The sequence below is a fragment of the Primulina eburnea genome, chromosome 7 (assembly GCF_022965805.1).
Source record: "Primulina eburnea isolate SZY01 chromosome 7, ASM2296580v1, whole genome shotgun sequence".
NCBI lineage: Eukaryota > Viridiplantae > Streptophyta > Magnoliopsida > Lamiales > Gesneriaceae > Primulina > Primulina eburnea.
In genome coordinates, this window is record NC_133107.1 from 3,810,800 (window position 1) to 3,927,818 (window position 117,019).

General features: G+C 33.3%; 11 protein-coding genes, 1 non-coding gene and 1 pseudogene across 17 annotated transcripts; 3 read left to right on the plus strand and 10 right to left on the minus strand.

Moving 5' to 3' along the window:
* Positions 1–4,236: 4,236 nt before the first annotated feature.
* LOC140836008 (oxoglutarate-dependent flavonoid 7-O-demethylase 1-like) lies at positions 4,237–5,908 on the minus strand. The gene is made up of 4 exons (XM_073201421.1): positions 5,608–5,908; positions 5,237–5,484; positions 4,815–5,139; positions 4,237–4,648 (listed from the first exon to the last, which is right to left on the minus strand). Exons 1-4 carry the CDS (start codon positions 5,848–5,850, stop codon positions 4,406–4,408), a joined length of 1,059 nt encoding a protein of 352 aa, XP_073057522.1. The 5' UTR covers positions 5,851–5,908; the 3' UTR covers positions 4,237–4,405.
* Positions 5,909–17,546: 11,638 nt separating this feature from the next.
* LOC140836734 (protein FAR1-RELATED SEQUENCE 5-like) lies at positions 17,547–20,873 on the minus strand. Its single transcript, XM_073202475.1, has 3 exons — positions 18,209–20,873; positions 18,048–18,112; positions 17,547–17,973 (listed from the first exon to the last, which is right to left on the minus strand). The coding sequence occupies exons 1-3, from the start codon at positions 20,368–20,370 to the stop codon at positions 17,954–17,956; spliced, it is 2,247 nt and encodes a 748-aa protein (XP_073058576.1). The 5' UTR covers positions 20,371–20,873; the 3' UTR covers positions 17,547–17,953.
* Positions 20,874–27,401: 6,528 nt separating this feature from the next.
* On the minus strand, positions 27,402–30,344 carry LOC140836009 (oxoglutarate-dependent flavonoid 7-O-demethylase 1-like; annotated as a pseudogene).
* Positions 30,345–34,739: 4,395 nt separating this feature from the next.
* LOC140836735 (eukaryotic translation initiation factor 4E-2-like) lies at positions 34,740–37,326 on the plus strand. The gene is made up of 5 exons (XM_073202476.1): positions 34,740–35,078; positions 36,058–36,223; positions 36,327–36,452; positions 36,901–36,966; positions 37,070–37,326. Exons 1-5 carry the CDS (start codon positions 34,795–34,797, stop codon positions 37,118–37,120), a joined length of 693 nt encoding a protein of 230 aa, XP_073058577.1. The 5' UTR covers positions 34,740–34,794; the 3' UTR covers positions 37,121–37,326.
* Positions 37,327–41,068: 3,742 nt separating this feature from the next.
* Positions 41,069–43,047, plus strand: LOC140836010 (GDSL esterase/lipase At1g29670-like). The gene is made up of 5 exons (XM_073201422.1): positions 41,069–41,331; positions 41,519–41,643; positions 41,923–42,168; positions 42,397–42,643; positions 42,790–43,047. Exons 1-5 carry the CDS (start codon positions 41,316–41,318, stop codon positions 43,014–43,016), a joined length of 861 nt encoding a protein of 286 aa, XP_073057523.1. The 5' UTR covers positions 41,069–41,315; the 3' UTR covers positions 43,017–43,047.
* Positions 43,048–45,912: 2,865 nt separating this feature from the next.
* On the plus strand, positions 45,913–47,884 carry LOC140836736 (GDSL esterase/lipase At1g29670-like). The gene is made up of 5 exons (XM_073202477.1): positions 45,913–46,164; positions 46,301–46,425; positions 46,644–46,889; positions 47,085–47,331; positions 47,648–47,884. The coding sequence occupies exons 1-5, from the start codon at positions 45,945–45,947 to the stop codon at positions 47,872–47,874; spliced, it is 1,065 nt and encodes a 354-aa protein (XP_073058578.1). The 5' UTR covers positions 45,913–45,944; the 3' UTR covers positions 47,875–47,884.
* Positions 47,726–50,608, minus strand: LOC140836737 (cyclic phosphodiesterase-like). 5 transcript variants are annotated; one of them, XR_012119177.1, is made up of 5 exons: positions 50,437–50,512; positions 49,794–50,197; positions 49,182–49,236; positions 48,498–48,761; positions 47,726–47,850 (listed from the first exon to the last, which is right to left on the minus strand). XR_012119177.1 is itself a non-coding variant. In XM_073202479.1 (5 exons), the coding sequence occupies exons 1-5, from the start codon at positions 50,591–50,593 to the stop codon at positions 48,556–48,558; spliced, it is 717 nt and encodes a 238-aa protein (XP_073058580.1). In that variant the 5' UTR covers positions 50,594–50,608; the 3' UTR covers positions 48,292–48,555. The 5 variants fall into 5 exon arrangements, 2 of the variants coding, with proteins under 2 accessions (XP_073058580.1, XP_073058579.1); XR_012119176.1 differs by having other exon boundaries at positions 47,755–47,876; XR_012119178.1 differs by having other exon boundaries at positions 47,793–47,917.
* Positions 50,609–51,277: 669 nt separating this feature from the next.
* Positions 51,278–58,026, minus strand: LOC140836740 (probable LRR receptor-like serine/threonine-protein kinase At1g07650). Of its 2 annotated transcripts, none has more exons than XM_073202483.1 (24): positions 57,867–58,026; positions 57,595–57,772; positions 57,190–57,261; positions 57,038–57,106; positions 56,882–56,953; positions 56,703–56,774; positions 56,542–56,613; positions 56,395–56,460; positions 56,245–56,316; positions 55,837–55,908; positions 55,671–55,742; positions 55,286–55,354; positions 54,905–54,970; positions 54,717–54,782; positions 54,589–54,624; positions 54,471–54,511; positions 54,010–54,386; positions 53,740–53,935; positions 53,519–53,656; positions 53,294–53,412; positions 53,016–53,226; positions 52,521–52,758; positions 51,930–52,080; positions 51,278–51,849 (listed from the first exon to the last, which is right to left on the minus strand). In XM_073202483.1, exons 1-24 carry the CDS (start codon positions 57,976–57,978, stop codon positions 51,526–51,528), a joined length of 2,961 nt encoding a protein of 986 aa, XP_073058584.1. In that variant the 5' UTR covers positions 57,979–58,026; the 3' UTR covers positions 51,278–51,525. The 2 variants fall into 2 exon arrangements, with proteins under 2 accessions (XP_073058584.1, XP_073058583.1); XM_073202482.1 differs by having other exon boundaries at positions 56,395–56,463.
* Positions 58,027–66,930: 8,904 nt separating this feature from the next.
* LOC140836739 (probable LRR receptor-like serine/threonine-protein kinase RFK1) lies at positions 66,931–76,165 on the minus strand. The gene is made up of 24 exons (XM_073202480.1): positions 75,830–76,165; positions 75,041–75,215; positions 74,336–74,407; positions 74,169–74,237; positions 74,005–74,076; positions 73,627–73,698; positions 73,456–73,527; positions 73,293–73,364; positions 73,127–73,198; positions 72,954–73,025; positions 72,806–72,877; positions 71,790–71,855; positions 71,515–71,580; positions 71,055–71,117; positions 70,913–70,960; positions 70,735–70,778; positions 70,144–70,520; positions 69,871–70,066; positions 68,917–69,060; positions 68,599–68,717; positions 68,308–68,518; positions 67,979–68,216; positions 67,750–67,900; positions 66,931–67,521 (listed from the first exon to the last, which is right to left on the minus strand). Exons 1-24 carry the CDS (start codon positions 75,924–75,926, stop codon positions 67,138–67,140), a joined length of 3,024 nt encoding a protein of 1,007 aa, XP_073058581.1. The 5' UTR covers positions 75,927–76,165; the 3' UTR covers positions 66,931–67,137.
* Positions 76,166–85,608: 9,443 nt separating this feature from the next.
* On the minus strand, positions 85,609–85,682 carry TRNAI-AAU (transfer RNA isoleucine (anticodon AAU)). The gene has a single exon. It is a non-coding gene; the product is annotated as a tRNA-Ile (tRNA).
* A 726-nt stretch (positions 85,683–86,408) lies between these two features.
* LOC140836741 (BES1/BZR1 homolog protein 4-like) lies at positions 86,409–89,250 on the minus strand. Its single transcript, XM_073202484.1, has 2 exons — positions 88,899–89,250; positions 86,409–87,623 (listed from the first exon to the last, which is right to left on the minus strand). Exons 1-2 carry the CDS (start codon positions 89,112–89,114, stop codon positions 86,889–86,891), a joined length of 951 nt encoding a protein of 316 aa, XP_073058585.1. The 5' UTR covers positions 89,115–89,250; the 3' UTR covers positions 86,409–86,888.
* A 3,305-nt stretch (positions 89,251–92,555) lies between these two features.
* Positions 92,556–95,238, minus strand: LOC140836742 (U-box domain-containing protein 17-like). Its single transcript, XM_073202485.1, has one exon. It carries the CDS (start codon positions 94,749–94,751, stop codon positions 92,595–92,597), a length of 2,157 nt encoding a protein of 718 aa, XP_073058586.1. The 5' UTR covers positions 94,752–95,238; the 3' UTR covers positions 92,556–92,594.
* Positions 95,239–103,619: 8,381 nt separating this feature from the next.
* On the minus strand, positions 103,620–109,626 carry LOC140836743 (protein STICHEL-like 4). The gene is made up of 7 exons (XM_073202486.1): positions 109,300–109,626; positions 106,682–109,051; positions 106,292–106,511; positions 105,559–106,071; positions 104,714–105,317; positions 104,348–104,408; positions 103,620–103,947 (listed from the first exon to the last, which is right to left on the minus strand). Exons 2-7 carry the CDS (start codon positions 108,749–108,751, stop codon positions 103,855–103,857), a joined length of 3,561 nt encoding a protein of 1,186 aa, XP_073058587.1. The 5' UTR covers positions 108,752–109,051; positions 109,300–109,626; the 3' UTR covers positions 103,620–103,854.
* Positions 109,627–117,019: the final 7,393 nt, after the last annotated feature.

Below are 117,019 nucleotides of genomic sequence, written 5' to 3' on the forward strand. Positions count from 1 at the left end.
GTAAGGGGTGAGTATTTTGAGAAATACTCAGCAAGTGGGGTAATTTGAATACCACATAACATTTTATAACAATTTCGAATCATAACATAGCATGCTTTTCATAATCGTAACATCATATTCATAACATAATAACACTGCGATTTTTCACCTTTCATGGTTTACTGACGTCAGTCCCTAAGTTTTGATCCTCTAAGGGGGCGAGGCCGTAAAATAGTTCTATCCCACTGTTAAGGAGATAACTGTTAAGGGCCATATGTTGGAATTCCACCCATTTTCAGGGAATTCTCACAGTGCCAACGTAAAAACGTAACAAGATTAAAAACGTAGACGGTGTTCAACCGAATTTTTAAAACCAAAAACCGAAATCTTTTCTTATGCATAAAACCGAAATTTAAAACAGCCCACTTACCTTAAATTCTTGAAAAACTAGGGTTCTTCGAAATTCCTACTTCCCTGGCTGGACGGCGGCAGCGCTTCGCTGTGCTCGAAAACTCCTAAGGGGACTAGAGGGAGATTCTTGAAATTTAAGTGTAATTTTAGGTGTGATTTTTGAGCTTATAGGGTCCTCATATTTATAGGGGTTGGCTGTTATCGAGATCGAGTGATATCGCGTCGAAATCTGACTTAAATCTTTTATCTCAAATCGTGATATATCTATCCGTGATTTGTTCGAAATTTAAATCTTTTATCCCATACAAATTCTCTTGCTTGATCTTTTATCCCGGTATCTCCATATCAACTTAAATCTTAGACATTTATCTGCGAAATCTTCGAAATTCCTTAATAAATCCTTAGATTGATAACCCAAAAATATATTATATTCTGACTGATTTAAATATTAATATCCAAGATTACACCATCAAATTATTAATCTAATATTATTCTGATGAGATCACGATACTTCAAAATCTCGGGTTTTACATTTAGCACTTTAATTATTCATCAACAGATGATGGGAACGATATATGTCACATTTCACAATTTGGAATCGAAAGAGAGATTTCAAGAAATAAGATTTATGCACTCTTATTATATACTAACCAAAATATCACCATTAATATGAGTTTTATATAGCTATGTGATTGTGAATTATGGTTTGATTAGTGTAATATCTTGTGTAAGCATAAGTCAAGAAAACTAGCACGGGCTCGTAAAATTATTCAATTTTTAGATTGAATTTGGATTTCCCAAATATGAAAGCACATGATTCAAATTATTAGACATTGTTTGATGTCCATGATAGTTCAATTACATTATTATAGGTCTTTATGTAATTTAATATTTGACTCAAATTCTATAAATGATTAGAGTAGTTCAGTATTCTAAGAATCAAACAACGTCTTAAGATATTAAAAAAACAATACATTTATAATCCAATTGAGTCATGAGTTTAAAATGTTAAAATAATTGTGAAGCAGCAATGCAATGTTTCAATTATAAGTCTAAAGGTCTCGTAGGAACATTTAAATGTATCTTTATAGGGTTTATGCTTTAAACAAATGGGGCATTGATCTTGAACTATATCTGATGATGTCTAGGTAGATTGGGTGAGTTTGTGTGGACAATCTACCTGAGGAGAGAAGAGTTCTTTCCCTGTAAAGATTTTGACATGATGTGATTTGTATGACCTGGCCTGATAGGATGATCCCAGGTGGTCTGTCCGGGTGTTCTGTCATGGACTGCTCGAGTGATCTGTCTCGGTCTGCCCGAGTGCTCTGGGTGCTCTTTCCTAGACTACCTGGGTGCTCTGTCCTGTTCTGCTCGGGTGCTCTGTCCTGGACTACCCGGGTAATCTGGCTTGGTCTGCCCGCCTTGATGGGATGACCTCGGGTGGTATGGCATGTCCTGGTGGTCGGGTCAGACAATCTGCACACACTCAACAAGATAATGTTAATAGGACGTCAGAAGGGTTTCCGGCGTAGTCATTCTGACGCTCAAGTCAGTACAAAGTTCGTCAAGTAGAGAGAGAATTTATTGAATGCAGTAGATTGCAATATATGTTAATGAAATTTACTAGTATTTTCCACCATAAATATCAGAATCTATTAATGAATTTGATATATATATATATATATATATATATATATATATATATATATATATATATATTATGGTTTTTGCTGCGTGTAAGTCTAGAAATATAACTTCTTTTGTACATTCAAAAAAAAAAAAAAAAATTGGTCATGACTCTATATAGCAACCCACAATCGTTATCTTCTGGTGTGTATTGAGTAAATCTCTGAGCTAACGTAATAGTTTACAAACAATATTATACAATTAAATCGTATTAAACAACTTTTTATGACAATTAATTCGTTCAAAAAAAATTTGGTAAAAAAATGGAAAATGAAACAATTATTTATTCCATCAAATTGTACACTTTAGAGCTGCACAACATTAATTGATTAGCCACTTGGTGATGAGATAGAAACCTCGGTACCAATCATATTTTAATATATATATTTTTTATTAACATAAGCAATTGGTATATATATGTATACTGATACAATCAGAATATGCCACAACGTGCATCTAGTTTTTTTTGGAAAAATGAAGATGGGGTAAACCCAAACTTAGATTAATACATGTACGGTGTGGGAAATTAACATGAATAGTGCATATAATTATTAAATGAAAAAAATATTAATTTTAGGATCATTCTACTTGAATTATTGACCTTTCTTTGGATGATGATAATATTTTTTCTGGTCCAAGACATTTATTAATAGAAAGGAATCGACTGTCACAATCCAAATGCTTCAACATTTGTTATGTAATATTGCCAAGGACCAATGCAATGCCTCGGCACTTTCATTTTTTTTTCTAGGAGCGTAAAAAACGAACCTGACATAGATCGATATGAAAAATATGGGGTCTTAGGTTGAGAGTTTTAGGCTTGGATCAAATAGGACTGGACCTGAAATCCATACAAATTTTTCTTAACACCTTAAAACACAACCATGAACATTTCTTAGACATAAACATAAGTCGCTTAACTAAATTTGTAACTCGTTTTAGAATTTGAACCGAAGTTCCGGTTTTAACCCGGATCAACCCGAATCATAACCAAATTTTACCAAACTTTCACCATAGCTTACAAACACCTAACCAACCTTTTTTTAACCCAACTCAAGACACTTATAACCCTCGGAAAAGCCTAGCAACCTACTGAATTTTTCTGCCCTTTTGAACCAGAATCTAGCCAAAAACTCAAGCACATATTATATGTCAATCTTCAAGTTGCTCACATAGCACTCCATTAAAGCTCAATAAGATCTTCAAGGATCTTTTAGTGCTACTCATGCACTCAAGTTGATTTTGTCAAACTATTTGTTAGAGTGTCGTTGTTTTCTTTCAAAGTAGAAGAAAGATAAACACAGAAAGATTCAACATTTAAAATTCTATATAAACATATGTCATTTATTTTATGTATTTTTTTTTGCTAGCTCAACTTATTCATCCTGAAGTTAAGTGATTATAATCATTCACTAGATCCAACACGACATTTTTGCACTTTGAAAAAGACTTTTCAAGTGTTCAGTTGCATCTAGTTTATCGAGAAAAAAGTTTTTAATAGCTAACCACTATTAAGTCTAGCTCGAGAACAACTCAAGTTTCCGAAATTTTTTTGAAGTATATTCATTCACCTATCTCTAAACACATATTTGATCCTTCCAACTCATAACACCGCATAGATACCTTGACTTCGAAAAAAATTAATTAGAAATTTCCAATACCAAATTTTACTAATTGAAGTATAAATTTCGATTAACTAAATTTCTGGTTACTAAGATATCAAATCGAACCAGATGAAAAAAATATATATATAATTACTTTGTGTATATAGACAACAATATATATTTTTTTAAAATGAAGTCATTTTATGTTTAAAACTATTGGAACATAAAACTGAATAAATTATTAGTTTTTGATTTATTTGAAGCTAGCTAGTTAAATTTTTTGGCCTCCCTTGAGGTGTAGGTGTGAGGCGATCGTCTCATATGCTTCGCCTCATGCACGGGCTTGAGTTCGGACTCAGGTTGAGAAATTTTTAATACATACTTCAACCATATCCAAACCCAACTGTATTGGCAACCTTATTTCTTTCTCGTGAATATTATATATGGAGAATTGTCTCTTTGTGGAAGTTATACGGTGGAGCAAAAACTATTATCTCCAACAATTTTAATAAAGTATATATATATAAATTATCAGGGCCGATCAGTCCTCGTGGGATTATTGCAAAACCAATTTATTTTATCAGCAGACACTTATTATATATATATATACATCATGACTAACACATGTGTATATATATAGACATGTAAGTCATGATGCATTTGCTGCAATGGCTACACAAAACACACACACAAATTATATATATGGCTAGCAAACATAGATTATTTTAGACTCTCAAGCTGTCCAAGTATGCTTTCCCGTCGAGCTCCCGAGATAACAGTCCCTTGATATAATCAGCAAGGCCAATTCTCTTGAATTTTGCGGGAGTCTGTGGGGTAACAAGGCTTGGAGCTGGACCGAAATCGCCTTCCAGTTTGGGGCTCATAAATGTGACCAAGGACAGCCTCTCTTGTTCGGTGTTCACCACTGCTCGATGCTCGATGCTCTCGTATGCACCATTCGTCACCATCTGTCATTTGTCAAGAAATGTAGTTACCTAATTAACAAATTCATATTTAATATCAAATTTAAACCTAACTGGGGAGCTAGCTAAGCGATTGAATGATTATAAGATCAAGCTTGTATATATATACATGATCCCTAGATATATAGTGGAAGGCATGATGCATGTGTACCTCCAAAATGTCTCCGACATTGATAACAAATGCATCAGGAAGAATAGCAACAGGGATCCAAACCCCATCTTTCTTGACCTGTAGGCCTTCAACATCATTGACTTGGGAAAGAATTCCCAGGCCAATGTAGTCGGAGTGAGGGCTTAGGCCGGTGACGAGCTCCGGCTGTGGACATGGAGGATAGTAGTTCATCCTCATAGCCTGCAAACCCTCTTCAAATAGCATTTTCATGTCTTCTTCTTTCATCTTCAGAGGTCCTGTCACCAGGTAAAGAATCTTCTTGGCTAGGATATACATTTCTTCCGCATAAGCATCAATTGCATCCCTGAATACATTTTTTAAACGAGGATATATATTATATATACGGAGTTAGTTTTTGTACGTCTATTTCAATAATCGAAACTGAATAAAAATATGGAGACCTGAGTTTGTGTGGAAACTCTGGAATCAAGCGCTTCTTTCGCAAATATTTTGGCAAGGTGACGAGGTAGAACATGTCCCCCCAGTCAAGCTTCTGGTCTTCTTTAATAACAAAGACTTGCCCGTAACCTTGTACGTCTCCTTCTTCTTGACTGAACCTCTTCTTTTCTTCCATAGGCAGAAGGAAAAATTCTTGCATTCCCGATTTCATGTTTTCCACCACTTTAGAGCTCACTCCATGGTTGATCAACTGCCAATATCAGATTCAAAGAAACATGCCTTACCTTATTGAAAATACACTAAATAAAAGTACAAAACATAGCATAATACCAAAGTTAGTCACTATAATATATACAATAAAACATTAATATACCTGAAAGAAACCCCATTCTCGGCATGCATCATGCATCTTATCAAGCTCCACCTTTGAATCTCCGTCCAACTTCTGCATATCAATAACTGGAATCTCATTCGAGAAAGAAACATTGGATAAAATCGAGTCCTTTTCGTCGAAACGAACATATTGTTTCGGTATGGTGGTCGATATCTCCTTGGCCAATTCTTGCACACTAGCCACCTTAAGTGAACCTCCGAGTTTCTGGAGCTCAGATTCCATGTCTGCCTTTGATAATCCTCTATCCGCAGATCTTCCTCTATTTATACTAAATATTGTACGTGAAATTGTTGCAGTTTGAGAAAATTTTGAAGATGTATATTTCTAAATTGGTGGTTGCGGGTCACTTAATTTATTTACGATTTGGTGAAAGGAAATAATGATCATTTTTAATTAAATTCTATGTTCAGCGTTGTCTCTTTTTGACTCTGTGTACATGCATACGTAATTAGAAGAGAAGCTACTTTACACTATGAGATTGCGAGTGTACGATGTTTAAATGGGTTCAATTAGTATTTACGAGACTATGCTTAATAAATCTTTTTTTTTTTTTTACCATAATTTTAATTATATTAAACCAATCCATGAATCTAACCACACAAAAAAACATATAAAATTTAAGAATAAATTTATAAATCTTAGAAATTTTTTCACTATCAAGTCAATCAATAACTACTATTTCATATTATCCAAAATTTAATATTTTAAAAGTTAACTTTAATTTTAAAAAATAACAAAAGGTAACTTATTTTTTTAGAAAAAAGGTTAGCTTAATATTTTATCTAGAGAAATCAGGCTTAAACGCACTTTTCATGTGTTAAAAATAGCTACTATTTCATCAAGCGATGCACAGAGTATATCTTGTATTTAATATGATTAAAAATTGAAATATTTAATCAAAGCTGACTTGGATATTTAAATATTTTGTGTGGATTTTGGAAAATTGATTTTGTGTGATATATTTTAAAATGTAAATTTGAAAATTGTGTGTGATGAATGAAAATATATATATATTATATACATGACAAAAACTTGTGTGATACGGTTTCACATGTCGTATTTTGTGAGAGAAATCTCTTATTTATGTCATCCACGAAAAAATATTATTTTTTATGCTAAGAGTATTACTTTTTATTGTGAATATCGGTTGTGTTGACCCGTCTCATAGATAAAGATTCGTGAGACCGTCTCACAAAAGACCTACTCTATACACATACTATTTAAGACTGACTTTAGACAGCTCAATTTTTGGAATCTGTTTGGACAAGAAAATATCTTATGTATATTTTTAGTAGACTTTCTGCTTTTATATATATTGAGATGTGAAACTTAGCTTACACAAGGTTAGATCGGGTCATCTATATATATATCTCAATACTTTGAATATGTTACCATTAATTAAATTCAATTGTTCAAATCCCGTGTAGTGACTTGTAGTAACTTCTTCCTGCATATTGATGAAAACCGTACTTTTGGTTCTATATATTTGTATTTGTCTTTTATATTGTCCAATTTCAATATTAATTACTTATTGTATTTTCAATTTTCGTAGTTTAAGTATTTTTCATCGAAAGTGATGACATGGATAGGTAGACAGAACATGTCTAAAATTGAAAAAATAACAAAGATACGTGACCAATACTTGTCTTTGATAACATGAAAGACCAAAATCCCAGATAAAAAAATATAAAAGACTAATATTACAGTTTTCTGATCAATTTTAAAAATACCCTCTATTCTGTATATAATTGCTTTAACCTTCCATCTCCAGGTTTCATTTTTGGCAAAAATTCATGTGAGACGGTTATTTGGGTCACCCATGAAAAAATATTATTTTTTATGCTAATAATATTACTTTTTATTGTGAATATGAGTAGGGTTTACCCGTCTCATATATTATGATCTGTGAGACGGTCTCACATAAGACTCACTCTTCATATTTCTCGTTCCACTTCTTAGCAGTTTAATTTAAAAAATTAATAACATTTTTAAAAAGACAATCCTGCTTTTTTATTTATTTTTCTGGGGGAGAGTCCGGATGTATATTATTATACAACTGCGAAAAACTTACGGTCATTATAATAGAGAAAAATTGATTTATTTGCAATTTGGAAAAAGGTTAATGGTTTAATTAAAATATTCATATGTTCAATCCTCGTGACGCTTAATAATAATAATAATAATAATAATAATATTTATTATTATTATTATTATTATTATTATATATTAAAAAAGAGCGTATTTAATTTTGATCAACTTCTGAAATATAAATGAGATACAACATATTGCAAATGGCAAAAACTTAACTTGTGTGAAACGGTCTCACGGGTCGTATTTGTTAGACGGATCTCTTATTTGGATCACCCGTGAAAAATTATTACTTTTTATGCTAAGAATATTACTTTTTATTGTGAATATGGATAGGGTTGACCCGTCTCACAGATTATGACCCGTGAGACAGTCTCACATGAGACTCATGTTGGATCAATTTATTTATATGGGCTTATATGTGAATAATTATGTGTTGTGGGTTGTCTATTAAGTTAAGCCCAAAATAAAGTGATCAATTAATGTTTCGGGTTATTGGGCTTTAATGTATCTAATGGGTTGTGGGCCTTTAATGTGTAGAGACATAAGTGTAATTTCTGTTTTTATGATGAGCTAAAACGGAAATATCAAAAGATATTATCTATAAATAAGAGTCATGGTCCCCTAAATCTCGCGTTATCACTTTCACTATTCTCTCTCCCATTAAGAAAATAGTTCTGAAGAGAAACTAAAGGATTCTCTCAAGGAAAGAGCGCGTAGATCTGGAAGATCAAGACACGTTCTAAAGAATTCAGGATTATGGCTTCAGGTACGCTTCCGCTTAAGTTTTCAGTCATATTCTTAATGATTGATCATGATGGATTCTGCGGTTTATGGGATTTTCCCAACAAGTGGTATCAGAGCCATTCATGTTTGAATCATTGAGACTTGTTTAAAGTTTGTGGATACTATTTGGATCCAGATCTGAAAAAATAAAATTTTGTTTAAAATTTTTTTTGATATGGCTTCAGATCTGGCAAATAATTTTGATACGGTTTTAGATCTGGAAAATATTTTGGTTGAAAACCAAATCTTTTAAAGTTTCAGTTTCGGTAAAAAGATTTGGTTGTAAAATTTAAAGATTTGATATAATATTTCGATTTTCCTTCTAGTTTTTGTTCAACAAAATATTCAAGAGGAAAATCGAAAATTCTGATTCTTTTTATTATTATTTTTTTTAAAAAGGATACGGTTTCGGGTCGGGTCGTACGGAACAGGCCGACCGACCCATACGGATTCGGGTCGGGTCTTATGGACCGGGTTGGCCCGAACCGTACGGATTCGGGTCGGTCGGCCCGACCCGTACGGAATTTCCAAAAAAATTAAAAAAATAATATTTTTTTTTCGGTTCAGATTTATTCGGTTAAGATTAAATTTTCATTAATTCAAATAATGATAAGGTTATATGTATTTTAAGAATTGATTAATTGAGATAAAATGTCGCCAAATTGACCTCTTTTATGAAAATTAATTTTAGTTTGAAATACAAAAGGATTTTGGGTATATGTGATTTATATGAATATTGATCGACCCAAAGGAAGGTTAATATTTAATATAATCACATATGCAATTGTGGTGGTAAACATGTGATAGTTTTTCGGTTTTTCATGTGAATAATAAATCGGCCCAAAGGAAGGTTGTTATTTGACATGATAGTTACTATCAGTGTTTGACTGCTGCGCCAGGATATCACTTACAAGTTAATCTTTTGTCCAAAGATGAAACATTAATGGAGTGCTCGATATTCTGTTTATGGGGGTTTACATTATTTGAATTTATTGATTATTTTATTTGGATATTTGGTTGAGCATGTATGTTTTGTTTTTGTTCTATGTTCAGATTTGACTCCTGCAAATATTCATTCCAACATAAATTCTATTCCTATGTTAAATAGGCTCGAATTTTAAATCGTGGCAAGAGAATTTGTTGATAGTTCTCGGAGTCATGGATTTAGACCTTGCGATAAGGATTGACTCTCCTCCCGCCATTACGGATAAGAGTACCTCTGATGAAAAGAGTGAGTTTGAAAGGTGGGAGAGATCAAATCGCATGTGTATGATGATCATGAAGAAGGCCATTCCAGAAACATTCAGGGGCACAATGTCTAGCGACATTGCTACAGCTAAGGCTTTCCTTCAAGACCTCGAAAAGAGGTTTGCTAAAAGTGAAAAGTCTGAAATTGGTACACTTTATGCAAGCCTAGTTTCAATGAGGTACAAGGGTAAGGGCAACATCAGGGAGTACATTATGGAAATGTCTCATCTTGCTTCAAAATTGAAAGCACTGAAGCTTGACCTCTCTGAGGACTTGCTGGTGCATCTGGTTTTGATATCTCTTCCTCCTCAGTTTAACCAGTTCAAGGTGAGCTATAACTGTCAGAAAGAGACTTGGTCTCTGAATGAGCTCATCTCGCACTGTGTACAGGAAGAGGAAAGGTTGAAGCAAGACAAGACTGAAAGTGCTCATTATGCCTCTACCTCGAAGGACAAAGGAAAGAAAAAGAAGGATAAGGAAGCTGCGGATACACAGCCTCCGAAGAAACAACAGAAGAATCCTAGTGATTCTCAAAGTTCTGGTTGTTTTTTCTGTGGCAGTGATGGGCATATGAAGAAGCAGTGCAGTAATTATCACCCTTGACGTGCTAAGAAAGGTATGCTTCTGAATATGGTTTGTTCTGAGGTTAATTTAACTTCAGTGCCTAGACACACGTGGTGGATAGATTCTGGAGCAACAACTCACATCAGTGTGTCTATGCAGGGTTGCCTGGATTGCCGAAAACCAAGTGATGCTGAAAGATTCATCTATGTTGGTGACGACAACAAAGTTGAAGTTGAGGCAATAGGAAAATTTAGATTATTGTTAAAGACTGGAATATATTTTGATCTTTATGAAACATTTGTTGTGCCGTCTTTTAGACGGAATTTGATTTCTATTTCTGCATTGGACAAATTTGGTTATTCTTGTTCTTTTGGAAATGGAATATTCAGTTTGTTTCTCGATTCAAAATTGGTTGGTTCTGGTTCTTTATCAGGATACGATAATCTTTATTCTTTGGATGTTATTGCTTCATTTAATGAATCCCTGCAAACAAATAGAGGCACTAAAAGAAAATTAACCTGTGAGAATTCAGCTGCGTTATGGCACAAAAGTTTGGGTCATATTTCTGAAAAAAGAATAAGGAGACTCGTGTCAGACGAAATTCTCGAACCTTTAGATTACACAGATTTTAATAATTGTGTTAATTGTATAAAGGGAAAACAAACCAACAAAAGGAGATTTGAAGCCAATAGGTGTTCAGACGTCTTAGAACTTATACATACTGATATTTGTGGACCATTCCCTTCGGCTTCTTGGAATGGTCAACAATATTTTATAACGTTCACAGACGATTTTTCAAGATATGGCTTCATTTATCTCATTCATGAAAAGGCACAGTCATTGGATGTGTTCAAAAACTATAAAGCTGAAGTTGAAAATCAACTTGGCTTAAAGATTAAAAGCGTTAGATCTGACCGTGGTGGTGAATACTATGGTAGATATGACGGTTCAGGTGAACAACGTCCAGGACCTTTTGCTAGATTCCTAGAGGAATGCTGTATCGTCCCACAGTACACTATGCCGGGTTCGCCCACTATGAATGGCGTTGCTGAAAGACGAAACAGAACGCTTAAGGACATGGTGAAAAGTATGATCAGTCATTCTACCTTACCAGAATCACTCTGGGGAGAAGCACTAAAGACCGCAGCATATATTCTTAACAGGGTTCCAACTAAGGCAGCGACCAAAACCCCTTATGAACTTTGGACGGGTAAAAAGCCCAGTCTTAAGCATCTGCACGTTTGGGGATGTCAAGCTGAGGCAAGGCCTTATAAGCCTAATGAAAAGAAACTGGACTCAAGGACGGTTAGTTGTTATTTTATTGGATACTCTGAAAGATCCAGGGGGTACAAGTTTTATGATCCCACAAGTAAGTCGATTTTTGAGTCAGGAAATGCCCGGTTCTTTGAGGATGTTGAGTTTGCGGGGGGAGAGAAAGTAAGAGATATTGTCTTTGAAGAGGAATATGTAAATATTCCCACAGGTGTCTTGGATATTGATCAGGATCATATTCTTCACTTTGACCAAGACACAATACAGGAAGACAACATTAGAGATCCTCCCATTCTAGATGAACAAACTCAAGCACCTCCAGAACCTATGCCATTAAGGAGATCCACTAGAGAGCGGAGAAATGCAGTGCCAGATGATTACATTGTATTTCTTCAAGAACATGAGGCAGACATTGGATTGATGGAGGATGATCCTATTAACTTCCGTCAAGCCATGGAAAGTTCTAACTCTCAAAAGTGGAATGATGCCATGAATGAGGAGATAAAGTCCATGAAGGACAATGACGTATGTGATCTTGTCCCATTGCCTAAAGGTACGAAGCCCATTGGTTGCAAATGGATATTTAAAACCAAGAGGGATTCGAAAGGCAATGTGGAGAGATATAAGTCTCGTCTTGTCGCTAAAGGCTTTACACAGAAAGAAGGCATTGATTATAAAGAGACTTTCTCTCCGGTTTCTTCAAAAGACTCTTTAAGGATTATAATGGCTTTGGTGGCGCATTTCGATCTTGAGCTTCATCAGATGGATGTAAAGACTGCGTTTCTAAATGGTGACATTGATGAGACGATTTATATGGTGCAGCCAGAAAATTTTGTGTCCAAAGACACAAATAATATGGTTTACAATTAAAGAAATCCATCTATGGGCTCAAGCAAGCATCTCGACAATGTTATTTCAAATTTCATCAAGTGATCATCTCGTTTGGTTTTGAGATGAATTTGGTCGATGATTGTGTGTACTATAAGTTCAGTGGGAGTAAGCATATTTTTCTGGTTTTATATGTTGATGACATTCTGCTCGCTAGCAACGATATAGAGTTGTTGCATGAAACCAAGAGATTTCTAGCTAAGAATTTTGAGATGAAAGATCTTGGTGATGCATCTTTTGTACTGGGTATTCAGATACATCGGGATCGTTCTCGGGGTATTCTTGGATTATCTCAGAAAGGCTATATCGAGAAAGTTCTCAAGCGATACAGGATGCAAGATTGTAAACCAACAGATACCCCTGTGGCTAAGGGAGACAAATTTAGTCTCAAACAATGCCCAAAGAATGATTTTGAGGAAAAAGAAATGCAGAAGGTTCCCTATGCATCTGCAGTGGGGAGTCTGATGTATGCTCAGGTTTGTACACGTCCAGATATTGCGTACGTGACAGGAATGTTGGGACGATATTTAAGTAATCCAGGAGTGGAACATTGGAAAGCAGTCAAAAGGGTTTTACGGTACTTACAGAGAACAAAAGATTACATGCTCATATATCGGAGGTTGGATCAGCTTGAGATCATTGGGTATACTGACTCCGATTTTGCTGGATGCCAAAATATTATGAAATCTACATCGGGCTACATCTATCTCCTTGCTGGAGGTGCCATTTCCTGTAAGAGTGCTAAACAGTCACTTATAGCCTCTTCCACCATGGCAGCTGAGTTTGTAGCATGTTATGAGGCATCCAATCATGGAATATGGCTGCAAAATTTTGTCACAGGACTGCGCATTGTTGATGGCATTGAAAAGCCACTAAGATTACATTGTGACAATAAATCAGCAGTTATGTATTCCAATAACAACAGGAGCTCGACGAAGTCAAAACACATTGACATCAAGTTTCTGGTTGTAAAAGAAAGAATTCAGAGTGGAAAGTTGTCTATTGAGCATATCGGTACAAACTCCATGGTTGCGGATCCGTTTACTAAGGGACTACCACCCAAACAGTTTCATGAGCACACTGCTAGTATGGGTGTTATGTCAATTTAAGAAATTCAGTTTTAGTGGGAGTTTGTTATTTTAAATGCTTTTCAGTTGTAGACATTTTCAGTTACATTTATGTAAATTTAATTTCTGCAGAAATAAATTTCAAGTTAAGTCACACTCTGATTATGATTTAAAGTTTGATCTCAATGAGGCTAAAGGGAGGACCAGTTGGAAATAGGCATGTTACGGTCACATTGCATGAAATTTACATGCTACACATCCACTTCACGATCCATGTCATTCAGTTGTGTTGGCATATGTGACCATTGATGGGTCTAGTTACCTTGAGTGTAGCGAAGACTGCTTTGATCCTATGTTGATGTGATTGATGGACCAGATTGGTTACAGATACATTTCGGAATGACAACAATTTTGAGCTCATAAGGTTATTTTCACAAACATAATTATAAAGTTGCACATATAGCCCAAGTGGGAGATTGTTGGATCAATTTATTTATATGGGCTTATATGTGAATAATTATGTGTTGTGGGTTGTCTATTAAGTTAAGCCCAAAATAAAGTGATCAATTAATGTTTCGGGTTATTGGGCTTTAATGTATCTAATGGGTTGTGGGCCTTTAATGTGTAGAGACATAAGTGTAATTTCTGTTTTTATGATGGGCTAAAACGGAAATATCAGAAGATATTATCTATAAATAAGGGTCATGGTCCCCAGATCTCGCGTTGTCACTTTCACTATTCTCTCCCCCATTAAGAAAATAGTTCTGAAGAGAAACTAAAGGATTCTCTCAAGGAAAGAGCGCGTAGATCTGGAAGATCAAGACACGTTCTAAAGAATTCAGGATTATGGCTTCAGGTACGCTTCCGCTTAAGTTTTCAGTCATATTCTTAATGATTTATCATGATGGATTCTGCGGTTTATGGGATTTCCCCAACAACTCACTCATTGCAAATAGAGGGGATATATTCCAGAATGCCTCACATTTCCATTCACTAGTATACAATGTGTGCTCTGCATGTAGATATCAATTAAATATAATAAAATTACTTTAAAAAATATGTTAAAAATTAAATTTCTAACCTTATATATCAAATGATAACAATTAGCATAATATATATAGAACAAAATGAACTAAAACAAATTATATATAAAAAATTATACATCCAAACTAAACATTAAAATTTGTATTTTTGGTCTTATAATTTTATTTTCTCTATTTTTATTCATGTTAATATTGAATTTTCATTTTTTCTCATGCAATTTGCATGTTTTTTTTTTATTATTTTATCTTTTAACTTTTTTTAAAAAATATTTTCGGTCATTTTTTGAACTACAGACAAAGGGACCCTGGTAAAAAAAAAACAAACAATGAAAAAACATACGAGTTACAAGACTAAAAGTGAAAATTTAATAATATCAAAAATGAAAAATATGCAAGTTACAAGACTAAATATCCAAATTATTTTTTAAAAGGACTACAAATTAAAAAGTATAAATTATAGGACAAAAAATATAATTTTTCCGAACGCGATGCATTGAAGACGTAATGGCAATATATCATCAAATTAAAATTCTCCATGTTAATAAAGAAACATCATTACTAATGAAATTGACAATAAAATTTAGGAAAACTTGTTTTTTTAGTCTGTTATGTTTGTATTCTTGTTATTTTAGTCGGTTATATATTTTAATTGCAATCTTAGTTTTGTATGTTTATTTATTTTTTTTATATAGAAAATTTTGATTCAATTTTGGCATGAAAAACCCTGCTCACCGAAGTTTAATGATTCGGGGTCGGAGCTTGTCAATTTGACATAAAAATCAGGGATATGTCAAGAAACCATTCAAAGGGATTCAAGAGCATCCTCTCCCCGAAATCAACATTTCTCAAGCCCAATTTTAAACGATCCTCAATTTTTATGCAACATAGACAAGCTCCAACGTTAAATCAGCAAACTCCGACGAGTAGGAGTATTTCCGATCACAATCGGAAGAAAATTGACACATACATGACTAAGATGATAGTATAACTATATAGCGAACTATAATCGTAAGAGAACAAACATAACATATTAAAAAACGAATTTCTCTAAAATATAATTAAGTGTGTAAACATTCAACTTGCAATTGTCCAAATTTAAATTTGAAAAATTAAACAGAAAATAAAGTTCAATTTTGGACGAATTATGTCACTAGTGTGGAAAATCCAAAATTCTCAGGCTTACCAAGTCAAAGCAAAGCCAGATTAACGTCGCCTTCGGCAAACAAGCCGCGACCAACAATCTCTGGCTCTCGCTAGTCCTGAACGGCTGGCCATAATTTTTTTAAAAACAAAATGTCACGTAATTAGAGTTTTCTCATTACCGTGTGGCCATGCACCGTCGTCCGTCGACCACGGCCTAGCTGCTGTGGAATCAAGCAAATCGGTTGAATGGTACGATTGAGTGTTAGATAAGAGATGAATGAACCTTGAATAATATGCCATGAAAAGTCTTGTCCCACATTGAAAAAATGTGTCAACTAAATTTGTGAGACCGTCTCACAAAAAATATCCATTTAAAAAAATACATGTCTATATTTTTTTATTAATCAAATTATTTTTCAATTGTATAACTTCTATTCTCCGTCGTAGTTGTAGTCAAAGCCATCATCCTTTTTTCCATCGCACTGTTGTCATTGTCGGAAGAGAAAGAAACATTTAAATAAAGTGAAGATGTGAGGGTATTTAGGTATTTTATAATAACAAAAACTTATGTGAGACGGTATCAAGGGTTGTATTTTGTGAAACAAATATCTTATTTGGATCATCCATGAAAAAATATTATTTTTTATGCTAAAAATATTAATTTTTATTGTGAATATGTGTAGGATTGACCCGTCTCACAGATAAAGATTCGTGAGACCGTCTCACAATAGACTCACTCTTTTATCATATTCAATTTTCTTTTTAATGTTATAGGACCAAATACTTGTTGCACCCCAACAATCGCCATCTCTCAATATAGACAATTATTGCACCCCAACTGTATAACAACTCAAGAAGAATGGTTCGATCGATCTCTCAATATAGACAATTATTGCACCCCAACAATCGCCATCTCAATATCTGTACTTCTTGCAATCAATAAGAGTCAAATTCATAATTTTGACACTGATATCAATTATAACAAAATCACAACAATATAGCGGGCTTTGAAGACTTTTTTGTCCTACCATGTCACCATTTTCGTTTGGTATTTTATAATATGATCACATCGATATAATTAGGCTTTCAAAGTTTATTTTCGGTTTCACTCCCGCAAAATTTGTTTATGTAACTTTCATATCGTGGTTTGATTAGTAATGTTTATATTATTCTTCACATTTTTTCATCAACTTCTCCATATTGTATCCCAAAGCTCATATGTTTTTTTCTTCTCTGACAGTTTTTTTTTTTTAATATTTCTTTTTTCCTCCAATTAAATCAAACCACGTGCTATGGTAACTAGAATATATAATACTAGAGTCGATAATATAGATAAGTTAGTGTCTCGATGTAATTTTTAGAAAACCTAAGATATTCCTCTTTATTTTTTAGTACCTTTATTTCTTTTTTATTGCATGAAAATTTCAATTTATGTAAAAGATTTATTTTTTAAAAAAATAAAAAATATTAAATTTTAATTACATTTTTCTTAACAAGAGTACTTATATAAAAAAATTTATGTGACCTAGTGTGTATATACCGGGAATTGATACCCTGGGCGCCCTTTGGTGAGCGCCCAGTGGGCAACAGCTGACGCTCACATGTGCAGTTTATTTTTTTTTAAAGATTTGACGTTTCGCGACGGTTTTACAAATACGTCGCAAATGGCGACGGATTTTAACAAACCGTCGCGAAGCCCACATGTGCAGTTTATTTTTTTAAAAATTTGACGTTTTGCGACGGTTTTAAAAATCCGTCGCAAATGGCGACGGATTTTAACAAACCGTCGCGAAACGTCAAATTTTTTTTATAAAAAGAAAAGAGGGGACAGAGGGGCGTTCCCAAATTTCGTGTCCCACCTTCGCCCAACAGCCCACAAATGCATTAGACAGGTGGAAATTAGAAATAATTTACTACGCGACACAAACATGATGTTTTACGTCGACCACAGCGGGTTTTTATACATGTTCCATAAGTCATATGAAAGAGAACGATACAACAATATGGCAGCAGGAAAATTAAAACACCAAGATTTCTTGACAGAGAATGGTTATCATATTGAATTTGAAAATTCTACAATGCTAATTCTTGAATTAAGCAGAGGATCCTTCTCATGGTGACAGAAACCTCAAAGCTCGATGTTTCATCCACGACAGAGGTTTGATAAAGCACTATAAAATGGTTACCCCATCGCACATATTCAACTTGATAAAATAATAACCTTTATCAAATCCAGTTGTTAGAACCTGTAAAATTCAAAACAGTTATGAATAAAAAAAATATTGATGATTAACAACATATATTTAGAGATTTAAATTACCATCTATCGATCCAAAATCTTCGTCATCTGAGCTTTCTTCTTCGTTTTTATTATTAATAGTTGACCTGAAGAACGTTGAGTATGCCACCATATATTAATTTTGATGATTAACCAAATATATACAAAAATACTAAAAATTTACATTGTTGATAAACACATACCCGTCTTGCAAATTTGGACAGTTACGCTTGTCATGCTGCACACCTCGGCGTCCACACCCACGACATTTTCTTCCCTGTGTGGTTGCCTTCTCCTTTGATGACTTTAATCTCTTCCCACATCCCTTTGTTCTAATTTTTTGAGGATCAACGATATCAACAGCCCTATCTGTGGCTCTTCTACATTGACTTCCACCGCTTACTGTTGTAGTCATATTCAAATCTTTCATTTTGTTGCCAATATAATCAAACTGTGCATTCAAGAAATTTGTTCCCTCAACAGTCAATGATGCAATATCAACTAATGCAGAAGCTTTATAGGATAACCTCAAATGTCTTGACATCAAACATCTTTCTGGAGCTTCAACCACATTTGGCTCATCTGTAGGAAAAAATTCTACATTCTTTGCTGCTTGCGTCCAACGTTTCAGTATATATTTATCAGGCAAATGAAAGACTTGGTTTATACGAAAAAATGCTAACATATGCCTGCATGGAATGCCCTCAAACTGAAATTTCATACAACTGCACAATATATCATCCCCTTGTATGACATGTGTAAGCACTCTTGGTTTCGAAGAAGAAGAAGCTTGAAAATTCATTACCTTGTAAATCCCAAACTCATTTCCCACAGATTCTGTTTGCACGTAATAACCATGACTCTGACTCATTTCTTCTAGAAACTCCAACCATTTCTTTTTCGTGTAAACCGTCACCATCTGAGATTCCATTGGCCATTTGGACTGTAGCTTGGGACGCTCATTCATATCGACATGATCTGCAACTAACTCATTGTGTCTTTGGTGCCGGAGTGCCTTATTGAAACGAATGATAAAATCCATCAATGAGTTCTTGCTAGATATATATCTCTTGAAAAAAGCATGTGAACTTTCGGACCGCTGACTACTTGACATACCCGCAGAAAATACATGATTAAAATATGCTGGCACCCATTTATGTCGCAAATCAAACATCAACGACAGCCAATCATGTTGTTCCAAGTTAGCATTAGACATAGCAGCTTCCCAGGAACTCTCAAATTCCTCATCTGTGGAGGAATGTAGAATGACATTCCTTATGCTTTCGTAGTGATCACGGAAAGTCATTGGGTTTAATTTCTCAGAGAATTTGTTCAGTATATGCCACAAACAATATCGATGTGTTGTTCGAGGAAAAACTTGTGATATGGCTTTCGTCAGAGCCGGATCTTGGTCAGTGATAATCAAGTTTGGGGCACCTTGACACATGGCTTCTAGGAATTTATTAAGCAACCAAACAAAAGAATCTGTTTTTTCGTCACTCAACAATCCACAACCAAAAAGAATGGTCTGATGATGATGATTAACTCCTACAAATGGTGCGAAAATCATCCCATATTTGTTGGTGTTGTATGTAGTATCAAACACAACCACGTCACCAAAAGCAGTGTATGCCCTTCTTGACACATGATCAGTCCAAAAACACCTGGTAAATCTGTTGTCCGAGTCAGTCTCATAATCAAAAAAGAACAATGAATTCTTCTCTTTCTCAGATTCGAAGAAATCGACCAATGTTTCTGCATCAATACCCTTATGCTCATCCCTAACACTTTGCTCGTAGTTTCTGATATCTCTTTCTATGAAACCTACATGTTCAGGCCCACCAGACTCTATCTCAAATAATCTCATTTGTTGACAAGTTGGCACATTGGCTTCTGCAAATTGTTGACTCAACATTTTTTTTGATGCAGAAATACCGCGATGCGAGCGTAACAAATGCACCTTCGACGGAGTCGATAATGAATGATTATGACTTTCAACGAAAGTACTGACAACCCAACCCGGACCTGTTTGTTCCTTGACAACTGAAATCTTGGACAAACATCCGGTTCTAGTCTCACCACGGGCTCTTTCTTTTCTTGGTTGATCTTTTTTTGTCTGTTTGCTCCATCGAATATCATCTGTATGCCCTTCTTTAAAGCATACAAATTTCTTCCATACAATTTCGTTTGTTTTCTTACTTTTCTTGCTATTACTCATTCTCGCGCTAAAACCGGATTCTCGGGCATATTGGTTGTAGAATGAGAATGCATCCTCTAACGAATCAAATCTCATACCAATCTGGGGTTTCTGATCATCACCGACTTGGGGGATGTACGATTGTTCATCTCCACTATATTGATCCATTTCATCTACAGTGGCGCTAGGCAGACGTGGGGTGGTGCTCGAAAATCTTTGCGGGCGGTAAGGTGCTGGCGAGGATTGTCTGGGGATTAACCGAGCACGATTAGCGACGGTAACAATATAATCATATGAGAAACAACATCAAGTATAAAATATATTTTAACAAAACATACTAGAAATGAATAAATTTATAAATACTCCAGATACATAAATAGCTAGATCATCAACACCATTTCCTAGTGCAATTAATTAAATATGCAGACTTACACTTCACAAACATTAAAGAACATGTATGCCAATACACCGGAAACCTTCAAAATCATAAATTGGAAATTTCTTCGGAATATGAAATTTAGAACTACATCGATTTACCTTCTGATGTCGTCGGAATATTTCCCCGCACGAGAGCTCCAGAAGTTCGCTCAATCTTCTTAACGTAAAGATTTGAGCGTAGGTGGGAGAAGGGCTGTTGGGCGAAGGTGGGACACGAAATTTGGGAACGCCCCTCTGTCCCCTCTTTTCTTTTTATAAAAAAAATTTGACGTTTGGCGACGGTTTGTTAAAATCCGTCGCCATTTGCGACGGATTTTTAAAACCGTCGCAAAACGTCAAATTTTTAAAAAAAATAAACTGCACATGTGGGCTTCGCGACGGTTTGTTAAAATCCGTCGCCATTTGCGACTATTTGTAAAACCGTCGCGAAACGTCAAATCTTTAAAAAAAAATAAACTGCACATGTGGGCGACAGCTCAGCTGTCGCCCACTGGGCGCTCACCAAAGGGCGCCCAGGGTATCAATTCCCTATATATATATATATATATATATATATATATATATATATATATATATATATATATATATATATATATATATATATATATAACATGTTACATCAAAACCTTTATTATCCAATTGAACAAATACATGAGACCCATCCGAAATCTTAATATAAAAAATAACAAATTGAGATTTGAAATTCATTTCCAAGTAGGTTCATTCAAACAAATTTTAAATTTTTTTAATCATCATCATCAATGACATAATTCTGGTAAGCCTTTGACTATAAATTCTTAGTACTTATTATTCGTATATATTTTAATATCCACTCCGAGTATCTTATTTACCAAATCAATTATTTTAAAATTGAAATTAAGAATTTCGTAAGTAAAACTAAGTACTTGAAAAAGCTTAGTTGCGAATTATGTCATCTAAATACATCTTCCAAGGAAAGACCAACATACGGTGAATTTACGTTGCATATTCGAATATCCAGTATTTTAATACCCATTCTGATTGTCTCATTTACCAAATCAATGATTTTAAAACTGAAAGGAGGTATTTCGCAAGTAAAACTAAGTACTTGAAAAAGTTCAATGCTTAGTTGTGAATTTGTTTTTTTTAAAAAAAAATAATTAAATGAAGTGAACATGTCATCCAAAAAAGCATCTTGGATAGAAATGCGAGCACTTGGTGAACTTACGTTGCATATTAATATCCAGTATTTTAATACCCATTATGAATATCTTATTTACAAAATCAAGTGTTTAAAACTGAAATTAAATATTTCGCAAGTAAAATTAAGTATTTGAAAAAGTTCCATGCTTAGTTGTAAATTTGTTTTTTGTTTTTTAAATAAAAAATAATTAGATGAAGTGAACATGTCATCCAAATGCATCTTGGATGGAAATGCGATCACTTGGTGAGCTTACGTTGCATATTCGGATATCATTTTAATACACATTCTGAATATATCATTTACCAAATCAAGTAAAAATTGAAATTAGGTATTTCGCAAGTAAAACTAAGTACTTCAAAAATTTCAATTTTAAGTTACGAATTTGTTTTTCTTTTAAAAATAAAAAATATTTAAATGAAATGTACATGTCATACAAATGCATCTTGGACAGAAATGCAGCACTTGGTGAACTTACTTTACCCACTAGAATATCAAGTATTTTATTAACTTTTATGAGTATTTCATTTACCAAATCAAGTATTTCAAAATTGAAATTAGATATTTCACAAGTAAAAGTAAGTACTTCAAAATGTTACATGCTTAGTTGCGAATTTGTTTTTTTTCCAAATGTTCCATGGCAACACCAATAATAACTGAATATTTTGGGAATACATAAAATTAATATTTAAATTTATAATACTAAGTAACAACAAATTTGGATATCACTTAGGGAAAAATAAGTACTTAAGCTTAAAAGTGAGTATTTTTGCGCAAAACATTCCGAGAAATTTTTTGCAATGGAATGTTTATAATGATAAAAAACTACAACAAATCACAACATACATGAAACTATAAGTGAACAAAACAGTTTAATGATTAAGAAATAATCACTTCATAATGCGTCTACAAACTGCAATTAAAAACACAAAATCCGTTGTTTTATTCAATGGCATAAATTTTTCGAATCTCACTCAAGCAATTGAGTTTGATAGCAACACAATAATATTCTTCATCACAAACCTCAAATATTACCTAATACTTGTAAATTGAACAGATTCAGCGTTGGTGTACAAAAAAATTGCCAACAAAAATTGCTCGCACAGAAGAGGAGGAGTGGGAAGCGAGAAGGAGGAGTAGAAAGAGAAGATGACCAACAAAAATAGGGATTCATACAATTTTTTATTAATTAAAAAAGGGTAAAAAGTTAAAAACGCATGAAATATGAAGTAAAAAATAAGTTGGACTTTTGTCGAGTATTAAAACAAAAAAAAACCGACGGGGACTGAATCTTAAATAAATAATGGCCAGATATATTTTTCTACAAATTCCCGTTATTTTAATCATAAATTATAAAGAACTAAAACCAGATATTTAAATATTCAATATAATAAAAATGAAAGAAATGTGGTCGTGACACACCGAGAGTGATCCATTAAAAAATAGAAAAATGTTTTTTTTTTAAAAATATAGTTATAAATTTTTTAAATTGAAAGGACATGAAATAAGAGATATAATGAAAAATGATTTGTAAAATATGAAAATATGTAACTAAAATATATTTTTAAAATTATGAAAGATGTCTCACAAACAAACCAAAAGTTGGTAAGTACAAAGAATTTAATTTTTAATTAATAGTATAGATATATAATGCTTAAAGTCGTTAGGGTATTAAAGAGGGTTATTTGTGTAAAGATTGAGATGTGAACCTAAATCAATATCAAAATATAGTTCATGGAAGGACGATTGTCCAAGTCCATATATACAACTCCCAAGAACTCTATCCAACCGACATTTTAACATTCAACTTTCACGCCCAAGAATGAACAACTGGAACGTATAGATATTAACGTGTGTGACAACAACTCAAACTCCAACACATAACGGTAAACCTGATTTATGATATCATGTTAAAATTGAGACTCAACCCTAAAAATTCACAAAAAAATATTATTTTTTATGCTAAAATTTTTAATTTCACTTTAGTATGGATCATGTTGACAATTTCATGAAAATAAATTTGTGAGACAGTCTCATAAAAAATATCCATTTAAAAAAATACATGTCTATATATTTTTATTAATCAAATTATTTTTCAATTGTATAACTTCTATTCTTCGTCGTACTTGTAATCAAAGCCGTCATCTTTTTTTTCCATCGCATTGTTGTCTTTGTCGGAAGAGAAAAAAACATTGAAATAAAATGAGGATGTGAGGGTATTTAGGTATTTTTATCATTTATCATTATCATCTTCAAATTTCTTTTTCTTGTTATAGGACCAAGTACCCGTCGTTTTACTAAAAATTATAATTGACGATAACGATATAACTCAAATCTTTTAAACTATATAGCAGCTCAAGAAGCAAGGTTAGATTGATATTAGGGATGACAATTTCCTCCCAACCAGTTGGAGGATCCGATACTCGATCTGAATAGAAGAGGATATGGAGGAATTTTTAGACCTGATTAAATAATTGGGTAATCGGGTATAGAGATTTTCGGGTTCGGGTATGGAGACGGGTTTGATATAATCCGACCTACGCCCGACCCGAATATCCATTTAAATTAATATATAAATATATATATATATATATATATATATGTATGTATATATGTATATATATAGTAATTATATTTATTTATACTAAATGTTCATTTTCTCAAATCCAAGTAAATCGATACTTTTTCTTTTCTATATGTATGTATATATGTATATATATAGTAATTATATTTATTTATATTAAAGATTCATTTTCTCAAATCCAAGTAAATCGATACTTTTTCTTTTCTCTTCCCTTTCACTTTCACTTTTACGTTTATATAGCAGCTCAGAAGCAGGTTATGATATAGGGATAAATTTCCTCCCACCAGTTGAGGTCCAACTCGATCTGAATAGAAGAGGATATGGAGGATTTTTAGACTGATTATTGGGGGTATAGAGTTTCGGGTTCGGGTATGGAGACGGTTTGATATAATCCGACCTACGCCCGACCCGACTGGGTCTATTTATACTAAATTTAAATTAATATATAATATATATATATTTATATTAAAGATTCATTTTCTCAAATCCAAGTAAATCGATACTTTTTCTTTTCTCTTCCCTTTCACTTTCACTTTTACGTTTCAATGTTTTACCGCTCTTTTATTTTTAATTCAATTTCTCATCTTCTTCATTGTTAAGTTTATTTCATGTTTAACTTTAAAAATTGAAAAATAATTTATTTTTTGTTAAATTGTGTATTTTTGTTCAACTAATATAAACTATTTTTAATATTTTGTTATTTTTTCTATAAAGTTTACTTTGCAATTTTTTATCAATAATAATTTTTCTTATTGTTCATTTTAATAATTTTTTAAATATTCATAACTTCATTGAAACAATTTAAATTGAAAAAATTCAATTGTATATGATAATATGGTATTTGGGTAGGGTATGTGTATCCGATAATCCGATGAGTATGGGGATGATGATGAAATTCAATACCCGATGGGTATGGGGATGTATATGAGGATGAATTTAATAAATGAGTATGAGATGGATGTATCAAATCCGACCCATTCCCTATCCATTGTCATCCCTAATCGATATCTCAATAGAGATAATTATTGTACCCCAACAATTACCTTCCCTATAATTGTATTTCTTGCAATTAATGAAAGTCGAACTTATGACATTGACTCTGATATTAATTGTAACATCTTCACAAAAATATAGCAGGCTTTGAAGACTATTTTGTCCTACTATGTCACCATTTTCGTTTGGTATTTAACATAAACATAGTTAGGCTTTCAAAGTTTATTTTCGATTTTACTCCCGCAAAATTTATTATGTAACTTTCATATCGTGGATTGATTAGTAATGTTCATATTATTCTTCACATTTTTTCTTCAACTTCTCCATATTGTATCCCAAAGCTCTTATGTTTTTTACTTCTCCGACAGTTTTTTTTTTTTTAATATTTCTTTTTTCAACCAATTAAATCATGTCGGCACGTGCACGTGCTATGGTAACTATAATATATAATACTAGATTTGATAATATAGATAAATTAGGGTCAGGATGTAATTTTTAGAAAACCCAAGATATTTCTCTTTATTTTTTTAGTACCTTTATTTCTTTTTTATTGCATGAAAATTTCAATTTATGTAAAAAATATATTTTTAAAAAATAAAAATATTTAATTTTAATTACATTTTTCTTAACAAGAGTACTTATAAAAATTATGTGACCTAGTGTGAGTGTGTGAATATATATATATATATATATATATATATATATATATATATAACATGTCACATCAAAACATTTATTATCCAATTGAACAACTGCATGGGATCCATCCGAAATCGTAATATCAAAAAATAACAAATTGAGATTTGAAATTCATTTTCAAGTAAGGTTAATTCAAACAATTTTTAAAATCTTTTAATCACCATCATCAATGGCATAATTCTGGTAAGCCTTTGACTATAAATTCTTAGTATTTATTATTAGTATATATTTAATTTATAAATAGGGACGAAAACGAGACATATCTGACGAACTCGGAACTCGTCCCGAAACCCCGCACAATTAATAATATTTTTAAAAAAATATTATCATAAATTAAAATCCATAAATTATACAAAAAATCATAATATATATTTTCATGTTAAAACATCATAATAGAATAAAATTATTTTAATCATAAAATGTAACGAACTAAAACCGAATATTTAAATATTCATTATTCAATATATTAAATCCCAAGACCCATCCCAAACCTGCTTCTAGATCGCCCTAACCGGATCAAATTCAACCCATTCAGGACGAGCTTGATACGTGTCATCCATATTTTAAACACTGTCCCTAGGTTTGATGTTGGGTTTGTTCCACTTTTGGCATACACGTAGGCACACACATTTATATGAACACCAGCCGGTCGTGACACACCGAGTGTGATCCACTAAAAAAATATAAATAAATGTTTTTTTTAAAGTTTAAAAGTAAAGTTATAAATTTTTTAAATCGAAAGGACATGAAAACACATAACGATAAACCTGATATATGATATCATGTTAAAATTGAGACTTGAACTTAAGTTAACCCCAAAAATTAGCTCAAGGGAAAAAATTATCCAAATCCATAGATGCAACTGAGAGGAAATATATCAAACCGTTATATGACATCTTAGCAATTGCAATATTCATCTCACATGTATTTTATGGATTTGACATTTATCTCTCCGGTCAATTATATAAATTATATAACATGACGAAGGAGGCAAGTGTTAGTTAATTAAATTAAATAAAAATGTATAATAGAAGTGAATGTAAATTAAAAGAATAGGAATGGACTTCCCCATTTATTTTTTGTGAGATGAAAAATAACTGTTTTGATATCCGACTTTTTTTTTTTTTTTTTTTTTATGTAACTAGTCAAAATTGTATGTTGTTTGTTAAATTTTAATTTTAGTTTATTTTGACCTGATTTTATTGGAATTATCCAATTTATATCAACCCTTGCCCATCAATACTTTCACTTTCACCTTCTCCTTTCCGACTTTGGGTTACTTTGTAAGTAATGCGAAATTTAAGATTAATACATAAGCATCACCAAACCATTGAATAAAGAGTACTGTTTTGTTTTTCTCTAAAGTCAAACCAAACGATTATTACACAGCTAAATTATTTATCGTGGCTAACGCACACTTATTATGCATGACTAACATATGTAAGTCATGATGCAATATGACGTGGTTGGAAACATTTATAATGTTGATTATTTCAAATTCTCATGGCGTCCAAGTATGATTTCCCGGCAAGCTCCCGAGTCAACAGTCCCTTGAAATAATCAGAAACGCCGATTCTCTTGAATTTTGCGGGATTTTCTTGGGTAATAAGGCTAGGAGCTGGACCTAAATCACCATCCAATTTGGGGCTCAGAAATGTGACCATGGTCAGCCTCTCTTGCTCGGTGTTCACAACTGCTCGATGCTCGATGCTCCGGTATGCACCGTTCGTCACAATCTGTCAAGAAATGCCAGTTATATACCTTAATTACTTTGTAAACAAATTCATATTAAAATCAAACTTCAACCTAGCTAACTGGGGAGGCATTTATATATATAGATATAGATTCCCATATATGATTTGTTCAAAAGTCGCGATTCAAATCAAGCTTGTATATATATATATCCCTAATGGAATGCATAATGCGCACGCTGTACATATACCTCCAAAATGTCTCCAACGTTGATGACAAACGCATCTGGAAGCGGAAAAACAGGGATCCAAACCCCATCTTTCTTGACCTGTAGGCCTTCAACTTCATTGACTTGGGAAAGAATTGTCAGGCCAATGGTGTCGGAGTGAGGGCTGAGACCAGTGACAAGCTCCGGTTGTGGACATGGAGGATAGTAGTTCATCCTCATAGCCTGCATACCCTCTTCAAACAGAATTTTCATGTCTTCTTCTTTCATTTCCATATCTTTTGCCATCAGACAGAGAATCTTCATGGCTAGGATTTTCATTGCTGCTGAATATGCTTCTATGGCATCCCTGAATACATTTTTCAAACAATGATGGAGTTAGATAATTTTTTTCACAATTGGGACTGACTATATATATGTGTGTGTGAGTGTGTGTGTGTGTGTGTATTCGACAATAAAAAAATTGGCTGACCTGAATTTGTGTGGAAACTGTGGAATCAAGTGATTCGCTCTCAAATATGTTGGTAAGGTGACGGCATAGAACATGTCCCCCCAGTCAAGCTTTTGCTCTTCTGATACAACAAAGACTTGCCCATAACCTTGTACGTCTCCCTCTTCTTGATAAAACCTTTTCTTTTCTTCAAGAGGCAGACTGAAAAATTTTTGGGTTTCTAATTTCATGTTTTGCACAACTTGAGAGTCAACTCCATGATTGATCAACTGCTTTCAAAATCAAAGAAACATATCGTTCGTTATTCTTTTTCCCTAGTTTATGGTTGTTTTTGGATGGAAAGATATGAGTTTGTCATGAGTGGATTTCAAATAAAATGATTTAAATGCATGTATTTCAAAAGAATAGGTTGGAGAGTTGATTTGAAATTGAAGCAAAATATATATAATTGTGCAACGAAAAAAATACATTTTTTGTTAAGTAATTTGCCTGTGTCCAAACTTCAACACTCCGATAAAAAAAATATTAAATTGAAAGATATTCCAAATTTAATTTTGAACTAAATTGATATAATGAATTTGAGATGTTGATTTCAACTCAAATCCACTCTCTGAATACAACCTAGAAAATTGACAAACCATTATATATTATACAAAATCGGTATTATTTTTGTCATCATAAGACGTCAAAAATATAAATCAATTTGTATATTAGCTAGGTTCGAAACTTATAAAAGAAAAAAAATATAAACCATTGAATTTCTTCTTTTTTTTTGTTATTTCTAATTACATAGTCCAGTTTTCATATTTAGTATTATTTTTTCTAATCTTATAATAATCTACCTCTATCTAGTTTTTTTTAAATTTCTAATTTGTTCATTTAATTCCTAAAACATTCATTAAATACGGAGTAGGTCTTTTGTAAAACGGTCACACGAATCTTTATCTGTGAGACTGGTCAACCATACCGATATTCACAATAAAAAGTAATATTCCTAGCATAAAAAGTAATATTTTTTCATGGATAACCCAAATAAGATATCAGTCTCACAAAATACGATCCGTAAGACCGTCTCATACAAATTTTTGCCTTAAATACGGGGTAAAATGAGGAATTTCTTTGTAAAATTTACTTTTTTTATATAAATTTTTAATATGTGTGAAAAACAAATATAAGCTTAGATATATGAAACGAGAGAGTATATATGTTTACTACTGTCCCTTGCCCCATTATGAAAATTTTCGAGGACCACCATTTCCCCCCCTTTCCCCCTCTCCTTAATTTCCGACTACATTCCAGTGCTTAAAACTCCAAAATTCTCCATAGTCGTCACTCGATCGAGTTTCAGATGCATAAAGATGTTGATAAAGGTTTAGGTCGTGCTTTAGTGTGCGTCCGATACGATCAATTTACAAGATTAAAATTTCGTTTTTTTCCTAAAATTAAAATGAAATATTTTAATGTTATCCTCGTTCTTGTTACATAATCACGCATGTTTAGATCCGTAAATCTTAATATATTTGCAGCAATGACAAATAACTGCGTTTGACAAACAAAAATAAAATAAAACACACCTGAAAGAAACCCCATTCTTGGCATGCAACATGCAGCTTACCAAGCTCCACCTTTGAATCTCCGTCCAACTCGTTCATATCAATAACTGGAATTTCAGACGAGGAAGAAATATTACATGAAATCGAATCATTCTCGTCGAAACGGATATATCTTTCCGGAACTGGTGGTCGATATCTCCTTGGCCAGTTCTTGCACATTAGGCACCGTGAGTGAACCTCCCAATTTCGTGAGCTTAGATTCCATATCTTCCCTTGACAATCCTCCGTCTGCTTATCTTCATCTATATATACTAATTAAATATTGTGAAGTATTAGTTTGAGAAAAATTTGGAGACATATTTTTTAAATGATTTATTTGGCGGGTGTTTGATTTACGAATTGGTGAATGATAATGGTCAATTTTAATAAATTTTTACGTTCAATGTTGTCTCTATTTGACTCTTAATTTGTATGTATAGTTTACGAGTTTAAGCGAATTCAGTTTGAGATTAAATGTAAAAAAATGTTTGTAATATTTATTTCTATATTTTAATTATATCAAATCAAATAATATAATAACGTATACACATATATATATACATATATATATATATATATATATATTAAGATTATCATTCAGACTACATATTAAGATTATCATTCAGACAACGTAATTCCTATGATAAAGACGAAGCTTCCTCTAAACGTAGGGCCCGTTAGTTAGGTTTATATTATTATTATACGATTACGATAAACTCACGGAAATTATGTTTGAGAAAAATTGGATTAAGATATTATTTAATCCGCGGTGGTGGCTGACTTTATTTGCAATTTGGAATTAAAAGTGAATGGTTTTACTAAATTCATACGTTCAATCTTGTCGTTAAATTAACTACACGTCTGTTATTTAATACCTCCTCTTTTGAATATAGACAAAAACTTGTGTGAGACGGTCTCACGAGTCGTATTTTTTGAGACAGATATCTTATTTAGGTCATCCATGAAAAAATATTATTTTTAATTCTAAGAGTATTATTTTTTATTGTGAATATCGGTAGGTTGACCTATCTCACATATAAAGATTCGTGAGACCATCTAACAAGAAACCTATTGTTGAATATTTATACAATTCAATAATTATCTAAACATAATAATTTTTATTTTCAAATTTAATGACTTTTTGATATTTTTTATTAAAAATAATATAGTCATCTAAAATATAGATAAAGTTTTGATTTGATTGAAAAATATGATCAAGATAGGATGAAAATATTGAGAGAAAAAAAAACGCTATTTTAGAAAGAAAAAAAAATTAAAAAAACTTTTATCCATAAAGTTATATAATTAAAGTATAATCATAATTTTAAATTCCAAATTGTAAGGCACTATATGGATCAACTTGGTACATCTTGGTACTACCAGATTAGTCGGGCAAAACCCGTGATACCCGGGTCCTTACATGCATTAACTTGTACACAACACAGCTGTCTGCAATGGTACAAAACCATCTGATATACGTGGTACTTCAAATCGTACTATCTTTTGCTCAAACAATACTCGTTTGCACAAATTATTAAAAATTAAATGTGCTAAATATTATGAATGAATAAAATACAATTAATCATTGATTAAACATTTGATTCATATATTTATAAAAAAGAAATCGATATTTCAAGTACGATAAATGATTAAAACAATATATTGATTATTTTTTTAATTTAAAAATAGATAAATCAAATATTATATCAATAATTAATTGTATTTTGTTCTAATACACATAAAATTTAATAATTTGTGTAAACAAAATTAGTTGAGCAAAATATAGCATGTTTTGAAATATAAAATATAGCAAAAAGATTTAATCCCGTCGAGTTAATCGGGGCATTGGAAGAACAGTATTATAAAATGCATTTGCCGTAGCTTTCGCATGTAATTCAACGACCCAATGAGAATCGTACGACCGCTTCACAGATTGCTAGCAACTCAGCAAGGTGTGGTTCCATGTTGACCCGGCCGTAATCGATATGCCAAAGCAAAGAGGAGGTTATTTTTCCAGTTTCATATTGATATCATGCCTAATAATACAATAAAAACTTAAGAAAATAATGGATAAAATGATAATGTTCTATAATTAGTCAAGAAACAAATATTTTATAAAAATAATAAAATCAAATAATAATAATTTTTTTTTTGAAAATAAGGTAAAAATCTATTTAAATATTCATAATTGTGGAAAATAAACATTTAATTTGAAACGGTCCATCTTCAAGTTTGAAGAGTCAACATTTCTAAAAAATAAAGTCCGATTTAACAAAAAAAAAAATCAAAGTCAGAAGTTTGGAAAAAGTTGTTTTAAAAAAACTTTGGAAAATGTCAAATTTCTAAGAACTAGTCAAAGTCCCAATTCATATCAACGAAACCCTAGTGCTAAATCGCAAGTTTATCACTAGCTAGTATATGATATATATAGCTCAATGATATGGTCTTTTAAAAATTATTCCGGTTCCAGATGGAATTCGAAGTGCCCAAATATGAAATCACATATTTAATACTAATAAATAAATAAGACTTTTGATATACGACCTCACATATCTTTTTCTGTGAGACGAGTTAACCCGATTCATAATTCAAGTGAAAAGAATACTTTTAGCATAAAAAGTAATATTTTTTATGAATCAGATAGGACTAGAGATCCGTATCACAAAATTGACTCGTAGGACAGTCTAACAATGCTCAGTTTGGTTTGTGTGATTGATAAGTAAATGATTAGTAATTAAAGTGATTAAAAAATGAAAGATATGGATTAATAGCATGATGAGATAAATAACATGGTGTTTGGTATAATTTTAAAATGATGGATTAATTTTGTAAATTTTATTGTAATGACTAAAATTCCCCCAAGTGCTAATTAAACATATATTTTTAAAATAATTAGATAAATAATTAAATATTTATAATTATAATTTACATTTATTAAAATAAATTTAAATATATTTATTAAAAATAAATTTGTAAATATATATTTATTTTAATAATTAAAATAACAATAATGTTATTGTTAAATAAAGTTTAATAATAATTATAATATTATTATTTTTTTAAAATAATTATAAATATTCTTAAAATAATTTGATAGATAATTAAATATTTATAATTAGAATTTATATTTATTAAAATTAATTTAAATATATTTATTAAAAATATATTTGTAAATATACATTTAATTAATAATTAAAATAGTAATAATATTTTGAATATTAATTTTATTGTTATATTTATTAGAAATATATTTGTAGATTGTGTCTTTTCAATAAACGACAAAATAATATTTGACATGGTATAAAATTGTGAGTGTTGACATGGAATAAGAAATAAGATGATAAAAATGTAATTTGATGAGTGTTGATAAGTCTATCTCACATGTTTTATTAGATTAATAATCAAATGATTATTCATAAATTTGGGTCTTAAACCGGGTCAAAGTGATTATTAAAGTATCTTAAAATTTTAACCAAACATTAGATAAATGTTTGATTATTTATCTAACTTTGTTTAATCCACCCAACCAAATATATCTCGAAAATTTTTAAGATAAATAAAAGGATTGCAAAACCATACAACTACAATCCAATGGAATAACCAGTTTCAATTTTATTATTATTATTATTATTATTATTATTATTATTATATCACAATGAGGTTGTGGTTTTTCTTTAACGTGATATTCATGTCTTTTTCCTTCAAAAAATGTTTTAAGTTTCTACTCCAAAATAAGGATGTTGGCACAAAAAGTTTCATTTTCTATATTAGAACAATCTATTTCACTACTCCAAAATAGGGATGTTTCAATGAGGCCATCGATTTCGATTTTCAATAATGTAAGATTGTTGTAAATAGAATTTGTGTTAGGAATATGTACAACAGACTTAGAAAAGGTGACCTTGTTCAAATTTGGGAGAAAATGAGGTAATAAGAGTGTTTTAAAAAACGATAAGTGAACAATTACTTACGGCGTAACACCTAGACACCTAGACGTTTTTCTTTTTAAAGTATGGTCAGCAGCTTAATTTCATGTGATGGAGATATGGATTGTTTTGTGAAAGATTGATATATTATTACTCATACTGTATCCACGTGGAACATTGGCAGACATGTGTGAGACATCATATATGTATTGATAATTTGAAATGGTTTTCAAATCTTACAAAATTCTAGCTTTTATCCTCTTGGATGATCGTTTCTCCGGTTGGCTAAATACTGAAGAAAATTCTTTATTCAAAAACACTATATTAGCTCTTCATTCGAGGAGGATAGGAGAGAACATGTCGATTTCATCAAACATCAACTATTCCTAGTTCGGGGTCCTCATTGCTCTTCTTGTTGTGCTTTCGGGCATACATTTGGTTCTGGCTGGAGGACGTGAATGCTAGGAGCGTGAGCGGCTGACTGGCGACATCCAAGATAGAATACACAAATTTAACGGAAAGGACAAGTGAAGATCGAGAGAAGAAATAAAAAATAATATTTTTTACGTAAGTGAGATATATCTCACATAGTTAATGAATTTTTTTTGTAAAAATCATTTTTTGACAATTGCAAATTCTTGCTTCAAGATTGTCTTTGTTACCAAGTCGTTAATTTACGAAATATCCATCATAGTGAGAAATAGAAAGGGCCGGGTTAAAATCGTACTTTCACCAAACCAAATCAAACAAATACCGTAGTGCCTCTCAGCGTGACAAAACACAAGAGGGCAAAAAAGAAATTGGAAAAAAAATGGTACAGGAAACACAGAAAATGGTCACCAAGGAGGAACCAGAGAATTCATCAACAAACAACGTAGGAGGGGAGGAATATGAGGCTGAAGAAGGGGAAATCGTTGCCGGAAATTCGGACGACGCGGAGGCCTTGAAGGCCATGGCGCCGCCGCCTCCGATGCATCCATTAGAACACGCATGGACCTTTTGGTACGATAACCCTTCTGCTAAGCAGAAACAGGCTGCTTGGGGAAGCTCGATGCGACCCATTTACACCTTCTCCACTGTTGAAGACTTCTGGAGGTACTTTCTTTTTTTGGATCTAATTGTATTGAAACAGTACCTTGTTTTTCAGCTATTCGTTGATTTACTTTTGATTTGTATTTGTGGCTGTTTTCTTTTGTGCGTTTATATGTTTATTAGATTTGTGTACTTTGACCTTCGAATTTACCTAATTGTCTACGAGGCATATCAAGTGAGTTAGGATTCAGAAGATGCGAAGCTTATTGTGTCTCTGTGGGTATCTATGGATTTATTTTTAAGCTCTATTGGGTGTGAAAGGAAAAATGGATCTCTCTTTACCATGCACCAAAAATAAAAGAAACAAATTTAGGGTGTAAAAGATGCTGTAGTTTGTTTTCGAATTCATCAACTGACGCTGTGACGCATCAAAAATCTAATTTTGTAATTCCTGATTCATATGCACATGAAGAGAATAGCTATTAAGTGTTACCCATGGTTGATAGTGAACCCTATAACTTGTAAAGAAGATGTGTGGGAAAATGAGTTTCCTGCCCCATAGCTTGGGATGTAGCCATCTTGGATTTTAACGCTCAGATACTAAATCTTCTGGAAACGGTACCTCTGTGTGTGTGTCCTTATGAGTTTTCTCCCTTTGGGTTGTAGGGATCGTTAAGGGGACATCTGTACTCTATTTCCTGGAGTTTTAGGGTCAGTTTTGCTACAAAAATTGGGAACTGCTGCAGTGACTAGCTTTGCTGTGGCATCGCCTCTGTGTCTGCGTTCTTTTTTTATTTATTTATTTTTAATACGGCACTGACTGTTGTTTCTATTTAATTGCCAGAAAAATGGTATTGTTTTCTATGCTTCTGCTGTGGCAAAGTTTTATTTATTTTATTTCTTCTCTAATTTTATGCTAATGAGTTGTGGCTTTCTTACCAAAGACTGATGCGGATTTTGAATTCCAAGTTGTCGAACTTCTGTTTTCATTGCATGTTCTGTCACGTGTATACGGCATTAATTTACTTTGTTTGGCTTGCAGCGTTTACAACAATATACATCATCCTAGTAAGTTGGTGGTTGGAGCGGACTTTTATTGTTTCAAAAATAAAATTGAGCCAAAATGGGAGGATCCAGTTTGTGCCAACGGGGGAAAGTGGACTGCGAACTTTTCCAGGAGTAAATCTGACACGCCTTGGCTCTATACAGTAAGTTCTAGTCTCTTTTGATTTATGGTATTTGTTTCTTTAACTCATATGCAATATTTTGTTTTCTCTCTTTTTTCAAATTGTTTTGAATATGTCTGTCTAGTTGCTAGCAATGATTGGTGAGCAATTTGATTATGGAGATGAGATATGTGGAGCAGTTGTCAATGTTCGAATTAGGCAGGAGAAAATTTCTGTGTGGACAAAGAATGCTGCAAATGAAGCTGCTCAGGTTTGTTCGAGCATATGGAGTTTTCCATTATATCTTATCCGAGATATTATCGCCTTTCTTGTTCCTAAACTAATTTAGTGGAACCATCGCACAGAAGCCACATAAAAAGTATTTGACTGTAATATTCTAAATTTTCAAAAATGCGATCTTCCTAGTGAGTAAGGCATTTTGTTGAATCTTTGACTCTTTATGATCATTAACTTCCATATGATTCCTCGTGATATTAGTATTTGGGGGCTACAAATGAAATCCTTGTTAGAATGTATAAAGCTGCCAGATTTTGAGTTACAAAGTATATACAGAAACTTGAAAGCTGAAACGAAATAGATCTCTCTCTGCATGTTTTTCCATACTTTAGTGTGATGGATATAGGTGGAACATTATAATTTTCATTGTCTATGCATTTCTTGTACGCTGTAATCCACTGCGTGTTTCTGAAATTTTCCAGCTGAGCATAGGAAAACAATGGAAGGAGTTTCTGGATTATAACGATTCAATCGGTTTCATATTCCATGTAAGTTTTCCTAACTTTCATAGGCCAGGACTTGTTCGGTAATTTTTTTTTATCTTATTATGTTTTCCTCTGGATCGATAAGCAACTAGTTTTTTCAATGCAGGAGGAGGCAAAGAGGCTTGACCGAGCTGCCAAGAATCGTTATACTGTGTAGCTGTTACCTGCCGTACAAGCATCAAGAAGATGAAAAAGGTTGGTTAGATTTAGCGCTTAACGTGACCAGGGTCAGACCTTTTGTCCCTTCTGTCTTTAAATAGATAATATTTTGTCTTTGAATAGATAATATTTTGCGTAAGGATTTGGTATTATTGCTTATTTGTTGACCTAAGAGGATGTTCTTATTGAATAAGTCTTAGCTTCCCTTCTTTCTCAAGCATTGTATCATGTCAAACAAAAAGTGTTCATGAGAAGTCACAAATGCCCCAACAATCTGTAGTTTTAAGTCAAACTAAACATCAAAGTACCTGCTCACATAATTTTGAGAAACTTGAGGGGTGGAGTGTGGAAAAGTTTTGAACTCTTACAAGTTTAAAAACTGCCGTGAAGATCAGTTCTTGATGATATATGGGAAGCTATATCTCAAATATCTTAAGATGAAACATTAGTCTGATAGCCTAAATTGCTGGAGCAAATGAAACAGTGTGAATGAGATTGGAACTTACCAATTGAAGCTGCTTGAGCAGAAGCAGTTGCAATGCTGCAACTCCATTTCTGCTACCACGTGAAAATTTGGTTGCAGGTGTAACAGTTGATTGATTGTGAGTTGCTTCATATATAATTTCTACGCCTAAAAGGCAATGTATTTAGATCCTGGAGAAGGCCAAATCGCGTAATAATTGGTCTGCCACACCAAGGCGGAGCCAGAGGTGTAAGGAAAGGGTGTGCGAAACTAAAATTTGAACATTTTTAATACAAGAGGTGGCGAATTCCTTTTTTCCTTTTTTCCTTTTTTTTAAGGAAGAATACACAAATTCAATAAAAAAAAACTACTTTAAAAGGGAGGGGGCGGTACCCCACTCTTCCACTACCATTTTCCTGGTGAGGAACACATTCTCCGTGATCTTTGCAGAGTCAATCTGTAAGGCGCACCGAGTTTCGAAGCTCATCACTTGGCAGTGTTAACGTTACTACAAATCAATGTGTGTGCGCATGCACGATGTGTCCGCCAAAACAAATAAGAGAAGCTTGGCTAGTTGTGGAAGAACATGGGATATCACATGCATGATTGACGACAAAATCCATATGACACCGCTTACGGTTTCAGGTTTTGCGTCCAAAAACATCCCGTACATCAACTGTCTCGCGCAATGCATTTTGATACCTTGATCCATATTGCCCCCTTTTTCCAATCGATACGTTCCTTGATATGGGTGGCTTATCCTTGATACACTCAGCAGGCGTCAGAAAGTTTGACTTGCCTTAGATGAGAGCCAGAGGTAAAAAAAAAAAGAAAAAGAAAAATTCTGATGTTGATGCATTGAGTGCCACCAATAATATGCTAAATTCTTTTGAAATAGAAAGCATTATGTGCATCTGAACTAGGACCTTGTCGTCATCAATGCAAAACTACACATCTCATGAATCTCGTCCGAGTCGGCGTTGGAAATCAGCATGAGATGCTGCTCAGCTACAAATAACATTATCACTATTGAAAACACTCAGATCTTTCTAAATTCTACTTCACTCGTTAAATTCTTCTTCGCCGAGAAAGTTTTCATTCTTAAAATTCAACAATTTGAAATTTATTTGTTCATACATGAATTGAAATCAACCGATCAAAATTTGTTACTGTAGATTGAACTCTGTAACTTCAAATCATCAATCAAAGTACAATCTTAAAGCTTTTACACGGCATCATGATTTTCGAGCAAAGGCCTTCTAGACGCTTCCACTGAACTTCTGCTGTAATATAGAAGTATAACACTAGCTGTATAGCCCCCAAGAACTGCTCCTGCCCCATTAGGAACCTGATTTTTACAGAGCAGACAACAGACAACAGACAAACATAAATACATGTGATTCTCAATAAAGGTAATTGCTTGTAGCATTCAAGAGAGGGTAGAAGAAATGGAAAGGTGGGACATTAACTCCTGATTCACGGGGAAAAGGGGAGAAATTTGTAGTTTTGGAAAAACCATAAACTATTTTAAAAACTCCTATTTGTCATTTTACTCTTTTTGTCAAAATTTTAAACTTTTAAAAAACTCTATTGAAGTTAATGTTTCCTATTACCAAACATTAAATGTGAAATTACAAAATAATAATTGTAGAACAATAAATTATCTAGCACTCGTTGTGTGCAAGGGCACTGGTGCTGCCCGAGTGTGAGGGTTGGGATGCGAAGGGGCTGTATGTGAGGTGAAGAGGCTCGGGCTCGGGCTTTCCGTGAGTGAGTGCAGGTGCAGGTGCTGCACTCGTTACTCGTTAGTGTGTGTAATGGCTCAAGCATGACCTCTATCTTGGTTGCGACTACGACTCGTGAATTAAACCCACGTCCAGGTGCTAAAGTTGTACAAGTTTTTTTGAAAATTAGATGCATCGGGTAGCACGTGCGTGGAATATTGGAAGGAATATATATTAAAGTTTTTTTGAAGTGCCCTTGCGTGAGTCCTTGAAGACAATTTGTTTTGTTTACGAAAATTGTTTTCTTGCAATCAGTTTGGTCTTGTAATCCTAAATTTTTCTAGATAACATTCGATTTAGCCCAAATGAAATGTAATAAAATGTCTTAAATTGAGTTTTCTGTTCAGTGTTTTTGACGGTTTGTCATTTACATTATCGAGCTGTGAGATATCATCAAAAAAGTAAAACTCGCCAAATTTTTAGTTTGGCTAAATTCGAGTTCCAGCTTTCAACGTAACTCGAGCTAGCAACTACACACTTGAATAAATATATTAAAAATACAATAACAAGTTTTGTTTTCATCAAAATCAAGTTTGCTAGTGTTTCTCAACCCAACACCATGTCAGTATTTCTCGGTTTCATTTTAGAATTTTTCGGTATTATGTCAACACTTCGACGAAATATGATTTCAAAGTAAAAAATTTAGTGTATCAAAAGATTCAAAACCAACTTTGAAAACTTAATGTATCAAAATCGAAAATAAGACAAGTTAGCAAATAAAAAAGTTGTTTTCCTTTTTTTATTATAAAAAAGCACCTTATGCCAATTTCTTCTGAAACCAAAAAACAAACAAAAAAAAATTAAAAGAATGGCCCTTCCACTGCCTTGCTTGGATTGGAGGATTAACAAAGCAAAATCTTTTATTTTCTTTTTTTTAATACTTGAAAAAATTCTTAAAAATGAAAATAAAGACCAAGTTACTTGTCTAAAACAGAACTTAAAAAACAAATTAGGACTAAAAATAGAAAATGGACAAATTACAGAATTAAAATTGTAATGTTCTCAATTAAATAATTGTATTGAACTACTAATAAATTTATCAAGACCAGGCAATTAAATTCAACGTGGCCTAATCTTTCTTCATTCATTCATTGTACTAGGTTGAATCGATATTCTGGGTCCATTTAACTTCATTGGTGTGCCGGAATTATTTACTCAGCTGGTGTCCACTCTTTTACATAGACGACATCATTCCGCCGTCGTAAAGGGGGTCATTTTTTTCCCCAAAGGCGTAAATTATGCATCAAGAGCAGCTGGAATCCTTGGCATGGTCGTAATAAAGTCGTGTTTGCAAATGCTTTAAAAAAATTATTTGACAATTTTGGTCTTGATGTGTTACTTACTATACACGTCAACAACATATCAATGTCGTATATGTGTCACATTAGCGTCACGTCCGGAAAAATGATTAAAATTGTTTCATAAAAAATATAGCAGACTAAAACTGAAATTTGACAATATAGAGTACCAAAATCGCAAACAAACATAGAAGAACATGAAGATTACAAATTTCCAATTCTTTTATTTGGTAGCTATCCCTTTCTCTAGCTTAACTTAACTAACTTCTCCAAGACTTTATATTTATTAACATACGAACAATAGGCTCTCTTTCTCTAGCATGCTTCCTGCTCTAAGGAGATCTACAAGTGTTCTTCACTATATATAGAATCCGTTGCTTTCGAGTTATCCATGCATGCTTCAAATGACTTCAGCTGGTGTTAGAAAAAATTGGAGTCTCACAATGTTTTTATTGTTTATATTTTTTATCAAGTCATTGTTCCTAATCGAGGGGAAATCCTCAAGTTCCTTGCTTGTTTTTCTTTGGAGACTCGCTGTTTGATAATGGCAACAACAATAACCTAGTCACACTAGCGAAGGTGGATTATCTTCCTTATGGCATTGATTATCCGGAGGGCCCAACCGGTAGATTCTGTAATGGACGAAATATGCCGGATTTTATTGGTAAATAATTGTCGCCTTTTGGTTTTCGAATTGATTCGCATATGCCTGAGTTTCATTACAAACCGCGGTCGCGTTTTCTTGTAGTGTAAATATTAGTTATTTAAACCAGCTTGTTGTTTATATCAAAATATTGTATATGTCTGGATCAAATCGGCCGACGTCCAATTCTTGGTTAATATTAATGCAGCTGAATACTTAGATTTTGAAGAATCTGTGCCACCTTTTGCAAATGCGACAGAGGCAGACTATCTCACTGGTGTAAATTATGCGTCGGGAGGAGGAGGGATCCTGGACTACACCAACTATTTCTTGGTAACTAAAAGATAACCCAAAAACAATGTACACAATAGTTGCATGCGCGCATTAATTGTCGGCCAGGAAATTCCAAAGATATACCATGCAGTAAAACATGGATATTTTGAGTACTTAATTTGGCTAGATGATTCTGCTTAAATTCCATTTCAAATTCAATGATCAATATGCATCCATGATCCAACTTAACATTGATTAATTACATGAGCGATTACTTAATTAATTGGAGCACCACATTTTTTAAAAATTTACTTTGTCCATATAATTAATTTCTTGCAGGGTCAGCGATACAACTTGAAGACGCAGATTGAGCATCACGCGTACACAGTCTCACAAGTCGAGCGTATACTTGGGAATGCACATAAGTCGAAAGAGCTTCTAAATAAGTGCATATACATAAGTAACATCGGCAACAACGATTTCCTCAACTACTTCTTAGAGCCGATACTTAGCCCAGCTACAAAATTATATACCATAGATCAGTATGCAGAAGTTTTGGTTCAAGCATACTCCAAACAACTTAAGGTAATTGGTACAGGTTCATGATGTAGTGAGAATATTTACACTGCTTATTTCTCCTGCAAATTCACACTTCTTCTTAAATATCAACATAAATCACATTGGATTTATAACCCTACAATGATTATATATTTTACAAAACACTCCCACAAATTTCCACAAGTAGTACAAATTAGTACTATTTGACGTGTCGTCGGACACATCATGTACATACAAATATTTTCTTGGATCCAGATATTGTACAGCTATGGAGCACGGAAAATAGCTGTTTTCGGAACCGCCCCACTAGGCTGCATTCCTCAAATATTACACAAATATCAGACGGACGGAAAACCATGTGTGGAATGGATCAACAAAGATACACAGCTATTCAATACAAGACTGCTGTCTCTCGTTGACCAGCTCAACACCAATATGCCAGACGCACAGTTTATCTTCATAGACTATACAGCCATTTCATATACAGAGATTATAAAATTCGGTATGTTGATAAAATTAACAATGCTGCATTTATTTTTAATTAGTTAGAAATTAAGCACGTACAGTTGTTTCAAGGTAAATAGTTTTACATAAAAAATGGAGTATAAAATTTCTGTACATTTCTGACATGATGAGTTTCACTTACAGCTCTTTCAGGTTTTAAAGTTGTTAATATTGCATGTTGTGTTTCAAAGAGTACAACCGGCCTATGTTATCGTGATTCGACTCCCTGTCCTGACAGAACAAAATTTTCCTTCTGGGATAATTATCATCCTACGGAGATTTTGAACATGGTCACGGCTAAGAGAATGTACAATGCATCATCGCCACTTGATACCTATCCAATGGATCTGCAACAACTCGCTCTGAAGTAACACTTGATTTACTCATTTGAATAAGATGATGCAATCCTTTAATTTCCATCAAGGAGATTTAACAATAGCATAATTATTCCGTCTCTTTGTCATTCTTTTCATATTCATCTCGTGAACGTTTTCTTTCACTTTGTATTTCTTTTTCAACGATATCTATTTATCCTAAAAGTTAATTCACAATAAAAACATTGATTACAAAATAACAAAACAACTATCCACATTGGACGAAATATGCAACATTATTATTTGAATCGGATAATTTCTGTGATAATTTGATTATGCATTAGAGACTGAACAAAGATGATAAATGTCTGTGACATGCATGGAGCGACTTGGTCACATGCAGATGGGGATCCTTTTGTTTCTTGCATACTACACTGCATCTTGCACATAGATTTTAGCATCAAGTTGCATGCACAAAGGCAATCCTAACCTCCCACTAAATCCAATTTGTGCAATTCGAAATCAAACACTGTTTTTCAATACAGAATCACGAATCCAACCGTTGACTGTGGAAGTAGAACATGACAGATTAGAAAAGATCAAGTCGAGTGTCGAGCCAAGTTCAACACACAAGTTTTGTTTTTGCCATGTCATTGCTATGAGTTTATGAGTTGGTTACTGTGTTACAATACCAGATTTTACTTTTTCTACATTTTTAGGTAGCGTTAATAAAACAAAGAACCTGGATACCAAGTCACAAATAACAAAATAACGTATGGAGGATACCATACAAATATTCTTTGACATGCGCTGGGAGGAAACGACACATATTGGGGGATCGAAAACATATTTACATTACACATGATCATAATGTTAGAGATATTCATCGAATTTCACGAAATATGAGACAAAATCAATCTTTGTACTATATAACAATCCACCTACTAGCTACTACAAGCAAAAAACTTCCCGAAGAGACAAGGATAGAAACTAGTAATGGTCATAGATTTCCTGTCATTTTCGAAATATTTTATGCATTAAGAAAAAAAAAATTGTATCACAATTTCTAATAACCAAAAACACAATCTAAAACATGAAATTATTGCCAAATGAACTCTCATAATCATTATCCATATCAGATAATTATTCTTATTTTAAACTGTTACAATTGACTTGGCCGATCTTGTATGGCTGGCATTCAACATGGAAGAGATCTTTAGCACATATGTAATATCCCTAAGAAGAACTGTTGAACAAAAATATAACTTCGACACACCGAGATTGCTCCATGCGTTTTACCAACACTCGTTCCCAAAACCCCACAAATAGTTGTCTCATCATGTATAGAGTAATAACACTTGATCACAAACCTGAGCAACGTGGTGGTTCTATTTACAGCCTACGTGAGTTTGAGTCCTTGGTAGAGCATCCTCCTTTTCCACATTGGGCTGGGAAGGAGATGGAATGACCAAGCAGCAAGTTTTGTCTGCTTGAAAACTTTAAATAGACTGCCCTTGTTCTACAACCTGCTTATTTACTTCCAAATTCTCGTTCAGAAATTCTTTCACGGTCATGACCATCATTTTTCCCATCTCCTCAAACTACTCTTTAATTATTTCATCTAACTGATTTATCACGTTCTAGACTCATCCTTCAACATTTTCTTCATCATCCTATTGCCTTGACCTGTAATCCTCCAACATGTGGAGCTCCAGTATCATTCCTTTCTACATTAAAGCTGACAATGCCGAAACGGCACCTATTGAAAAGGAGAAAAAATCCGACTTCTCTCTAAACTATGTGAATCCTGGCTTGGTTGTTGGTTCCAACCGCCCCAGATTCCAACAGCTAATGAAATGAAAATATTTAAGCAAAGGAAACGACATGAAACTTGATTATTCTATTTCGAACTATAATAAACATATTTACAAACTGAAAATGTGAGCAAAACAAAGTTTAAGGATCGCTAAAACTTAGAAAAACTAATAGAACAAGCTATTGTACAAGAAAACATGAAATTAAAGCGTACATCTTGATGAAATTTGAGTAAAATAAAGGACATTTCTCTCTCCCCTCCTTGTATTTGTTCAAATTCCTTGGTCATGGGTCGGTTATCAACAAATGGGCTAAAATCGTCTGTTTCAATTTTTATGGGTTGAGCTTGTATTCATTTAAATTTCATCTCCAACATATATTTTTGTATATGTTCAAATTATTATTTGAACATAAAAAAAATATATTTTCATGGTATGAGTCCTGTGAGGAGATCTGTCCCACAAAACTTCCTTACAGGTAATTGCTTCTTATTACTATTAACAATAACAAGAATTAAATAATTAATTTTTATTGTTTATTATTATTCTTACAATTCAAATTATCAATAAAACAAATTAAAAATATGAATTAGGCAATCGGGGAGCTGATTTAAAATATTTATAGAAAAATCCCCATTTAGGAAGACGAAGCAACAAAATTATATACACTGTACTCATTATGAATATTAGGTTGATCCCATAATTTAAGTCCATTGGTGTCCATTTAGCCCAATGGGTGTGCCGCAATTATTAATTTATTCAGCCGATATACTAGTATTATTGGTGTGTTCATTGTTATATTAGGTTAATTAAATCAATAAATATTAATTATTTAATGATAAACCAATTCCTCCTTTAATTAGCTACTGCCAGGGGCTACTAAATTTATAAAGCTGTAAAAGAATCCCGCAGCTGGAATCCTTAATTGGCACCAGAAAATTATTGATTAGGAGTTTGGAATTTGTAGCTGTCCCTTCTCTAGCTTTAACTATTAAAACTTTTATTTGACAAGTATTTACTAAAGAAAGAATGCATGCATGATAGCCTTTTATACGTAGCTTCATTTAACCATCAAGTTGATCCAAATGGCCGGGGATGAGTGTTTTTGCTTTGCTATATATATGTGTGCACCTTAATAGTTCGACTTCCGATCCAATCGATCGATTTCAAAATGTTTTTGTTGTTTATATTTTTTATCAAGTCATCGTTCTTGATCGAGGGGAAACCTCAAGTTCCTTGCTTGTTTATCTTTGGAGACTCGCTGTTTGATAATGGCAACAATAATGATATTGCCACATTGGCAAAGGTGGATTTTTCTCCTTATGGCATTGATTATCCGGGGAGCCCCACTGGTAGATTCTGTAATGGACGAATTATCCCGGATTTTATCGGTAAATTGTTATATTAAACTTGTAGGATTTTGGTTCTCAAATTGATAGATTTGTATGTATGTCCGAGTAGTTTGATCTTCGTTTATATCCAAACTAGTAACACAACTCTTGATCAGTTTCTTGGTTCATGGTGCAGCTGAATACTTGGGTTTTGAAGAATACACTCCACCTTTTGCAAGTGCGACAGATTCAGACTATCTCACAGGAGTAAACTACGCATCGGGAGCCGGGGGGATCCTGAACTACACCAACTATTTTGTGGTAACAATTTGCGCAGTTGTTGCATGCATATATCATCTGCCCACAATTTGCAAGTTTGGCTTAATGTTAGATAATTCATATACACATGCATAGATGAAATTTAACTATTTTAAATACGGGTTTGTTGAGAAATTGCTCAGATTCCATTTCAAATTCAATGATCGATATACATCAACTTCACATTTTTAGAATCTGCATGTATTCATTATTTCTTGTAGGGTCATCAATACGACCTGGAAATGCAGATTGAGCATCATGCGTACACGGTCTCACAAGTAGAGCGTATACTTGGGAGTGCAACTCAGGCGGAAGAGCTTCTAAATAAGTGCATATACGCGAGTAACATTGGCAACAACGATATTCTCAACTACGTCTTAAACCCGATAATTAGCCCCGCTAGGAGATTATATACTCCAGATCAGCTTGCAGAAGTTCTGGTTCAAGCATACTCCCAACAACTTGAGGTGAGTATAGGTTTATGATACACTAGGGAGAATTTTTGAAGCAACCAATGTCTTGAAATTCCTACTTTGAGTTAAAATTTAATCCTCGATTTAATTCACAATCTTAATTCAAGTTTTTATTGGAAAGACAGAGTACATATACATATATTCTAGCACATACCTTTAAGACATGTTAATACATTTTCTTGGATCCAGAAACTGTACAGCTATGGTGCAAGGAAAATAGCCGTTTTCGGAACCGCTCCGCTAGGCTGCATTCCTCAAGTATTACACCGTTATCCGACAAACGGAAAAATATGTGTGGAATGGATCAACAATGACGCGGAGCTATTCAATATAAGGCTGATATCTCTCACTGACCAGCTCAACACCAATCTACCTGATGCACAATTTATCTTCATAAACTACACTGCCATTTCATATGCAGATATTATAGAGTCCGGTACGTAATTAATAGAATTAAATTAAGTGTTTATAATTTTAAGAGAACTCAACAAAATCAAATGTCAAAAATTAAAAATCCCAACTTTCGAAATGGTTCTTGTTTTTCTGTTTGAGAAAATGGTCCCCACCCCCATCCCCACCAGGAAAACATGTTTGGCTTGATTGTTTTAATTTTGAAATAGTTTTGTAATCTGAAATGAAAATGGTTAACAAAAATGTGATTTTAAAACTTAAATACAAACCTATTCCTGTATTCTTTTATCCAAAAGGGAATGTAGAATGTTCATACATTCTGACATGAGTTTCACTTACAGTTGTTTCAGGTTTTGTAGTTGCTAATATTCCATGCTGTGTTACAGCGAGCACAACCGGGCTATGTTTTCGTGATTCGATTCCGTGTCCTGACAGAACAAAATTTTTCTTCTGGGATAATTATCACCCTACGCAGATATCAAACATGGCCGCGGCTAAGAGATTGTACAATGCATCATCACCACTTTACACCTATCCAATGGATCTGCAACAACTCGCTCTGAAATAACACTTGATCCACTAACTCGAATAAGATGATGCAATCCCTTGATCTCCGTAAAAAAATTTTGTGTTTCAAATGTTATTTACTTGAATATTCTGCTTTGCAATTGTAATCGAGATCAACAAGTCGCTTTTGAAATATGAAGAAAATCTCATCAAAGTCATGGATAAATAATAGAACAAACTGTTATATATATGCCTCCGGTGTCTAGCAAATAGTCATATTACTCCATGAAAACATGATTGAAAGCAGTGACTACGATAATTTATCAATGCTCCTGGCATTGAAGTCAAAACCAGCTCCAAGAAACAATGTGTATCTGGCAATGGGGTTGAGTGTCTTTTTATTTATCTCCCAAGGGATATTTGTGACACACTCACAGCTAAGACAACCATAGCGAATGAAAATAACACAAAACATCCATACCCAAAACCGCACAAACAGGTGAAATAATTCAAAGCTGAGAGGTTTTAGCATTTATTTTCAACATATTTTGAATTATATTTGGGTACTGGATGCAACACATCTAGTCATTCACCAACTCTATAGAAAAGATTGTGTACTAACTTCTATAAAATTGGATGTACTAATCTTAAAATGCAGTAACAAAGAAGACAGAGGATTATTACTAGTTGGCAGCTTCTTCATAGTTTGCTCCATCGTCAAAAAAGGCCAACTGCGATAAACTTAACAAGTCCTGAGCTCACATTCAGCCACCTTCTCCCATGATTTGCAACTTTTATCCTCCGTGTCAGTTTTGTATAATGCTAAATGTGTTATCTTGAAGCTTAGACTGCCAATGTTTTCATCGAGAACGTAAGCTTTCTCACAAGCTGTTTTCTTTTCCTCTCCGGTTTTATTACCGTAGAGGAGGCTCAAGTGTGGCATATAAGCTGCAAACATCATGATGTGTCAGTTGGAAGCTAACACAATCAGCACTCAAACAGCACATACATCACATTAAGTTTCTTAAAAAAAATCAAGTTTTGCTACTTCAATTTTTTTTAAAAAAACTGAATTAAAATACTTTTGTTCTGCCCTGTTCTGGAATCACGTTGGGTCATAGAGTTGTAAGTCGAGAACAATGCACTTCCTCCCATCATTTCATTCAATGATGAATAATATTCGAGGTCTCATTCGAGGGTTCTACACCATATTGTTTCTCCATTTTTCTGCCTTCATCTTCTTTTGTTCATGCAATTCATGACCTTAATCTTTAGTGTCTGGCGTTATGTTAGTGATTTACATTCATAGGGAAGAAATCAAAGGTTTAAATCCGAATTTCGAGAATCAAAAGTAGTGGCATGACTTACGCGTCGAGTTCTTGTAACCAAAACAACCACAGCAATGTGCACTAGCACCCACCACCTGTTTTAGAGGAGTTTCACAAAAGCAACATTAGACCAACAAAATACTAGTGTCATGTACACTCCCTGAAAGTGAGCGAGCGATTAAATTCCATTCTTAACTTTTTGTCTTTACTCGTCGGATAAAATCAGAGAAATACTCATTGTTTTCCCTTGATTCTCCTCTCTCTTTCAATCAAACTTCAAAGCAAAGTTCTTTTCAATACCAGAGGCAGCAAAACATTCTAAAGAATCTGCTGACATTGTATACAATCACAAGCTAAAAAGAATTTAATAATTTTTAAACGTTCAAAAGCAAAAACTAAAAAATATTTAAGAATGTTCAAAGTACCAAACAACCCACAATTTTCAAAACAAATAACATAATGAATACGATATCTTCCATCTCCCAATCAACAGACTTTTCTCCCCCATCTTGTTTGATCAGACCCTCAGCCCACTAGCTCCAACTCTCAATTCCATGAACCAAAGCATAGTCTATACTCAAAGATTTAATTTTGATTCAAATAAACGATATTCCAATCTCAGCATGAATGAACAATTATTTCAAAAGATCACCTGAGGTGTTGGATGAAGCAGAAGAAAAACACACTGGTAAAAGAAAGTTCCCGTGGCAACTCTATCCACCCGGGCATCGTATGACTCGAGTCTCTCACAAGCCTTGGTGAAACGGTCACGTGCCTCGCTCTCCGTCCAGCTAACGGCCCCAACAACTGTCACGTGCGGCTCGAACTGGGGCCCACCGAACTCCGATCTGAGACCCTCCATGAGCTTCTTCAGTCGCGGCCTCAATTCCTCCGTCGGAAGCGCCCACACCGAATAAAAATCTTTCTTGACTTCCATGGAGATTGGGAACTCGAACAGAGACCCCGATAATTTCAAGAAAGGAGAGGGATCGACTGAAGTGAATATAATGGGAGATTCAAGAGCGCTACATGTTTTAAAAATTGGATTTTGATCATCTGCAGTTTTCTTAAATAATTATTTTTCTTCATTGTACGCGAATGGATCACACTAAAATTCCATATAGGCTGCAAGGCGTTGTACTAAATTGGGCTACGGGTCCAAATTCTCATAAATTATAAATATTTGTAGTTTGAGTTTAGAGTTTCAGATTAAACAATTGGCTCGATGTATATCAGAAATAAAATTTAGTCTTTATCTTGCGTTTTCATGTGTGCAAGGCTGTTGTCTTTTCTACGTGTATTTCCTTTCCAATCCACCTTCCCTTCAACAAATTCAACTTTATCCTGCGTTTTCATGTGTGCGATTAACATAAGACGTGAATATGGTAAAAGTGCTCAGTTGAAAGACTACAAATTGATGGATTATTTGTTTGAATAGACCGAAAGTACCATGAGCAATAGGTGTTTCTTGAACCCTTTTGTAGAGTAATACAGGTAGCAAGAATGGAAAAGGCTGGCACTTCTGATCAAGATATGAATATGTTGTGTTATTATGGAGCAGTGATCACTGAATTTCTATGAACATTTGCATTTTGTCTCAATATCCTTGTACAGGATGTTGGAATTTTGCCGGTTTTGGAAGGTAGATTCCGCTAACAGTGTCAACCAGTGGCAACGATGATTGGAAAAAGGCGGCAACGGACTCGTTCTCTTTCGGCTGTGAAATTCTTGAAATATACAAGAGCCCTTTGGATTTGACATTTTGGCCTGGCCATTTTCTGGTAACCAGAAATTTTACATCAACATCAGCGCTATTCAGCACAATCTCCTCGTGAAAATAATTGATAATTTTAAAATTCCATAACAGTGAAAATTATATTTTTTTTCTCAAATAATTTGCATTTTTTTTGTTCATTGTGTCAATCAATTTATCTTCTCAGTCCATTAATTTACAATTTGTTCCTTTAATTTTAGTCATTTTTCATAGGATTATTGACGTAAAGTCGAAAAATGATTGTGTCCAAATAAATGTTGATGTAACATGAGATGTTGTTGATGTGTCCGATATCAGTTCAATAATCAGAAGAAAAAGGAGTAAAACTGAAAAAAAAAAAAATCAGTGTACAATTTCCACAATAAACATAAAGGCTATACAAAGTAAAATATTGTGTCTTTATTCATTCAGTAATACCATTTGTCACTTTATTTATCAATGGGGTTTGCGATAATGCAATTTTCTAAATGTACATGTCTTCTGGCAAGAAGGAACAACCATCGAAGTGTTGCATTTCTAAGTCTAAAGCAATCAAAAAACCTGCTGCACAAAAGATCTAGTGAAACCATATTCGCCAACCTTCCCTTGCGAATGAAGATCAGGGACATTTTCAGGCACTAGCATTTTCTTCGGTCACATTTGAATGAACAAGGGCCACAGATGCACTCGAATCGTTGTACTCGAATTTTTCTCTAAGTGCATTAAGCTTCAATTCACTACTATAAATGGATGGATCCATGTTAAACTCCTGAATGCTGACGTTACCTTGTAACATGCTAACTACCTCAGACATTGTAGGCCTGAGTGCTGGAGATGGACTAGTGCATAAGAGTGCAATCCTGATCAACTTCTCTGCTTCTTCCACATCAAGGTCTGGAAGCAATCTTGGATCCACTAACTCCATAAGCTTTCCTCTTTTCTGTAGAACAAGAGCCTGACAATACAAGTAACAGCAGAAGCATTCAAGAAATATGTTCAAACTTTTCATTCTTAGAACATATGATTTATTCTTACCCAGTCGAGAAGACAAAAGTAACCATCACTGGGACGGAATCTGGTATTGTTCATTCCAGCAACAAGTTCCAGTGTGACAATACCAAAACTGTATACATCTGCTTTGTAGGTTAGATGACCCCATAGAGCATATTCAGGAGCCATGTATCCACTGTAAATATAAATAAATAAAAAAAAAGATTTTTCAGCATCATAAAAAATTATAGAATCGAGGGTGCTATTGTACCAAAAGCTGTAGTAAAATGATATTTGCAACTCAAATCTTCATAATTACGAAGCATCCCACATGTTGATTACATGCCACACATGCAAATACATATTATAGAGGTAATTATTGCTTCCTAAGAAAGCATTTCTGATAGTAACCAAATACAAATGCATTAGTTCAACGATGCTGAATAGAATAAAATCATAGGCATTGAATTATATTTAGATGTGCAGTTTTCACAGGAAAAGTACTTGATATTCATGCCAAGTTTCTGTTCCAAGGGAAGAAATAGATACTTCTCAGGATAGCAGGTTAGAAAGAGATGCTATTTGCCAAATAATGGACAAAATATCATTGACACAAATAAAATGAAGGAAGCTCACATAGTTCCAGCGACTCTAGTGATGATGTGAGTGTTGTCATCTTCTTCAAGTTTGGCTAATCCGAAATCTGAAATTTTAGGATTGAGATCTTTGTCCAGAAGAACATTGTTTGCTTTGATATCTCTATGGACAACTTTCAAAGTTGATTCTTCATGCAAAAATGCCAAGCCTTTTGCTAGGCCAATGCATATTTTTCGCCTCGTCAACAAATTCATATCCAACTGCCATTCTTCTGGTCCTGTACTGGACAACATAGATGCCATTATTACATGCTTCTATCAAATGATACATGGTAATTCAGGAATGGTTCCAGCAGTTGGCAAGGGAGGCGATTGTTCTGGCTGAAACAAAAAAATGAATTTAATGCGTATTTTTCCTACAAGTGGAAATTTCACCGCCTAAACTTTATTTTATCTGCTTCACCTTGCCCTCCAACTCCTAAATTCCTGGATCCACCATGGTATCAAGTATCAACATTTGAAGATTTCCTTTTACCAAATAGAGCACGAGCAAGGCTGTTGTTCTCCATGTATTCATACACCAGTAGTAATTGGTTTCCTTCAACGCAGCATCCATACAGTTTCACAAGATTTGGATGATGTAAACCAGATATTATCCCCACTTCATTTACAAATTCGTGGTTCCCTTGCTTTGACTTGGAAGAAAGCTGCTTTACAGCAATTACTGTACCATCCAATAATGTGCCCTGAAGAAGAGAGTTAGGTTATATAACCTATTTGTTCCACCTTAAATCCAACTTTGACATCCCATACCTTGTAGACAGAACCAAAACCGCCTTCCCCAATTTTGTTTTCAGAATTGAAGTTGTTGGTGGCTGCTTTGATTTGCCTAAAAGTAAAAAATCCAGTACGCAGATCTAATCCTCTTAGCTCTGCAAAAGAGAAGGTTTTATATGTTTAGCGTTAAAAACCTTTTAAGTTTGGCATCTCCATCCAAACAATACTGTAAGAAAGATTTAACAGAGGCAGTCACATGACCTTGTTCCCTTGATATCTTGTTGCTACGGTGTTTCCACCAAAAGAAACAGGTAACTGCGAGAATTAGAAGTAAGGCCAGAAGAGCTGCTCCGGTTCCGATTAATATCTTTTTTCTTTTATTAGATGGGGGATTGAAATCTACATCACAGGAATACAGAATGACACATACTGAAAACTTGTAGTTTCTTATTTGTACTAGAAATTCACATGATAGAAATTACCGGATTTCACAGAAATAGCAGATATCATAGGGCCATAAGTTCCTCGATTTGGTACTGCTGTTGATCCCTTCCCAGCATATTGAAACCTAATCTCCAGAGTTTTATTTATTACCGTCGTCTTAAATGTTTGTATCACAGTTTTGTCAACTCCATTTGCCTCTTTCTCTATATCAAAATCCTTCAGTTTTTGTTCACCCTGCACCAAATTACAGAGTTGAGACAATCACCTAAAAAAAACCCAACCGAAATTGCAAATTATTCATGCAGCACCTGAATATACACATCAAACATCCGTCTACCCAAACTTTGAAATGAACGGTTATCCCTGAAAACTATCTCTGCAAAGTGAAGTTTAACAGTGTAGTTTCCATTTGCTAAGCAACGTCCATAATAAGTGAGAGATATAGGAGAAAGGCGAGCAGTCATGTACAATTCTGAGTCATTTACTCTGAGAGTGGATATATTATTTGCTACATATTCACTCATGCTTGAATTACGGCCCCAAAAGTCTCCCGTATTACTCGCTCCCCAGTTTTCTCTAGAGTGGACGAATTTCGCAGGACCTGATGATTCTTCATCTCCTTCAAAATAGGTGTCTCCAATTTTACTCCCTCCACCACCACAGTTAACATGAAATGAGTACCAAACTGTGAAAAAATTTTACTACCAGTTACAATATGAGATAAGACTCAATCACTTTAAATAAAAACTTTAGTGAAAGAGTTTATTACCCTTTGAACAAGGAGAACTTCTCAGGCATTTGTTAAGCTCTCTGAAGTTGGGGTACAGTGAGTCAAAATAAAGTTACAAGTGAATATTATGAAAAACATGACAAACATCAAAACTCACAAAGTTTTTCCTTCGTTATAGCCTTTGAACAAATTCCTGATTATTTAGAGCACAAGAAAATAAAATAAGCATAAGGAAACCTTAATGATATCTTAAAGCAATGAAAAGTATGAGAGCAAATGGCTTACAAAGTTTCCCGACAAGTTGAGGGCACGGAGGTCTCCGTGAAATTATTGTAAGAAAGATCAAACTGGCTGCATACAATGATATGAATGAATGCTACTGATTATCTCAATCATATTTATACAGTTGTTTGACCTTGCATAATGCAGATAAATGTAAATCATACAGATCAAAAAGCACAAATTCAACGTACTATCTTGTGTCTCTGTTCTTCATCCACTCAGGAACCGACCCCGTAAGAAAGTTTTGCGTCAGATACCTATCCAATAACACCATATCAAACTTTATTTAATCTATACATTTGTTTCATAAATGTTAAAGCAGAACTATCAATAATGATAATACAAATATGCCAGAAGAATTTTTTAAATAAAGTGTTGCTGATCCAGTGAAAGCAACACATATTCCATAGCAAACTGGACATCCATGAATTTAGTTCGGAGTGCCCCGGCTTTGTTATTTCAAAATTACAAGAACTAATTGACATGCTTTACCACCGCTTGGATTTGTGACAACAAAGTTTTGAAACAAAGTGCCTTAATTTTAAAGAAGAGATGGCATAGCGTCCAGTTACGTGTTCTGTAGGTTGTCGAGGCCTTCAAGATTTGGAATCTCTCCTGTCAAGCTGTTAAAACTCAGATCCCTGCCATCAAAGTTACAGGAGTTTCATAATTGATGTTGATGTGAAATTTGTAATGGACGAAAAAGATTAGCTCAATGTTAATGTAACAGGAACAGAAAGGGGAGTTCAAGAATTTAAGAAGAATGCATCAGAAACAATAATATTGAAAAACTTTAATTTTAATTTTTCCCCTGAACATGTTTAGATGAACAATGTGTCAATCGTCTATAAGTACAAGGAAAATTATGCGAGTGAGTCATGGAAAAAAGGTGTAACAATGCAGTTAAAATAAAAACATATAGACAGATATCAGAGAGGAACTAGGATGAAAGGTTACAATATTTTCAAAGCTGGCATATTTTTCAAGTATCCCGGAATTTCCCCAGATAAATTGCAGCTCCTTAACATCCTGTAGCCAAAATACTTGTCTTTGAATTGATATTTATCAGGAATGAAAGCTATCAAAATAACCAGATGGTTTTGGCATAATTATTGGTGCTCACAATTTGTTCATTCTTGTCATGTCTCTCAGCAATGGAAACTTCGAAGCTCCTCCATTCAAGTCACTGATTCTTCTGCATAGATAATCGTAGTAATAATAATCACAATTCATGTTCAATAGTGAACATGAACAGATATAACTATGTAAAGAACGTGTGTTTGATAAGATTTTGCATTATTGTGTTTTTGTTATTTTGTTATTAATATTTTAGGATACAATTTACTTGATTGGCTTGTTAAATAACATAGTTTTTCATTTCTTCACTGATATTGATTTTGTAAACTCGATTTTTTTTCTAATGATTATTTTGTCAATCAGTTAAGTTATTTATTTGTGTATATGTTAATTTTAAACAATGAAACAATATTGAGACAGAAATGGAAAAGATATGCAGAAGATTTTTACTCACAGTTCAGTTAAATTCTTCAAAACCGAAATGCTAGAATGAATCGGTCCTTCAAAACCACTTGCCTGCATCTCTCTTTTAGAGACATAAATCTTTTAAGGAAATTACTTTAAATATGGCATCACAAATTATTTCTGTTTGGCCAGAACTTACAACATTTGGAGTTGTGTCCAACTTAGAAAACTTGGTATGTTTCCAGAGAAGCGATTGCTGCTTAGCCTACTGCATTAAAATAAAAATAAAAATGATATAACATAATGATTTTCTCTCATTGTGCAGAAATTTAACTACGATACTCACAGTTCTGTCAAGTTCGTTAGATTATTTAGCTCCTTTGGCAACTCACCAGTTAAATTATTATCACTTAGGATTCTGCGTTAGCCAAACATAAGAAAGGTGTTATACCACCACCATCTATTTGAAAATAAATTCAACTTTTAATCCCACATAAAATGCCTCACAGGTTCTCCAAGTTGATCAGTTTCCCTAGCTCTGCCGGAACGGTCCCATTAAATTGGTTGCTCTCCAGACTCCTGAAAACTTAATAGGCTTAATAACTAGACAGGGACGTGATCTTAAACAAAACATATATGTGATACACAAAATATCCTTGTGTATATCGCGAGATAGAGTTTCTCACATATATACAAGTGTAGTAATGTTTCCCAAGTATTTCGGTATGGGGCCGGATAAGCGGTTTACAATGACAGACCTGCAGAAACACCACTCATGATGAAATACGAAGATTAATTATCATCAGAAGGTGTGATAAAATTAAGCTTTCGTTGAATCTCACAGGTATTCTAATTTAGAAGATGCCCATTCTGGAGGGATCGTTCCACTGAGGAAATTGCGAGTAAGATCACTGCAACCATCGGATGAAGTCCTCATCAGTGATACAAATATTTAATTGTTTTGTGGAATAAAACACATTGAAGTTCTAGATACATTGTATTTAGATAGGGTAGCTTTGCCAGGGAAGGCGGGAGGACACCAGCTAAATCCTGTCCTTTAAGAAATCTGTCGGCAAAGAACCAAAGACTAACTCAGTGAACGGCATGTCAAAATGAAACCTATAACTATGTTAAGGTGGATGATTTTAAGTATTCCACAAACATATGGTAGACAATTTGCATGGCTTGAGGATATTATTTAAGCCTAAGTTCATAAGTACTCCAATAGATGCGAGATATGATTATCTAATAGTTGTCAAGCAAACAACCAATCAGAAAGTACATTCTATGAAATTTGCACAGAGTTCAACAGCCAAAAACGAATAATTCAAGGTCATAAGTCAAGAACAGCACTGATAAAAAAATGAAAGAAATTTTTCTTCAGCCGGAAAAATCCTACATTTTTTGCACATGGCATGCTCCATCGGGGTAAGAACAATCACAGATGACAGAATTGTTGTACCACGGCATATCAGCTCTTTTAGACGTATTCCAGTTTGAGTTTCCATCACATGGATTAAGCTTGAAGTCCCAGTCCTTTTTTCCCAATTGATCAGCTATTTCAAGAAGAGCATTCTCTGCAAGATCATGTTATTGAATATAAATCTACACAACCTTCAAATAAGGAGGCTATGAAAAAAAGTGCTTCAAATGTAAGAAAGGGAATCTTACTTTCTTCCTCAGGGAGATTATTACTCTGACCCGAAATGAATCTTGCTTCCAAGCACAGAAAAATGATCAGCGTGTACCTGAACGAAAGTAGGAATTCAAGAACAGCCGACATCTCCTGTGACTTTAAAACTCATAAATTATATGCATGCTAGCGACATTATATACTGAAGATGAGTCAGAAAGTTTAATATTATCTTATAAAGTTAAAACCAGGTAGGCTAAATATAATTATAAAAGTTTGTATGTCATCTATAAAATAAGTAGTAAACTTATGTGGTCTAATCTAGAATAAGAATTGACTTAGGCATAGTTTGATACACATGATAGGATAAACATATGATATATAATATAAGGATAAGTTAAGGATAAATAAGATGTAGGATATGATATTTAATGTTTGGTATGATTTTAATAAGAGTGATTAAATTTATATATTAGATTGTAATGACAAAATTAACCTTATCATAATAAATTTTATAATTTCAAAGTTGTTGCTTGAGTCATATTTTTTATCTGTTAATGTGCTTGCATGATTTATTTATTTTTACCTAATTTTATATATTATAAAATATGATAATTGAGCTCTTGATTTTGTGAGTCAAGTCAAATATCAATTTTTAAGGTTAATCGAGTGATACTAATAATTTTATAGAGATTTATAAAAATTATTTATATAATTATCTCGAATTCATTTATATAATTATCATATTTTATAATATATAAAAATAAATAAAAATATTTATTTGATTTTAATTTCTACCTACTAGCATAGATTTCTAAAAATCATTTATAAATTGAGGGTAGTAAGTCATTTGTAGTGTATTTTATCATTAGACTAAAATTATCACACCAAATAGAAGTGACAATTTATCATTCTAAAATATTATTTATCAAGGGCCCATGATATTATCATGAGCTTTTTAAAAATGTACCAAACATGGGATAAGGAGGATTATTTATTAATCTCTCCCTTATCCCATGTACCAAACTATGCCTTAAGGACTTAAATATCATGATATTATTATGTGGATACCTGATAATATTTTTGGTTTGTTGAGGGGCCAAATTAGAAATAAAAAAACTTGTTTAATTATATAACAATGGTTATGATCTCAATCTGCATATAAAGTTTCAAATTTGTATCTCATCAACAAAATTATTTGTCTTAAAAAGAAATCTGCATATCGAAGATCATCACCCAACATTGACTACAAATCATAGATTCTGGTACGTTCAAGCAATTCTAATTATTTTGTTTGATGATTTCTTAAAAATTGGATAGATTTCATGGATTTTTTTTTTTTTTTTTGTGTGTTGAGATATAAAAGGTATGACTCTATTTTCTAATATATAGATGTTAAATATAGGGGAAGTTATTTAAAAATCCCCAATCATAATATTTCTTTGCATTCACTCCCTACCCACAAAATTGTGGTACTATTTCATACAAAATGTGGTACACTTCATATGGAAATGTGGTACATTTTATGTGGAAATGTGGTACTAAAAAAGTACCTAGGGACTGAAAACAAAGAAAAAAGACGGCTGGGGACTGAAGCCAAATTTCCCGTGTATTGAATAAGATCAGACTCACGTGTATTGAATAGCATCGATATCGAGACCGGACTTATAGCCTAGTAGTATCACCTTCTGTCAGATTAACCGGCTTCTCGAGTTCGAATCACCCGCGTGTGTTGTAATAAAATAAAAAATAGCAATTGATACCAACCCTGAAATTCAAAGTCACGCCAGGTTGAGGCCCCTCTCTGACTATTCTCATGCATTGAAAAATCAACAAAAAGAAGACAATAAACTCATCTTTCACTAGTACGAACAGATTTTTGGAACGCGTATTACCTATCCCTGGGCCTTACATGTTTGGAAGAATTATGGGAAAAAAATATCATATTGTGTGCTTGTACCGACGATATTTTTATATATGAAAATATAAATTTCCAGTTTCATCAATTTTTGTAATTAGTTTGTGAAACACGGGTAAATTCATAATAAAATTCGTAAATATAGCGTTTGTGTTTGTTATCAAAAAGAGGTAATTTCACAATTATGAAAAGAGGGGTGATCAATTTCGGATTATCAGGATATAAAACCTACCAAAATTTTGTCAGAAACTCAATAAATATAGTAATTGATATAAATATAATGTCTACGTACGCTGACTAAAATCTTGTTTGTTGGGTGCAAGTCATTTAATGCAAAAACTCTCAAAAGTCGCCATTAACAGTGTTTTGGTAGGAAGACCAGAAGACCAAGCGAATGGAGGAGAATGAAAGAATGATGGAATTCTTTTCAAGATTTTCTCCACTTCTACTGCTGTACTAATGGAACACCTCATGTCTTCTTTTATCGTAATATGTGGAATGGAAAGTAATTATTCTAAGGCAATTCGAAGAAAAATACATATGTCTATGATTTATTTAAGATTCAGTACCCAGCAGTTTTTTTTTTTTTTTTAATAACTGACAAAAGATCAATTTAGTTTTTACTACATGTTTAATGCATTTTTACTTTTTTACCTTTTAATTAATAAAAAATTATATAAATACATATTTTAGTTGGTCATTTTCTTTTTCCACTCATCATTCCCGATGCATTTTGATAACATGTAAATTGAGTTTAAATATTTTTTATCTAAAAAAACAAATTCACAACTGATTGAACTTTTTGAAATACTTGATTTTACTTGCGAAATACTTAATTTCAATTTTAAAATACTTGATTTAGTAAATTAAATACTCGGAATGTATATCAAAATACTGATTATTCGAATATGTAACACAAGTTCACCAAGTGCTCGCATTTCCATCCAAGATCTATTTGAATGACATGTTCATTTCATTTAATTATTTTTTATTGTTAAAAAAACAAATTCGCAACTAAGCATTGAAATTTTTCAAGTACTTAGTTTTACTTGCGAAATACCTAATTTCAATTTTAAAATACTCGATTTAGTAAATGAGATACTTAGAATGGGTATTAAAATACTGTATATTTGAATATGCAACGTAAGTTCACCAAATGCACGCATTCCATCCAAGATGCATTTATATGACATGTTCATTTCATTTAATTTTTTTTATTTTTTATTTTTTAAAAAAATCACAACTAAGCATTGACCATTTTGAAGTACTTACTTTTATTTGCGAAATACTTAATTTCAATTTTAAATGATTGATTTGATAATTGAGATACTCATAAAAGTTAATAAAATACTGGATATTCTAGTAGTCAATGTAAGTTCACCAAGTGCTCGCATTTCTATCTAAGATGCGTTTAGATGACATGTACATTTAAATTAAATATTTTTTTAATTTTTAAAGGAAAAACAAATTCGTAACTAAGCATTGAACTTTTTGAAGTACATAGATTTATTTGCGAAATACTTAATTTCAATTTTAAAATACTTGATTTGGTAAATGAAATACTCAGAATGAGTATTAAAATCCTGGATATTAGAATATGGAACGTAAGTTCACCAAATGCTCACATTTCCATCCAAGATGCATTTGGATGACATGTTCATTTCATTTAATTATTTTTTTATTGTTAAAAAAAACAAATTAGTAACTAATCATTGAACTTTTTCAAGTACTTAGTTTTACTTGCGAAATACCTAATTTCAATTTTAAAATACTTAATTTGGTAAATAAGATACTCAGAATGGGTATTAAAATACTGGATATTCGAATATACAACTTACGTAAGTTTACCAAGTGCTCGCATTTCCATCCAAGAAGCATTTGGATGACATGTTCATTTCATTTAATTATTTTTTTTATTGTTAAAAAAACAAATTCGTAACTAAGCATTGAACTTTTTCAAATACTTAGTTTTAATTGTGAAATACCTAATTTCAATTTTAAAATACTTGATTTGGTAAATTAGATACTAAGAATGTGTATTAAAATACTAGATATTAGAATATGCAACGTAAGTTCGCCAAGTGCTCGCATTTCCATCCAAGATACATTTGGAAGACATGTTCATTTAATTATTTTTTTATTGTTAAAAAAAAAACAAATTCGCAACTAAGCATTGAACTTTTTCAAGTACTTAGTTCTACTTGAGAATTACCTAATTTCAATTTTAAAATACTTGATTTAGTAAATGAAATACTCAGAATGAGTATTAAAATACTGGATATTCAGATATGCAACGTAAGTTCACCAAGTGCTCGCATTTTCATCCAAGATACATTTGGATGTCATGTTCATTTCATTTAATAGTTTTTAAAATTGTTAAAAAAACAAATTCGCAACTAAGTATTGAACTTTTTCAAGTACTTAGTTTTACTTGCGAAATATGTAATTTCAGTTTTAAAATACTTGATTTCATAAATGAGATACTTATAATAAGTACTAAAATACTGGATATTCGAATATGTAATGTAAGTTCACCAAGTGCTCGCGTTTACATCCAGGATTCATTTGGATGACATGTTCCAGGACTTTTCAGCATCCACAAAGCTTTGAAAGAGAAAAAAGGCTTAGAGCGGAGATTTGAATATTTCCGGACAATGTTCTTCGAGAGAATAGCCCGTGATAGGAACTAGTAGCATAATTTGTGGATTTACAATTTACAGATAAATATGAAGTCGGATACACGTCGATAGTCATAGTCCAGTATGTTGAAAGCTATGAGATTTAATAAAATGACATGCAATTCATCATTGATAAATAATTAAAGAGATTTAATTACTTCACTGAGTTGAATTAGTTTGACATAGCTTGAGAAGACTTGTTCAATTGGATATGAAATCTCGTCGAAAGCATAAATCATTGTCGAACGAATTAAGTAGATTAGCGAGGGGTAGGTGAACCGAGATTCCCAACAAATTCATTTCTCATCGAACTTTAATCAATAATTCTAACTTATTTATTTCATCATTTAATCCTTGAATCATTTCATTGAGTTTTTATTTAATAATCGTAGTAGTAAACAATCATCTGAAGTATCGCTGCTAAAAATTGAATAACTGAGAATAATAATGGAGAAATACAATCCTTAGACAATGAAAGTTTTTCTGAATCACTAAGCATGGAACATTTTGACATCGTTCACTTGCGATTATTGAAAGTCCATGACTATATTATTACTTGACATCTTGCACTTGCGATTATTTCGAGCTTGAATATTATTAATTTTTACTAAGAATTTTACAATGAAAGTTTTGCTCGATCACTAAGCATGGATTACATATTCATCTTATTTAATATTTTTTTGGTAAAAAAATTCTCAAATAAGCATGAAAATTTTAAAGTACTTAGTTTTACTTGAGAAGTACCTAATTTGAGTTTGCAAATACTTGATTTCGTAAATGAGATACTCACAATATACATTAAAATACTGGATATTTGAATATGCAATCTTTCCATGGAAAATTCATTAGGATACTTATTCATATCATTTAAATAAATAAACATAGTTCATTATTCATCATGGACTAATTGGGAGATACATTATGAACATAGTTCGTAAATGAGCTTGAAGTTTGCACTTGAAGCATATCTATCGATTCTTGGATCAATGATTTATACAACACTCATAAATATTAATGAGTAGGTCTCATGTGAGACCGTCTCACGGATCTCAATCTGTGAGACGGGTCAACCCTACCCATATTCACCATAAAAAGTAATACCCTTAGCATAAAAAGTAATACTTTTTCATGGATTACCCAAATAAAGATCCGTCTCACAAAATATGACCCGTGAGACCGTCTCACACAAGTTTTTGCCAATATTAATTGACAATACTTTTTTATATCCATTGAATGACTTATTTGACAATTATACTAATGAGGATAATATCAAATAAAGTATTGCATTGTCATTTAATAAATACCAACCAATATTGTGTAATCATTCAATATATGCATCAATATTCTTTCATTATACTTATTATCAAATTTGAGTTTTTAAAAGGTAAAATCAATTATCAGTGGAATCTAATTATATAATACTTGTAACAATTTAGGTATCATATTTTTATTTTACGGATATCATCATCAAAGGCAATTCAATATTGACTTCAAAGTATATATTTTGACACCATTAAATAATCGAATTTGAGTATTTAAATGGTAAAATAAAGTATTTGTGGACTCGTATTAGGCATTATTTGTATTAATTTAGGTATCACATTATATACTTCTCTAGAAAAAATAAGTATTTTAAAACTTCAATACTTAGTTGAGATTCTGTTTGTTTTTTTTTTAGAAAAAAATATTAAATGAGATGAGTATGTCATCCAAATGCATCTTCCAAGGAAAGATAAATATTTGGTGAGCTTACGTTGCATATTCGAATATCAAGTATTCTATTACATATTACGAGTATCTCATGTACTAAATTAAATATTTGCAATCTCAGATTAGGTATTTCTCAAATAAAAATAAATACTTTAAAATTTTATGCTTAGTTGAGAGTTTGTTATTTATTTTACAGAAAAAGTATTATATGATATGAATATCTCATCCAAATGCTTATTCCATAGAAATATCAATACTTGGTGAACTTACGTTGTCTATTTGAATATCTAGTATTTTAATATATATTGTGAGTATCTCATTTACGAAATCAAGTATTTGCAAACTCAAATTAGGCACTTCTCAAGTAAAAGTAAGTACTTTAAAATTTGCATGCTTAGTTGAGAATTTGTTTTTTTTTTACTTATTAAATGAGATGAATATGTCATCCAAATGTATCTTCCATAAAAATACCAATATTTGGTGAACTTACGTTGCTTATTCGATATCTAGTATTTTAATACATATTGTGAGTATCTCATTTACGAAATTAAGTATTTGCAAACTCAAATTAAAATAAGTCTCATTTAGGAAGTAAAATAAAGTATTGGTAGACTCGAACTAGATATTTTTTGTACTAATTTAAGTATTACATTTTAACTTCACAAATGACATATCAACAGTCACTCAATATTACTTGAAACTATATTTTTTATATCTCAAAATAATAAAAATTGAGTCTTAAAAGGGTAAATGAAATCAAGTATATGTGAAATCAAATTAGGTACTATTTGTACCAATTTAGATAGCATGTTTTTTATTCACAAATCTCATCATAAAAATTTATTCAATATGATATTCAAATTATATATTTTGACATACTCAATCGAATTTGAGTATTTAAAAGGTAAAATCAAGTGTTATGAACTCGAATTATGTATTATTTGTATTAATTTAGGTATCACATTTTTGCTTCACGAATATCAACATCGGTGTCACTTTATATTAACTTCAAATTATAATTTGGCATCCTCAAATAATTGGATATGAGTATTTTATATTTATGAGGTAAAATCATGTATTTATATACTCTAATTAGATACTCTGTGTAGCAATTTAAGTATCACATTTAAACTTCACAAATAACACAATCAAAAGTCACTTAATATTACTTGAACTTAAGTATTTTCTTACATATTTGAAGTATTCAAATAGCCAAATCAAATATTTGGAACCCGAAAATAGGTATTTTATCGATCAAAATAAGTAATTTTTCTAATTCAACAATAAGTGAGAAATTGTGTTTTTTCAAAAATTAGATGACAGGAACAAGTCATCTTAATGCATTTTCAATAAAAATACCAACAATTATTGAATTTATTGTGATAGCTCGAAGATCCAGTATTTTCTTACACGTTCGGAGTATTCAAATAGTAAAATCAAGCATTTGGAACTCCAAAATAGGTATTTTGTTGGTCAAAATAAATAATTAATCTTATTTCATGGTGAGTGATAACCTATTTTTAAAAAAAAAAATAAAATGACATGAATAAGTCATCCTAATGTATTTTCATGAAAAGAACAATAATGACTGAATTTATGGTGAATGCTCGAAAATATACTATTTTTTTATATATTTGGAGTATTCAAAGAACGAAATCAAGTATCTGAAACCCCATAATAGGTACTTTGTATGTCAAAATAAGTATTTACTTTTATTCCATGATAATTGAGAAATAATATTTTGTTAAAATTATATTTTAAATGGAGAAAAATGATATAAATTTGTATAAAATAATATATTTATTTAAATAATAAAGGTAAAAATGTAAAGTTTGCTTTATGGGCTAGTTAAAACTAAGTATATAAATTTGTCAGGTACTGATTTCTAAAAAAATATGGTTAGATACTGAATTTTAATTGAAACATTGACAGATGTATTTTTTTGTAATTTACCGTTATTCTAATCTATTTTGTTTATCTTTTCCTTTTTTAAAAAAAAAACACATATTATCGAATATTAAATGAAATTTTGATGTCCAAAAATATCAATATATTCTAGATAAAATTAATAAAATGTGGTATGTTTGTCGTTTTGATTATTTATGAATGAATTTAAACTTTTATATTGAATTTAAAATTAGTTCATAGATATATTTAATTTTTAATAAGCTCAAACTAGAACTCAATAGTATGCTTTGAGAGCTCGAAAATGAGCCGATCTGAAGTCAGGCTTGTTAAACAGATAAACGAGTTATTAATGAACCAAGCTCGAACCCGACTTGATTAACACGATAAACGAGCTTTTAACGATCCGAGTTCGAGCTGTTCGCTAGCTTAGTAATTTCAAGACAAATCGAACTCGAACATGATGATAAAAGCTTGAATCGAGCTCGAGCTGATCTCGAGCCGCTATCACTCTTAAATGAGCCAAGCTCAAACCTAATATTATTTGCGTTGGTTTGGATAATTTAGATCCCTAATATATATGGTTTCTTGATAGAATCTTCACTATATTTTGAAGTCAAATCGGAAATTAATCTGAATTCATTTTTCTAATTGATGATTGATTAACGCTATTTGTCTTCTAAAAATTGTAAATCAAAGAGTAAACTTAGTGAAATCTCAAACCCCATATATCTTCATTGTAGGCGTGTCAATATCAACTTCACATCAATGTAAAAATAACACATCATCCTTAAATCCCTTTCTAAAAAGAAATTCAACTTGTGAAATAATGTGTCATCATGTGGCTCCTGAAATAGAACACAGATAAATTTCAGTGACGCTCTCAAAATGGGAAATAAATAAAGCTTCCCAACATGTTACTATGCCCTTCAAAATGTTCTGTTATTTACAACAATGCTCTAATATGTACAGTGTACATCAATCCTCTTATGAACTAGAGTGAGAAGCAGTAGGGAGGAGAGTTCCCACAAAACCAATTCTTCACCACCTCTAAAATATATAAGCTACAAAATACACAACGCGAAATAATAACATAGCTCATCGATGTAATCGGGTATCTCTAGTGGTTTCATAGACACTAGAGCTAGAAGAAGTGAAACTTGCATCTGTTCGTATTATAGTTGAATTCTGCTTTTGGATTGCACCAGAACTTTGGCTTCGCCTCTCATGGTTGAAGTCTTTAATGGCTTTAAACCGGACATCGTTGGTATATGTGCTTCCTTCTGGTAGCAAATCTGGAATGGCCATTTTACCTTCAAGCATTTGGACAACCTCAGACATTGTAGGCCTGATAGATGGTGTGGAATTTGTGCACAGGAGTGCAATTTTCACCACCCTTTCCATTTCCTCGTTGTTCGCTTGAGAATCCAGGCTCGAGTCCACTAGTTCTTCAATGTTTTTGTTCTCTTGTAAGTGATTAGCCTGCAAAATCATGACAGTCGTACAGATATTTTGAGTGGAAAGCAACGGTTTTGAAGAATTCTTCACATGTAAATGGAAGTTGGGAGCTACAATTGCTCCTACTGGTTTTGTGTGGCTGCCTAAGTGATATAGCAATCAAAACTTGAATTTAGGTTGATGTATGGTATAAAAGATATGTGTTCTACTATTCAATCAACCTGAATCTGATCTCAATTATGTTTAGCGTACCCAGTCTAGAAGGCAAATGAAGTTATGACTGGGCATGTAATTGTTGTTGCTTTTGCCACTGACTATTTCCAAGATGACAACTCCAAAGCTGTAAACATCGGCTTTGTCTGTCAGATAACCCCATAATGCATATTCAGGTGCCATGTATCCTCTGCACAAGATGAAAGAATATATCAAGTTAATGGGGCGAAATATTCAAACTGATACACCGTCAATGAGATGAACTCACATTGTTCCAGCAACTTTGGTGCTTATATGTGTATTCTCGTCTTCGTTAAGCCTAGCCAACCCGAAATCTGAGATTTTCGGATTTAGATCTTTATCTAGAAGCACATTTGTAGCTTTAATGTCTCGGTGAACAATTTTCAGTCTTGATTCATCGTGAAGAAAAGCTAATCCTCTAGCAATTCCAATACAGATCGAAAACCGAGTTGGCCAGTTCAGCATCAACTTGCTTTCCTTTGACCCTGGAAAGTATCATCCAACTATAGTTAATGGCTAATGAAGGCAAAAGATGCATAAGACGTATGGAATTTTATTGAATCATTAAATTACTACCAAACAGAACTTGGGCGAGGCTGTTGTTTTCCATGTACTCGTATACCACCAGCAATTGATCTCCTTCAATACAGCATCCATACAACTTAACAAGATTCGGATGTTGTAAACAAGAAATCATGCCAATCTCATTCAAAAATTCACGGTTTCCTTGTCTTGATCTAGAGGAGAGTTGTTTCACAGCAATTACAGTCCCATCGGATAGTAGACCCTGCAACAGTTTCTCCATCAGATGATAGGAATTACAGAAGTAGGAATAAAGTGCAGAAATTTGTTGTAAAAAATAACTACCTTGTACACAGGACCAAAACCACCTTCTCCAATCTTGTTTGCAGCATCAAAGTTGTTGGTAGCAGTTCTAATTTGTTTCAGCGTAAAAGCAATAGTTTGCAATTCAAGACCTTTCAAATCTGTCAGCGAGAAGTATAAATGAGCCTTTATATTGACTCTCGAAAATAATAATATATACTGTATACAATAGGCCTCTTTAAATTCCACGTGTTCGACCATGTGTATATATATGGTATATGTCCATGAATAAATTAAGGAGTTCTGATTGTTTATAAATCAAGAAATGTTCTATCAAATTTAAAGGGTTCGGCACATTACCTATCCCTGATTGTCTCCTTCTTGTTAGATAACCTTTCCACCAAAGGATGCCTAAAATTGCCAATATAACACACACTGAAAGTACTGCAGCAACAACGTAAGCAGTAACATTCTTCTGTTTACCATATGAACAAACTTTGAAATCTGTAAAGAAAAGTAGACAGATATAAGAATACTTACGGAACTAAATTTTTCATAAAACATCACTCAACTGGATTCAAATTTATTTGATACTACCATGTTACCCATTCCTATTGGTATTATAAGGTAATAAAACTGTTTTTGGTGTTTCTAGGGTATTAACAAATCTACCAAAAGATATCTTTCAATTACACCCACTTTCAACAATTAAAGAACCAAATAAACAAAACGAGCATGTAAACGAAGGTATCACAACCGTTGCACAGAGAAACATACGATAAGTAAGACGAGATTTGACTCCAACTACTACTTTTAGTACATTGTTAACTCCTAAAGTAAAGGCTCTTAAGTACTTTCCCAAACTTTGGCTAGCGTAAGATAACAGGGTAAAGCAACTATAAAAAACCCATTGACTGCTTTATGGAAAATATTATCATGTTCTCGCTCTTCTTCCGATGGGGTGAGAGGCATTTAACAAGTAATGCAAATAAAAAATTCTCACATTTAAGTCTTGAAATAAATTTAAATTTAATAAAATAAGGTTTTTGGTCCGGTACCTCGGACTGGACGTAAAGAGTAAAATTAGATTCTCAGGTTAGTCAAGTTATAAAGTCATTACATTAGATTTGTGCGAACATATTCCAACCAAGGAAGAAAACCTTTCTCAGTTCTGTGGAACAGATGCAGTTTAATGCCACTAAATTATTGCATATCTAGTCTCATGCCGTAGAAGCCATCGACATCGGCATTATTGTCAGTAAGTAAAGTAACATTAAGGAAAGGACAACAAAGAAAATGATAGGAAGAACTAACTAGGATTGACCGAAATAGCTGATACAAGTGGACCATAATCTCCTCTGTTCGGAATACGTATAGTCCCTTTGCTTGCCCAGTAAAATCTAATCTCCAGGGTACCATCTTCCACTGTGGCATTAAAATCTCTAATAACGGGCCTTCGAGCTCCATGAGCCTCATCTTCGATGTTAAAATCTTCCCTAACTAGTTTTCCCTGTCGCAGTAATGGTATATCAGTAAAATAGTACAAGTCATGGTGCAGATTGTGTTTCATTTTTTCAAACAAACAACCTGGATGTATATATTGAACATCCGCCTGCCAAGACTGTTATATGTATCATCATTTGTGAAAAGAATTTCAGCAAAGTACAGGGTCACATTGTAACTCCCATTTTCCAGGCAGTAGTGAAAATATGTCATCGAAAGAGGACTAAGGCGTGCTGTAACATACAAGTCAGACAGATTTGAAACGGATGTGTCTTTGATAAAACGTGAATTTTGATAAGTAGGTTCATCCATGAAATCTCCAGTGCTAGTAAAGCCCCAATAGTTAGCACTTAAATATTTTGCGGAATCACCTCCTACGTCTCCTTCATAAGTAACTTTTCTATTGCCTTCGTCGATGGTTAAATCTTCCCCACCACAATTAACATATAAAGAGCACCTATCTGTCATAAACAAACAAAGAGCTCTAGATTACAACTTTTAATAATTTAAAGGTTTGCACAAACGAAAGAAAGTTATTGAGAAGCTCTATACACTGAAACCAACCGAAAATAATAACGGATAATCAAAATCCAAAGTACGAAAATGAAGAATCAAATTTTGGTCACTTAAAAAACATACTACTTTTTCGAAGGAAGAAAAGGATAGCATACTTACAACTAGGACAGAATAAATCCTTGGTACATGGAAGGATTCGTCCTCTGTTGAAGAGCAAGTATGGGAAGAGTTAGCATCAGAGGAGAACTCAAGTTACCGACTTGCTATCTTTCAGACTAGTCCATATTACTGATCATTAATGAGGCAAAAAACAATAAGAAGCCAAAATGCATCTTACGGTGTATTCACTGTCGATGACCCTTTGAACAAGTTAACCACTCGATTCCTAATACAGAAAAAAAAACAGCAAGAAACATCTAAATATATTTGAAAAGTGAAAGTCAGATCAACTTAATAAGGTAAAATACTGATGAATTTACGTGTTTTGCTGACAAGCGGGATCATCGGGGCCTTGCAAAGTAAAGTTGTTGTAAGACAGATCACTACATCAAAACAGAAAAGCTAGGTTGTCGTTTTCGGGATACTAATGTGATAAGGATGCAATAATAATCATCTAACAATCAATATTATAATGTAAACATTTGTCAATTTTTCAGGGTCAAGTAAGCCCCTTTAACTTTATAATTTCCATTTTGAAAATCCAACAGAAAACTTTTAGGATTAAAAAAAAGAAAAAGAAACCCACTGTTCTGTCAAGTGTCCATAAATGATGACCTTAGGTGGAGAATTTGAATTTAAAACTGTTGATGTGAAATATCGAGCATAAAAAGCAAGAACTGTTAATTTTATGCCAAGAATTTGAAAGGGAGTATATTGTTTAGTTTATGAAATAAAACGAACCAGAACATTGTCTCGTGATTATTAAAATACAAAACATACATGTTGCCTCCATCCTTCAAGATTGTTCCAGGTATATTTCCACTCAGCATGTTGCCAGTCAAAAAACTACATAAGTGAGATCATGTGGTTAGAAAACCTGGCCAAGAATAACATTTCTGGCTGAGAAAATGCACCAGAAAAGAAGTGAACCAGGGTAAGTTAGAAGAGAAAAGCATGATTTATAACATATTATCATATTTCCGTAAGGCTACAGTCTTTCTCTAAAATGATACTTCATCAAAGAAAACAAAGCAGAATCTTGTATTAACACTCACACAAATTTCAGATTTCTGGCAATGTTATTTCGAATCCCTCCCATTAGCTTATTGAAACTGACATCCCTGTCGATGAGCATGAATGAAAAATACAGTCAATACCGATTTAGAATGTCATTTTTCATTAATGCTCGGATAAATAGTTTTTTGTTTTTCCAAAAAAGAGGAAGTGCACTCTGGTAGGAGAAAATGTGATTGAAAGAGTAACATGATTGCGCCAGTCAGTTTAATATCTGAATGATACAATAGCACGAGGATAACTAATGAGATGAAATTTTAAATCATTCAAAGGAGAGCTCAAGGATCAAAATGGATTGAATTGCGAACACAATGTAGGTTATCATACTGCCAATCTCCATAAAATAGGCATTCAATATCAACACCAGTAAATTCCAGAGCTGTCATTTTTCCCCAAGAGGATAAGGGTCCTCGTGTCTTCCAACTCAGCATATACTAAGTTCACAGAATTAGAAACATTTACAAATCAAATTGTTAAGACAGAAGCATTTACTTTCATCAAGGAACATTTGTTTTACTTAGTTTACCATATTGACTTAAGGAACACCGTTGGTTCTACTTTTCTTTTCACATCATCTTAAGGAAATTCAGGTTCCCTTGAGCGGTAACATCTCTCTGTTCTACAGAAGTCAGAATAGAACTTGAAAAATCCATCAAACTCAATTCGTTGATGTTTGATGGTCACCAGTGGGCAGATTGTGTATGTATCTGAACCAAATAGCTGACTAAGAGAGTAAAAATAAAGGAGAAAAAAATACAAGTCCCAAGAAAAAATATTATAGATTCAAACCTTCTGCAAAAGGGAAAAAAGACAAAAAAAAATATGGTCAAATGTGGCCTCCAAAACAAAGTGACAATCTAGAGATTCCATGAATAAGAGAAAAAGGCATGGAAAGAGGGCTGCTTTTGACTAGAGTGAAGGAAAAGGAGGTCGAAAAGCCAACATAAAACATATAACTATCAGCATATCCATTCTAATATATAGTAATGTCACTCACAACATTTGCAGAAGTCTAAGTTTCCAGACATATGCAGGAATCTCGGCGGTAATGTTACAATTTCTCAACACCCTACAACAAAAGGAGCCATTAGATAGATAATAATAATAAAGAACCCTCTTGATGAGATATTTTGATTTTGTTATACAATGTTTCCAAGCGTGTAGAGCTCCGTAACAATGGAAATTCCTGAGGTGGCCCTTTTAAATCACTAATTCTCCTGTAAAAGATAATTTATCAGAAGTTTTTTTGACAGGTATGCAAGAGCCAGACGAGGCGAGTAAAAGGCTGGCGTCAAACTTAGTATTGTAAAATACTTACAGGTCGGTTAATGCATTCAGATGAGATATGTTAAAGGGGATAGGCCCTTCCAATCCACTAGCTTGCATTTCTCTTTATTAAACATTCAAACATTCAATAACCATAACAGGTACACAAAAAGAAATTTTCATAAATATTCAAAACAGGAAACATGATGATATCTTACAATTTGGTAAGAAGTCTCCAGTTGTGAATGAAGTCAGGAATTCTCCCACTTAAGTTGAGATCATTTATCCTACTGCAATGCAATAGAAATACTATTCAACAAAACAGAGAATTTCAAAAAAAAAAACTAAATTATATTATAGATGATAATAGAATGTACTTACAAATCGTTTAAGTTAATTAATCTTGAAAAAGACACTGGTAACTGCCCTGTTAGTTGGTTGGAGGACAACATCCTGCGATTCAATCAACGCCTTAAATAATGAAACTGCTGGTCATAGGCCTATATCATAACCATGATTTAAAGATTAAAATTACACATGAGCAGTTCTTACAGAGTATTCAAATTAATCAGCCTCCCAAGCTCAGAAGGGATAGTCCCAGAAAATTGGTTAGCTTCAAGGTTCCTGGTCAAATGTCAACAATTATATTTTTAATATAATGCACGGTCATTTTTCCTTTCTTTAAGCCAAACATGGACAGTAATCTGCAACAGCATTCGTCAAATATAAATCACACGTTTGACCTAGTGACTTCATCCTTTGGAATTTGTAACTAGCCTTCCGAGAAAAATGAAAACATGATTAAAAAACAACAGTTTAATTGCCTTCGAATAGTATATATGGCGTGACCTCACAGTTTAACCTAACTTCCATTTTTCAGTCATGAATTATGTCAGAAAACAACCAAGGGGGGATTAGGTTAAGGCATACAGGTAAGTGAGGCTTGTAATGTTTCCCAACAACTTAGGAATTTCCCCTGATAAGCGGTTCACAAGAACAGATCTGCATAAACATTTGAGATCATTAAAGTTTATCAAAGAATCAATAAACAAACAATATGCATTAAAAACCAACATGTATAAGATAAAGCCTACATAAAGTTCAATCGTGTTAAAGCCCATTCTTTTGGAATTGTTCCAGTAAGGAGATTGTAGGCAAAATCACTGAAATAAACCAAAAGTCAGATTATGTTGAGCCAAACTATGCGTGAAAGTCGGATAGAATGTATAATCTAGAAATCATTTTGGTCTTCAGAACTTACACATCTTGGAGGTAGGGAAGCTTCAAAATAGAAGGCGGAAGAGTCCCAGGAAGATTGAAGCTCTTAATGACACTGCAGTAAAGCAGAAAACATAAATCCTTAAGGTCGTAGTCAGTGCGAGGGAAAATCATGAGGTATTTGTCTTATACTACAAAAAGGGGACAAAAAAAGAAAAAAGAAACCCCATCCTGTCAAAAATGAATCCATTAGAATTTATGTAGATAAATGTCATCCATTTCTCATTGAATGCTGGCACGCACTTTTCAGAGCTAATACTATTAAAATTGATATAATCTGCATTCAGAAAATGAAGAACGTCCCACTTATGTTGATACTGTTCTTTGATTCGCAGGAAAGCTTAGACATGATCAGACTGCACATATCTAAACATGCCCAGTTACACCAATTTAGAATTGCAAAAAATAAGCACCTAAGATTTCACGCACAGGTATATTTACTCCTGGGAACAACATAACAAAATCTTATCCGAAATGGAAAAATCCAAAGACTACAAATTTAATTCAAAATGGCATGATGCCAACCTGCTGCAAATAACACATCACAACTTGTACTGAGTGCTTTTTAAAAAAAAATGTAAGGCTATATGAAAATCACATTCACAGACGTACATCAAATTAAGATAATAATTGCAAACATTTCAATTAACATAGCTGGTGAGAAAAATTGAATATTTGAGCATCACACATTCTTATGACATGGCAGACAGTGTTGTTGGCAAAACTGCAATCACAATCAACATAACCATCGGAGCCACTGGGAGCAGTTTGTGAAATTCCAACCATCTCAACTTCACATAAATCAGCATTGAATCTCCAAAATGTTGCGCCAAGTTCATTGGCGATTTGTTGTAGGGCATCCACTAATCAGAAAATAAATTTTTAAAAGCATGAGATAAGTTGAAAGAGAAGTAGCCAAAACTCGAGAAATTGCAAAATAACGTTGTACTTGATGTGAAAGTACCAAAATATGTGCTTACTAAAAAATTTCTCCTTTCCTTATACATTAGATACAACTAAGTCCAAGATTTAATCCCATCAATTTTAACCTTAAAAATGTCCGATCAAGTTACCATAGGGATATCCTAGAATATGGCAATTTATCTTTAGCCGCTTTGTTGAAAGTCATCCAACTGGCATGAGAAACATGCTTTCCTCAGTCACGATTTCTCAAAATTTCATTCTCACAATCTTCATAAAGGAACACGAGAACTAAAAAAGATGATGAATACCATTTTAACTTGTCGCCAAGTTTCTTTCTCAATTCCACACCCAACTCCTCAGTATTAACTAAATATTTAATCTCTTTCTTCACCAAAAGATTTATCAGCTTTCACTAGAATCTCATATGTTCCTTGAATCTTCTTTCATTCAATATTGAGTATCAAGAAAACCAATCTTTTATACAATCCAGTCTCAGGGCATCCGCCGGAAAAGTGTCGTACTTTTTCGAAAGGAGAAATAATTCAGCGCTTACCTTCGTCTTTTGGCACCTGTGACTCAGATAATTTCAGTAGCCCGAAACAACAAACTGCAAAAACACAAGAAACAGCGACAGAGTTCCCAAACACCATCCTCAAGCATCAAGATTCCAGATTTATTTACATAAGAGAATTTGACTACTGCCGTGCTAATTTAGATACCCACGTGAATCATTTCTAAACATTGGGTAGATTTTAGTGGGTTTAAATAAACAGTTTGTTACTTTAAAGGAAAAGGACAACAAATCTATGAGCAAGACCCAATACTATTACTTCAAGTTGAAGAATTCTCTAGTTGTTGCACTCTTTGCTTACAAATTTTTTTAAACCATAGATTTTCAAAGTATATAATCATTAACGCAAAGTTGGAAGCTTTGAATTTTCGAGTCCAATGCCAAGATTAAGTTTGAGTAATTTTGAGTCGAGGGCCCTCAAAATAATGGGATGGGAAAGATTAGTGATATATCTCTCTATAGACTCGGTCAATTCTTGAAAGCCGAGAAAAATCATGCTCAATATTTAGATAGTTCCGAGAGAGATCTTAATGGTTAGAATTCACGGAAAGGTGATCTCATTCACCCAAATCCATCAAGATAGCTAATAACTCACCTTGTGTCACATTTACTAAGATTTGCTGGAAGGTCATCTCGGTGTCCGTATCTATCCATTCTTCAAGTACTTCTCTATTTTCATATTCTCTGATTTGACCTTCTGACTCTCTTCTTACATTCTTGTTTGTGCTTTCAGATTCGAAAGTACAACCCGGACTTCCAAAATAAAATCCGATCTCTCTACGGCCTCACGATTTTGATGAACATCAACTACGTCTCTTCATTAATTAATTTAATAAATAGGAAATTTATCTGCAACAAGAGGTTGAGTTTATGGAATTATAATTGGTAAAAGTTAAGTATCGAAAAAGAACAACTCATTGACCAAGAAAACAAATCTTGTGTGGTCCAATAGTCCAAACATATATACGCAAATGAGACTATGACGTACTTTATTATAATTGAAGGCTCTCCATAATTAGGGGGAAAATTATGTACAAACAATTAAGAATTTAATTTGATTCGTTGACTTTTTTATGTCAAGAAAATAAATTACGTTATCTGATCGAATTTTTTCATGTAAACATGGCAATAAAATTTAAAAAAAAAAGCTTTAAGAGAGTGCATTTTAAAAATACGATCGAGATTCAACAAATCAAATAATATTAGTAAAAATTAAAAGTTCAAATTAATTATATTCAAGCTCGATTTAAAGATTATAAATATTCATTATACATTCATACTTTTTTTTTTTTGAAATAATGCATTCATACTTTTAAAACACCAGCACATGACTAAAGATCTATTTGGCAAAAACATAATGGAAAATATTATTACAAAATTAGTATTAAATTTAATTACGTCAAGCAATGTTTCTTTTAATGGACGCATTGTTTGGGCTGCTCAAGTTTGATTAGCTAGCTTTTAAAAATATATGAAAAAAAACTTCAATTGACCAATTTCAACACCAAATTAATTGTTATATATGAAAGCGCTGTCTGCTGCTGCTTTCTTATTCGTTCTCTCTAATTATTTATTTGTTTGTTTATTGTTGGAAACGTAATTTATTTTTTCCCATGTCAAATAATGCATGCACGTGGAAATCATATAAAAAATGGTCTAAAATGTTGTACTGGTTTATCCGTAACCTCAATCTTCGAGTCCAAATTAAGAACTATAGAGTATTTTAATAATTCAAAATCCACAATTTTGATGTTAATAGAGCGTCCATGAAAAATTATTTAAAAAAAAAAACCACGATATTCGATTGAGAATTTTGAATGGGCATCAGGTTGTGCTTTAGGAGAAATTTGTGATAATTGATTAGATATCATGTACTAAACACACACATACACATATAGAATGTAAACGAATCAAATCGTTCGCGAGCTACTCGGAGCTCGATTATGTAAAATCTTGCTCGATATCATTTGTTAAGCTTATAGAACCAAGCTCGATCTCGACAATTTTATTGAGTCGAACTCGAGTTTAAAGATATTCAGCTTACGAGTCTCATTATAAAAGCTTGAATCGAAGTCAAGCTGATACTATTCGGCTCGGCTCGGCTCGGCTCGGCTCGTTCAATTCCCTAAATATATTAGTGAGTTTTGATATGGTGAATACCGACTATGGGTACGTTTTTAAAGTACTTGTTGAAACGAAGCAAAATGTTGACCGTATTCAGACTAGTGTTCTAAATGGCGTTCGAGACAGTTGCCTAGACGGTAGGCGGCCCTCGACCTTACCGCCTATGCATGAGATGGGTGTTTTAGGCGGCCCAAGCTATACGGCGTTGGCAATATGAACTGTTGTATAATAAAGAGAAAAAGGATTGGATCACATGCAAGTTGTGTAAGAGGCTTATTAAATGAGGAGTTTATACGGTGAAGCATCATATTGCGAGTATTGTATGACAAGTTGAAGCATGTCTTAAAGCATCCGACGAAGACAAAAAAAAGAGTGAGAGACTATCTTGAAAATAGCAAGAATAAAAAACGTCAAAGGGTGGACGAACTAAAAGAAGAAAGGGCGGAGGTAAACATATGTGTTGATGAAAGGGATGATGATTGTCAAGTTGTGGGAGATAATTCATGTAATGCCTGAAATAAATATCACAAGTTATGGATTTAGTAATGTGAGATTACTAAATAATTAATGATTTTTTTTAATAGAGAAATATGACATAGTTTGGTCATATGAAGTCCAAACGATTTGAAATTTGGATATGACGTAGAAAACTCAAAGATATAGAAGTTTCATGTTTTGAGTTTTGGAAAATTTGATCGTTTGACTGGTCCAAAGAGATATACCGGTGATAAAATGTTAAATATTATATTATATTATTTTATTAATATAATATAATATAATATTAAAAAAAATTTAAAAAATAATAAAATAAATGTTGCTCAGTCGGTGGAATTCAATAAATTGATTGAGATTAACGAGGGACAGAGGAGAAACGAGAGAGAATAAGAAATACAGTTTCAAAATTTTCTTTTCGATTTTGTGACTTATCGATTTATCTAATCGACGAACCGACTTCAGTTCTGGAATCGTTGACATGAGGTCTTCGATTTGAGGTATAAATTTTATAGTTTTGGTGATGTTTGAAATTCGTCGATTTCTGTAATAAATCCAATAAATTGTTAAATCATACTGAAATTGAAGATTGTTGAGTAGTGTATGATTTTAACGAAGTAGAGAAGATTATTGGGTTGTTGTTTTGAATTATTCCTAATTTATTATAATTAGGGATTTTTAATCGTTGGATTGAGATTGGAGAGTTGTTTGTCAGTTGTTATTAATTTTGATTATATATTTGGAGTCTACGAAGAATAGGCTACATGTTGATATAACGTTTTCGTAATTTGACGGATGTTGTAAAATAGCCTATTATTTGAAGTTAATTAATTAGGGTGTATTTGATGGTAGTATTGTGAATTAAATACACCAGATTATTAAATTGTTGAACAATACGAATTTATAATCGAGTTTTATATTTTGTTGAATTAATTGTTGTTGGGCTATTTGATGTTATGTATTGAGGCTGTTATAACTGTGTTGATACGGTGACAATGATCTGATAATTATTGTTGAATTATTTAGATACATCACAAGCCTCAGGATCAAAGAAATAGCCAGATTATATATATACTCGATTATCAGGTACGTGTTGACGTACGAGCATATGTTGTTATTGTTTAGTATTGATGAATACTATTGTGTTGAACGATGATAAATCACCGGAATTGGGTGATTTGGTATTATATTTGTTGTTGTTTATTATTGTTGATATTGTTGATTATCGTTGTTGGGAGACGCTCGTTGATGTTGTCACGTTGATGTTGTTCGTTCAACGATATTGCTGTCGCCGGAGTTGGGGTGCGACGTATCGTTGATGTTATTCGTTCGACGATATTGCTGTCGTCGGTGTTGGGGTGCGACGTATCGTCGATGTTGTTGTTCGTTCGACGATATTGCGGTCGCCGGTGTTGGGGTGCGACGTATCGTCGATGTTGTTGTTCGTTTGACGATATTGTTGTCGCCGGAGTTGGGGTGCGACGTATCGTCGATGTTATTGTTGCAGTGTGATGTTGCTGATGTTGTTGATGGCTGATTGTCCAGAAACGGCAAAGGGGGTATTTCTGTTATCATTTCAGTTATATTTTATGTTGTTAATATAACTGTTATGTATTACGATGATGATTGTTGTATATGCTCACCCTTTGAGGGCTGTTTCTGTTGGGCAGGTTACAGGACTATGCGTGAGACAAGATAGTGGTGAAGGACTAGGTGTGTCTAGTCAAACAGTCCTGTAGTTGATAGTAGATAGAGACAGTATAGCTTATTGTCTTACTTGAGTTGTATGTGTGTATTTATTATACTGTTTCTGCTGCGTTGACGTAGATAGTGTGGTGATTGCACTATTTTGTCGTATATGCATTATATTATTACGTCGTCGAAAATAAATTTTTTTATGACGTCATATGTTGTATGATTACGTGGCGAGGTTTGAGGCGCCACATTTGGTGGTATCAGAGCATATGTTAGATGTCTGGGATGGTTAGGAGTTGGGTTTGTGATGAGGGAGTTGGATGGCGATATTATCTGCGTATGTCTGTGCATTTGACTTGTTATTGATTATTTCTCGATGTGATTGATTGTTCTTTAGTTGCATGTGCTTTCGTGCGAAAGGTGTGATGATGATGACTGGATTGTAATTGTTAAATGTTATGATTAACAATTTGATTTCCAGTGATGGCAGCTAGAGAACAGGTACATCCACACGAGGAAAGAGATGAGGTTGACAGTGGGTTTGGACAGATGAATCCATTGCCACCTCCTCCTATGGGACAGGCACCTGCAGATAATGCATGCACGTGGAAATCATATAAAAAATGGTCTAAAATGTTGTACTGGTTTATCCGTAACCTCAATCTTCGAGTCCAAATTAAGAACTATAGAGTATTTTAATAATTCAAAATCCACAATTTTGATGTTAATAGAGCGTCCATGAAAAATTATTAAAAAAAAAAAACCACGATATTCGATTGAGAATTTTGAATGGGCATCAGGTTGTGCTTTCGGAGAAATTTGTGATAATTGATTAGATATCATGTACTAAACACACACATACACATATAGAATGTAAACGAATCAAATCGTTCGCGAGCTACTCGGAGCTCGATAATGTAAAATCTTGCTCGATAACATTTGTTAAGCTTATAGAACCAAGCTCGATCTCGACAATTTTATTGAGTCGAACTCGAGTTTAAAGATATTCAGCTTACGAGTCTCATTATAAAAGCTCGAATCGAAGTCAAGCTGATTCTATTCGGCTCGGCTCGGCTCGGCTCGGCTCGTCTCGTTCAATTCCCTAAATATATTAGTGAGTTTTGATATGGTGAATACCGACTATGGGTACGTTTTTAAAGTACTTGTTGAAACGAAGCAAAATGTTGACCGTATTCAGACTAGTGTTCTAAATGGCGTTCGAGACAGCTGCCTAGACGGTAGACGGCCCTCGACCTTACCACCTATGCATGAGATGGGTGTTTTAGGCGGCCCAAGCTATACGGCGTTGGGGAGACGGGTCGAGGCGGCGAGCAAGCGGGCAGTCAAGATTTTTAAATTGTCAACAATTTTAAAAATCTAGTCAACAATTTTAAAAACTAGTCAAAATCAATTAATTTTAAATATCAAAACCCTAGCACGCCTCACTTTCTTTATTTTATTTTTGGTTTTCACTCTCAAGTCTCAACCATCACACACAGTATGTTGCCCGTCGCCCGCCAACAGTCAGAATATTTAGGTTATGCATTGCATATTTATTATTTATCATACTTTTTTTTATAATATTTCGGATTTTATGATTTCAAAAATCAATTTTTTTCTTATTATTAATTTATTGATTTATTGTTGAAGATTTATGACAGAAAAAGATAACAACAAAAGTTGGAATTTAAGCCAAAGTCTAATGATATTGTTTGGGAATATGAACTGTTGTATAATAAAGAGAAAAAGGATTGGATCACATGCAAGTTGTGTAAGAGGCTTATTAAATGAGGAGTTTATACGGTGAAGCATCATATTGCGAGTATTGTATGACAAGTTGAAGCATGTCTTAAAGCATCCGAAGAAGACAAAAAAAGAGTGAGAGACTATCTTGAAAATAGCAAGAATAAAAAACGTCAAAGGGTGGACGAACTAAAAGAAGAAAGGGCGGAGGTAAACATATGTGTTGATGAAAGGGATGATGATTGTCAAATTGTGGGAGATAATTCAAAAAAAAGCCAAAGAACCGCGGGCCTATTGATAAGTGGACCTCTACAATCGATCCAACAAAGGCAAGACAACAAAACATAATTGATGCCTTGAAGTTAAAGTTTAAAAATGATGTGCATGAGTATGTTGCTAGATGGATATACGAAACATGGATTCCTTTTCATTCAATTGACAATCAAAGTTTTAGACAACTTGTAGAGGCGATTGGCCAATTCGGTCCGGGCTACAAACCTCCAAGTCAATATCTTTTAAGAGAGCCACTTTTGAAGCAAAAAGTTGAGAGGACCAAATTTTCTCTAAAAAACATGAAGAAGAGTGGATGAAAATGGATGTTCAATAATGACTGATGCATGGACCGATCACAAGAGGAGAAGCATTATGAATATATGTGTTAATTGCAAGCTAGGCACTTCATTCTCTGGTTCTATTTTAGATACATAATAAGAAGAGAAATAGACTTGAGACATCAAGATTGAATGATCTTGTATATGTCAAATTTAATGTCAATCTTATGAAGAAGAAGAGTAAAAGAGAAATGGGTGGAGATTTGCTTCTATCCTCTCAAGCTAGTGAAGCTCAAGGTTGGCTTGTTGATGATGGTGATGAAGATGAGGTCGAGCCAGGTTCAGGACTTACTTCGAGAATGGTAGCAGAGGCCTCGGGAGCGGATGAAGTGCTACATACAAGGAAGAGTGCAAGGAACATCCCCATTAGAGAACTTGACGAAGATTTAAATACATCGGAAGAGGAGAATGAAGAAGATGTTGATTTTGAGTCCGATGATGAGAGGATCATGAATATAGTAGATGATGCATATGTAGATGATTTAGAAGATTAATTATGTTTATTCTACTATTTGTTCTAATGATGGATAATTGATTGGAACTTTGAAATTTAAACTTAATTTTTTGGTACAAATAATTATATTACTTTGTCAGCATAATATAATGATGAATCTTTATTAATTACACATTATCTAGATGATATTATATTGTATGAAGCTTCTTTGTGCTTAAACATTATTAATTTCACATTTTACATTAAAAAAATTGTGATTATTTGTTATTATATTGCATGATTATCTATAAAAAAAATTACTTAAAAAATTCAACCGCCTAGGTAGCCAAGGCGGTAGACCGCCCCGCCACCGCCTCCCGCCATTTACAACCTTGATTCAGACCAATTCCTCGAAAAAAAGCAAAAGGTCGTGGTCCAAGAACCAAAAAGGGCGGAGTACAGCTCGATATTGCTGATATGCTGGACTGGAGGAAATCAACTAGTGCAGGTGGTTCATTGGGAGTTTATGAAGCATCTGTGTAGAGGGTTGGAAATACTTTTAAACAGTTCCCAAATGTTGAGCCTGATAACTGAAATAGGAAGAGTGCGATCCTAATCACAGATTATGAAATTCCTTGCTCATTTTCTGTACAACTCTTCTTCAATGGCTCCAACTTTTGGCCTGAAATTGGAATCTACGTGAATAAATTTTGTGAGCAAGACAGTATAAACAAACTAATAACCAGTTGTGGCCTTGTAGAAAACCAGCCTCTGCTGAATACTAATTGAGTCAAGACCAGCAATATATTGAATGGATCAAGAAATGCGAAATCCTTTCTTGTTATGAGACATTGAGATTGAGAAGGTCAAAAATTTGTACTTCAGCCTGAGATAAACAGATAGAATTTGCAACGAACACCAACAACAAAATTCACACGGTTCTGGGGTAGCATGAACATCGGACAAACTGAGAAAATCACTGCATATCATTCCCTCAACAGGGCTGTTCCTCCTTAATGTCAAGGTAAATTATATGTATTCGGCAAATGCAACACAACAACATATACTAGCAACTAATAGGAAGTTTGTCTCCCATTATTGCCTTGCACGAACAATTTCTAACGAAAATGACCTCCTTAGATAATGAGTGATGAATCCATAGAAAGCTAATAAAGCACACACCACTGTACTAGAAAATATGAGGATGAATTATCAATTACACTGCAATATATCGTTAAGCGTTAAAAGATCAGGAGTGTAACAGATGCAACAAAATTTATTTCATCATCAATCCTATCCCGTGTTCACAATTTTTTTTTCTTATCAATGAATAGATATCTTTACTTGCATGACTTCAATGTCTTGTAGTTCTTGAAGTATTGTTTTGATCAGTGGGGGATTTGGTATGAGATAGATGACATCGATAAGATTGATATTTCTCACTTAGTCTCTTTCTATGATATTTATATGTTCCAAATAAAGCAATGACGAGCTAAGCTTAATGAATAACTCACACCCTGTTAATGGTTTGGGGGGCTGAAGCAACACGCAGTAACAGCAGGTAATGTATTCAAAATCGTCAAGAGTTGCTATCAAAGAAAGCCCCCTTTTCACCATTGAAGGGAATCCATGGCACATTGTTAAAGTAATAAGCTGAAGGGTGGTAGGACAGAAAGCTCAATGAACATGTGGCAAGAAAATGTAGTTAAATAAAGTGCGTATGAATTGAGTTATGAAATCACATCCATAATTTTAACCCACTTAACTTAATGGGATGATTTCGATTTTGGTAATTTCAAATTCAAATCTTTGCAATTTATACTCATGACTATTGATCTTTTAAATAATATATCGCCTAAAACTAAAAGTATCAATCCTCTTAGAAGTCAGTTCCTCAAACAAATATGATAGAATTTTGATATATGACCAGTGATGTGTACTTTATAATCCGAAAAACTTGCCCTTTCAAAAGTAAAAAATCATCAGCAAATCCACAAAGCACAGTAATCCACACCCAAATTTTGAGATTATTTCCTCTGATGGCTAAAAATTTCCAATCTTGTCAAATAAAAGAGAAAATGAAAAACGAAAAAAGAAAAACAAATAAATGTTTTACAGTTCACAGAACCCACTTGGAGACATCACAACCTTGAACAATACATCCTCAGAATACAATAAACTGCCGAAACACAAAACATAGTTTAGCCGATCAAGAATCACAATAGAAGACCTGGGAGGGCAAACGCAAAGCTTCGGGTTTAGAAAAGCACGTGTCATCAACGGCGTCGCTTCGACACCACCGGCACTTCGGACTCTGAACGCATTCGGATCTTGTGCTCATTTCGCTGCAGTCACGAACTGGATCGACCCGATTGTAGTTTTTCGGATTCTTATCGGTCGCTAATGTGGATAGTTTTGGTCCGCGAATCTGATTCCGACCAGCACCGTTTTCAAAAACAGAGGCATCGGATAAGTCAGGTGAGGAAGTTAACAACAGGATTAACAGTGAAGAAAAAGTGAAGATTGCCATAGCTTATGAAAACTACGCACAGATCATACAAAAGTAGGAGTTTGGACGGAGAAAAATGTGAGAGCGAGGAAGATTAACGAAGTTTACACAGAAAACAAGCACTTTTTTATTTAAATAAAAAAAGTACAGTAAATGGCCCATGCAGGTCTCGAACCTGCGACCTTCGCGTTATTAGCACGACGCTCTAACCAACTGAGCTAATGGGCCTTCAGTTACTAATTCTCTTATTTATAATTAATAATCTATTTATTTTAGAGAAAAAATCACTATATTTCAAATATTAAAATGTATAGGTACGCACATCATCCGATAATTGCATATAAATGAAAACACTATCATTCCGTATTTTATGATTCTATTTGAAATTCGATTTCATATCAAATTTTATAAAAGCAATAATTTTGTCACTTATCAATAACTTCGGTTGTGAAATATGATGAATTTTTGGTGTTGATCAAAATATGTCTATCCAGCTTCATAGTGCCCACTTTCTTTCTTTCCTTCATGTTCAAAATAAATTTGTTATCTATACTCTATAGTCTGATTTTCATATTTCAATTTATGCTTCTCCATCTTATCATAAAAATGTAGATACAATTTAAACGAAAACATCCACTTAAAACTAGAGTAGTTAGCATAAAGAAATTCAAATTTTTATATATACACATAATTCAGATGCACTTTTTTAGCCTAGGCAGCAACAAGAAAATAAAATAATGTTTCTAATTAATTAAGTAAAAACTCGGAGATTATTTTATCTACGAGCGGAAAACAAAATTGTATTTTAAAAAAAAAATGTTCGTTAAAAAAGAAGTCAAGTAACTAAACATGGATACGAACTCTCCACTTACAATTACAACAATCATTGAGCATAGAAACAGAATTTATGAAAGCATCACAAAGAACAACGAATCAAAAATTGGCTATGAAAAATTTTTCAGGTTGGAAAATTTTGATAAATAAAGGTGCGAACCTCAACTACATAAGCTATTCATACCCTTAAATTTTGGTTCTACGAAGACCAACGACAGCTTGTGCGGTGATCCTGTGATGCATGGTAGTAACAACCCAGTGCCTTGGTTCTTTGATAATGAATATGCGTAATCCGAACCCGAACTGTATCTTCTTTCATACACAGACGAGCAAGACAAAGAACATAGCTTGAAGGTTCGTTATCTTCGACATTACAAGGATCAAAACAAGTAAGCTTACACCGGTTTCATAAATGGTTGCAGACAGCATAATCTTAAGGAACAGTGGAACACGTGAATCTTTTTGGCAATTCCTCCACCACTTCCATTGAGATTTCATCAAATCATAATTTACCTAGCATTTAAATATGTTTTCCTCTCTTTCCCCCCTTCAACAGGTAAGTCGGAAATCAAATTAAAAGATTACAGTTTATGTATCACCTCACCTGGTACCAGCATTACCAAGAGTAAGTTCAAGATCATCAGGAACACATTCATCGTGAATTCTTTCTCCTTCCCATGCTTTCACCACTCCCATGGTATTATTGCTTCCAAATGAAAACTCAGCAGAAACATCAGACATTGGAACATCAGCTGTCCGGTCAATCCCTTGTGCAACAATAGGAGAACAAGTTCCACTTTGTCCAGGAGTCCACATACAAGACCCCCCAGTCGACAATGGTTCCTTGAACGTGAAAGGATTAGGTGAGACAAGGTTGAATGTTAGAGACGAGGGCCCGTTTTGAGGAGTTTGGACACCAGAAAGCCATCCTGAATCAGGTGGAGTTTGAGTACCAGGACTTTGTGTTGCAGAATATGGTAGGAAGGGGTGGTGCAGCCCAGGCCAGAAAGAACCAGATGTTGGATCATCCTTCATTCTAGGAGTACGAACAGTTGGTGAGCTTAATGGAGGGGAGACTGGTGCACTTAACGAACCACCGGGTACGTAAAGATGATGGGGAAACTTAGATGGAACAGGACGAGAGCCAGATGATAAGTTTTTTAGCCATGGGATAAGGGAATTAGGATCAACGGTGTTACTGCCATTGTAGTTACAATGGTTCGAGACTGGGCTAGCAAAGGCAGACAATACAGGGCTTGGATTAACAGAGGTTCTGGGGCTTGGTTGATTTGACGTGCAAGCGCTCACCACTGCTGAACCAATGGGCTTGCAACCCTGCAAGAGATAGAAACAGTTGAGTGGAAGCAGAAGAATACGGACATCACACCCATGTTATAATCATGATTATCTGGGAGTTTATTCCCAACATCTTATGGCAGCACTCGCCAATAAAATTTCATTCAAAATCATCTTCCTTTGCATGTCCTTATGCTCGCCCTACATCATTGAGTTTAAAAGACAGCATTGTTATGTCAAGCTCGCAGTTGGAATGATGTTACCTTGAGAAACTAGCTGGTTCTCGATTCTTATCATGCCAAGGGAAACATTGTTAGTATCGCGGCTCATCACTTTAAATTTGTTATTGTAATTTGTAGCTATAATGAGGACTTCAAGTATGATACCAACTTTTCCCCTTCTCCCTAGCTAGTACGCGTAGATATTCAATCCAAATGAAAGAGACATGCAGATCAACACCTAATTGCAATTCTTAATCTAACAAGGATGATCAAACACAGTCATAATTAGCTACAGAGCAACTTCCTGTTTCAATACTTGCACTTTAAATTGAACTCCTTACAAGTAGGAAAGCCGTTGCAAATCGAAACTTTCAAATTTATACAACAAACCCAGCTGAAAGAACGCGCCGGGCAAAAGAAAATCAGAGATATAGAGCTTGTTTGCATATTTGTTTGTTTGTATTTGGGAGAACATAATTTTTTTGTAGATACTAAATAATATCATAAATTGATTTAAAATATATTTTAAGTCATGATGCAATTTAGAAAAAAGGAGAATGAAAATTGCTATAATATTATATCTATTTTTTCCCCAAAAAATGAGAAAAAGATAACAATAAATTTATCGAATTTTATTTACAAAACTAAAAAATTCCGAAAAAAAAAAACAACAACCAAGGGCCAAGGGCGTAGAGATCCATAGTTTTTCACCGCAGGCAGAATTAAAAGTGAGAAGGGAGATTATTCAGATCAAAATGGCCTTAAAAAGATAAATAAAAATTATTTGACAGAAGTAATGGAATGAACTGCGACGATTAGCGAGGGGCCGGATGACTACGGCTCATTTTAGCAATGCGAACCGGAATCAGCGGTCCCGCAAGTCCTGTAGAGGGACCGTCTAACTCTAACCTATCAACGTGATAAAATGGCTCAAATGCGATATGCGCATCTTAGCAGCCAGCAGCGTGAACCAAGGAAACTCAACTGCAACCTTGAGAAGTTTATTACAGCTCAAAGAGATGAATAAATGACCGCAATTCAATTAGCTCAAGCCCTAAGATCCACAGCACCGACTGTTGCAACTTAATCGTACCTTTCTGTAAGTGGTACCATCTTCTCCAACGATCCAACCAGCTTCGTGGCAGAGTGCTTTCAAGACCTCGTTGTTGTCGCAGTGCTTGGGTAGCTTGTAATTCCCGTACATCCTCAATCCGGCAAAGATCTTGGCGGCGATGGCACGGCGGCGCCTCTCCCTGCGCTTGTTGTTATCTCTCTCCTTCCACGACGACATCCGGCTTCCCGACGTCATCGATCCACTGAGCTTCGGCTGTTTAGACGGAACGGTCGTGAATCAGGACTGGGTTGACGTGGAGAGGAAAGATTATAAATTATATTATATGATTTCAAATGAAGAGATTGGTTCTTTGGTTCCGCTCGCCGATGATGTTAGGTAATGATAATAGAACGTATTTGTATAATATTTTTATAATTTATTTGATTTATATTTAAATAAATATTAAAAAATAATTGTAAAAAATAATAAGAGATCACACTGTAATTTTAATATATAAATTTTAAAAAAAAATAAAAAATAACCTTAAACCTATAACCTAAACTTCAGAAAATAATGATTTTATCTATTGAAATACATATAACAAATTTTAACATTTTTATTAATATATATAATTATTAAAACAGACCATGACACTAAAAAATTAATTATTCTAAATGTCTCAAACTTAATAAAATAGTATAGATTAATAAACAGAAAAAGTAGAAGGGTCGATAATAATTTCGGACTTTGGAGGTAACACTTGTGATGAGATAATAAATAACTATAAAATAATATAATTATTTTTAATTCTAATAATTATAAAATTTGGTATCACTTGATGTGGGATAAGATAATAAATTAAAAATTAAATAATATAAATAATTTTAATTCAAATAATGATAAAACATAAGCTGATGCAAGAATATTATATCTCATAGTTCACATCAATCATAATTTATCAAGCGTAATATATAGTGATCATAATTTGAATATAAATAGAATTAATATGCAAGATTTAGTTTAATAAAATTCTAATTGCTATAATACATTAAATTTTAAATTTACTATTAATAAGTGATATAGGTGGGAAGCTAAGATGTGGGCGTATAACCCATACCTCTCTCCCTTATTGGGCTATGAACTTGGGCTCAATACTATTAAATTCTTCGTGGCCCTTAAATTATTGGTGCATTGCTGGAGGTATATATAATATATACTAATGCACTTATACACGTCATGTATGCTTATACAATATTTTTTATAATTTATATTTAAATGAAGATTAAAATATAATTATAAGAAATAATGAAAGACTACACTGTGATTTTAATATATGAATTAAAAACTAAATAGAAAAAAGAAAAAAAAGACCAAGATAAGAATTGAACATATAGCTTGATGTTTAGGAAACAAAGAACTTCTTTGATGAAAAAATCGTCAAACAAAATTGACTCGTGAGACTGTGTAGTTTATGCTATATATAAATTAAATTGATTTCTTCCTGTGGCAAAGAACTTGTTTGATGAATCCGTTCTACGAAAGAATATGTGTACCCCGAGTTGTGATCTACACCAAATTTCACACTCCATCTTTAATTTAGTTAAAACTGTTTTTGTCCTTTTCCTTTCAAATTGCAAAATCTGCACTGAAAATGGTCTTAGCTCATCAAAATTAGCTCAGGCTACCATAATTATGCACAATTCATTTTCTATTTAACCAAACAGTTATGGCACGTAAATACAACCACCAAAGGTTGCATACGTAGGGGATCATTCATAACCCTAATGTTTTTATTATCCTTTCTTTACGATATTGTATATAGGAAGCCCGGTTTGCGAAAACGTGCTCGAATATGGCAAGGTGTAAAGGTTTAGTTCTTCTTGTTGTTTTTGTTGTGAATTTTCTTTTATCTTGTGTCATGTAAGTAAGTTGTGAAGCTGATCATGTATCAGCAGTAGGCAACCCGGGGACGAAAAAGGACAGTCTGAGGTTGGCTATAGAAGCTTGGAATCAGTGCAATGAAGTTGGAGAAGAAGCTCCTGAAATGGGAAGTCCAAAAGCTGCTGATTGCTTTGATGTATATAAAGCTTCTCCTCAAAAGGGTCGGTTTTAATTATCTTATCTTAAAATAGTAGAAATCTGGAGTTTAATCAATGTTTTTTGTTTCTCTGTCTGCAGGACAAAATAATTGCTCACCATGCAATGAAGTACCATATGCATAGAGTTACAGAGAAAGAAAACAGGCTTAGAGTTGGGGAACCATTCGAGGGAGTTCGAGAAGAAGCACTCAAGAATTCTTACCTATATGCGGTAAAAAAAGAACTCTACTTGGGAGTAAATATCTAAGCGTGATGGACTCGGCGGGTCAAGGTTATGATTGTCCTTCAAACCATGTTCTTTTTCAAATTGATTTATACTTTTCCAGAAAAAAAGTAGATACCGATCCTAGGATCCAAATATATCACTCTTTCTGACCCGTTTTTGTCCGTCTCAAACAAAATCCTTGATCAAACAACGATCTCAGTGGATTTTGATTCAATCCGTTTTTTGGAACTATTATTTCAAATTGTATCACTGCATCCAAGTTCAAGAAAGCAGACTCGTTTCAAGATTCCATGAAAATCTGCCTACTTTTCTTGGCAAAAAAATACCCGTCTTACCTTTTCTCCTTTTCATGAAACCTAAATTCTTTGATGCAGATACCAGAATCACCAAATTTCAAGGCGAGGTTCGCTTAACATTCTTTTTAAAGCATCTGAAAGAAACAAAAGATCCCGCAAGCAAAAATGACGCGAAAAAGCCAAGAGTAACTAGACTAAAGAGTACAGAAAGTGAAGTGAATAAGGAAGATAAGAGAGAAATTTCCACACCAAAAGTTTCCTCAGCCGACAATTCGGGAAACTCCATTCAGGCAACTAAAGAAAATGCTGAAACTTACGAATTATTGAAAAGAATACTAGAGGATGATACATGGTTCAGTATAGAAGGGGAGGGAGACATGCAAGTGAATCATTCCAAAGCTATTGTTTAAGTTGGTAAGATGATGGAATCATACAGAGCTATGGACGGGGTGAACCTCAAGGAAAAAGCCTCAGATCAGGAAGTGGATGATAATATTCCTATAGACTTCTGGGTATGACATGAACAGTACGGCAGTCAATTCTATTCATCATCTCATTCTATTTCTACTCGTCTGCTGTTATCCCACAATGTTTTGGCATTTGACTATAAGTATATATTATGTCACAGCATACTTCAAACGACAGGCTGTTTTTTACCAATTACCCTATAAAGGTTTAAACATGTCAAGATTAGCAGCATCACATACAACAAAGTAATCTCCAAGCTTGAAATAGATCTTCAAAGATATAACTTTGTATTTCCTTTTCATAAGTGAAATAAGCAATATAGATGGATGATAAACAGACGACAGCAGTTGAAATATGTGCTCAAAATTTGGCTCAAAAGATTGAAGCAAGCTAGAATAAGTTTTTCTCCGCGAATCAAGCAATACATTAATGTATCTTGGCACAACGGCATCAATGATATATGATTAAAAAAAAAACCCCAACACCACATAATGAATTGATTGAACAATTTGATACAGCCTTCAAGTATGTTTACATATTCTTTCTCCTGGACAATAAGTCTATCACTATCTGAAAAAGAATGTTGGTCATATGAGAGAGAGAGTAATGAATGGGGTAAACATAACCATGAATGTTCATATAACCACTATAATACAGGTACCGAAACGGACACTGCCATCGTAGCATCACCAGCAAAATTTGTATCTTGTGCAGCTGAGTTTCCAGCAAATGCATACCCAACACCCAATCCGCCAAAATGGAAGGAGGCATTTTCAGACCTCTGGAAGACTCTAGCAAGTGATGCTGCTTTTCTCCTGGCACGCTTCGTCCCTGTAAAGAGCAAACTCTGCAGTAAGCCAACCAATGCTGGAGCCTTCACCACCTTCTCTGTGGTGGCTGACCCACCACTTCTACATAATTCAAGCAAAATCGCTACAGCGTTTTCTTTCCCCTTCGGAGTGCCAAAACGCATCATTCCAATCAGACCAGGAACTGCATTTTCCTCATTTCCGACTGCTTCAGCCCCTATTGGCTGCCGTACAATCAGGACCAATGCACCTGCAGCTTCTTCAGACACGCCGTCACATTCTAGAGCATCAACTAGTGCTGTTACAGTCCCTGACTCTATCATTCTAGCACAATTCTCGATGTGGGTTGCTAAATTAAACAATGCTGTCACAGCATCTTTTTTACCTCTAGCTGTCCCCTCTTTCAACAGTCCTGCCAAAGCTTTGATCGCTCCATCTTCTTGAGCTATCTGTTTCTTATAGTTGTGAACAGCAGAGAGACTGAACAACGTGGCCGCAGCATTTTCCCTGGCCTCGGTTGTGGTCCCGTATTTTAGAACTCCGACAATATCGCCTAAACACCCTTCTACATCCATGATTATGCTTTTGTTCTTATCGTAGATAGACAAATTCAACATTGCAGTCACTGCATTCTCCTGTGCTAAGGCATCTGAAGAGGAAAGAAGCATTTTTAAAAGCGGTATAGCACCAGCCTCAGCAATGCAAGCCCGATTCTCCCTTCCTCTTTTTGCTAACAATCTAATCTCCCTGGCAGCCACAGTCTTCGATCTCGCTCTACCATTTGATAGCTGTTCAATAAGCAGATGCGTTGTGGCTTTAGTGGCTTCAAGTGCTGCCTTGCTTGGTGAGGCAAACACTGCATTTTCGGATAAATAATCTGCATTTTCGGGTAGATCATATGGAATCCCATTAGCTAGACACCATTGCATAATAAAATTTCTCAAAGCCCGATTTGGCACCAAATGAGTATGGAGGAGCATCTGCCCCGTCTTTGGGCAATTATTATGGCCCTCCCCCATCCATCTCATAATTGATGCACGATCGTAAGTCTGCCCTGTTGATACTATGACAGGATCCTTCATCAAATCCAGTGATATTGGGCAACAAAAATCCTTGGGGATGGCAATAAAAGTATCAGCAATCTTCTGAGTGATTAACCCTTTCTTTGGCTTCTTACGCTTCCAGTTTCCTAATTCGCCTTCTTCATCCTCAAATCGAAACAGCAAGAACCTACAGTACCGTATTAAAGCCACAAATCCATTTAGAACCGATGTTGTTGGTTCAACATCCCCATCATGATTCACAATCTGCTCCTCTAAGAACTCAATCTCGACTCTACAACTTTTCACGTCGCAAATACTCAACTTTTCCACCAGAAATGCGGACAATTCATTCTTCCCAGGAACCCTTCCATTCTCAAATTCATTCAAGAAATAATAAAACTTCAACCTCAACAAATCGTCATGCTTGTTAATGGACAATTTTGAATTCCTTGTTTGTTCTCTCAACAATACAACCAGTTCTTTAGCATCTTCAGACAAGTTAGTGTCACTTAAAGGGAAAATATCCAAAAGGGTGGAAATATCCAGGTTCAAATCATGGAAATGGCCAGAAATTGAGTGGTTTTGAAGCAACAGCCATAACTTACTGGACCCTCTTACGAAATCAATCAAAATTTTCGCTCTATAAAGCAGGAGGTACAACTCCTTGAAGCATAAAAACACGGTGAAAGACACTTTCGAGAATCTCACATCACCAAAAGCATCCAAGAGAACGGAAATATCCTGAACTTTCCGAATCAAAGATCTTGTATTCCTGCCATGGAAAAATGGCGTAAAGCCACAGTCACCTGAAAACGATGAGACCAGCTCTGTACAAATAGCGCGTAAATCCTTTATAACACAGGCATCCGATAGATCCACCGGCGCCAGAAACGCGTCCATAGACGGCAACGTCCGCCTCCTCAAAGACGAAAACATAGCCGCTGAAGCCATTTATCACCAAAACTATACGCAAACACGAGACGGGTGATCAATAATTACACGATTTACAAGAATTCGATGATTGTTCCATGCTCTATACAACTAAAAAGGCTAAGCTTGATGTCCCTGTGTACATACATACATATATACATACATACATATATACATATATATATTCCGAATCCGTGTGCCAAAGATGAAAACAGGAAACAATGAAAAAAAAAAAAAAAGAGCGCTCTTGGGTCACTTTGATTTATGGTGGGTTGACCGAATCTTAGATTGGGTGACCTACAACTGTGATTTGGCTTAATATTCTTGGTTTCTTGCTGGAGGAAATTCAATGCAGGCTGCTTGAAAGCAACATCTGCCTAAAGCAATGGCCTTTTCAACGGGGGCAGGAGCAGAGGCAGAGGGTGCTTTGGGATTATCCAAGTGTTATCCAGATTTGTCGTTTTCGTCTATTCATCCTCTGCAATCGTTCCACTTGCGTCCTATTTATCAGTTATCACTGCCTCTTCGTATTAAATACTCAAGTGAAGATTACGCGTACTTCAATCTGTAATATAAAACATAACTTCATTTTTTGGTCGAATATTAGATGTAAGTATAAGTACGATCAACTTCACATGAAGTTGTTTTGAATCATTACCCAAAAATCCGCAAATCAAGTGGTCTTCAAATTGGCTACTACAAGTTTGTATACTGAAAAAAACTTAATATTTTTTAATGCAGTCCCTAGATTCATATACAATCGAAATGTGTTTCAAGATCTTTGTACTTTCCCGTTCTTCTTGGACGGGTATGTAGTGTGCAACATCCAAAGACGAATTGGCAGCTAGCTTCCAACCCTCACAGGCTCACACGAGGGTTCCAGGTTTTCATAGAGAAGCTTTGGAGTCCTAGTGCCAAATTCTATTTGTTTAAGATAAAACCTTTGTCGTTTGAAAAGGATTGAGAAACTTTTTAACGCAGTTCTTCACACAACGTTAATTTCTACACGTGTTTAAGCTTATTAATAATATACTGTATACGTACACTCAAATAATTTCTATATATTTGAGTTACAACATGATTGAAAAACAATAGACTTCATCTTTCTTGTTATGTAATAGGTATCTTGTGATACAGTATCACATATCTATACCCCGTTAAAAGAGTTTATCGATACATAATTATAATAAAAATTAATATTTTTGAGATATAGATTAATATTTTTTTCATGACCTCACAATATTAACGTGTGAATTATTTGTCAAGCAAGTGTCTCAAAAAAAATTTATTTGTCAAGTTATATTTTGAAAAAATGACTCAAAATGTTTTAACAAGTAAGCATAAAGTTAATCAGGCGAGAACAAGTAATACAATTGACATAGTCCAATAACCCCTTATACTTTTATCAAATTGGACGAGCATGGAATTACTTGGAATTTGGGAATCCTATGTTTTTTTTTAAAAAAAAAATTATAATAATTGAGGCAATGCGTAGGTGAATCTACCTGACTTATTTTTTGGGACATGTACAAGACCGAGAGACCCGTGTCTTGTTGTTTATCGGAAATAATAATTATAATAAATCTATTATTATTATTATCTATATAAAAGAGTCAATATCATTGTGAATTTTCATTTATGTCCTTTAGTTTTTAGTAATTATTAAAAAGTCAATATTAAACATTGTGAATTGTCATTGATGTCATTTGGCTTTTAATAATTATTAAAGAGATTATTATTATTATTATTATTATTATTATTATTATTACCTTTTTAATAATTATTAAAGAGTCAATATTTAACATTGTAAATTGTGAATTGTCATTTATATCCTTTGGCTTTTAATAATTATTAAAGAGATTATTATTATTATTATTATTATTATTATTATTATTATTATTATATTATCTTTTTAATAATTATTAAATAGTCAATATTGAACATTGTAAATTGTGAATTATCATTTATGTCCTTTGACTTTTAATAATTATTAAAGAGATTATTATTATTATTATTATTATTATTATAAAAGAGCCAATATTTTGAATTGTCATTTATGTCATTTGGTTTTTAGTAATTATTAAAGAGCCAATATTGAACATTGTGAATTATCATTTATGTCCTTTGGCTTTTTTGATATATTATCTATATATTAATGTTATTATTATTATTACCTACAAGCCTATACTGTGAATTGTCATTTATGCTCGTTGACTTTTAATTATTAATTATTGGTCTTTGGTCAAATCGAGTGTGTATATATAATTTTTAATAATTATTAAAGAGATTATTATTATTATTATTATTATTATCATCATCGTCTATATAAAAGAGCCAATATTGTGAATTGTCATTTATGTCATTTGGTTTTTAGTAATTATTAAAGAGCCAATATTGAACATTGTAATTGTCATTTATGTCCTTTGGCTTTTTTGATATATTATCTATATATTATTGTTATTATTATTATTACCTACATAAAAGAGCCTATATTGTGAATTGTCATTTATGCTCTTTGACTTTTAATTATTAATTATTGGTCTTTGGTCAAATCGGCGTGTGTATATATATATAGAGCGTGTGTTATATATTCTGAGAGGTGACGTCGATGCTTGTCCAATAGTTCCAGTTCTAGTATATTACCGTTACGACACAACAAAATTAATTAAATAAAACATGTAGTATGACATTTATGCAATATGACCGTATGAGAAATATAAATGCATTGTTTTTTTTTAATAAACAAATTTTAGTAGTTATTGCTTACTTATCTCGCATGTTTTCAATATCAATAATGAAAAATATCTCATGACGAGATTTATACAGTTCATTATGGATGCATGCAAAACAAAAAAAATTCGCGTTTTATATCATAGATTAAATTATGAAAATTCTATATCTCTCCCTATGAACTCCTACGACTAAGTAAATTTAAAAGCTAATAATATAACATCTATTTAGGAAACTAACAACTTATGGACAGGTTTTTCATATGAAAAATCTATATCTCTCCCTATTGGCTTGACCTGAGAGTGTAATGGAATTAAGTAATTTCACTATGACGTTTTATTTCTTTTTCGTTCCTTTATTATTTGTGTAAAGTTCTCGGTGCTAAAGTTGCATCTTATATTGTAAAATTTATTTCATCATATGAACAAATGTTATCATATTATTTTTAATAAGTCATTCAAAGAAATAATTTTATTATTGAGTGGTTGTTTTTATCATTATAATTTCGGCTCTTGATATACTTATTTAATTTAATTTAACATAAAATCCAAATATTCATGTTAATAAATTTAATAACCATATTTGGAACTCAAATAAATTTAATTTTTGAGAGAACAATTTTTTCCATTTATTTACTTTAAACATTTCTTTAAAGTTATTATTAATTACTTGCATACTTAGAAATACGTGATGTTATCTTGTTTTTGTGTCTTTTCACATTATTATTACTAATACTAATCATATGTAAAAAAAAATTATTCTTCATTTGATTGTCATAGCTTAGCCATTTCTTTGGAACATTATTGCATTTAGTCTGAAGTAAATAACTTATTGATATCTGGGAATTAGGCATATTCTACTTGGAAGTTTCTTCGTATCTGAAATGGGTCGAAAATCTTCCGAATCACTCAAAAAGGCAAGAATAAACTAAGTATTGATCCATTCATATGTTAATATCAACCACCTTATTGACATTCTTTTTGTATTCATCATGTTTTGGTTTCAGCAGGTTGTTTACTCACCCCTTTTCACTCGGTGATGAAGATGCTCGGATATTGGTATTTTATCTTGTTGTTTTATATTACAATAATAGTAATTTAATTTGAACTTGTTCTTTGTGAAAATTTTGTAACGTTTATCAGGAAAATTAGTATTTTAGATCTTTATGTTGGTCTGCTTTTGGTTTTGATCCCGTATGTTCTCATATTTTTGTAAAAGTACAATGACTCGGAGGATTTCAACTAAATCGTGGCTGCTCTCGAGAGAGCTGGCGACACATGACTAAATCCAAATATTTCATCCAAGTTATTGTGCATTTTCCAAAACATGACAACATACCTCACTAAAATCAAAAGGTAGTTAAGGTACATGATGAAAATGCTAATTTTCCCAATGTTTATCGATCTTATCTTTAAATAATTCTAAATTTCGTTTAAAGCTATCAAATGTTGATCGTGTGCAAAGCAAAGCTAGAGCTAGAGGTTCTATAACTCAGTATACCACAAGCAAAAAACGTAGAATATCTGAAATGAAGCTCGGAACGTTTGAAGAAGCTTCGCAGCCGAAAGCGACTAGACAAGATGGTACGTACATTTGTACAAAAATAGTTATTACTTAAATGATATATTTTGGAATTGAAAATACTAATCTATCTGAAATCCGTGTGTCACATTGATATTTTTTCCTCCTCTCTTATTTTTTTAATTCAGATAAAACAGAAGTCCATGAATTGGGTTCAATGTTGACATGATAATATTGTGCTACAAAGAAATTCGAATTTGAAAGCGCGACATTTTGTTGTGACAATGGAAAAATTAGATTGGCAGAAACAGACATACCAGATGAGCTATATATGCTCTTTTCTGATAATGTCTCAAGAGAAGCAATTAGTTTTCGTAAAAAACCTAGAGATTACAATAACATATTATCTTTCACTTCTTTTATAGTTATCTTGGATAATGAATTAGTATCTTCCAGTCGTGGTATTTACATGTTCCATGGTCAAATTTTCCATACGCTTCCTCCTATGATTCCTCGTGATGACAGACCATCGTATTTACAACTGTATTTCTGGGATAATACGAATGAATTGAACAATAGATTGAATGTTTTGGACAATGCAGATCTCTCAAGAGATACTATGGAGCTGTTGATGGGAGTTATGGAAAAGAATCCATATGCTCAATTATTACGAAGAATAAATGATTTTCCTTATGTTAAAGATTAACTCTTCAGATCTGTAAAGAAGCAAGTTTAGATCAACGATATTATAATACTCCTACTGCTGATATTATAATAATCCTAATATTCCGTATCAAAACATCCCCAAATTCAAAGACGAGAATGCAAATCTTCAGCATCAACAAGAAATTTTGCAAGGGGAAGATTTCTCATCATTGGATTCGGTACTAGGAAGAGAACAAACATGTATAATTTAACATTTTTTATGTCTATTTTTCTAATTTGTCCTTTGTTAAAAATATTCCAAAGCAAACCATTTTCGTTATATTGTTAATATATTTTTTGATATTTCTATTTTTACTCAGAATAACGTAAAAAATATTGTGTATAAACTTAAATATATCCAACACTATTTATTAATTTTAATTATTATGTTTAGCATTACTACAAGAATTTAATTTATAAAGCTGAAGGTAATTTCTTTCGAAGCCAAGGACTATATCTTATTGTATAATCTATAGTAAATTTTAATCTACACCTCATTTATATTATCGTGAGATAATATTCACACCTTTAGAATGCCATTATTTTGTACATATGAACATGTTGGAAACTGATCAAAACAACATCAACTTGGATATGATGTATATGGAAAAGATGGTATCAAGTTCGAAGACTGTCATTATTGCACAGTTACAAAAGGAAATACATACTTTAACAGAGCTATACATGATTTGATCTTGTCCTTATCAACATCATTATCAAATAAATGCATGATTATATATTGTCTTTATCTACATCATTAGCATATATTTGCTTAACAAGCAATAAGTTGCAGTATATAATATATACACTCCATTTATACTCTTGGTAAAAACAATAGAACGTTTTGGTCACCTTTCCCAAACAAAAACATTATAGTAGTCAATCCAATATCAATTATTGTTTTCCCATGTTATTGTCTACGTCTACAGAATCGCTACTATTGTCTCGAAGGAATTATTTCAAAGATTGAGAACAAGTCGACCCCATGGTATGAAGCATGTCAAAACTGTCTGAAAGCAATCAAAAAAACAACTGAATGAAACAATTGCATCCACTGCATCGACTTCAACATTAAGATCATTCCAAGGTAAGATGATAATCACTAGCACCATATAATTACAAATAAGATAATTAAATATTTACAACATACAATGAAATATAAAAAGGTATCGTTTGTCATTAACTGTACAAAAAAAATGATTTGATGGCAATGATTATTTTGTTTGAGGATATTGCTGCGATGTTGATAGGCTTCCCAGTACAAGAGTTCATTGACAAGACATTGAAGGTAACATATTTCGTAATATAACAACAGTTCATCTTCGATTTCACATCGATAAAAAATAACATTTCTTAATTCATGATGAAATACCTAAACAATATCTCCAACAAATTGAGGAGCAAAATACTGTCAAACACAAATTATTGTTTAAGTTAGACAACAGTGTAAAACAAAATAATGGCACAGTGTCCATCATAGTGGAAGGATTGGTGACAGATAAAAAAATACAAGCCAACTCCGAAGATGTCAAGAAAAGGAAGAATACTTCAGCTTCAAGTTCAAAGGAAAAAATAGTTCACCACATGCCAGAAAAGCAAGGAAAAAGGTCAACACAACAAGAACACCGAGAAGCTGAAAATTCAATCAAGTGACCTAGGAGATGAAGAGAAGCTATAAACATTCACACAGAGAAGCTGAAAATTCAATCAAGTGACCTAGGAGATGAAGAGAAGCTATCAACATTCACTCACAGAAGCCGAAAATAAGCTAAAATCCCAGATACACCAGAAAAGCAAGATATACAGATAAAAAATGAAAAACTATGAAGGGTTGTAATATTGATAGACTTTGAAAATAATCTATTTAGCAATAAAATATTATTATCTTTATTGTTGTGCTTATTATTTGTATTATCGATAATATACATTCACAACCTTACTTGCTATCCCCACGTGCAATGCACGTGTCTTTACTTAGTAAACTTTTAAATGAATGAATACCAACGAAATCCTGTCTTTTCTCAGCACTAATATTTTTAATTGATAAATCAAAGCGTGGAGATTATAAAAAAAAATCTCGATTATTAGAAATTAATTAATTAATTTCCAGAGCTGACCAAAGACTTCGACCGAAGCTTTAACGCCTTAATCAGGTGGCTGCTTATTTTCTATTTTGCATGATTGTCACATGTCGTGGTACTCGACCAAATTATAATTAGTGAAAAAATTTTAAAATACATTTAATCAATTATTTTTAGTTTTTTTTAAGAACATGATCTTCTCTGGTTTATTTCAAATACACATTCTCAAATAGAATTAATAATAATAATTGATTGTGGTGGAAGAAAAATACCCCATTATATTATTATACATATATTATAAGGGCATAAAATTCTTATTTAAGTATTTGAATATAGACTATTTTCTTTTCCTGATACCAAATTAGAATTTTAAAGCGATTTTTGTAATATAAAAAACAAAATTAAATGCCATAATAATGTTACTTAAAATAAATTTAAAAAAATTCTGATCGAATTATCATCTTTTGTATAAAAATTCAAGGTGCTCAATTATTTTCAGAGCTGCGGACCGTGGAATTGTATATGGTTTTAGGGCAACTCCAACCCTTGCTCCACAATGGAGCAACTTCATTGTGGAGCAAGGTTTTTCACTCCAATCCAGCACCAAAAATGGTGCTGGACTGGAGTTGCCTTAAAAATCACTCTACATGTGGCGCAGCACCTTTTTTTTTTATTTGTTTTTAAATAATTATAAATATTTAATATTTTACTATATATTAATTATATAATTAATATTTTTATTTTTTTAATTTTTAAAATAATTTTTTCATGAAACTTAAATATTAATTTAAATTTATTTAAATTTTTTTAAAAAAATTTAAATAGATATTAAATTAATTTAATAAACAACCAAATTATATTACTAGTACATTAAAATGATACATTTTACAACATAATACGAAATAATTTTAAAAACAACAACAAACAAACAACAAAATTACGATACAAACAATAAAATTTATTAAATGATATTTAGTAATCTGGTAAACCAGATCCTGATATAATGAAATAATATAATTATATTTATTATGTATAATTGTGTAATGGAATTATAAATAGTTATTATTGAATTAAAATTAATATTATAAGAATATTCTGAGAATATTCTTTTTTAGTGTAGAATGTAGTGTAGATAGGTTGGAGATGAATTTAGTGTTACACTATTGTAGTGCAGAATATAGTGCAGAATGTAGTGCAGTGGATTGGAGATGGTCTTAGTCTATAAACTAGCGCGATCTTCCCATTAGACTAGGCAGAATGAGTCCACGTTATTTTTATATATTATTATTGTAATATAAATGGTATTTTGTTATTTAATTTTAGTCGATTATTATTTTTAAAAATTGATATTCTCTATGTAATCCAATTACATTTCAAATCTATTTTCCTAAATATCTTTGTAATATCATGTTTATATAAGATTAATTTAAAAAAACACATGAAAAAATTTGTATAATTATACAAAAATATGTAGAAAAATAGTCTGGAAGTGCAAATTATAAAAAAAAAAAAATACAAAATATTTTTTAAAAAATAAATGCTTGCAATAATATATGATTGAAATTTTATGAGTTACATTCAAAACTCTTAAAAACTTATATATAAATAAAATTTAGTATTCTACAAAATCTTCAAAAGTACTTATAAAAATTAAGAGCAACTGTGGAATATAATCGATTGTTTGCCCTATACAACACCTAATAAATAAATTAGGAGGAGTGCTATTTTTGCTTAATCTTTTTTTGAAAAACAATAAAGGAAAACTATCAAAGCAAGGAAACTGGTGTAGGAATTTGTATGCAAAAGGGGCAAGTAAACCAAAGCAAGGAATTTGTATGCAAAAGGGACAAGTAGACAGCATATCAATACAGGAGACAATAAGCTTATGAACCTAAGAAGAACCAAAAAATGGGCAAAATACGTGATTTATTCATACTGAGGAAAAATCTGAATCTTGATGTTCCTGACGGTCTCCCAGATTATCTATTCTAAGCTATTCCAAATAACGAGTTTTATCAAATATAAGCCGTAAAAGACTGGTGCATGAATGAATCTAACTAAAAACACCGATAACGAGTCCTGACATTTTATCTTCGAGACCTACTGGTGAGACACCTTCCGCAGGAGATAAATTTTAGAAATGTACGTGGCTTCCTTGTTCTGATTCTCAATCTTGAAAGCTGCACAGTGAAATATAGTAAATATGAGTAATTTGTACAAGCACTTTGCAGAAATAAATAATCAGAGTGTTGGTTTGCATGGAAGCATCACAATTCAAGCGAAAATTATGCAAATCTCCAGATGAAACACAATATATTGGATTGCATTAACAAGATCATGTCTCTATGAACTCGCTATGCAAGCATCCCATCCTCCGATCAATATTGACTAAATCAAGATATTAGAAGGAGACTTGATAATATTTTTATAACTTGACAAGTGACAAAATGCATGCAAACTAGTTCATCTAACTTCACCATACTAACAAACCTGTTTTATGCCGCGAACACTACCGGTCATCGAATTACCAAAATAATAACAATTTCTTAAATAAAAAACACGAATTTCTTTATTTTTTACCTTTCGATGTGAAACAGTTGGACTCCAGCATAGCAATCTCCTTGATCTTGGTTCTAATCTCCTGCAACGAAATCATTATATCCATATGGTATCATTGATAAAACTGCCATAATTTATTGTTCAAACCAAGACAAAAGACCATTAGAAAATTATTGTGGTTGTCATTTACCAAGCCTTCTGAAGTTGTATAGGAGTGGTTATTAAAATTTATATTTACAGACACAAACACAAATATGCACAAGTTCTCCTAGTCAACTCCTACTCGCTAACTGACTACAAAAGCAGATAGCAGTAAGCATCCAACCAGAAAGTAATAAAAACTGATAGCAATAATTATCTGTCACCCAATTAAAGAGCAATACATACAGATTTTCTTGTTCAAGCTTTTCAGCAATGGAAACTGCCTTGTGTTTTGACCATCCATTTTGTTGTGAACAAGCCTCTGTGTGCCGAATTACATGGGCAAGAGATAACCGGCTTCTGACAAGGCTAAGACTCTGATTTCTATCTCCCAAATTTCTTTGACCTGGAAATGAAGTATTAGCAGACGTCTTCTGTGATGTTGCTCCAGCTAAAGCACTCTCACTTTTTTGCCTGCCTAAGTCTGCCTTTTTATCACTGTGTTGAACTCCATTATACTTTCCAAGAGAAGCTTCGATTTCAACAATTTCATTCCTGCCCAATCTAGAAGAAGAAGCAACTCTATCTTGGTGCCTTCTGGTATCACTATGATTTGCCGAATTACTCCCATTACCAGTGAGAAGAATGGGGTCTAAATATAAACGGGATGGAGCCTGAGATGCTTGTAATAGAATTGGCACAGCGCCAATATCTTTTCTTGTGTCATATCTGATCTCTATGTTCACAGGAGATCCAAGGACTGACTCAAATGCTTGTAAGATGTGCGGACTAAATTTTTCGAACTTGGATATTGTCAGCTGTGAATTAAACAGCAATTGCACAGTCGGAGCTGCCAAGAAAGGCCGTCTGTTAAGACAAAAAACCTGAACATGTACGTTTTATTTAAGAGATTCACAAAATCATTCTGATATAAAATATACCTTTGTTCTATGCAAGTATTAGAGACAAATCTGATATAAATATATCATTACCCCATGATATGTTAATATACAAAAAATAACTACTTTTAAAATATCTCTACAACATTGATGAAGTATGGCATAAGACAGAACATAGCAATATGATAGTACCTGCATCATAACTAAGAGAGATCAGCTTTCCCTCCTGATACATGAACTCTTTTATGCCACTAATTGGGATCTTTTCAAGCACTTCCAACCAAATTTCTTCGAGTTCACGATGAAACTTACCTTGTACTCGAACCTTGTTTATATTATTTTTATCATTGGAGGTGGTGTCCATCTGTTGTGAAACCATTCCAGTTCCGATATGGCCCTTCACATTCATACTAACACCCTTGGCACTTTGATAAACATCACCTGAACTTCCAGATCGAACAGCTGGCATTTCAGCTTTGCTTTTCCTTGGTCCCTCTTTTAAATAATCAGTATTCAAGAGTAGGGGACTGTGATTAATACTGGTATCTGCGGAGGAACTTGGTACCATGTACTGTTTATCAGGAGCCAGTTGCAGCAATGCAGCAGTCAGCCAAGTCGTCTTGTCATTTGATACCCTCAACTGTTTTTCTGCTTCAGACAATGTTTTCAGGGATTGACGCAATTTTTCCATGTCTTCTTTGGTCACTGTCGTGCAAAGGCAGAACAACGAATAAAGGTTTGGCTTACCCAAAGTTTTGAACACTGAAAACTTAAAAGTTGAGCACATTTTGTAATTCAAAATTGAAGGAAAAGAAACAGCAAGGTCACAACATTTAACTACAGCATGCAGGATGCAGCAGGTTCATGAAAACACTTATCACAATGAACATGTGAAGCTCAAGAGATACTGGATCATGGGACTCACATATTTGTCGCCGAAAAAACTTTCTTTTAGGTCTTCGTTTATGAAAATCATAGTCTCCAGCAAGAATATCAGTTATAACTGTAGCAAGCTGTGACATTAATGCCAATGGCTCTACACCAGATTCCATAATCTCTCTAAGATTTTGCACTGTACGGACAGTGTCTGCAGATAGTGCCAAATCAAGTAGATCTACCAACTTCTCATCCGAAATAAGCCCAGCCTATAATAAAACAATAAAAGAGTTTTTTATACATTTCATGCATCTGAATTGCATGAATCCGAATAGAAGAAAGGTGATATGTTACTAATGAGTAAGGTAAAGCAAGTAACTGAAAGCAAATAATATGAGACGAGATGTTGAGCACACAAGATCACATTTAGGACCCCTACCAGTTCTTGTACCAGGCAAAGAGAAATTCTTTGTCCAAGCAAACTTAATTGCTCTAAAGTCATCTCAGCATCCCTCAAAGATCCATCTGACCTTGATGCGATAAGCTTCAGAGCATCCTCATCAATTTCTATCTCTTCTTTGGTTGCTATCCATTGCAGAGTATATATTATGTCTGCATCCTTCAACTTTGGGAAAAAAAATTTCTGGCACCTGGATATTATTATATGAGGCAACACATCAAAACTTGAGCAAACAAGGATGAAAACGACACGCCTAGGGGATCGATCAAGGACCTTCAATATTGCACTCCAACAATCAGAAGACAAAGTATCACATTCGTCGAATATGATGACTCTGTATTGAGATTGATGCTGCGAAGCAACCATATGGTCAAGAACTTCTATAAAGCCTTGAAAGTCAATATTACTAACCGGGCCAATTTCCTTAATATTTTGACTTTTTCCAGTATTACATTCAGCACAAGAATTGCAAAATCCACAAGGTTTTGAATGCTCTAAAGACTGGCAATTTAAAGCTCTAGCAAATATACGCGCACAGGAGGTTTTACCAGTTCCATGGGGACCATAAAACACATAGAGCAAACCAATCTTTCTTTTTGCAATAGCATTTGAAAGAGCCTGCACCACCAGGTTCTGACCAACCAGATCTTTGAACGTTCTTGGCATGTATTTTTGAGTGAGATTTTGATGCAAATCATTGTGTTGCCTTCGAGATTTATGTTGCTTATGAGATCTACCTTCTGATGCAAGATCAGAGTCGATCTCCTGCTTAAGCAGATTGTCTGCAAAAAAGCCCAACTCTCCTGAGTAATCATGATGCCAAGGAGCACGATCGATGCTTCTTTGAGATCCGGGTGCATCAAGCAGCAGAGGCAATGCTTCCCCCTCAGATTTTGTAGACGAACTTGAATGCTCTGATACGACGGGCATGTCTGGGATATCTCTTCCTTGGGGAATAAAACCACCTTTCTTTAACCTTGTATCAGATAACCCGCAAGAAAGGCTCCGGCCAGCCATGTCAAGAAATGATTTCCCTCTGTGGTGAATGCTTGACCAGTTCCAAGGAATGCTACACCCATTCCTATGAATGCCAGCAACATTTTGATCATCGTGCTCTTGTTCTCCCTCTTCCCCATAATATTTCTGGGGAGCTCTGCCTTGAGCAAATGAATTAGAGGCCACATACATTTCATTTTGAGTCTCAGCTTCTCGGGCAGCAATGTAATGCTGGTTTCTTCTTGCCCCTCGAAACCTGAGTCTTTTTGCCCTATTCAGACTATTACCATGACTGCAAATGCTTGCTCCTGCTTCTTCAGATATTTTTCCAACCTTGTTCTGCCTTACATTGTCAATATTTCGAGACGAAGCTTCATCATCGCATTCATCTGTAATATTTTTTAACTGGTCAGAAAGGGTCTCGAGGTGTCTATCTTGTCTGTGGCCGTGTTTCTTTTTTACAGCCTTGTCTCGCAATTCAGAGTTTCCAGAAACACCACCAGGGACCAAACTATTTCCATGTTGTGGACCATCATCATGCCAAAACATTGTATCATTTCCCCAAGACTTTCTACTTGATTCTTCTCTCTTGACTCTTCTTTGTTCATGAATCCCATCCTTGACACTGCGGTTGCTCACAAGTGTGGCTGGTCCCTCAATATGCCTGTTAACCTGGCCAGAGACTGCTTTTGATATTGGCTGAGTAACAACTGGAGGGGAGCTACCGGAAATTCTTCCACTATCTTTAGGCCGCTCACTGCCAACGGACCGTCTTGAATTGGCCAAGACATCCTTTTCCCCTCTTTTGTGGCGTTCATCAAATACAGAAGGAGAGTGCCATGAAGGAGGACTCGCAGAAGGATCTCTTAAAGACTTTGACCTTTGAAGCACAACAAGGTCCCGCATAAGAACCCTATCGGCCAAAATGGGACTATTCTTATGCATGTGATTCTTCAAATGAATGCAATTTGTTAGATGAATGTGATTGCGTAGATGGTCGCTAATATTATCGTTCACATCCTTGAGTATCCGGTCACGAACAGCCCTGGTCATGATCAGAACATAAATCGATCCACAGGATATGTTCTTTGATTATGCAAAGAAAAAATGCTCATGATTTACAGCAGCAGTTCAAGGCCTCCCGACTACTCCGCTCGCAGACGTCATATGATATTAACCCAATCCCTGGCAATCAAAAGCTCCATCCACCATCATTACGTCTATAAAAATTCACTCTTTACGATTAAAACACCTGCAGTCTAATAATCACAACACAAGATCCCTAGTAATAAGATGCAAAAGCTTTCGCCATTTGGGGCATCACAAATGTACAGAGCGAGAACCAAAACACAGCTAAATGACAAAAAGAAAAGGTAAATGAGCTTTTCCAACGCGAAGCTCGAAAGAAAAATTATAACTTGAGATACTCTTGCAGTGCCTGCAGTTCGAGGAAGAGAAGGACCGCTCTTTATTCAATGTCTCACTCTTATTGAGGGGTCAAGCATTTCAACGAACAGGGGCAAGAAACTTCAAAAGGGGCTGAGAATCTGGAAAATTGGTGGCCAAAATCTTAGCCACAAGGACAAAATGAGAGATATCACCTGAATCTCGGAGTTGGAGGCAACCGCCCACTACCGCTATACTAGCAAGCTACCCGTTGCAGTCATTAAGTGTTCGCATCCTCCCACAACAATCTTTCTCAGATCTCGTTCTCCTCCACTTGCAACATAGACTTCACGAGGGATTCTTTAGAGAAAACGATGGAAGAAGCCTCTAACACCTATCCCGCACCAAGTTAAAAGAACAACGAACACATGCAGTTTGTGAGTGTTGTTAAATAGTCGATGAATGGGATTTGACTTGAGAGAGAGAGTATATGAATATATAGTGTCTGCATAAATGTTGCGGCCATGGGGTGTGGGCCGGCGTGCTGACAGATGCTGCGTCATGCCCATTTTGTTTTTAAGATGATTGAATTGATTCCTTTTAATCAGACAGTCTGATTAAAATAATATTATAATATATAAAATAATAAATCATATATTTAAATTCTAAATATAAATAATAACAATATATTTATCAAAATTTAAAAAAAAAATCAACTAAGTTTTAATATTAATTTTTACTCGAACTTTGATATTATTAAAAAAGTCTTTTAATAAAATTTATAATCCAAATACCCATATTTATATTATCAAAATTATTTTAAAAAATAAATAAATTAAAAATTGAATCGGTCGAATCTTTTGACCGATTCAATATCTCTTGACCGGTTTGGACGAAAAAAAGATTTAAGAAGCTGTTTGAATCAGACATGTGACCTATTTTCGGTCTAACCAGCTGGTCCAATCTAGTCATAAAAACATTGATTATAACTAACATATTGGAATATATATATATATATATATATATTCCAATATGTTAGTTATAATCAATGAGTTAATGTATCTTGTTTCATTTTATTAATTTATTTTCACCAAATTGGGTGTGTGGCATGGTATATAAAAGTGCCATAGAATGTATCCTATAGCTTTAGATAACCAAGTCTATGTGTGCATATGTACGTCAATGATAATGACATGTGGTAACGGATACTTATGCTGAAAATTGCTCTCCATTTTTTAAAGTTTATTTTAATAATATTACACGTCAATAGTTTATAAAAATTAATTTGAAGTTTAAATATTTCTACATTGTGAAAAACGATCCCACCTCGTTAATTGTAATAAAAATTAAATTTAGAGTAACCTAAATATAACGTTTGCATGTAAAAAAAACATAATTTGTGTGTGAAATATATATAATCATAACACATACATAGTATAGTCCACATAATAGTTAGTCAAGTAGATTAGAGCAGTTCTGGTTTTGTAAAATCGAATTATACGTAATTCACGATGTATCAGAATTATCAATCCGTAAATTGATCTGAGTTTTTCAGGGTTTTCCTTATTTCAACATTCAAAATCATGTAAATTTATTTACTCGAATAGATTAACACATTTTCATCACATAAAACACAATATCCATTTAGAGGTTTTTAAAGAAGAATGCGCAAATTAATCATAATTAAAATCTTAAAAAAGAAATGTTGTTGATAGTTTAATTCCTAAATCACACATGAAAGCAACTTTTGAAAAAATCTAGAAATAGGGTCGTACGGATCCCATGATTAAAGCGACGTTGAAGCTAATTAGTGTTGGATATGACACATATATATTATATAAAAATAATATATATTTAATATTTTACCTCCATAATAAAAGTGTAGTAGCTGTACGTATCTATCTCAATTTGTGTTGCAGCAGCGCAAGGAATTTTCGGTGTTTCTTGATCTTCAGGTACTGTTTTGGCTCAGGCAGCTGACTACAATGAAATCTACCGGAGATGGTTGTCTAAATCATAACTCATAAGCTTAGGCTTAGTCTCAAGCCGTGACACCGTCTCATATATATAGACTTATTTGTTGTTATACGCGTATAAAAAAATCATTGGAATCGTGGAGTTTACCGATACAAAAGACGGGCCGGGCCAGTCGTGTCTAAATAAAGGGCAAATTCTCTCAGCCAGCCTGAAAGTTTTGGCCTAGGCTTAGCCATGTGATGTGAGTACGGGTAAATGGACCTTTTCAAATTTTTAGTTATAAAGTTAATAACCGTAAACTTGTGGTTTCAATTGCCATTTTTGTTATTCAATCTTGTTTATTTAAATAGCAAATGCTTAAATACATGTCCATTAATATTTATCGTGAAGAATTAGCTTGTGATTCAATCTTGTTTATACAATAAAAATTATTTGTATCTCGAGAATAATTTGTCGCTAAAACTCATTAGCAAACTTTGAGAAGTGATAGCGAATAAAACCGATATAATTTTTATACGCATCGAACCCCGAGTTCTATAATTTCAATTTCTCAATATTTATTTACTTCCACATAGACAAACGTGCCACCCGATTGTAATTGTTAGGACATAAAATAATTTGTCCTGACCCAATAAAAACTTCAGTAAAAGCCCATGTAATAAAGTGAAGAGCTTGGCCCGTTAAAAGTGTAACTTGCTGCAGTGGACCAGTCGAAATTCAAACAAAAAATCTCTGTCATTTTTTGAAATTTTATCATTTGTTCGCTTGATTCCAATTTCGTGATAAACAATTTAAAACGTTCAGTGGGAACCAATGCCACCAAGGAGGAAAGGAAATGTTGAGAACCATGAAGGGAAACATCAACCATCTAGAACAGAAATTAACGAGACAGAAGAACGTGAGAAAACTTGTAAAAAAATTTAAAGATTCGAGTTGTCTCGACCAGTTAAAATGTAAATATATACCCGACGACCTGATCTATGACGGAAGTTAACGGATTGAACCTGTTTAGACCCGTCATACCCATCAAAAAATTATTTAATACTACAATTTGACATATAGTTTTTAGTTAACACAATCATAACAAAAAATAAACAAGTATTTCAAATTTAAACTCTTGTTACAAAATTAACTTTATCAAAATATTTTTCTTAAAGTTTTTCTTATCACCAAACATTGTAAAATATATGGATAATTTTTTACGCTTAAATATTTATTTTATTTACAAATAAATATTGAGATAAAATTTGTTAAATAATATAGTTCATTATATTATTATTATTATCTTTTACATATTTAAGCACACATATATACATTACTAAATATTATATATTTAGAGTGTGTTTGGTTGAGTGAATTAAATAAGGATAGATTAATAGTCAAATCTTTATCGCTAAAATTTTAAGTTGTTTTAATAATCATTTTGACCTGGTTTAAGATCCTAATTTTATGGATACTATTTGATTAATAAAATTGGATCTTAAACCGGGTCAAAATGATTATTAAAACATCTTAATATTTTAACGATAAATATTTGACTATTAATCTATCCTTATTTAATCAACTCAACCAAACACACCCTAAATAGTATTAAAACTGACGGATCGGGTATGAGTACGGATATGAGTACGAGTCGAGTTTTATAAGACTCGTCACCCCATCCGTACCATTTCGGACCTAAGATTTAATTCTCGCACCTCTGTTTAAAATAAGGATGAAGGGATCACACCATTTTAAAGTAAGAGAAAATAATTGTTTTGGACCGCTAAATTTTTTATATTTTGAGATTTATTCTATTAAATTTTTAAATTTTGATTTTAGTACACTAAATTTGAATTTTTTTGGCTTTCAATTTTATTTTGCTCGAGTCTTAATGTGATACGAGAAAATAGTGACATGACATTGAAAATTGATGATTTGACCGATGTCATGTTTAAAGATGACAACCGGTCAAGTTCGGGGAGAGTTTGACCAAATCCAAGACCCGATCTTCCAACTATTGAACTTGGCCCGCAAGACATGTGAACCTAATTCGGGTTGGACCCATGGACCTACCAAATTTATTTTTGTTATATTTTTTCCAAATTAATTTTTTAAAAATTAATTAATCATTCAAGTTATTTTCAAAATTTATATTAATAATATTTAAGAAAAAAATAGTATAACAAATTAAAATTTATCTATTTTTATTTATTTAATAATTAATAAAAATATTTAATTATATTTGCATATTAATATTAAACTTATAAAATAAATTTATGAATAAATTATTTATTATTAAATATAAGAAAAATTAATATATATATATATATATATATATATATATATATATATATATATATATATATATATATATATATATATATACACACACGTCAGGTCCGGCTAAACTCAAGGCCTTCTCGGGATTCGTTCAGGATGGTCTAAACCCAAACTGCTGGGACGGGTTTATTACGGAATCGGGTTTCGACTCGACCCATTGTCATCTCTAGTCATGTTAACAGAATTGACCAAAGTAGAGAAAAAAAAAACAAAGAAAAATGTTAGTGTATAAAAAAAATTTGAGAATTCAATGGATCATAACTTAAGATTGGAATGAACCAAATGTGATCAACGCAGACAATTGGAACATTGCCGACTAAAAAGTTCTGAAATTAGAAGGTTAGGTAGACATTTGAAAAAAATAGAAATTAAGTGCCAACTTTAGAAAAGTTGCATACATACAGAATGAGACACACTTTAATATTAATAAAATGGAGAAACCTTACATTTAGTTGAAATTAAGATATATACTACATTATTTAGTCCAGTGATTTCGTCAAACACCTAATTTAAATGCAATGAGGTCCAATATGGAAGGAAAAACGAGTTATCCACTTTTTCAGAATTCCACGAATTCTGAACACACACACATATATAAATATGTTAAACATTTTATCAAACATTGTAAGACATTCACGTTTCCTTGTTTCACGAATACTATGTCGTCGAGATTTTCAAACAAAGAGGGGATAAGGTCATGGTTTGTTATCGGAATTATGCTCATATATTTGATGGTCGGAAGCACTAAATCTTTGGGGCGGAGCCACCCTGTTGCCACCACACATGGCGGTTCGACTGCAGGGCTGAGCGTGGCGGCTAATATGGCATCTGTGGAGGAGCAAATGTCTGGATTTCTAGGGGTGAAGAATTATCCGGTGTTGGTGAAACGACGTGTACCTCCTTCGGGACCAAGCAAGAAAGGCCACCAAACCCCGTATTTTGTTAGACATTAATTATCGAAAGAATAATTGAATTCGAGAGAGATGTATAATTGTGTTAGTTTTGGAATTTATATTGAATTTGTAGCGTTTTGATTTGTTTAAAGTGGAAATTTAGGTCTAGAGTTTGTAAAAGTCGGGATGCATGTTATATGTACCTCATAAGACATTAAATTATTTATGTTTTTTATAGATTATTATTTATCACATGTAATAAATGCGTTTGATTACAGGATTTCTTGAAGACCAAAAAAAGCACGCAACGAGTGTACTTTTATTCGATTTTAATTAATTTTAATGATTTTTTTTAAAGAAAAACAATAGGGTTTCCACAATAAATTAGTATACACTAAATATGAACACATGAAAATGTTGAAATATTGAATGCAATATGTTATATGTTTGACAGGAATAGTTTGCGCATATTATGTTAAAATACAACATCAGCACTTGTCGGTTGTTAAATAAATTTATTTAATTAACTTCAGTTATTAGAATAAATGGTAATTAATTTGGTTGTTGGCAGGTCAAAGTGTGTAGCTAATTCATAGTTAGTGGTAATTATGATTATTGCACTACATATGATAAAGAACTCATTTGAACGATCTAATTACAACAGGACAAGAAAGAACGAGATAAAATATGTTAAAGCGATTATGTGTAATGAAACGTGAACAACTTATGAAGAATTCCATCACCTTATTTATACTATCAAATATTTGTAGAACACACGCGTGTGTGTATATATAGTTTTGATATGTTACAAATTTTATCGTTCATGTTTATTTAAGTCATAGAAAATTGTGATAGCGTGTTTATAATGGCAACATTAACCAACCCAATCTCCAAGAAATTCTTTTCATTTCACCGTCAAATGAAAATATTCGGGATAGCGAAAGTTGGTGATGAAATATCTCATTGAAGACCATTGTTTATCTAATTACTTTTCATTATTTCTACAAGTGATCGGTGCTCTACTTTTTTTTTTTGTAGAATAAATAAATATTTTAGTCATCTTGGAATTGAAGGGCATGCAGTCAACATTTCAAATTTCTTCAACTTTGAAAATGGCAATTCTACACGAAGACTGCCTATGCCGGTGCTTTCACGTTCTAGGTAAATTTGGGGTTCATTTGATGATGCTGGCGGTAAGGGCACTGTCCTGAATCAGCAGATAGATGACATGTGGTAATCTCAATTTCAACTCATGGTTTGGATTCAAACAATAAAAAAAACTACTGACAAATGACAAAATGTGAATGGTTGTAGGCAATGCCCACAAAGATAGCATCGAATATTCCTAAATTCGGGCCTAGCAAGACTTTGAGGGTCAAATTTTTGTGCAAGTATATGTCCATAGTCAGCAGCTAAGTGCATTGAACAAATCGTGTGACGGAACTTAGCTGACTTCTACGACTCTATATTCGTACGTCTTCCATGACTTTGTCTTATGATCCTTCCAAGACATTTAATCTTCCCTCTTTAATGATAATGATCGAATCAAATTTTATCTGTTTAACCAAGAATCGTTAACAAATTCATTCGAATGTGATTTTTTATCTTCCGTCAAGAACTTTTTCTTTATTAATTCCTTGAATTTAATTCTTTCTGAAAGGACTGTTGATCATAAACGTACAAAAATTAATATATTATGTGCACCGAACGAAGTTGCAATCTTGTGTGGGCTTACTATGGCCCTCGTTCACATGCACTAAATACTACAAAGTTTGGATCAGAACCAATCTTTTTCAAAAAAAGAGAAACCGACAACATAGAGGTGGGAAAAAGTCCATTTAAAACGCGTTATTTCACCTTTACTTTCTTCACTTTACATTTTGCTCACATACGTACGTACATACATACATATATACTTATTAATCATCGCATATAGTTTTCACGTAATCGCATAATTAAAGTATTTGAAAGAAAAAAAAACATTTTGAAGAAAGTAGCAATTTAAAAAATATATATATAAAAAAATATTTTTATGAATTGAAAGTTAATTTTTCGAAGATTTAGAAAACATAAACGATGAAATTATATAATCTATTTACTATATGACGTTGTCTCAAAATAGGCAGCACAACCACACATCGATCCTATTCGAAAATACATTTTTTAACCAAATTAAACAAAGAAAAGACAACAAACGACGTTAATTGTAGATTTAAATATAGACAGAGAGAAATTAAAAATATCCAATAATTAGTTAAACTTCCAATATAAATAATCTTGTACCAATGAGAAAATAAGTGCAACTTATGAATATTGACCAATCCCTTTTTTACAGTTGTTATGTAATATCGGGTTCAATTTTCTCCCCGAATCATAATCCTATAATTAAAGAATAAACAAACACGGATCGAAGATCCCAATTAAAAACCTAGACGTGTATAACTCTCCCATGCTGTACACGTACTTACGTTTCTAGCCTATCGACTTAGCAAAAGAATCCATCCAAAATTGTACTTCCGTAACACTAGTGGCCAACGCCGGGGCTGGGAACCGAGTGTAGAATCCGATCGATGGCGGCGAGGTGCCGGGCAATGAGCTTTTCGTCGATCGTGGTGGCGTGGCCTTTCTTGCTCGGCGTAGAAGCTGGCACGGTGCCTTTAGGAAGCGACGTCAAGTACAGCCTAGCATCCGCGGCTGGAACTTCACTGAGTTCCATGTCCACTAACAACTTTCTTCCGTTGAT

Bases quoted from the DNA above. Each gene is read 5' to 3' on its own strand.
- LOC140836739 (XM_073202480.1), bottom strand. From the start codon at position 75,926: ATGGTGTTTGGGAACTCTGTCGCTGTTTCTTGTGTTTTTGCAGTTTGT. The intron at 75,216-75,829 runs GTAAGCGCTGAA...TTTTCTGATTAG, and splicing joins ACAGGTGCCAAAAGACGAAG to TGGATGCCCTACAACAAATC. The intron at 67,522-67,749 runs GTACGCTAAACA...ATGATTTTGCAG, and splicing joins TCATTTGCCTTCTAGACTGG to GCTAATCACTTACAAGAGAA.
- LOC140836736 (XM_073202477.1), top strand. From the start codon at position 45,945: ATGTTTTTGTTGTTTATATTTTTTATCAAGTCATCGTTCTTGATCGAG. The intron at 46,890-47,084 runs GTGAGTATAGGT...TCTTGGATCCAG, and splicing joins CATACTCCCAACAACTTGAG to AAACTGTACAGCTATGGTGC. The intron at 47,332-47,647 runs GTACGTAATTAA...TTTCACTTACAG, and splicing joins TGCAGATATTATAGAGTCCG to TTGTTTCAGGTTTTGTAGTT.
- LOC140836737 (XM_073202478.1), bottom strand. From the start codon at position 50,512: ATGTTAATCGCACACATGAAAACGCAGGATAAAGTTGAATTTGTTGAA. The intron at 50,198-50,436 runs GTAGAAAAGACA...AGAAAACTGCAG, and splicing joins GGATTGGAAAGGAAATACAC to ATGATCAAAATCCAATTTTT. The intron at 49,237-49,793 runs GTGATCTTTTGA...CCTCTAAAACAG, and splicing joins TGCTTCATCCAACACCTCAG to GTGGTGGGTGCTAGTGCACA.
- LOC140836740 (XM_073202482.1), bottom strand. From the start codon at position 57,978: ATGTCGGCTGTTCTTGAATTCCTACTTTCGTTCAGGTACACGCTGATC. The intron at 55,355-55,670 runs GTAACCTTTCAT...CTTTGATGGCAG, and splicing joins ATGCCAGCTTTGAAAATATT to GGATCTGAGTTTTAACAGCT. The intron at 53,936-54,009 runs GTGCTGCATGAA...AATTTGGTGCAG, and splicing joins TGTTTGATGTGTATATTCAG to GGTGAACAAAAACTGAAGGA.
- LOC140836743 (XM_073202486.1), bottom strand. From the start codon at position 108,751: ATGACCAGGGCTGTTCGTGACCGGATACTCAAGGATGTGAACGATAAT. The intron at 104,409-104,713 runs GTATGTATTGCT...ATTTCGTTGCAG, and splicing joins AAGCTTGAACAAGAAAATCT to GAGATTAGAACCAAGATCAA. The intron at 103,948-104,347 runs GTAAAAAATAAA...TTCACTGTGCAG, and splicing joins CAACTGTTTCACATCGAAAG to CTTTCAAGATTGAGAATCAG.
- LOC140836010 (XM_073201422.1), top strand. The intron at 42,169-42,396 runs GTAATTGGTACA...TCTTGGATCCAG, and splicing joins CATACTCCAAACAACTTAAG to ATATTGTACAGCTATGGAGC. The intron at 42,644-42,789 runs GTATGTTGATAA...TTTCACTTACAG, and splicing joins TACAGAGATTATAAAATTCG to CTCTTTCAGGTTTTAAAGTT.
- LOC140836741 (XM_073202484.1), bottom strand. From the start codon at position 89,114: ATGACGTCGGGAAGCCGGATGTCGTCGTGGAAGGAGAGAGATAACAAC. The intron at 87,624-88,898 runs GTACGATTAAGT...TATCTCTTGCAG, and splicing joins ATGGTACCACTTACAGAAAG to GGTTGCAAGCCCATTGGTTC.
- LOC140836735 (XM_073202476.1), top strand. From the start codon at position 34,795: ATGGTACAGGAAACACAGAAAATGGTCACCAAGGAGGAACCAGAGAAT. The intron at 36,224-36,326 runs GTAAGTTCTAGT...ATGTCTGTCTAG, and splicing joins ACACGCCTTGGCTCTATACA to TTGCTAGCAATGATTGGTGA. The intron at 36,453-36,900 runs GTTTGTTCGAGC...GAAATTTTCCAG, and splicing joins CTGCAAATGAAGCTGCTCAG to CTGAGCATAGGAAAACAATG.
- LOC140836742 (XM_073202485.1), bottom strand. From the start codon at position 94,751: ATGGCTTCAGCGGCTATGTTTTCGTCTTTGAGGAGGCGGACGTTGCCG.
- LOC140836734 (XM_073202475.1), bottom strand. From the start codon at position 20,370: ATGGATCAATATAGTGGAGATGAACAATCGTACATCCCCCAAGTCGGT. The intron at 18,113-18,208 runs GTATGTGTTTAT...AACGTTCTTCAG, and splicing joins TGTCCAAATTTGCAAGACGG to GTCAACTATTAATAATAAAA. The intron at 17,974-18,047 runs GTAATTTAAATC...TGAATTTTACAG, and splicing joins AGATTTTGGATCGATAGATG to GTTCTAACAACTGGATTTGA.
- LOC140836008 (XM_073201421.1), bottom strand. From the start codon at position 5,850: ATGGAATCTGAGCTCCAGAAACTCGGAGGTTCACTTAAGGTGGCTAGT. The intron at 5,140-5,236 runs GTCTCCATATTT...AAATGTATTCAG, and splicing joins GAGTTTCCACACAAACTCAG to GGATGCAATTGATGCTTATG. The intron at 4,649-4,814 runs GTACACATGCAT...GACAAATGACAG, and splicing joins ATGTCGGAGACATTTTGGAG to ATGGTGACGAATGGTGCATA.